Source organism: Haliotis rufescens, unplaced genomic scaffold, assembly GCF_023055435.1.
Source record: "Haliotis rufescens isolate VD_foot unplaced genomic scaffold, xgHalRufe1.0.p SCAF_6, whole genome shotgun sequence".
In the NCBI taxonomy this organism is placed as follows: domain Eukaryota; kingdom Metazoa; phylum Mollusca; class Gastropoda; order Lepetellida; family Haliotidae; genus Haliotis; species Haliotis rufescens.
Window position 1 is genome coordinate 26,261,999 of NW_025964334.1, and position 144,179 is coordinate 26,406,177.

Here is a 144,179-nt window from a genome sequence, read left to right on the forward strand (position 1 = left end):
GATTTATATGATATATGGTACATAATTATTTTCCTCTTTCATATATCCGGTAGTCTTTTGGTTAAAGCGTTCGACCCGGGTTCGATTCCCGACATGGGTACAATGTGTGAATCCGATTTCTGGTGTCCCCCGCCGTGATATTGCTGGAATATTGCTAAAAGTGGGGTAAAACCAAACCCATGTCGAGAATCGAACCCGGGTCTTCGGCGTGACGAGCGAACGCTTTAACCACTGGGCTACCCGACCGCCCTCTATTGCTTTGAGGTGAGGTGAGGTGAGGTGAGGTGAGGTGAGGTGAAATTGAATTTAACGTCGCGTTCAAACGTGCATGCACGCTCTCCGGAAAATCACTAGACCACGGAGGTCTTCTATCGTTTTGCATGAGCCAGGATTAACCAGAAAAAAACAATAAAACCCATGTTTGTTCCTTTGACAAATACTAGTAATATATAAAGAGAAATACCACAGTAAAATGGTGGAATAGAAACCGTTGGGGATAAAAAAAATGGAAACGACGCGGTGAGACTTTATACCTGAGGGGGCGGGAAATGAATGCGCCGGTGGGGGAGAAATTTATCCGGTCTATGTTCTCTACCTGCCTCCGTGGTCTAGTGGTAGAGCGTCCGCCCGGAGACCGGAAGGTCCGGGGTTCGATCCCCGACCGCGTCATACCTAAAGACGGTTAAAGATAGTACTTGTTGTTACCCTGTCTGGCGTTCGGCATTAAGGGTCTAAAACAAGGACTGGTCGGCTCGGAGTTAGTATACTTTGTCTGAGTGGGGTATTCAAGTTAAACTGCGGCATAGTATCTCAGTGAGCTAGCACTATAAATCGGCATCAGTCCGGACTAGTACAAGCAGCCACACACACACACACACACACGTACATGCACGTCTCTTTATAAGTGCAATAATCTTGGACGCGACGTTAAACCCCATTTAACCTCACCTCACCTCTCTACCGGTGGGCGAGAGTGCACTGGTATCACTTTAAACGGGGCTGTGATTATGCGGGGGCGGACAAACGCTCACTTAGTGTAACTTATGTTATTTATGGGTACAGTCATTTCCATTAGTAGGACAGACAATTGGTACGTTTTGATGGAAGAGTTAAAGGCAAGTTTGGTATATTCATTTCAGGTAGCTATAGGCCATTTTAAAAACTTTAGTTTATATTTTTTCCCCTAAAGAATTAGCTATACCACCTATATAACATAATATTTTTCGAATTCTTTGAAAATCCAAATGATCAAAATGTGGTTGCTTTGTGACCGCCGGTCGTTTTTAGTCAGAAAAATTATCACATAATTTGCACTGGTTATAAACGTCTTAGTTCCCTTTTGTCGTTTCCTCCACAGTAAGCAAACATTTGACTGAAATAGTAGGTGCTTATGACTATTGAGTGAACTGAGCCAACTGGCGTTACCACATTTCTGGAACCAAGGGTCGATTGGATTCAACCTGAGTTAACCAGGGTTAATCAAAGAGAACACAGGACATAACAGAGCCTGAAACAGAACATCCAAATGTTTTGGGTTTGTTTGTTGTTTAACGCCGCACTCAGCAATATTTCAGCTATATGACGGTGGTCTGTAAATAATCGAATCTGGACCAGGCAATGCAGTGATTGACATCATGAGCATCGATCCACGCAATTGAGATCGATGACATGCATCAACCAAGTCAGCGAGCCTGACCACCCGATCCCGTCAGTCGCCTTTTACGACAAGCATAGTCCCCTTTTACGACAAGCATGGGTTGCTGAAGACCTATTCTACCCCGGAATCTTCACGGGTCACATCCAAATGTAACCTAAGACAATATCAAATGACAGTCAAGAGGAGACACACTGTACCTTAGGAATATGTATGATAGAACAAACGAGAAGGAGTTAACAAGTGTTGTATTGCCGGATAAAGCTCCCATTGTCATAAAGTATCTTTTTCCATATAATGCATTTATAACAAAGGAGCTGAAAGTAACGTGTTGAAGGTTCATTATTGACTATAAAGTATTTATGCTAACAATCGAAATTTAAATTCTGACGCTATTCAGAATACATACATACTATCAATGCCTCGTTAAAATATTTCTATTCGTGACAGAATCAATAAAAAAAAAAATACTAGTTAGCTTTAACGATGACGTCATGTGGGGACGGCGACCGCACCCTGGGGTTCAAAGGTATGAGCAACTTAGGGCAACTGAAGCGTGATGACAGTCAGTTAACATGTGCTAACATTGGTCAAACAAAGTTAACACTGGTCATTCTTTGGTCAACGCGCGTTCGCCAAGGTCGTCCAGGTTTTTGAAATAAAACGTGAGCTCTGTTTAAAGAAGTCTTAAACAAATGGGAACGCCTCCGTGGTCTAGTGGTAGAGCATCCGCCTGGAGAGAGGAAGGTCCGGGGTTCGATCCCCGCCCGCGTCATACCAAAATACGTTAAAAGATGGTACTTGTTGTTACCCTGTCTGGCGCTCAGCATTAAGGGGCTTAAACAAGGACTGGTCGGCTCGGAGTCAGTATACTTTGTCTGAGTGGGGTATTCATGTTAAACTGCGACAAAGTATCTCAGTGAGCTAGCACTATAAATCGGCATTAGTCCGGACTAGTACAAGCAGCCACACAAACACACACACGTACATGCACGTCGCTATATAAGTGCAATAATCTTGGACGTGACGTTAAACCCCATTTCACCTCACCTTAAACAAATGGGAGGTGTGGCGGATTGATCGCGCCGTGCTTGGTGCCTGAGAGAACATTTTACAGCCGCTTGACTGAATTGTTGCAGGGACAATAATGTCGCATACTCGTAATCTTAATGTGTTTATGTTGCTCGTACTCGCGTTAGTTTGTTATTCCAGATGTATGGCGTTTGCCTGTAAATAACTCATATCAGACAATTCAGTGGTTGATATCATGAGCATCGATTTTCGCAGATGGGACCCAATGACAGGCGTCAACCAAGTCAGCGAGCCCGACCACCCGATCCCGTTAGTCGCCTGTCCGACAAGCCTGGGTTGCTGAAGACCAATGTTGACTCGGTTCCTCACGGGGAAGCTGTGTCAGCTGTAGAAGTACTAGTACTACAATATGGGTCAGGTGATTATTGTGAGTGTTGCTAATGGTCTGGACCAAGTTGTATCAAACTTTAATGCTGAATCCAAGCGTTATTAAACTTTCAGTAACTAATGTATCATTAAACCACGGAGAACTTGTGTTTAATTTGTTTGTTTGTTGTTTAACGCCACACTCAGCAATATTCCAGCTATATGACGGCGGTCTGTAAATAATCGAATCTGGACCAGACAATCCATTGATTGATCATGCGCCTCGATCCATGCATTTGGGAAACGATGACATGCATCAACAAAATCAGCGAGCCTGACCACCCGATCCCTTAGTCGCCTCTTACGACAAGCATGGGTTGTTAAAGGTCTATTCTACCCCGGATCTTCACAGGTCTACTGGTGTTTAAATGAAGCTGTGGTATCACTAGGGCGTCAGTACCTTAATGAAGATTCTTTGACGTTCTACTGAAAATAAACATTGCTGTAACTGGATGAATTCAGAAAGAACACTTTTTCAGACAGTGAACTCGGTTCCTTGAATCCATCAATGATTTGACGTATTTGATAAGGGGTCATTAGGGTTCAAGGAGCATACTTGAGGTTTATCACAATCCGGTTACTGTATCTGTGTCAGTTGTGAAGATGAAGTACAGTACGGATTGGATGGTGATTGCGACAGTTACTAGTAGTCTGGCTACTAGAACCAGTGAGTGAGTGAGTGAGTGAGTGAGTGTGTGCGTGGGTGAGTGAGTCAGTGAGTTGGTGGTTGGGTTTGGGTGTGTGATCGAGTGAGTGAGTGAATGAGTGAGTGTGTTGGTGGATAGGTGAGCGAGAGAGTAGGTGGGCGGGTGAGTGAGTGAGTGAGTGGATAGGTGAGTGAGAGTGTAGGTGGGTGGTTGAGTGAGTGGGTGGATAGGTGAGTGAGAGAGTAGGTGGGTGGGTGAGTGGATTGGAATGTGAGTGAGAGAGTAGGTGGGTGGATAGGTGAGTGAGTGAGAGAGTAGGTGGGTGAGTGAGTGAGTGGGTGGATAGGTGAGTGGATTGGAATGTGAGTGAGTGAGTGAGTGAGTGGGTGGATAGGTGAGCGAGTGAGAGAGTAGGTAGGTGGTGAGTGAGTGAGTGGATAAGTGAGCGAGAGAGAGAGAGAGTAGGTGGGTGGTGAGTGAGTGGGTGGATAGGTGAGCGAGTGAGAGAGTAGGTGGGTGGTGAGTGAGTAAGTGGGTGGATAGGTGAGCGAGAGAGAGAGAGTAGTTGGGTGGTGAGTGAGTGGGTGGATAGGTGAGCGAGTGAGAGAGTAGGTGGGTGGTGAGTGAGTGAGTGGGTGGATAGGTGAGCGAGTGAGAGAGAGTAGGTAGGTGGTGAGTGAGTGGGTGGATAGGTGAGAGAGTAGGTAGGTGGTGAGTGAGTGGGTGGATAGGTGAGCGAGAGAGAGAGAGTAGGTGGGTGGTGAGTGAGGAGTGGATAGGTGAGTGGATCGGAAGGTGAGTAAGAGAGAACTACCACAGTGAAGAACAAAGACAAGCGCTGGGTCCACAACGGGGTGTTCACAGGGACGACAACAACAGAGACACTTAAACAAGAAAACAAACTATGTTAAAGATGGAAGTAAAGTTGAATTTATTTACAACATATTTACTAAAAGCTGGGCTTTGATATTAGTCATTGTGGCCAACTCGAATCGTGATAATAAATATACTCAAGAAAATGGACCAACCAACACTCAGAAAGGTCATGTGTCAAATATTCTGTGATATAACAGCAGTAATAACTGATATATACGTCTTATGGCCTCAGATGCTACACATATATCTTCATCGGCCCGACAACACCATTTCCGTATGTCAGAGCGAGTATATAGCGAAGGAACAGATACACGAAATAAGAATGATATTAGTGAAAGTGAAGGACGTCAGACTCCTACAGGAACTTCCCAAAGCTTTGGATATTTTTTCCAACCCCCCTTTGAACTTTTCGCGTTCCTCCTGTTCTGTAGCTGATGTTGAGTTGCCGGATGAGAAGTTGCTGGATGTTGAAGGTCTCGACATGACTGTATCGTCAGCAACAGTCCCCGTCACCAATGGATACGGGACTGAAGTTGTCGTTGGTCCAGTTGTCTTGTAGGGGTTGTCTCCCCAACCTGTGTTACCTCCCTTTGCCGGTTGATTAACACTGCTGTTATCACATGCTACAAGTCAAAAACGAAAAATGGTTTTATGTCAAACTGCACCGTTTTTCACCAACAGGCAACGTCGTTATAATGAATATGTTATTCCAGTATATATTTCACAATATGGACCACAATAAGATGGTATTTATACACACACATTTGCAAGTTGAAAGGGAATGAAAACACATTTTTCTGTGCGTGCTCATTATGGTTTGTCACAATTCGTTTATAAAGTTATTCGTAGACTGGAAAGTGTACCACACAAAATGAAACAATCGGGGTATTCACCATGGCTACAATAATATATGTAAAGTGGGATGTTCAGGTGTCATACGGCTTATGACGTCATATTTATTTATGACGTCATTGTATTCCAGAGTGACGTCTCACATATGAGGAGATGTAGACAGAACAACCTGCTGAGTTACTTTGGTCCTAAGTTACCGATATCGTTTGTTTAAACAATGTTTTTTAGTTGATCAGTTATTTGTTTTCCAATAATTTATACGACCGCCTCCGTGGTCTAGTGGTGTGTGCGCATTACCCTGTCTGGCATTAGGGGCTAAAACAAGAACTCGTCGGATCGGAGTCAGTGTACTGAGCCTCAGTGGGGTATTCATGTTAAAATGCGGCATGGTATCTCACGGTTGGCTGTCACTTTAAAATCGGCATCAGTCTGGACTCTCACACACACGCACGCACGCACGCACGCACACATGCACGCACGCTCGCTCGCTCGCACGCACACACGCTCGCACGCACGCACGCTCGCTCGCACGCACGCACGCACGCACGCTCGCACGCACACACGCACGCACGCTCGCTCGCTCGCTCGCTCGTACGCACGCGCGCACGCACGCACGCACGCTCGCACGCACACACACACGCTCGCACGCACGCACGCACGCACGCACACACGTGCATACACTTCGCTATATAAGTGCACTAATCTTAGACGCGACGTTAAACCCCATTTCACCTTACCTCCAATACTTTATTGCTGCTATTACTTAGTATGCAAAGCGTGGGAAGTATAGGGTTTGAAAAAACCAAGCATCGAATTATAGAAAACAAAGTTAATCTGAAAATAACATATCTTTGTGATTGTACTCACCTGTATATACTTATGTCTTACCTGGTGATGCGGAGTTGGGGCCACATGCACTTCTGGAAGGGTCTTTCTTTCCTGGAACTAGAATAAAGAGCAAAATATGATCTCATGGGAAACACGGGCAAGTATTTCACAAGTCGTTCATCTCTCCGAACCTGCTTGTCCTTTGCTCGCGTGAAATAATGACGATACCAGGTGATCTCGAAATGTTGAGCGTATCCTGCCCCGGCACCCGTTACAAACACATGCAACGGAAAGTCAACCCCGTCTTTGACATGAGTCGACGTACATACATATGTACCTACCCCGGGGGGAATTTGGTTAGCCTAGTGATGGAAGTGTTCGCGCGGCACGGTCACGAACCTGGTCTGAACCCCTAAGTGTGTGCATTCCGTGGCAGATATCTTTCACTGGATTACTGCGAAAAGCGGCGATTAAACGCCATCGACTCCGTTAACTGTATCACTGACTCACCCGTCGCGAAACACTCTGAACGGCAGATACCTCTACAGCATCTCCCCGTGGTGAAGATGTTTCAGTCGGCGTCGACTTTTCAGGTGGGGACACAGGATTTCCCGTTCAAACATAGCCAGGGTTACAGTGTGGTTTTGATTCTGAAGTGGTGACTTCGTTATTGTCACTCTGTGCTGATATTGGTCCATATTCCCGAGGCAAGTGAGTTAACTGACTATAAATTTTAAAAGTCCAGTTTCAACCCTTGCCGAAATAGGCTGGTATTATGGAGTTACATTTTGGCTGGACTAACGAGTCTATGCATAGTCCAATCAAAATCGCGCACTGAAATCGAAATCCGGTTCTTTGAGTGTCATGCAGATTTCGGTCGACTGCAGGATTTGCAAAGCATGTGCACCGCTAACTCGTTGTTAACAGATAAATCTTTTCATGCTTTTAATCAAGGTGCTCACGTGATTTGATGCACTTCGCGATGTAAGACTCGTTTTATCACAATATAGATCTTGATTATCAATCAGATCGTCTTGACTGGGCGCCACCGTTTTGTTTGAAGCAAATGCAAGTGATACGAGAGGTTGAATCTGATTGGTCAATAGGAGAGGCATAGAAAGGACATAACTCGTAATAGCCACTGGTGGCGCTACGATCGAGCCTAGGAATTCCAGCCTAGTTCGGTAAGGGTGGAAACTGGACTTTTAAAGTCAGTTAACTCTCTTGCCTCGGGAAGATGATATTGGTCATGTATACTCCCAATATATTAACCAGCAAGACATTAAATTCGTTATCCTCTCTGATTGGGCAGGATTAAGCAGGCTACCGTCTCCCTATGCAAGAAGTCTAGTTTGTGGAGTGAAGACAGGATACTGGCCTCTCAGCACCTACGGTGTTACTGATTCTTCAAAGGACCAACCTAAGATTTAAAAATTGTTGCCTCTCTTTCAGGAACCATCGGGGAAAAATGAACCTTCAGGGACAACAAAGTAAGGACAAGACTATGCTCTATGTCATTGAAAGAAATCAAACTACACTATTTTGTCATTCTGAATCTTTATGCATAGGTCTAAATATGAAACAGATGAGGCGGTTTCATTGGCCTCTGTTATTTCTAGTTTGGTCGAGTAACTCAGCGGAAGGTGATTGTCTATTTGACAATTATTTAACAAAATAACATCGATATACCTGAAGCGTAAGTAAAATGTCTTGGGAAAATTCCCGTGTTCTGATTTTGCCAGTCCGAACATAAATCCGATTCATTTGAACAAAGAATGAGTGAGTGAGTATGGTTTTACGCCGCTTTTAGCAATATTGCAGCAATAGCACGACGGGGGACATCAGAAATGGGCTTCACACATTGTACCCATGTCGGGAATTGAACCCGGGTCTTCGGCGTGACGAGCGAACGCTTTAACCACTAGGCTACCCGACCTTCCATTTGATTAAAGCGATTAGAGATTCACGTTGGCCCCATAGAGATGCGTACGTCTTGCCTTAATGCCCTTTCCCCAAATTTGACTGACACACACACACACACACACACACACACACACACACACACACACACACACACACACACACACACACACACACACACACACACACACACACACACACACACACACACACACACACACACTAACACTAACACTAACACTAACACACACACACTAACACACACAACACACACCTCAGACCCAATTTCACCTCACCTTACCTTACACAATAACGATGGTGTGACAGGCTCACATTGACGAAAGGTTACCTGAAGGTAAATGTGAGGGTAAACATATTGTAGAAAAATCAATATACCAGCCACTCACCCACACCCACACGTTCACATTCAGACATACAATCAGAAACAAACGCACTTGTTGATATGAGTTCTTTAGTTACTTACCGGGAGGCAATGGTGTGACAGGTCGTATGGTGTTATTGCAGAAATCCTTTACACCTGAAGAAAAGAAAACACGTTTACTACTTGAAATATATGGCTGTAGTTCCGGTTGCGAAAAGATCATACTCGGAACACAAGTTGGATATGACACTCATGGAAGCAGATCCTGGCGTGACTAAGGGGAGCAACTTTATGTGCAGTCGTACATGAAGTTATGCACACATCCTGAAAAGAACAACTCATATCTTAAGATTTGTATTGAGTACACGTGAGACATTATTACCACAGAATGCTTATTCCAGGTGTTCATGCTTACTCTAGGTGTTAATCAATGCTCACTCTAGGTGTTAACCAATGCTTACTCTAGGTGTTAAACAATGCTTACTCTAGGTGTTAATCAATGCTCACTCTGGGCGTTAACCAATGCTTACTCTAGGTGTTAACCAATGCTTACTCTAGGTGTTAAACAATGCTTACTCTAGGTGTTAACCAATGCTTACTCTTGGTGCTAATCAATGCTTACTCTAGGCGTTAACCAATGCTTACTCTAGGTGTTAACCAATGCTTACTCTAGGTGTTAATCAATGCTTACTCTCGGTGTTAACCAATGCTTACTCTAGGTGTTAACCAATGCTTACTCTTGATGTAAATCAATGCTTACTCTAGGTGTTAACCAATGTTTATTCTAGGTGTTAATCAATGCTTACTCTTGGTGTTAATCAATGCTCACTCTAGGTGTAAACCCATGCTTATCCAAGGTGTTAACCAATGCTTACTCTAGGTGTTAACCAATGCTTACTCTTGGTGCTAATCAATGCTTACTCTAGGCGTTAACCAATGCTTACTCTAGGTGTTAACCAATGCTTAGTCTAGGTGTTAACCAATGCTTACTCTAGGTGTTAAACAATGCTTACTCTAGGTGTTAATCAATGCTCACTCTGGGCGTTAACCAATGCTTATTCTAGGTGTTAACCAATGCTTACTCTAGGTGTTAAACAATGCTTACTCTAGGTGTTAACCAATGCTTACTCTTGGTGCTAATCAATGCTTACTCTAGGCGTTAACCAATGCTTACTCTAGGTGTTAACCAATGCTTACTCTAGGTGTTAATCAATGCTTACTCTCGGTGTTAACCAATGCTTACTCTAGGTGTTAACCAATGCTTACTCTTGATGTAAATCAATGCTTACTCTAGGTGTTAACCAATGTTTATTCTAGGTGTTAATCAATGCTTACTCTTGGTGTTAATCAATGCTCACTCTAGGTGTAAACCCATGCTTATCCAAGGTGTTAACCAATGCTTACTCTAGGTGTTAACCAATGCTTACTCTAGGTGTTAATCAATGCTCACTCTAGGTGTTAATCAATGCTCACTCTAAGTGTTAACCAATGCTTTCTCTTGATGTTAATCAATGCTTACTCTTGATGTTAATCAATGCTTACTCTTGATGTTAATCAATGCTTACTCTAGCAGTTAACAAATGCTTACTCTAGGTGTTAATCAATGCTTACTCTTGGTGTTAACCAATGCTGACTCTAGGTGTCAAGCAATACTTACTCTTGATGTTAACCCGTGCTTACGCTAGATGTTAACCAATGCTTACTGTAGGTGTTGATCAGGTGTAATGTCGAAATTATCGATTGACCAGTACTGAATAAATATCAACTATTGAGTTTGTGGCATGACGATTCCATCAACTGCTACACTCCCATTCTACCCTTGCCGTTGCAGATGCTGCAGTTGTGTCAGTCGTGGTCGTCACTTACTAACCCACGGACTCCTTGTTCCTTCTTAATTCTACTGCATTAAAACACTGAAGTTCCATTGTCCGACTCAGTCATAGAAAAGTTTGGATCTTTACTTGAGACAGAATATTTATTTCTGTCAGTGGTTCAAAACCTAGGCGGGGCGGTGGGGTAGCCTAGTGGTTAAAGCGTTCGCTCGTCACGCTGAAGACCCGGGTTACAGTGAACGATATGTATTTCTATTCAAAAACCTGAGGACAATTCCCCAAGAATTTTCGGGAACAAATCCAAGCCCCAGGAACACAAGTGGACGCTCCTAAGTAGATACACACTACTTGATCAATGACGAATATAACTACAATATATATTCTTACCGAACACCCAGTCTGCTTGATTCTCACTGAAGGCACTCATATATTGATGCATTGCCAAGTCAGGTGCGGACAATCTCAACAGTGTTTCGTTCCTCAAATCACATCCCTCAAACAGCAAGGTATTTCCCGAATAATTTACCCGAAAGGTTCGGAAATCGCTGCATCTGTTCCCCTGTTGCATTCTTCCGTTCTTGAGGACACGTAAACCTTTGAAGGTGGATCCATATCCCGTTGCTATGGTGGTTGTTACTGAGTAGGCTGCTCTGTTGTCAATTTGAATCTCGTGTCGGCGAATTGCAAATGCCATCCGATTCATATTGTGAAATGCTAGAGACAACTTCCCACATCCTTTGACCTTGAATGTCATGGAAGGTGACATATTTATGCCGTCGGGCGAGAGCGGCAGGTAGCCAATACTTCTGGAGGTATGGACCTCTATAATTCAGAACATGTAATAGAATTAGTTGTATATAGAAATATTTCCTATGTACATATGTATAATCGTGTTCGAGAAAAGCAAGTCAGATATGTATTTCATTGAGTCGAAAACGTCCTGGTTGACAAATCTGATAAGCGATTAATGTGATATTCTGTTGTATAGAGTAAGTACGAATGAGATATATATTGTTTCGATAATTCGTAAACTCGAACTCCTTTAACTCGATACGTCGTGTACGTCGAATACGTTTTAATTAGCCTGTCAGAATCCCCAGCCTAACAATATACCCTTACATGAATGTAGACACTTCGCTTGTCTCGAAGTATGGAAAACTCGATATATCGCTTATATCGTTGTAACTTTATTAGACTGTTAATGAGGATATAAAATTATCAAAAGTCAAAATAAAAACAAAGGAATTATATGTTGTTTAGATATTTGGACACACAGGCACGCACTCACTCATTCACTCACTCACTCACCCACCCACTCACTCACTCACTCACTCACTCACTCACTCACTCACTCACTCACGCACGCACGCACACACACGCACGCGCACGCACGCACAGATATCGGCTGTGACTAAGGGGAGCAACTTTATGTGCAGTCGTACATGAAGTTATGCACACATCCTGAAAAGAACAACTCATATCTTAAGATTTGTATTGAGTACACGTGAGACATTATTACCACAGAATGCTTATTCCAGGTGTTCATGCTTACTCTAGGTGTTAATCAATGCTCACTCTAGGTGTTAACCAATGCTTACTCTAGGTGTTAAACAATGCTTACTCTAGGTGTTAATCAATGCTCACTCTGGGCGTTAACCAATGCTTACTCTAGGTGTTAACCAATGCTTACTCTAGGTGTTAAACAATGCTTACTCTAGGTGTTAACCAATGCTTACTCTTGGTGCTAATCAATGCTTACTCTAGGCGTTAACCAATGCTTACTCTAGGTGTTAACCAATGCTTACTCTAGGTGTTAATCAATGCTTACTCTCGGTGTTAACCAATGCTTACTCTAGGTGTTAACCAATGCTTACTCTTGATGTAAATCAATGCTTACTCTAGGTGTTAACCAATGTTTATTCTAGGTGTTAATCAATGCTTACTCTTGGTGTTAATCAATGCTCACTCTAGGTGTAAACCCATGCTTATCCAAGGTGTTAACCAATGCTTACTCTAGGTGTTAACCAATGCTTACTCTTGGTGCTAATCAATGCTTACTCTAGGCGTTAACCAATGCTTACTCTAGGTGTTAACCAATGCTTAGTCTAGGTGTTAACCAATGCTTACTCTAGGTGTTAAACAATGCTTACTCTAGGTGTTAATCAATGCTCACTCTGGGCGTTAACCAATGCTTATTCTAGGTGTTAACCAATGCTTACTCTAGGTGTTAAACAATGCTTACTCTAGGTGTTAACCAATGCTTACTCTTGGTGCTAATCAATGCTTACTCTAGGCGTTAACCAATGCTTACTCTAGGTGTTAACCAATGCTTACTCTAGGTGTTAATCAATGCTTACTCTCGGTGTTAACCAATGCTTACTCTAGGTGTTAACCAATGCTTACTCTTGATGTAAATCAATGCTTACTCTAGGTGTTAACCAATGTTTATTCTAGGTGTTAATCAATGCTTACTCTTGGTGTTAATCAATGCTCACTCTAGGTGTAAACCCATGCTTATCCAAGGTGTTAACCAATGCTTACTCTAGGTGTTAACCAATGCTTACTCTAGGTGTTAATCAATGCTCACTCTAGGTGTTAATCAATGCTCACTCTAAGTGTTAACCAATGCTTTCTCTTGATGTTAATCAATGCTTACTCTTGATGTTAATCAATGCTTACTCTTGATGTTAATCAATGCTTACTCTAGCAGTTAACAAATGCTTACTCTAGGTGTTAATCAATGCTTACTCTTGGTGTTAACCAATGCTGACTCTAGGTGTCAAGCAATACTTACTCTTGATGTTAACCCGTGCTTACGCTAGATGTTAACCAATGCTTACTGTAGGTGTTGATCAGGTGTAATGTCGAAATTATCGATTGACCAGTACTGAATAAATATCAACTATTGAGTTTGTGGCATGACGATTCCATCAACTGCTACACTCCCATTCTACCCTTGCCGTTGCAGATGCTGCAGTTGTGTCAGTCGTGGTCGTCACTTACTAACCCACGGACTCCTTGTTCCTTCTTAATTCTACTGCATTAAAACACTGAAGTTCCATTGTCCGACTCAGTCATAGAAAAGTTTGGATCTTTACTTGAGACAGAATATTTATTTCTGTCAGTGGTTCAAAACCTAGGCGGGGCGGTGGGGTAGCCTAGTGGTTAAAGCGTTCGCTCGTCACGCTGAAGACCCGGGTTACAGTGAACGATATGTATTTCTATTCAAAAACCTGAGGACAATTCCCCAAGAATTTTCGGGAACAAATCCAAGCCCCAGGAACACAAGTGGACGCTCCTAAGTAGATACACACTACTTGATCAATGACGAATATAACTACAATATATATTCTTACCGAACACCCAGTCTGCTTGATTCTCACTGAAGGCACTCATATATTGATGCATTGCCAAGTCAGGTGCGGACAATCTCAACAGTGTTTCGTTCCTCAAATCACATCCCTCAAACAGCAAGGTATTTCCCGAATAATTTACCCGAAAGGTTCGGAAATCGCTGCATCTGTTCCCCTGTTGCATTCTTCCGTTCTTGAGGACACGTAAACCTTTGAAGGTGGATCCATATCCCGTTGCTATGGTGGTTGTTACTGAGTAGGCTGCTCTGTTGTCAATTTGAATCTCGTGTCGGCGAATTGCAAATGCCATCCGATTCAAATTGTGAAATGCTAGAGACAACTTCCCACATCCTTTGACCTTGAATGTCATGGAAGGTGACATATTTATGCCGTCGGGCGAGAGCGGCAGGTAGCCAATACTTCTGGAGGTATGGACCTCTATAATTCAGAACATGTAATAGAATTAGTTGTATATAGAAATATTTCCTATGTACATATGTATAATCGTGTTCGAGAAAAGCAAGTCAGATATGTATTTCATTGAGTCGAAAACGTCCTGGTTGACAAATCTGATAAGCGATTAATGTGATATTCTGTTGTATAGAGTAAGTACGAATGAGATATATATTGTTTCGATAATTCGTAAACTCGAACTCCTTTAACTCGATACGTCGTGTACGTCGAATACGTTTTAATTAGCCTGTCAGAATCCCCAGCCTAACAATATACCCTTACATGAATGTAGACACTTCGCTTGTCTCGAAGTATGGAAAACTCGATATATCGCTTATATCGTTGTAACTTTATTAGACTGTTAATGAGGATATAAAATTATCAAAAGTCAAAATAAAAACAAAGGAATTATATGTTGTTTAGATATTTGGACACACAGGCACGCACTCACTCATTCACTCACTCACTCACCCACCCACTCACTCACTCACTCACTCACTCACTCACGCACGCACGCACACACACGCACGCGCACGCACGCACACACACACACACACTCACGCACGCACGCACGCACGCACACAGTGACACACACACACACACACACGCACGCACACACACACACACGCATGCACACAGTGACACACACACACATGCACACACACACACACGCACGCACACACACACACGCACGCACACAGTGACACAGACACACATGCACACACACCCACAGTGACACAGACACACACACACACACACACACGCACGCACGCGCGCACACAGTGACACAGACACATGCACACACATGCACACACGCACGCACGCACGCACACACACACACACACGCATGCACACAGTGACACACACACACATGCACACACACACACGCACGCACACACACACACACGCACGCACGCACGCACGCACACAGTGACACACACACATGCACACACACACACACGCATGCACACAGTGACACTCACACACATGCACACACACACACACACACACGCACGCACACAGTGACACAGACACACATGCACACACACCCACAGTGACACAGACACAGACACACACACACACACACACACACACACACACACACACACACACACACACACACACACACACGCACGCACGCACGCACGCACGCACGCACGCACGCACGCACGCACGCGCGCACACAGTGACACAATCACACATGCATACACAACTACCGGGTATCATAGCCATGTTTCCTTTGTTGTATTATATTAAAAAATGCCTCACCTTTTATGATGTGGTTCTTGGGCAAAGGTGGCGTGAAATGTGGGTCCTTGCAAACCTCCCCTACATTGGTACAAGTGAAACTGATATATTATGCTAGGTGACTTTAGTACGCAAATCACAATTCAACATTTGACTTTTGAAAATACTTGATTCCGACTGGTCAGTCATTATTTCTATTTTTAGAATTTTTGTAACAGTTCCATATCATCATTATTAGTATTATATTCAGTCGACGGCACTATTCATTACTGCTTCAGGTGAGGTGAGGTGAGGTGAGGTGAGGTGAGGTGAGGTGAGGTGAGGTGAAATTGGGTTTAACGTCGCGTCCAAGATTATTGCACTGATATAGCGACGTGCATGTACGTGTGTGTTTTTGTGTAGCTGCTTGTCTTGTCCGGACTGATGCCGATTTATAGTGCTAGCTCACTGAGATACTATGCCGCAGTTTAACATGAATACCCCACTCAGTCACAGTATACTGACTCCGAGCCGACCAGTCCTTTTTTAAGCCCCTTAATGCCGAGCACCAGACAGGGTAACAACAAGTACAATCTTTTAACGTCTTTTTTTTATGACGCGGTCAGGGATCGAACTCCGGACCTTCCGCTCTCCGGGCGGATGCTCTACCACAAGACCACGGAGGCGGTCATTACTGCTTCAGACAAGCAGGAACCGCTCATCTCGGTTCGATTCCCCAAATCCCCTAGAATTTAGTGTAACAGTATCTATTACTATCAGGACAACGGCAATGATAACTGATTCAGTTGTGAATTATCAACTACAGTAAACTACGTTTATAACGAACACGCGTATAACGAACTAACCGATATAACGAATTTTTTCTGTTGTATATAAGCTGTATATATGCTTATAACGAACTACGGTTATTACGAACTAACATTAGTGGTCCCTTTGAGTTCGTTATAACCGTAGTTTACTGTTTATCAAAATATGCTTACCGTATTTCCACACTGCCTTTTGTTTACTGACCACGGTGACAAACCTTATAGGATTCGCTCTCCGTTGCATCTCAGCGATAAAAAGAGTTGTGTTGCATTGCTTAAATATTTTCATCTTGTCATCTTCCCAGCAAAATTTTAGGACAGAACTTCTCTGGCACATGTCAATTTGACGTCGGGTAACATATTCCTGTTTTAGTTGATGAATGTTGTGTCCAGATTTGATTCGGATTATGTTGCTCCCCAGAGTGACCGCGAATATATTTTGGTAGACATTCACATCTACATGGGAAAACAAAACAGTCACTTCGTCACAGCTGTGGACTGACAGGGCGACCTCCTTCTCCCTTTGAACAGAAGGGAGGTTATACCTGTCCATCTGAAGTCTCTTCGTGTCGTCTGACGAGTGGGTAGTCATGGTATATGTCTTTCTCCCCTCTGACCTACCTTCAACAGGAGAAATGAAATGATCTTATGTTTGGAAGGCTTGAACAATGGGCTGATCATTTATGTTTTGTTGGGGGTCGAAGGTGGTGTAGGGTTTTGAGATTGGTACTGGGGCTGTATAATTGTTTGGTGAGCCACCCTATTGTATGTAACATTGTCTCATGCCCCCCCACCCCCCCCCCACCCCACCCCACCCCCCCACACCCCCATACACACCACTCCTCAGATACATGTAACCTTTCTCCAAGACCCCCTTCCTTATAATAAATAACCAGTCACTAAATATTTTTTTTAAATCATTTATTTAAATATAGAACTGTACAACCCCCCTCTCTTTCCCCTATTTAGTTAAGACACATGTGGCGACCTCTCTATTTTGCTCCCTATTTGTTACCCATCTTGACATCTAGTTACCCTTCGACCCATCTTCCCGAGGCAAGGGAGTTAACTGACTATAAAAGTCAAGTGGAAACTCTGGACGATGCCATTGACCCCAAAGGTACAATCTTCGTATTCTGGGGAAAACCCGTAGAAAGAATATTTTATTGGTCTCTGCTTCAGGCATGCAAAGTGTTTTCTTTGAGAGGAGCCGAACAATTTGTCATATATAAAATTTCATTACAATCAGATCTTCGTTCTCGCTACCGCTAAACAAACATCTGAGGACGTCCCTTTATTGCAGATCACGCCACAACAACCTTTCATCCGACCAATCAGAGCGTGGCTTACCAGATCGGGGATGTGACAGTCGGAATGTGTTTTCGAATCATGCAACCTCGAAATGGTTAACACGAGGTATTCCGAACGTCAGTTACGGGCTGTACGACAGATTCCGTCAAAATGATCGTCTGTCTCTCGCTTCAATCTGATTTAAACATTCCAAAAAGGAAGAGACTTGCCTTAGTCCGTGGGAAATATTGCCACACAATCTCGGCCATCTATTGGACATTCCATTAGAAACGATATTTTCAAAGCGTTGTGTGGAATCGAAGACGCGAGTTTGAAATTAAGCTCGAGAAAGCTGTTTTCTTATTGGCCAATATTAACTTTTTGTCAGTCATTTCATTGGGCGGTCAAAGTTTGCGAAATGTCGTTCTGTAACGGGTTGTCCTAAAATATTTGTTTTGTGGTAGCGAGAACTAAGGTTTGATTTTAATGAGATTGTCCAACGTATGTCCAGTGAGCAATTTTGGTTTTCCAATATTTTCTGGTACTTATTTCAATCCTAGATCACCGCGGAGTACATTCTTTAGACAGGATTGTCTGACATCCTCAACTGTCATAAAGTACACATTCCCGGACCATTCATGTTTTGAGTAAGATTGGAATGAAACGTGAGTGAGCGAATATTGTTTAACGCCGCATCAGCAATCTTGCAGCTAGTAGCGGCGATCGATTATTTGAAATAGTCTTCCGATATAATCAGTATGAGGTTAAAGAAAAGAGATGCTGAGATCGAGAGTATAACTTACAAAACGAACTTTCGGAGAGAAAGTCCCGGGTATTTAGCAGCATAGAATGGAAACGTTATGCACTGGATGCTTAAAACAACTAAAATGTCGGGCAAAAGAAAGTATAAACTCGAAAAATGGATTTGACCCCCAAATTACAAACGTTATACAAATGTTATGAGGATGTTTGTTGTTTAACGCCGCACCCAGACATATTACAGCTATATGACGGCGGTCTGTAAATAATCGAGTCTGGACACGACAATCCAGTGACTGACATCATGAGCATCGACCCACGCAATTGGGACACGATGACATGTATCAACCAAGTCAGCGAGCCTGACCACCCGATCCCGTTAGTCGCCTCTTACGACATAGTCGCCTTTCACGGCAAGAATGGGTTGCTTTATACCTATTCTAACCCGGTTCTCGACGGGCCAGCTCGTAAGTAAACTGTTACTGTCTAAATAAGGCCTCAAGATTAAATTATGAATCAATGTATTGGAAAATGTGGAGTAGTAAATGAAGGGACATGGAAAAGCACCATTAACAGGTTTTCTAGTTAACCAACAATGCATTCCATTATTACGACAAACATAGTCGCCTTTTACGGCAACGTTATTAGGATGAAAACAGTCGCCGAAACACTGTAAACTTAAGGTCAAAATCACAACTATGATACCCATGTCAAAGACATCACCATCGAATATTAATTTCTCGTTTGTTTCATTTTTAGGCACCCTCAAACGTGGGTGTATACTTTCTCTAGCCCGGCAGTTTCTATGACAACTCTAATGCTTACCGAACAGCCACACCACACAGACAGCGGCATAGAGAAGAAGAGTCATGATGACGGACGCCATCTCACAGTCGCCACCCTCATCAACATACCGGACTTTTATAACAGCGCCCTGAAGAAGTACTGCGTTCATGGCTGGCCTCATTAATACAATTTCAGCAACAGAGATTCTAATCATTGCTACAGCAAGGTAACAATGAACACATTAAAACCAAAATGTAATATACACATGCAACTGAAGCCTTGTTGCGAACATAACAATAAAACACAAGGACGTTTTCTTTAGGCACAATGATTTCAATTTTCTGTATGCCGCTGTTTATTTTATGTAAGAATTTTTATTTTATTAACAATGAATAGTATTTGTTCGAACCCTTAAAACTACAATACGAATGAGCTTTGAACGAAAATTTCTCACTTACTTCGATTTCAAATCATCGAATCTTGTGTTTTACAAGTATCTTTTTAAACATAAATTCGTCATTAAGTTAAAGCTATATCATACGCACATGGAATATATTTACATGTACTGGCATTCCTGGCACTTTCTGGCAAGTGTGATTCAATACATTCTACCATGAATTTGGAATTTACTCGATTCTGATTGGTCAATCAGAGGCTATTAAATCACAATAAACCCCCTCTGATTGAAACAGATGGTTTGACGGCCGCATCACCGCGGAAGCTAATATTCATAGAATAGTACTATTTTCAGTCATTGTCGGTAGGCATATTTAAATAACTATATCTACAATTACAGGTTACAAAATGCCCAGATGCGGTTACTACAATATTCAAAGGATGTGTGGCAATACATTTCGTGCAGAAAAAAAACGATAGAAATCAACAAAGGGAATGTATTTACGTTTTGGAGACAACAGAGAGCTTGGAATTTTGGCGCTTTTCTATACACGACTGTGACGTCATATCTTTTGCGTCACAATGAGCGATATGACGTCATAATGGTGACGTGCGATGTAGAGCGAAAGCCTTGCAAAACTTGTTTTGTTTTCTTTCGGGATGCCCACCTCATGTTAGCTTACCAAGTTGACGTGCTTATATGCTTTCAATGCCTGTCACATGTTCGAGTGAAGTATTACGGTGTAAACAAACTGCTTTAGTATATACGGCACCATATTTTGTTCGGTGATTCCGTAATTCAGATCGATAACCCACTCAAAACACTGTACTAAACCCATGCCGCTTCACTCAGTATATTTGCTAACACCAAAGAGTTCGCGTTTTATTTAGTCATGGTAGAATGGAGATAAACAATCTGTGTTTTCAATGTACAGCTAGGTTACCTGTAGATTTAACCGCGCTAAATTTAACATTTGAAACCTCACGCTGCGCGTTCGGTTCCAAATTCAATTTAGCGGGGTTAAATCTACAGGTAACCTAGCTCTACATTGAAAACACAGTATGTTTATCTCCTAATTGAAGACAACCTGGCTGGTAACTTATACCAAAGATGCTGCCAGCCTCCCATCTTCATACCTGCAACTTATTTGATATGTTGCAGTGTTAAATGTTCAACTATACTTATTATCAGTGAGTGAGTGAGTTTGGTTTAACGCCGCTTTTAACATTATTCCAGTTATATCTCGGCGGGTCAGCTTAATGTGGGAGGAAAGCCCGAAGTGATGAAGGTCTCGGACGTTTACCACTTCGGTGAAACCCACGAGCACGGGTATGGTGCTGACAAACCTAGAAACATAATCAGTCGGACCTTATGGATGAAAAATCACATTTTGACTTCTCATTAGATTTTAAAAATACAGTGTCTAAGGAAAACAGGAACACAATGCACAAGCTTCAATTCTTATTTATTACAGAAATACTTGGCATCAAACATTTGGATTATTTTTATGTAAAATCCCATTTCTAGACTTGAAAAAATAACTGTTGTAATAATTTGGATATACTGACTGATTAATCGAAAGTAGACATGTATGATAAAAAAAATTGAAATAATGCTTTTATTACATTACGAACTAACGAGAAAAATAAGATATATTTGTACATTCCGCGTAATATCTACATGGCGATTTAAAAGGAAGTAAGGTCACACGTACGTCTTTCTTTATTCGTCACCACACAATTGTATCCTAGCATCCATGAGGTCCCCTTTCTCCTGTCGGGACACATATAATGTAATTATAAATCAAAGGCAGAGGGTTCTTTAAATTTAATCACCATAGGTTAATATGGAACAACACCAGAGAATAACCATATTCGACCATCCGACGAAACTCCATAGGCCGCAAAAGGAAAAACAGCAGTGAAAATCATATGAATGGAGAACTGAAAATCAGTGATCACACCAGGTGCTCACGAAAAGGGCAAGCATGTCCTGCCCGCCACTCACACAATGGTCAACGTATTGGCAATTGAACTGAATATTTTACTTCATTAAAGCTGGAGTTTTATGGTATGTAAGAAGTAAAGCCTCATATCTCGTTAGCTTTCCTTCCAAATAATTTGGACCAATCGTAGAATGGTACATAAAGTACATATAATTTAATAGAAGCTGTCTGCAACATTTATTCGAAAGTTTCCTTGTAACGACACTTTACATTTCGCGAAGGTTTGGTCCTACGGCGTTGTGTTGTTCGTGCGTAGAAAAAAACAGGTGCATCGTCAGAAGGAAACGCACCTGGCCAAACACACTTTCCCCTCGCAATACATTGTTGGTTTGTGATACAAGGTTGCAACTTTAATCAGAATGAACACGATAGCTCTTGATTGTTTACCTGCTCTTTCTCACGGGAAACATATTTCACAAATACTGACTATGGTTTAGTGATGGCTCGACAAGGCGATGGTGGGTTTGGATGGTGATGATAGAGTAGGCGAAGGATGGTGATGGAGTGGAGGATGGATGGTGATGGTGATGTAACGGGCGTTGGGGGTCGACGGTGATGAGTGGGCGATGGATGGTGATGGAGTGGGCGGTGAACGGTGCAGGTGATGCAGTGGGTGATGGATGGTAATGGAGTAGGCGATGGATGGTGATGAGTAGGCGATGTATGTGATGGAGTGGGTGGTGGATGGTGATAAATGGGCGATGGATGGTGATAGAGTGGGCGATGGATGGTGATAGAGTGGGCGATGGATGGTGATAGAGTGGGCGATGGATGGTGATAAATTGGCGATGGATGTGAAAGAGTGGGTGATGGATGGTGATGGAGTGGGCGTTTGATGGTGATGAGTGGGTGATGAATGGTGATGAGTGGGCGATGGATGGTGATGGAGTGGGCGGTGAACGGTGATTGAGTGGGCGATGGATGGTGATGAGAGGGTGATGGATGGGGATGAGAGGGTGATGAATGGTGATGAGTGGGCGATGGATGGTGATGGAGTGGGCGGTGAACGGTGATTGAGTGGGCGATGGATGGGGATGGAGTGGGCGATGGATGGTGATGGAGTGGGCGATGGATGGTGATGAGTGGGCGATGGATTGTGAAGAGTTGGTGATGGATGGTGATGAGAGGGTGATGAGAGGGTGATGGATGGTGATGGAAAGGGCGATGGATGGTGATGGAGTGGGAGATGGATGGTGATAGAGTGGGTGATGGATGGTGATGGAGTGGGCGATGGATGGTGATGGAGTGGGCGGTGAACGGTGCAGGTGATGCAGTGGGTGATGGATGGTAATGGAGTAGGCGATGGATGGTGATGAGTAGGCGATGTATGTGATGGAGTGGGTGGTGGATGGTGATAAATGGGCGATGGATGGTGATAGAGTGGGCGATGGATGGTGATAGAGTGGGCGATGGATGGTGATAAATTGGCGATGGATGTGAAAGAGTGGGTGATGGATGGTGATGGAGTGGGCGTTTGATGGTGATGAGTGGGTGATGAATGGTGATGAGTGGGCGATGGATGGTGATGGAGTGGGCGGTGAACGGTGATTGAGTGGGCGATGGATGGTGATGAGAGGGTGATGGATGGGGATGAGAGGGTGATAAATGGTGATGAGTGGGCGATGGATGGTGATGGAGTGGGCGGTGAACGGTGATTGAGTGGGCGATGGATGGGGATGGAGTGGGCGATGGATGGTGATGGAGTGGGCGATGGATGGTGATGAGTGGGCGATGGATTGTGAAGAGTTGGTGATGGATGGTGATGAGAGGGTGATGGATGGTGATGAGAGGGTGATGGATGGTGATGGAAAGGGCGATGGATGGTGATGGAGTGGGAGATGGATGGTGATAGAGTGGGTGATGGATGGTGATGGAGTGGGTGATGGATGGTGATGGAGTGGGTGATGGCTGTGATAGAGTGGGCGATGGATGGTGATGAGTGGGCGATGGATGGTGATGAGTGGGTGATGGATGGTGATAGAGTGGGCGATGGATGGTGATGAGTGGGCGATGGATGGTGATGAGTGGGTGATGGATGGTGATAGAGTGGGCAATGGATGGTGATGAGTGGGCGATGGATGGTGAAGAGTTGGTGATGGATGGTGATGAGAGGGTGATGGATGGTGATGAGAGGGTGATGGATGGGGATGGAAAGGGCGATGGATGGCGATGGAGTGGGCGATGGATGGTGATAGAGTGGGCGATGGATGGTGATAGAGCGGGCGATGGCTGTGATGGAGTGGGTGATGGATGGTGATAGAGTGGGCGATGGATGGTGATAGAGTGGGCGATGGATGGTGATAGAGTGGGCGATGGATGGTGATAGAGTGGGCGATGGCTGTGATGGAGTGGGTGATGGATGGTGATAGAGTGAGCGATGGATGGTGATAGAGCGGGCGATGGCTGTGATGGAGTGGGTGATGGATGGTGATAGAATGGGTGATGGATGGTGATAGAGTGGGTGATGGATGGTGATAGAGTGGGTGATGGATGGTGATAGAGTGGGCGATGGCTGTGATGGAGTGGGTGATGGATGATGATAGAGCGGGCGATGGATGGTGATAGAGCGGGCGATGGCTGTGATGGAGTGGGTGATGGATGGTGATAGAGTGGGCGATGGCTGTGATGGAGTGGGTGATGGATGGTGATAGAGCGGGCGATGGATGGTGATAGAGCGGGCGATGGCTGTGATGGAGTGGGTGATGGATGGTGATAGAGTGGGTGATGGATGGTGATAGAGTGGGTGATGGATGGTGATAGAGTGGGTGATGGATGGTGATAGAGTGGGTGATGGATGGTGATAGAGTGGGTGATAGATGGTGATAGAGTGGGCGATGGATGGTGATAGAGTGAGCGATGGATGGTGATAGAGCGGGCGATGGCTGTGATGGAGTGGGTGATGGATGGTGATAGAGTGGGTGATGGATGGTGATAGAGTGGGTGATGGATGGTGATAGAGTGGGTGATAGATGGTGATAGAGTGGGCGATGGATGGTGATAGAGTGGGTGATGGATGGTGATAGAGTGGGTGATAGATGGTGATAGAGTGGGCGATGGCTGTGATGGAGTGGGTGATGGATGGTGATAGAGTGGGTGATAGATGGTGATAGAGCGGGCGATGGCTGTGATGGAGTGGGTGATGGATGGTGATAGAGTGGGTGATGGATGGTGATAGAGTGGGTGATAGATGGTGATAGAGTGGGTGATGGATGGTGATAGAGTGAGCGATGGATGGTGATAGAGTGGGTGATGGATGGTGATAGAGTGGGTGATAGATGGTGATAGAGTGGGCGATGGCTGTGATGGAGTGGGTGATGGATGATGATTGAGTGGGCGATGGCTGTGATGGAGTGGGTGATGGATGGTGATAGAGTGGGCGATGGATGGTGATAGAGTGGGTGATGGATGGTGATAGAGTGGGTGATAGATGGTGATAGAGTGGGTGATGGATGGTGATAGAGTGAGCGATGGATGGTGATAGAGTGGGTGATGGATGGTGATAGAGTGGGTGATAGATGGTGATAGAGTGGGCGATGGCTGTGATGGAGTGGGTGATGGATGATGATTGAGTGGGCGATGGCTGTGATGGAGTGGGTGATGGATGGTGATAGAGTGGGTGATAGATGGTGATAGAGTGGGCGATGGCTGTGATGGAGTGGGTGATGGATGATGATTGAGTGGGCGATGGCTGTGATGGAGTGGGTGATGGATGGTGATAGAGTGGGCGATGGATGGTGATGAGTGGGCGATGGATGGTGATGAGTGGGTGATGGATGGTGATAGAGTGGGCAATGGATGGTGATGAGTGGGCGATGGATGGTGAAGAGTTGGTGATGGATGGTGATGAGAGGGTGATGGATGGTGATGAGAGGGTGATGGATGGGGATGGAAAGGGCGATGGATGGCGATGGAGTGGGCGATGGATGGTGATAGAGTGGGCGATGGATGGTGATAGAGCGGGCGATGGCTGTGATGGAGTGGGTGATGGATGGTGATAGAGTGGGCGATGGATGGTGATAGAGTGGGCGATGGATGGTGATAGAGTGGGCGATGGATGGTGATAGAGTGGGCGATGGCTGTGATGGAGTGGGTGATGGATGGTGATAGAGTGGGTGATGGATGGTGATAGAGTGGGTGATGGATGGTGATAGAGTGGGTGATAGATGGTGATAGAGTGGGCGATGGCTGTGATGGAGTGAGCGATGGATGGTGATAGAGCGGGCGATGGCTGTGATGGAGTGGGTGATGGATGGTGATAGAGTGGGTGATGGATGGTGATAGAGTGGGTGATGGATGGTGATAGAGTGGGTGATGGATGGTGATAGAGTGGGTGATGGATGATGATTGAGTGAGCGATGGCTGTGATGGAGTGGGCGATGGATGGTGATAGAGTGGGCGATGGCTGTGATGGAGTGGGCGATGGCTGTGATGGAGTGGGTGATGGATGGTGATAGAGTGGGCGATGGCTGTGATGGAGTGGGCGATGGCTGTGATGGAGTGGGTGATGGATGGTGATAGAGTGGGCGATGGCTGTGATAGTGTGGGCGATGGCTGTGATGGAGTGGGCGATGGCTGTGATGGAGTGGGCGATGGCTGTGATAGTGTGGGCGATGGCTGTGATGGAGTGGGCGATGGCTGTGATGGAGTGGGTGATGGATGGTGATAGAGTGGGCGATGGCTGTGATGGAGTGGGCGATGGCTGTGATGGAGTGGGTGATGGATGGTGATAGAGTGGGCGATGGCTGTGATGGAGTGGGTGATGGATGGTGATAGAGTGGGCGATGGCTGTGATAGTGTGGGCGATGGCTGTGATGGAGTGGGCGATGGCTGTGATGGAGTGGGCGATGGCTGTGATAGTGTGGGCGATGGCTGTGATGGAGTGGGCGATGGCTGTGATGGAGTGGGCGATGGCTGTGATGGAGTGGGTGATGGATGGTGATAGAGTGGGCGATGGCTGTGATGGGGTGGGTGATGGATGATGATTGAGTGGGCGATGGCTGTGATGGAGTAGTGATGGATGGGCAATGGATGATGATGATGATGATGATGATGATGATGATGATGATGATGTAGAAGGCGATGGGCCCACCATTTGTTATTTTTTCTGGGGGGATCTCTTCCACCGTATGGCAAGAGTAATTCTGCTTATCCTTCACGTGAACACCTCGTGTCATTAATTTTCACCGCCATTTTGCCTTTTGAAGACCATGGAATCTGTTTTGGCCGATTATTTTCTTGCATTGACGTCCTATATTTAAGGGTCTATATTTTCTTTAATTTTTTTCGACAATACATTTTAGGACGCCAAGCATGTCCAACGAACAGACCTGGGTAATTTCTTTATGTTGATGTGGAACAAATTATTTTGTTAAGACAAAACATTAACTGGTCCGTCCCTTAAGGTGAATTGCAAGTTTAGGTGCCGAATGTTAATCCAGTGACATTGGTGGTTACCATGGAAATAGCTTCAGACTCAATTACACTTAAAACAGATTGGTATTTAAATAGATTGTTGAGCACACTGAGGCGTTGTGAGTCTCTGTGTAGAATAATGTCCTGTATTTATCCGTGGTTGTGGCCATAGGTTAGATCGTATGTTTGTTGTGTGTTTCTTTAGTGTTGCAATGATAGTAGTAGCGTGCGACTATGCTTGTCCTAAGAGGCGACTAACGGGATCGGGTGGTCAGGCTCGCCTACTTGGTTGAAGCATGTCATAGTATCCCAGTGGCGTGGATCGATGCTCACGATGTCAATCGCTGGATTGTCTGTTCCAAAGTCGATTATTCACAAACCGCCGTCATATAGGTGGAATATTGCTGAGTGCAGTAAAGGGATAAGTATTAGGCGAGTCAGCATACAGTGCCTGAGTGGGGTACCCATGTCCGACTGCGGCATGGTATCTCAGTGTGCAAGCATTATAACACATTATAACACACATACGTGCATACACGTCGCTGTAAAAGGGAAATAACCTTGAACGCGACGAGAAGGCCCATTTCACCTCACCTCATCTCTGAACGGGCTTTATGCTATTGGTGTAGTCAGTTCGAGTCCTCCATCAAAGAGACCAGTATGTTTTTTAATGTAACTTTTGCCCGATAACACACACACACACACACACACACACACACACACACACACACACACACACACACACACACACACACACACACACACACACACACACTGACGTCATACATAGGCTCCACGGTGTATTTCTACCCTCCAAACAGATTCTAGGTGTGTTTAATCATTCCTCACCTAAAACGGAGACATTACAGGATAATCATTTATTTGTATATCGATCCTGATCTATTAGTGTTTGACTGACGATTGATCCGTTATAATAACAGTACCTGAACGTAAAATGTCCTTAGGGAACAAATCTGTCCTTTTCTAATTATCTGATTATAATGATGACACTGCGTTCATAGATTCCCCCGACTACTGGTAAGGTGGCTTTATCTGTAAAACCTTTGCTTTGAATAAGGTGCAATGTCCATATGATTATTTTCCTTTCAAATGCTATATGGAGTCACGACCCTGAGAGAACAGATTGCTTACCCCTAATGGCGCTAAGTGATGCTCTCTGGGATTCACCAATAATCATGAATTCATTAATGGTGGTGAAAGGGCGGTCATGTTCTATAACTTCAATCATGATTTCCACTTTCACTGAGGATACAGAGTTATGGCACTGTCCGGTATATGGCTGCTTCTTGCGATCTCGCCAATCTGGGGTAGGTATATAGAACAATATACTCAGCGGTTATCAGAAAAAATAACATTTTCTCTATGTGGCTCTCGTTTAATGGTACAGTAAACTACGGTTATAACGATCACACTTATAACGAACTGACGGATATAACGAATTTATTTTTTGGTCCAGGCCATTGCTGTGTATATGCTTATAACGAACTACGGTTATAACGAACTAAGATTAGCAGTCCCTTTGAGTTCGTTTTAACCGTAGTTTACTGTATCTCGATTCCGAAACTAATTTCAGTCCTCTAAGAGACTTTTAGAGGTGATACACATGAGGAGGAGAATTTATGGATGTCAACTTCTTTATTATAAGGAACACAACCTCGGAGTAGATACTTACTCCTTCGTGTTTGAAGTAGAGAAGATATATATATGTACCAATAACAACAAAAGTAATAAGATAACAAAGGTGGAAACTTAACAGGAACATACATATTATATACTCCGAAACGTTGTGATCCTCAAAATATAAAAGTTGACATCCATAAATTCTCTTCCTTACTTTCAGTCCGCCTTGGTCACATTGTTGTTGCAAGACCAGTTAACAGTGCATAACAAATAGAACATTGAACCTTTTCTTGTTAAATAACATGTTTTCTCGTCTCGCGATCTCCGACCCCCTTTTAAATCTGAGCATTGTCAGGTCGTTCATTGAAACAAACATGTTCTTTGACCAGATGAGGTGAGGTGAGGTTAAATGGGGTTTAACGTCGCGTCCAAGATTATTGCACTTATATAGCGACGTGCATGCACGTGTGTGTGTGGCTGCTTGTACTAGTCCGGACTGATGCCAATTTATAGTGCTAGCACACTGAGATACCATGCCGCAGTTTAACATGAATACCCCACTCAGACACAGTATACTGACTCCGAGCCGACCAGTCCTTGTTTTAGCCCTTTAATGCCGAGCGCCAGACAGGGTTACAACAAGTACCATCTTTTAACGTCTTTTGGTATGACGCGGCCGGGCATCGAACCCCGAACCTTCCGCTCTCCGGGCGGACGCTCTACCACTAGACCACGGAGGCGGTTTTGACCAGATGAGTCAAACATGCTCTGTGTATAGGTATTAATTATTTTCCTTGTCCATCTTGACAACGAAATGGTGTCTTTGAGGGTGAATTGTGTACATACTAACGCTGAAAGTCAACTCAGATGCAGGAATTAGACGGCCTTAGGCGTGCAGGATGCTACCCAGGTACGCCCTCGCTTTCTCAGGACCCTACATGTAACAGTGCTCGTGGGTTGAACCAAAGTCGTAAACGTAGAAAATATACCTCACTTCCGGTTTTCCTCCCGCAAAAACTTGACAAGCCTAGATACAACTGAATTGCTGTTCAAAGCAGCAATAAAACCCAATTTTACTATGACCGAGTGAGTGAGTTGGGTTTAACGCGGCTTTGAAGAGTATTCCAGTTGTATCACCGCGTGTCAGCGTAATGTGAGTGGAAAGCAAAAGTGATGCATGTCTTAGACGTTTACCACTTTGGTGAAACCCACGAACATGGGTAGGGTGCTGACAAACCAAGAAACATAACCGGGATTCGAACCAACGATCATAGATGTTTGGCGTCCACATCGGTTCGTCCCCATTTTGTCAGCACCACAACCGTGCTCACTGGTGTCACCAAAGTGGTAAACGTCTGAGACCCACATCCCTTCGACAATTCCTCCCACATTAAGCTGACACGCCTTGATATAACTAAAACACTGTTCAAAGGGGCGTTAAACCCAACTCACACACACTCACTCACTCACTTATACAGTATCACTGTGGTTAAATACCGAGAGGAGGCATGCCGAGGGAAACAGTGAGGGGGATATTATGTCTCATGTAGGGCATAACTCGTTTGAGACCGCCTCCGTGGTCTAATGGTAGAGCGTCCGCCCGGAGAGCGGAAGGTTCGGGGTTCGATCCCCAGCCGCGTCATACCAAAACGTTGTTACCCTGTCTGGCGCTCGGCATTAAGGGGCTAAAACAAGGACTGGTCGGCTCGGAGTCAGTATACTGTGTCTGAGTGGGGTATTCATGTTAAACTGCGGCATGGTATCTCAGTGTGCTAATACTATAAATCGGCATCAGTCCGGACTAGTACAAGCAGTCACACACACACATACACGTGCATGCACGTCGCTATATATGTGGAATAATCTTGAACGCGACGTTAAACCCCATTTCACCTCACCTCACCTCATAACTCGTTTGAGTTCAAAGTCCATGATATGTTACAATGATAGAAGAGTTTATTAAAGTGTGAGCAAGGCTGATGATATTACTTACCGATCATGCATAGGACACAAACCACTCAATATTCGCTATGTTGCGTGTATAAAGGGCAGTGCTAAACTCTGTTACAAATTTCAAGAGGGGGTAACTCAAGTTTTATCCCAAGTAAATGCTGTGTAGTTCATTACGTTTCTTTATATTCACTACCCAGGCTGCCCGCCACCGTGGCATGTGGAGGGTCCCCACTGCTACATGTACATGACAAATCCCAGAGACTGGACCACCGCCGATGACAATTGCTTTGACGAAGGCGGACATCTTGTTTCTATTGACGACGATCAAGAGGAGAGCTACGTCACGTCATTTAGGTAACCTTTCTGTCAGCAGGATTGTTCCGTGGTGGGGCTTCGTCACGTCACTTAGGTAACCTTTCTGTCAGCAGGATAGTTCCGTGGTGGGGCTACGTAACGTCATTTAGGTAACCTTTCTGTCAGCCGGATAGTTCCGTGGTGGAGATACGTAACGTCATTTAGGTAACCTTTCTGTCAGCCGAATAGTTCCGTGGTGGGGCTTCGTCACGTCACTTAGGTAACCTTTCTGTCAGCCGGATAGTTCCGTGGTGGAACTACGTCACGTCATTTAAGTAACCTTTCTTTCAGCAGGATAGTTCCGTGGTGGGGCTACGTAACGTCATTTAGGTAACCTTTCTGTCAGCCGGATAGTTCAGTGGAAGAACTACGTCACGTCATTTAAGTAACCTTTCTTTCAGCAGGATAGTTCCGTGGTTGGGCTACGTCACGTCATTTAGGTAACCTTTCTGTCAGCCGGATAGTTCAGTGGAAGAACTACGTCACGTCATTTAAGTAACCTTTCTGTCAGCAGGATAGTTCAGTGGAAGAACTACGTCACGTCATTTAGGTAACCTATCTGTCAGCCGGATAGTTCCGTGGTGGGGCTACGTAACGTCATTTAGGTAACCTTCCTGTCAGCAGGATAGTTCTGCTGTAGGGCCACGCCACGTCATCTAGGGATCGATTCCATTCATGGGTACAATGTGTGAAGCCTATTTCTGGTGACTCCCGCCGTGATATTGCTTAAATAGTGCCGAAGGCGGCCAAAATCCTCATTCACTCACTTTGTCTTCAGTAACTGGTACATTGAGTGAGGCGCATCCTTGGTGCCTCCTTTCTTAAAATAACTGAAATGTTGCTTCAAGCTGCGTGAATCCAAAACGCGGACACTCACATAACTTCAACTGTGAGTTTCTTCAGTCATAGCTAGCATATTACACAAAGGCTATATAGACTCGTGCTACGTCGACAAAATGATGTTCTCGTCATTAAACCAAATGCTTAAAAATCAGCTCGTGAATACGACCCAAAGTGTAATTCTGTACCCAGGGACGCTCAAGGCGTCGTGGGAAACCCTGTGTGGGTGGGGCTGAAGGCAACAGCTGACGGATCGTGGATGTGGGGTGACTACACACCTCTCCTTTGGTCACGGATAGGTCTTCTTGCCACACCTCCACCAGGTAAGGGTATTGTTGAACAAGGATTGTGTTAAATTTAGGTCGAGTGAACTTCAGTAATTCAGTCTGAGGCTCCATTATTCCCCTGTGCATGCAAGAGGGCTATTTTGAAAATATTGGGGACATAATCTAATATAATACATATATATTAAGCAGTTTGTATGCTCGATGTATTAAACATAGAAAATTGTGTTGACTTATCCAGATATACGATCGTATCGTGATATGGAACTATGCTTTACGTTGTCTGAGAAGAAGATGTTTTTATTTGTCCCAAGATCATTGCCTTGCACTCAGTGGACAGGTTGGGGTGCACTCCTGGGAGCCGGTTCCGTGCGTGATGCCCCTTGACTACCTATGCGAAGTAGATATAGGTGAGATTTACCGAGCACCTTCAACTGATACAGATTGCGCACTTTGCGATTTCGCATTGATGAGATGGACACGCGTACAGGTATAAGGGTCAACTCCTCAACTTGGATGAGTGTCCGCTGAAATTGACCGCTACCAACTGGCAGAACGGCGGAGTTGTGTTATCCTTGGTGGAATAAAAACCCGTGTTGCCCATAGTAATCTGTAGTAGATAGTAATAGTAATAGAATCTGAAATCTGTCTTCTATTAAGTCAATTTTATGTTACAGTATGGTGGTTTTACTTCCTTGAGCACGTGCACGATCTGTCTTTTGATATAAAAAAAACATTACTTATTTATGGCTTAAAAGGTCTAGAGCATGAGTGTTCCTTTTAAGTACTGCAATGCGGTGTCATGCAAAAAACACATACTTTCCTTACATTGTGTGAGGGTGCGACCGGTAGCATAGGACATGCTTACCCATTTCGCGAACACCTGGTGTCATCATTGATTATCTGTGATCCATTTGTATATCTTTCACCGATATTACCCTTTTACGCCCGATGGAATCTGTTTCGTGGGATAGTCGAGACTGGTTATTTTCTGGCCTTGACGTTTTATATCTATACATATTGCTATATAATATCAAAATTTCCTTTTCACGCCGCACTCAGCAATATTCCATACATGACGGAGATTGTAAATAGTCGAGTCTGGACCAGACAATCCAGTGATTGACATCATGAGCATCGATCTACCCAACTAGAATACGATGACATGCATGAACCAAGCCTGATCACCCGATCCTATTAGTTGCCCCTTACGACAGGCATGATCGCCTCTTATGGCAAGCATGGGTTGCTGAAGACCTATTCTAACCCGGATCTTCACGTGCCTAACAATTTAGTGTAACTGTATGTACAGTAAGCAGATATGCAAATGCATTACATTATATCTGTGTTGGTTTAAATTTGGTTGCAAACCTTACCTTGGGTGGAGATGGGGTGGATGGGCAGGGTCTGTTTGCATGTAGTCGTACATCTTACAGTAATAATGGTTTTCATAATAATGTTCATCAACTTTCCCATTGTCTTGATCTGTCCTTCACAGAGGTTAATAGCGGGTGGGGCGAATGGGGTGAATGGTCGCCATGTGGCTGCCAAACACCGAGGTCTCGTGTGAGATCATGTGACAACCCCGCCCCACAGGAAAATGAAGATTACTGTTTGGGCCATGGTGAAGAGACCCAGAGCTGTAACACGTCACAGTGTAAGCCGCTAAATAAAGAAATGTCATGCACCATATACAGATCGCACTTTGCACTACGCCATCTAGATTGAAATTTTTAAAATGAGGTTTTTGCAGCTAACATACAAATTGGCAACTGTCGTCATATGTGACTCAGTAATCGGTAAAGGTACTTCCTGTCAATGCAGTCTCACATCAGGGTATTTGCTTTTCATGGGATGGATGGATGGATGGATGGATGGATAGATGGATGGATGGATGGATGGATGGATGGATGCTGCCATTATAATATAATTTTTATTAAGAAAAAAGTGCGATCCGTTATCGATCGTTGTTCAAGCGTAGCAATATAATTGAATTGATATTAATTTGTAGTTATGAGCCTTTGATAGCAAATGAACCTTGAAAATCAACTCCAATATTGCTTGAGGTCATATAAGCATAATGATGCATTGCATGTAGTGGTTGTTTTGCAGGTTTCGTAACACGCCACTGGCATAGGATGGGGAAGGACCAGAAAAACAGACTGGGACCTGTCTTAGAGGAAGTGACCTCGCCCTCCCGGATACGATGCGCGTCATCGTGCGCAGTAGTGGCTACCTGTCAGAGCTTTAGTTTTGAACAGTCCAGCCGCTCATGTGTACTGTTGAGTACATCATTGACGCCCTCTGACCTTCAAGATGGCCTTGGTTGGGAGACATGGACTAAATAAACCACATGGGAAGTCATAAAGAACGTCGTACCAACATGGACGTCTCTTGAGATAACTGCAGTTACTGATGTTGACGTTCATATAGAAATGGGCCATGTCCCAGAAGTTCGAGCCAACCCAAACCCACGATTTGTGGAAACCATTTATAAATACCTACGACTGTAAACATAACTGTTTTGTAAGATTTAAGAATGATTTAAAAAGTTCGTTGTAGTATGTTATAGCTAAAATAAAAGTATATGACTACGGATGTTGTCTTTGGAGCCCAAACAAAATACATTTTAGTCAAACATTACAAACATCACACTCAGTAATGCATACAAACATATACGTGCTTAGTGGTGTACTTTAATTCGTTATATCCTGAATAATTACACTGTGAGTGAGTGAGTGAGTGAGTGAGTGAGTGAGTGAGTGAGTGAGTACGGTTTTACGCCGCTTTTAGCAATATTCCAGCAATATCACGGCGGGGGACACCAGAAATGGGCTTCACACATAGTACCCATGTCGGGAATCGAACCCGGGTCTTCGGCGTGACGTGCGAACGCTTTAACCACTAGGCTACCCAAATTACACTGTGAAGAGGCACTGCTGCACGCTATATCAGGCAGGATGACACGCAATCAGTCAAGTATGTTTATTCGGAGATCCGACGGACCTTATCTGACCTGGAATCCGTAGCAGGTTGCAGTATTCTAACATTTACTATGTAGGATATTTGTGAGAGACTCAATCATTTTCCCGTACAGTTCTTTTTCTCTGAAAAGGGGAGCTGAACAGGACAACCATTATTTTTTGTAATTTTGTACTAACCTGTGCGAAACCTACAGAAAACAACCGTCAACCATGCTGGACACAAGGAGTATACGATAAACAATGAAACATCATGAGATATATAAACATATGCGGACATTGAACACAAAATGACAATATATGGTACATATACATTGACGTATACAAACACAAAGTGACAGTATATATAGTTATACCCGCTGATGTTTATTGAAAGTATATATGCTAAATGCATGATGGAGTATACAGAACACAACGTGACAGTATTTATTGGAGACGCACTGGTGTATATAGGACACATTGTGACTGTGTATGTGGTATACATACTGGAGGATACAGAACACAATGTGACAGTATATACGGGGCATATACACTGGAGTATACAGAACACAATGTGACTGTATATACGGGGCATATACACTGGAGTATACAGAACACAATGTGACTGTATATACGGGGCATATACACTGGAGTATACAGAACACAATGTGACAGTATATACGGGGCATATACACTGGAGTATACAGAACACAATGTGACAGTATATACGGGGCATATACACTGAAGTATACAGAACACAATGTGACTGTATTTCCATGGTATATACACTGGAGTACATAGAACACCCTGTGACAGTATATATAAATTGATAACAAATACCTTTCACTTAACATGTATATATATACACGTTAAGTTAAGTCAAAGGTATTTGTTATCATGTCAAATATATCTGAGGGGCAAGTTTGACCATATGAGAGCCTCGAAAGTAATTGCAGGGAATATGTCTAACAAACTTGATGTTAAATCAGGTAATATATATAATACCTGAAACATTTAGGGATAATGTATATTCCCTGAGTGAATCAGACATTAACTAAATTCCCTGTAACATATACACTGGGGTATACAGAACAGGGCGACACTATGCATGGGGTATATACACTGAAGTATAAAGCACACAGGGTGACAGATTATACGGAGTATATACACTGGAGTATGCACCGAGGTAGCATGCCATCATCGGCCCTGCATGCCATCATGGGCCCTGCATCGGCCCAACGTCGGCTATACCATTGGCCCACCGTCGGCATACTGCATCATGCCGATGAAGATTTGCTCATCGGATCGACATCGGCCCTACGTCGGCAAACGTCGGCAAACTTCATCGGCCCTGCATCGGCACTGCACCGGCCCAGCGTGGGCAAACATCGTCGGGCCGATGAAGTTTTGCTCATCGGATCGACATCGGCCCAACGTCGGCCCTGCATTGGCCCAGCGTCGGCAAACATCGTCGGGCCGATGAAGTTTTGCTCATCGGATCGACATCGGCTCTACGTCGGCAAACTTCATCGGCCCTGCATCGGTACTGCACCGGCCCAGCGTGGGCAAACATCGTCGGGCCGATGAAGTTTTGCTCATCGGATCGACATCGGCCCAACGTCGTAAATAGTATCTGGCCAGCCATCGGCCTAACATAGGCAATTGTTATCGACTCAGCATCGGATGGACATCGGCCCAACGTCGACAATAATTATCCGCGCAGGATTGGGTTGGCATTGGCCTGACAGTAATTACAGGTTTAGAATTGTCCAACCTCTCAAGTCCTATCACCATCCAAGCATTAGTTACAGTACTATTTTTAATGTACCTTAATACATGTGTAGTTAATACTTATAATTAAACACAAAGAGCCAAACAGAATAATAAACTTTATTATCAATTTATTATTATTTACAAGAAAACAGTGTTACTACCTGCAACAAGGCGGATGTGAAACATACATTCTCAAAACCAAGTTTAAACTTCAGTCTAAACATATACCCCTCATATTGGCCTGCACAATTTCATTTATGTGGCTTCAAATTCATTTGCGAGACAAACTCCCCCCACCCCCACCCCCACCCCCACCCCCACCCCCAACCCCATTCCATCAACTTAAAAAAAAGCATGAAGCAAAGGCCATAACTCCATCTTTTGGAGTTTATACCTTAGATAATTTATTAACTTCAGTAGTGCCCAAGAGAACCTGGCATAACCCTGTGAAAAATAAGATGTCAACACCAACTTTTGGGATTTCTTTGTTCCGTTGCAATTCAACACTTTTGTTTGCAGATTCCCTATCTGCACCTCTGTTTTTCAGTACGCGTTTTCCTTGTGACATTTCTAAGCCTTGCTCCTGGAACTCGAAGCCATTCTTTAACACGGGTCGCCATGTACTTGTCAGTGGCTTGTAAGACCCCAGCTGCAGGCTTCCTCCTCAGCTTCTGTTTACAAATGAAGAGCTTCGAGCCATAAGGGCCAATGTCATGTGGAGTCTGTTTTGAGAAAAGCGATGAAAACACATAATATTATGCATGTTAATGAATATTTTTTTACCGATAAAATCCTAGACATTAACGCATTCTGACAGCAGAGATATAAATGTTGTTATAAAAAACATTCAAAAAAGGAAATAAACTTACGTTTTTAATTTGTGTAAGGGTGGAAAGGGCCAATGTCTGTATTTTGGCCCTTTTTTACCCTCAGGCATTTGCATGGGATTTAACATGTGAGATTGATCTAAAATCTAGCAAAGTGACTCTGGTCCTTTTGGAACTTTACTTTGGCCCTTTTATAGAATTTTAAGTAGCTTTATTTCAAAATCGCATCAATGAAAACATACAATATTTTTTCGAACTCATAGATGTTATTTATGCAATACTATGCAAAAACGGCCAAAGTGCATTTTGGCCCCTTTTAGCTCTAAGCTCTTCAAATGATAGCCAAAAAATGTCATTGTGCACATTATAAGTAATTTCATGTACCCTGACAATTACAATTAATGGACTTCACAAGTATGTCAAAACAAGTTATTGATAACTTGCACAACTTGATAACACATGCACCACCTTACATATGTGTGTACATATTATTTCAAGTCTTGACACCTGTTAATAAATACAGGGTTCACTCTAGGAATTTTCTGACATGGGCCCTTCATGTGACAATTTCATATATTCCCTAGGTACACCCACACTTGCCCATACAGCACAATGTTAAAATGCCCCATTGTATTTGAAAATGTGGACCTTTTTCCAAATTTAGGAGCTAAAAGCAGAAGGCCCACCCTAGAATTATCGGAATCCCAGTAAGTAAATTGATGAGTTTATAATATGTGTAAATAAGTAAATTGAATTATGTGTATTTATATATGCAAATAACATAGCCCCTCCCAATATTGCATGGGAAAGTAGTTTCACTTTAATAGCCATAGCCATTCATTGAAATGTAGTGAGGAAATCCCCATATTGACATAATATTGAACAAATCCTGTGATGTCTGGTTACGACAAAACAGATTTCATTTATTATATGATACCATATATATGTAGATTACATCACAGTAAACCAAAAGTGCAAATATACAGTTATCATTAAAAGATCAGATACAAAGGTATGTACATATGACAAACACTTGTATGCAAAAAATAGCAGGAAAGTATTGGGGACAAGTAATTTTATGCATAATTACATTACTTGTAAACATAGGAAAAGGTACAATGATAAACTGAAATAATATATCTTTAGTTAGAATAAATCAAATTTGAAACAAGGCTCTGGATGTTTTTCTACAATGGATAATGTCCTGAAACATCTGTACTGCAGTATCTATTTTTCCTCATCAAAGTTTTACCATTAATTTGAATTTTGATTAAATAAATGGCATGTTAAATTGTCTTGTAATATATATTTAGCATCAATTACCTTTGAAATAGTACTTTTTAAAAATATTTTATTCAGTATTTCATCATAAATGTACATAAATTTTCTTAACCTGATAAGACGACCGTACTTCTTCGCCCCCCTCACACCCCCAAAATTCGCATGTAAACTATGACATTAAAAAACATCAATTGTATAGCAATTTTTCATTTCAACTGTTTTCATCGATCAGTAAGAATATTAGCTAGACCGCATGACATGCACACGCAATGCTGAAAGATTCCGAAAGTCACGTTAGGAATTTCATGTTCACTGTTTTTTGTGCTGACAGCAATCACAAAATTGACGTGTTGATTCGAGTTTGTAATTAATTTCCTAACCTAATCCATCCCCAGCGAACGATTACAGTCAAGCAGTTTACTGTCAGTGGTGTTGTGTACTGACCAGTGGAGATGCTTGACTTTTATAGTAATCGCCTCGTATATTTTGACTTTGATTCCTAATCAGTGAATTGTGCATTGTCTTCATCTAAATCTTGACCGACGATACGTCACGAGGTAATGATGCTGTATTATTACATAATAATAGCTTCTACGCCGATGCGACTGCGGCCTCTGGACAATAGAATTCACTGAGCGCGATGGGTTTGATGGATACGTCTATCTTACATCACTGTAGCCTGCTATGTAGCTGTCAGTGTTCAGTGTGACACGTGAACGTCTACAAGATATAATTGTTTGTTGATATGCTGTAGGTAATGACATCTTTATGAATATTTTAATTCCATTTATATTTAGTTAATAATTATATCAGAAAACGCATATATTTACATAACATATTGGAACAATATTGAGTGAATTTTACACTGGTATGATAGTGTCAGTGCCAATTACCAGCATTGGCCCGACAGCGGACCGCTGCAGTTTGCCGATGACGATATTGCCGGCGGTTGCCGATGCAAGGCCAACATCGGCCCGATGTAGGTGTGCTAGCTGCGCAGAACCCAATGTGATAGTAAAAAGAACACAATGTGACAGTATATTCGGGTTATACACATTGAAGTGTAAGACCAATATGGCAGTATATATAACACAATGGGACAGAATATAACATTATTTGTTTGTTAACCTTTTACGCCGAACGGAATCCGTTTCGGTGGATAGTAGAGACTGGTTATTCTCAGGTGTTGACGTTTCAAATTTGAAAACTCATGAGGTGAGTGAGCATTGGTTTACGGAATCGCCAAAGCGAATAGTTAGAAAGTTGACAAATACTCGTAGCAGCAAATATTTCGCTGATTTTTTTCTTCCAAAATTATCTTTTAAACTAAGATAAGTACAAAATATTTACATTACTGACCCACAAATTTTACATAAATCAATAATGTTCCCGCTTGTAAGATAGGAATGTACAGTGCATGTATGTTTTGGTTTGGAGTTAAGTTGCAATAACATATGTCGTTGTATAACTTAGATACACATTCATTTCCTCCAAGAAGCATCCAACACGAAATATCTTATCAGCACGAGATGACTTCCTGGGTACAAAGTATACAAAGTAAATGCTTCTAAGTACGCTAATACGATGCACAGATATCTCGCGTGAGTTGATGTGTTTGATCAGAGTATTACCCATTGCTGCGTAACATAATGCAAGGTTGCCCTACTTTGTGACCAGATATCAACGTGGCCAGCAAGATGGCCATGTTCCAGCTACAGATAAAGCTTGTAAAAGAACCATCCCCGTGACACTGTCAAATCTTAAGACTTGAGATAACTGTCATATAACATTGATAAAATGAGGGACTTGTATTGGCGGATAAGATATCGGCTCAAAGAACATCGTCCAATCAGGGACGTCGTGATGTCAACATGACTCCCTTAAAAGGGTGACGCCTGTGGTTTGGGGCATCTGCAAGGCATCTAGAACAGTAAGTACATTTAAATTACGCCTCTGTTGTATCACTAATTTCGTGAAATGTCTACATTTCTAAGTTGATGAACCTGTAACTGTATTGATACAATGAAAGGTCTTTAATCAGGACGATACCGTCTGAAATTACAATTTCATACCACGAGCAATGCAATTTGAAACTTGGTAGACATTTCTAACAGTCAAGGGGCAGTCGTCTGAAGAGCCGCGATTCGCTTAGCAGAGTCGCTTCCCTTAGAAGTGCAAGAATCCTATCCGTCCTCATTGAATTAACCAAAGGGGTAAATGTCTATGACCTACATTACAACGTATTTTCCCCAATGTCAAGCTGACAGGTAGTGATGTGACTGAAACCAAACCCGCTCGCTCCTGGCAGGAAGTGTACGGAATGTGGTGTTCCGGGTCTCATGGAGTTTCCTATGTTGTCTTAAACTTTGGACTTTTATGTTCCCAATGAATATTGCATATGTTTAGGATTCTTAAGAAAGAAAGTCCTTTCAATTATGTAAAACAAAAACAAAAACCGTTTCATGTGTAATTATGACCACAGCATGATGTCATTGGTTGGTTGGTTGGTTTGTTGTTTAACGCCGCACTCAGCAATATTCCAGCTATATGACGGCGGTCTGTAAATAATCGAGTCTGGACCAGACAATCCAGTGATTAATATCATGAGCATCGATCCAAGGCAATTGGGATTGATGACATGCTTCAACAAAGTCAGCGAGCCTGACCACCCGATCCCGTTAGTCGCCTTTTACGACAAGCAAAGTCACCTTTTACGGCAAGCATGGGTTGCTGAAGACCTATTCTACCCCGGAATCTTCACGGGTCCATGATGTCATTGAACTCAGAAAGGACGAAAAGGCTAAATCAGAACCAGGTCAAAGAAAACCCTTTCAAAAATGAAAAAGAAACCAAACACATTTGATGTGTTATTATAGCTAAAAAAAATATATCATTGAAGACCCAGGTCATATAAGTTTTTCTTCCTCTCTACGTGTAACATGTGAGTGTATTTTGTGTGTATTATTATTATTATCATCATTATTTGTACCAGGTCCCAAAACCATGATGAAAGCCGGAATAGTTATTGTTGTTATGGCAACCTGTGCGTGTGCCTTGGCACAAACCCCTCTCTCGTGTGGTGGAAGTGACTGCGCAGCCTTCGACGTTCTACAGCGGGCAGAGGTAAGATGCGTCTGTAACATTTTAACCACAAATTTGGTGTTGTGTTTTTCCTAAAACATGACTTCCTATTTCCGTATTATGACATTTTGTATTTAGAGGCACCTAATGTGCTGAGGGTTATTTTTCATCGAAAATAAGAACACGGGCCGTAAAAATCAAGTGTAAACATTTCTGTATTATAGATGATCTTACGATGATGAACAAATACTATTTTTTAGATTAAACCATTTGCTGCCACAAACATGCCATACTCCCTTTGACAAGGCACACAAAGCCATTTCATGCATGTGTTGTTGAACTTTAGGCGTACTTACCTACAGCGTTCATAATCCTGTGTGACCGCCTCCGTGGTCTAATGGTAGAGCGTCCGCCCGGAGAGCGGAAGGTCCGGGGTTCGATCCCCGACCGCGACATACCAAAAGACGTTAAAAGATGGTACTTGTTGTTACCCCTGGCGCTCGGCATTAAGGGGCTCAAACAAGGACTGGTCGGCTCGGAGTCAGTATACTGTGTCTGAGTGGGGTATTCGTGTTAAACTGCGGCATTGTGTCTCAGTGATCTAGCACTATAAATCGGCATCAGTCCGGACTAGTACAAGCAGCCACATACACACATATACACGTGCATGCACGTCGCTATTTAAGTGCCATAATCTTGGACGCGACGTTAAACCCTATTTCACCTCACCTCATAATCCTGTGTGTTTAAGGGCTACCAGCTGAGACGGTACGGACCATCCAAGTGGGTGAGTGCACGAGGAGTGGTCAGCAGAGGCAACTGGATGGCGGTCAAGAGGTCGCTGTTTCTTAAGCTCTATGACTACATCAAAGGAGCAAATAACCAAAGTAGGTGGTTAACTGATATAATATACCACTACCACTACCACTACATGTGGTATTCCTCCCGTGACGATCCTGGTTAGAAAAGGTCTTCAGCAACCCATCCTTTCCATAAGAGGCGACCATGCTTGTCGTAACAGGCGACTAACAGGATCGGGTGATCAGGCTCGCTGTCATCGTTGATGCATGTCATCGTATCCCAATTACGTAGATCGATGCTCATGATGTCAGTCACTGGATAGCCTGGTCCAGACCCGAGTATTTACAGACCGCCGTCATATAGCTGGAATATTGCTGAGTGCGGCGTTAAACAAAAAATGACCAAAACAAATAAACAAAACATAACTTAATATTAAATGACTCTCCGAGAAAGCCTTCTTTCGGACGATCACATTATGCATGTCTAATGTCTAATGTCTTTATTTTCTAATTTACTTCAAGATATCGAAATCCCCATGACTGCACCAGTCTTGACCAAGTTGGAACCAGAAACTCCTATGTCTCCACATGGGGCTCTGACTATGTTCTTCATGGTGCCATTCGCCCTGCAGGAGGATACGCCCACCCCTCTCGGCCTTGACCTCACCATCGTTAACTGGCCTGCACAAGAGGTGTACGTTAGGTGAGAGACTATTCTACATATGTCCAATCATTTTTGATTGAGCGAGGTGGGGTTACGGCCTCTTCGAACCGTAGATCAGTTATATCACAGCTGTGGGCGGAAACGTTCCAGACAGGACTGGATACCTAGATTCCTAAAGATTAAATCATATTCAATAACTATTCGGTGCTTACAATAAGGTGTTACTGAAAATACTCATTAAGTATAAGAATCGAAACGACAATGTCACTGCTGCCATTGAGATCTGTTTCCTATATGTCGGGGCACGGGTGGCCCAGTCGTCTAAGCGCCGCGATTCGCTGTGCAGAGTTGCGTCCCTTGGGCACGCCAGAAACCTATGATTGTGGGTTCGAATCCCGGTTCGCCCCGATTATGTTTCTAGGTTTGTCAGCACCATACCCGTGCTCGTGGATTTCACCGAAGTGGTAAACGTCTGAGACCTTCATCACTTCGGGCTTTCCTCCCACATTAAGCTGACACGCCGCGATATAACTGGAATACTGTTAAAAGCGGCGTTAAACCCAACTCACTCACTCACTCACTCCTATATGTGATGTATACATTCTTTGCTTCAGCTATTTCCCCGGCTTCGCTCGCAGGAAACAAGCTTTGTATCACCTGTCCCAGTTGAAACGTGCCATCGGCAACGCCACCCTCTACGACAACAGCTACTTCCTAAAGGCCGAGTTTGACCCACCCAGCAGAAGGACTGGCAGACATAATGAGGTGTGGCTGATGAAGAACTAGGCCACCCCAGCAGGCACAGCGAAACCCAGTGAGCGACTAGTAGAGAGGACTGAAAACCAGTGATGCATGTATCGCTGGTCCAGTTCATTTTTCATCAAAGAAATCTGTAATACAAGTTGAGGCGATACGATATTTTAAAAATACTCTGTTTCCCATTGTGATTTTGTGTTTTATACATATAATGAAGTTTTCAAAGAGGAAAATTTATCTGTTAACGTCATGGAAAAGAATTGTCTTGGTAAACTATGAAAGAAACGTAACTTGATATATAGGTGTTCATGCTTAGCATTTTGACATCTTTCCAAACTAATCATGCAATATGTATACAGTTAGACGTATAAAGGGTGTGATCTTACCGCCCACTGGAACAATAAGGAATACGTTTTGTATATATCGTAACTGGCAGATATTTATGTGTCATATTTGTAGGAAATGTTCATGAATAAAGATTATTCCAATGTGTTTCTCCAGTAATGTCGTTGTTACACCAGGACAGCATTCATAACTTTAGCATACTGTTTTGGTTTGACTTTGGTGCGTCAGCAACATCGAGTGTTCACTTGCCCATGATTTGATAAATGACCGCATCACCGTGAAGGAAAATATAAAAACTGACGTGATTTCAATTTAGATTTCAATTTCAATTTTACCACACAGCAGTTTAAACTTGGTTATAAGTGAGTCTAAAGCCCTGTATACAGAGCTGGCTACTGCTTTCGTCATACGTTTATAGTTTAGTGTGGTAGTTCTTACCACACAGCAGTTTAAACTTGGTTTTAAGTGAGTCTAAAGCCCTGTATACAGAGCTGGCTACTGCTTTCGTCATACGTTTATTATCTAAATATCCAGTTAACAAAACAAACCAAAGATAGTTATAACCATCAGCAATTTCTAACACTTCATTGCCACATACAAATTTCCACACTGTTCTACTTAGGGTGGTGTTCTAAAATGTACAACTTCAGAAAACCATCATCACCCTCAACACCATCAACACCATTAACACCTTCAACAGCATCAATATCATCAACACCATCAACACCATCAACACCACCAACACCTTCAACACTTAACCCATGTAAGCCCACCTGAGCCAGATGCTATTCTTCGTAAAACAGTGAAATCCAATTAGTTTGTAATAACATACATTTTCGCAAGACAAGGCACATGATGTAGGTGTGAATGATAACAGTATAAATCACTTATTCAAGGTAAATCAGATGTGTTAATTCGATTATATGCCCGTGGCCTTCCCACAGACGCCAGATGTCGTCAGAACAATGAAATCCAATTAATATGTATCCATCCATTTTCACACCTATCCGACCCTAATAAACACTTATTCAAGGTACATCAAATATGGTTATGCTATATTTCAATGTAACATCAATGGAACTGTTCTATAAAAACAAAAACACTCGTGACATTGAGAATTTAGGTACGTTCTATCAGCTGTCATAGGAGAAAACCATCACGTGTTTTATCGGCATAAAACAACTTGATATTTCCTCTTATGTCCAATAATAGCGTACATTATCAAGAGGGATCTTTTTTGTAAAATCTAATAAATGGATTAGAATTATACTATTTACAAACATGTCATTTGTCTACAGCGCTGTCGACTCGGGGGATTGAGCGGGCGCTTCATGGGCCAACTGAGGATATGGGGGTCGAGGTTGACGAACATATAGTATCTGAAATGAATTTTTTTTACCAAAAAACCGTTGTAAAACTATGGTTATAAAATATACGAGCCAAGAGACTTTCTTAATTTCCTGAAACTAGACTTACCAAATATTATAGACTTGCATGGGCTTTATTGGCTAGATTTGTTTGAGGGTCTGTATGACAGACTAGGGTCGTTGATATTTCGTGCCTATGTTTAGAGAAAGACGACAGTGATTCAAACGAGGAAGCACACGACAGATTGTAATGGGATGGTAAATCGAACACTACAACAGTCTTTACCAGCTGTTTACCCCTCAGCATCTGTCATTGCACCATCATTTATAACGTATATGACCAGACAGATTCTGAAAATTGACGTTGTCATAGCTCCAAAATGGCCTCCTTCTGATGTTTGCGGAATCGAAGGCAAGGTCGAATGAAGACATACGACTTATGACGTAATCCATTGTTGACGACATTGATCTCTGTCGTGTTCCTCGTGTGAAAAATATCTGCTTACCATGCGTTGATGATTGATGATTGAAAAGTCTGAATATGAATATAAATTTATTAAGAACATCATATGGAGTGGAGGCAAAGTGCAGAGTTGTGTCTCTTAGTCGCGCCAGGATCCTTTGATTCCTAGATTAGATCTGATTATAATCTTTAGTACAGAAGAAGAAGAAGAAGAAGAAGAAGAAAAATATTTTATTACAGTGCCCCTTGGTGTTTAAAGTACATGTATGCCATCACTGTGGCCTTGCTCACAGGCTGCACTAAAAGCTGACGCCTTACAATACGCCTTACAATACGCCGTACATGACTATAGCATGTGGTTTAGTACGAACGACTATATAATCATACGGGGTTTAAAGAAAATATCTGTGTTGCAGCTATGCCCTGTTAATCTGGTCTATCTACACCCAGGGTTCTGTCAGAAGATATCTTTAATACCCAATGATACTGTAATAGAAGCTGTATTCAACAATCCTCAAATAGAATCGTCAATGTTATTTAAAACTAATCTCTGAACAATCAAGTACCGGTTTAATGCTATCAAACGGATATTCAGGGCAACTCACAGGCAGATATTCATAATCAGTAGGTACAACAATCATATATGTAAACTGACACCCAGTAATACAACATTGAGTATTTCTCATCACCATCAGGTATTATTGATGAATCAAGTCTTTGAAAGGCATTTAAAAGTGATACACACAAGGAAGAGAATTTACGGATGTCAACTTCTTTATTATGAGGAACACAGCGTTTAAGAGTATATGCTTACTCCTTCATCAGGTGAATAAATGCCATGAGACAGAGAACATATATATGTACATGTAAGGACAACAAAAGTATAAGATTACAAAAGATGGAAACTTAACACGGGAAGCCAACATATAATTGGCGCTGATAGGTGATTAGCAATAGACAATGGAAGCCAACACTTTACAGTAATTAGCGCTGGAAGCCAGGACTAAATTATCACTGATTGGTAATTGGCAATGGCACAATGGGCAAACAGGAGGCCGGGGGGTAATTAGCACTGATATCCGGGTCTTTCATCGGACAGTTACACTCGAAAACATCGTCCCGACCGAGTATGGCGAAAACACGAAACACACCACCCCCACCAAACCAGCCAACTCGCCACCTCAAAACACCAAAAAACGCAAACTCGACACATCCACTCCACCTCCATCGCCCACACCCTCCCCGGCCGCCTTCCTCACCACCTTCGCCCTCTACTTCTTCTCAGCAGGTTCAGGCACCACACTCACACACCAACTTTCAATAGACAAAAAAGGACTCTGGTTCAAACGAGAAAAGATAAACTACAGCAACATTAAAAAAGCCAACAAAGGATATCAAATTATTTTCCCTAACCAAGAATCCTTCATGGCAGCCAATAAATTAACTCAAATATTCCACGTTACCGTAATCAAACAAAAAACAAACTGGCAGCAATACACACGAGGCGTAATTAGAGTCAATCCAAGAGAAACAACTGAAGATTTAGAACTTTACTCCCTAGAAGCAAACATAAACCAAGACCTAAACCCTCAACCTCAAATCACAAGTACCCGCAGAATCACCTCAACTAGAAATGGAAAAACGGTCCCAACCTCAATTGTTATCTTCAACTTAAAAAAGACCGCTAGATTTCCCGAAGCCCCTAAACACATATCTTTCGGAGCCCACACTAGCTTAGAAGTCAAACCCTATATAAAACAGGTCAAACAATGTTCCAACTGCCTCAAATATAATCACACAGCCTCCCAATGCACATTTCAAAAAACTAAATGTAAAAAATGCGCACAAACAGACTGCACAGGCACATGCTCACCCTGGTGCATCTACTGCAAATCCATCAAACACACCTCACTTTCAAACCAATGCCCACACAGACACACCCTCACCCAGCAGGCCAACAAACACATTAACATAGAAACGGCCAAAATCCAAACACGAAACTTTGCATCACCCGCATCAAAACCGCTTCTCCCTACACCGCACCCAAACACCATCCCTCAAACAAACACCACACCCATAACCGCAAGCTCTGTCTGGGACGACGACATAGAAACCGCACCCACCTTACACACACATGCAGCCACACAACCACTCACCAACTCTCCCATACCTCACATAGCCACAACATCAACACCCGCATGCAAAACAAACCACAAAACGACCACCACAACACGACCCTCACCCAAACACTCTACAGCCCACAAGGCAACAACATTCACCCACAAGCAAGCACAACAAAAAAACACAAACACTAAATCCACAACTACGCCCACCCCGCAAGCCCAAACACAACCCTCCACACCGCAAGCCACCCCTATGGAAACCCAAACAGCTAATTCTAACTTAACTGATGAAGAAGAGTACTCCACAACAGAAGAAACAATCAAAGCTACTCCAACTAAAACAAATGAAACTACCTTCAAAAACCTAAATAGTCTCACTTTACTCCTAGCTTACATGCATAGTCAAAACTCACCAAACGCAAGCATGAAATCCTTCCACAAAGTAGCATTCAATCTAAACTTAACCAATCTCCCCTTCTTCCTCTTTAACCTCAACCTAAAAGAACTCACCAAGTAAAATAAAAATAAAACGAAAATTACCAAACACCCGACCCCAATAATGGAAGGACTAAATATTTTTCAGTGGAACGCCCACGGACTCATCTCCCACGGCAATGAACTAAAAGCTAAATTTAAACGAGATAAAGGCCCACATATTGCTTGTATTCAGGAAACTAAATTCTCCAAAAAATCCAAATTCACACTACCGAACTATAACTCAGTTAGAACAGATAGAGCTAAACCAAAAACAGGTAGAGCCGCAGGAGGACTGATTATATACATCAGGGGAGATATAAACTACGAAGAAATAAAGATAGACACGCCAAACCTAGAAGCTAACGGCATTCAAATCACATTAAATAACAAAAAGATAAACATCATTAATATATACCACTGGGTAGAACAAAAAGTCCAACCTGAGGATCTAAATAAGCTACTCCAAATAAGCAACAAATCCACTATATTCCTAGGAGACTTTAACGCTCACCATCCTACCTGGAGCATAAATGATAAAATAGATAATCAGGGCAAACTAATATCCGAATGGATAGAAACAAACGACCTAGTACTCCTAAATAACAACCAACCAACGAGGTACGATAAGATTAACCAAAAAATGTCGGCTATCGACCTAACTATATGCACCGCAGATCTAGCCCAAAGTACTCAATGGGAAGTACACGATGTCCCACTAGGTAGTGATCACTTCCCCATAAACATAACCATAGGAAATACAAACGTACCAATACAAACAGAAAATCAAGAACCAAAATTCCGTTATAACCAAGCTAACTGGGACCAATTTCAAGTGATCTGCAATCAGGCTAATTTAAACGAATTAGAAAATAATGATCCAGAAATCTACTGTAAAAACCTAACAGATTACATAATAAAAGCAGCCAAAACCTCCATCCCTTTTAAAACAACTAAAACAGGCAAACCAACAGTACCATGGTGGAACGAGGAAATGGAACAAACTAGACGTAAACGTAAATCAGCCTTCAATAAAGCCAAACGCGACTATAAACATCTAAAAATAGCTCACGAACTAAACCACCAAGTTCAAAGTCTAGTCAAAATATCTAAAACCAGAAACTGGAAAAAAATCTGTGAAGAAATAAATAACCGTACAGACGCCAGAACGGTCTGGCGCAAAATCCACGCCATTAGAGGCTTAAAACGTCATAAAAAAACACCTAACATTAATAATTCAACAAACCCCGCTGAAAAGGCAAATAACCTCGCCAACCACTTTTCGGCCGTAAGCAGTAACAACAACTTTAGCCAAAAATTTCAAGATAAACTTAAAACAGAAAACAAATCGACCAAAGAACCAAATAATGACAACCTAGAAATAAACCACCCTTACACAACGGAGGAGTTACTCTACGTCATCGAAAACAGGAAAAGGGCACAGCCCCAGGATTGGACCTAACTTCCTACCAAATAATTAAAAAACTCCCCCCTAAACTACTCCAAGCACTACTTAAATTATACAATCTCATCTATCAAAACGGACAAGTACCTACTCCCTGGAAACAGGCCTTAGTCATACCAATCCCTAAACCTAATAAACCAGCTAATCAGGCTAACTCCTATAGACCAATTTCCTTAACTTCAAACTTATGTAAAGTAATGGAATCTATGGCTAAAAACAGACTACAACATTACCTAACTCAAAATAACATCATAAACCCAGATCAAAGTGGTTTCACTCCTGGCCGCTCAACCTTAGATAACCTCGCCCGTTTAGAGCAGGACATTAAAACAGGACAACTCAGCAAACAATATACTACAGGCATCTTCTTAGACTTCTCCAAAGCTTTCGACATGGTATGGCACGACGGGCTAATACAAAAACTACAAAAAATAGGACTCAAAGGTCAAATAATAAACTACATCCAAGACTTCATTACCGTGGGTATAGACCAAACGCTATCGGACCAATGTCCCCTAGAAAATGACACTCCCCAGGGCAGTATCCTCAGCCCCACATTCTTCAATATAATGATAAATGATCTATTCGAGGGCCTATCCCCTAAAATAAACACATCTAAATTCGCGGATGATGGAGCCCTCTGGATCCGCACAAAATGCATTAAAATGGCCCCAAACCTACTTCAAAAATCTCTAAACAAAATACAGCAATGGGCTGACAAGTGGGGCTTCTCCCTTAACTCGGAAAAAACTACAGGAATAGTATTTAAACACAAAAACATGAAACCCGCCTCCCCAAAACTCCAGCTAAACAACAAACCAATCCAATTCCTAAAACAAACCAAATTCTTAGGACTAATTTTCGATGAACATCTCTCCTGGGACGCTCACATAAATAATCTAATAACTAAATGTAGCAAAGATCTAAATATGCTAAGATGCCTCACTGGCTCAAACTGGGGGGCCTCCAAAGACACCCTCCTCTCACTCTATATATCACTAATTAGATCTAAAATAGACTACGGATGTGCCATATACGACACCCTAAACCAATCCCTAAGCAAAAAACTGGACTCAATCCAATATCAGGCTCTAAAACTAATAACACGCACTCAACATGGCACCTCCTACACTTCACCCCAGGCCTTAACAGGAGAAATGCCACTAAATCTACGTAGGGAACAATTAACCCTAAATGTCTGGGCCGCGTCTCAATCCAACCCCCTAATTCAAAGCCTAATAAACAAAAACACCCGAAAACACCCTCTACTTACTCCAATATCCCAAAGAATAACCAATTACTTAAATGAACACCAAATAAACAATCTTAAACAAAACTGTAAAAAATCAAATATCTTCACCCCAAAACTTAAAACACCCAAAATAGACATAACACTAGCTAGCACAATAAATAAACAAACCGACCCAAACATAGCCAAAACCACCACACTAGCATATACATACATGAAAATTGGCCAAATTGGTGTCACATTTACACAGACGGATCCTCAGATCCGATCTCCAAACACACAGGTTTCGGAGTCCACATCACACAACCAACTAAAGCCACACAATCCTACCGACTCCCAAACAATCAATCAATATTCACGGCCGAACTATGGCCTCAGCCCTTCATAATCAACAATCTAAAAAACAACAAAAAATCCTAATACTTACCGACTCGCTCAGTGGACTACAAGCCCTCCAAAATAAAAACACCAAAAACCGCCCTGAACTAATAAATCAGATACTAAAAAGCTCAAACGATTTAACTAAGGCAGGCAAACAAATAGTATTCATTTGGATCCCCGCCCACGTAGGAATATACGGCAATGAAAACGCTGATAAAGCAGCTAAACTATCCCTTAAAATCCCAGAAATAAGCTTAAACCTACCCATCTCCAAATCAGAAATTAAAAGTGTTAACAAACAAAAAATCACCAAAAAATGGCATAACCTATATCAAAACTCAAATAGCCAAATCAAAAAGGTTCTCAAAAAAACCCTAACCAAACCAAAAATTCTACATCCGTCCAAAAAAATCGACAGAGTAATTACTAAACTCCAAACAGGACATACCAACCTAAATAACCACCTCAAAATAATAAGAAAACACGCAACAGGAACCTGCCCACATTGCAAACAACAAGAAACCCCAGAACACGCACTCATACACTGCACCCACTACCTAACACACCGAACTACACTACAAACCAGCCCAAAATCTAAATAAGGCTCTTACTCTAGAAGCAATCCTAAACCCACAAAATAAAATAGAAAAATTCAAAGCCTTAGGCGTATACTTAATCAAAACAGGACTAATAAATCGCATTTAAAACCCCAATAAACTACCAAAACCAGACCACATAATCAAACTAACAAACTTCCATACTCAGGTCCCTTAGTTCGTCCCCCAAACCCTCTTGGCATTGTTTCAAATTTCAAAATTTCAAAAATTCTATTTAAGCAACCACTAAAACACCCCTACTGGATTGCCAAACAACTTTTTCCCCTTTTCGGAAACACATTAAATGGCTTGGCCGAGCCCGTGTGCGAAATACGCTGCAGTTGGAAAGCGCACGTAAAATCTCCAATATAAGTAAGTAAGGACAGTTACAGGCGACAGACACCGCCTTCAATGTGCCTGGTCTGCGGAGGGTGTCGGCGCGAACAATATGTAATCGAATTCGTGAGCTTGGACGTTCCGGCATGGAATCTGAGACCCTGGCGTAGAGTTTGGGTCAGTGGTGAATATCGTATTTTACTGCAACTACGAGATGGACAAACATACAAACGCAGAAACATTCGAAACCTCCGGCTCACGCAGTGGGTTCGAACTGAAAGTTTGTGGCATCGGGTACTCAGTACAAGTACATTGTGAAAAAAAAGACTCAAATAATCATAACATACCTCTTTCTATGACATGGACCTTAATGAGATGCTGATGTGTTGTAACGGGACCTGCTGGGTCATTCGCTGTTCTCGTGACATGACGCAATGTTTACTTATATTCACGGTAAAGGTATACTTACACAATGTCGCGTATTAGTCACAGTAGTATCATCCCATACAGTGACACCCTATCTCACCTTGCAGCAATTAAACAATATAACTACACGTGATCGATTATAATACGAGCAGATTGCACTTCATTTCAAAGAGTGTGTTGACACATACCAACCGATAAAAATACCGTTAATCAAACACCTATGTCCGGAATACAGCCATGCAGCTACACCGAGAAAGAAACGTGAACCTGTTCTTCATCTAACATATATATCTGTGATGTACGCTTCACTGCTGCTATTACTCTGAATTGGGATAGATCGCAGTTCAGGATATATCAACTTCGACCAGCAGTGTAATCGGACACTATTTATCAATAGCTATCTCAGGCGTGAGGACTGCAACAATGGCTTTGAAACCTTATATCAATGAGCGGAAAGTGTTGCTGGTGAGTTTATTTAACTTATCCCAATAAAAATTTTTTAATGTTTGTATAATTTTTCAAAGCAAAGGGAATTTTGTGTTTCTCGCAGGGAACACGAGGCGAGAAAGCACAGCACGAGACGAGATTGAGATAACAATAGACGAGAAAGCCATGGCATGAGACATGAAAGCGACAAAATAACCTAATTACGAAAACCGAAAATAAGACTTATTTTGACCTTAGCTATGGCACTCGATTCTGTCAAATCGTTCACTGCCGCCTCAGACTCGGTTGTAGCGACCTAAACGCCGATAAGTATTATAACAGACATTTAATTGACAGTCCGTGTTGCTTCTGTGGATATCAGAGTGAAAACGCCTTACATTATTTTTTTACTTGCTGTAACTTTACTCAGATAAGACTTAATATGCACTTTTACACTACCGGTTATAACCTGGATACTATTATGAACGGAAACAATGAACTTGCTCACTCTGAAAACCAGAAATTAGTTGAATCCGTCCACGATTTCATCATCAAAACAAAACGTTTCAGCTTCTCACAAATTAATAATTAAATAAACGACTTGTTAGACACACACAAGCTGTAACTTTCTATTTATGTTTTTGTATTTGATGTAATATGTACAGACATATTATTTAAATAATGTCTATATCGATGACCTCACATCATTCATTTCAATATGTAATATATGTTGTATGTGAGCGGTGTTAACATAAGCTGTAAAGCTTGTTCACCAATCCCAACTCATTTCAATGAATAAAAATATGTTTAAACCATTAAAGCGACAAAAAGTATAGACGTGAAACGTCAGTAATGAATTGTTAAAACCACTCCTTATTATCATTAAGGGGCGACCCATTTAAAATAATGGGCGGGAGGTCATGTTGTTTTCGTCATTGTTTAGGGTCTGGAATTATCTCACTATTCACTGACACACAGTAACTGTACAGATGTGGATGGGTTTAATACATTCCACGGATTTTTGCAGAAAACAATTTATTGTTGTATGGCCCTGATATATGTATGAGTTTTGAATAACCACCACGCCGTCAGCGCGTGTCGAATCATGACAATACTCTCTAAATACAATGTTTATCAGGTTAAAATCTAAATATATGCTACTAAAAAGAATTAAAGAACACTCAATTCTTTCATATGGCAGTGGTTGATCTGTCATGGCAAAGTGTTCTTTAACTTGTTTTGAGTAGGATGTCATGTTACACGGCAAATGCCATCAATATGTTTTTGACATTTGATTTATGTACATCTTGCGATGTGTCTCTCGTCTTATTCAAATCTACATGTATACATTAACATCGGGAAAATGGACCAAGCTTTACAATATTTTATCGCGTTACATGCCGCCTATTAAGAATTAGGCGACTAAGGGGATCGGGTGGTCAGGCTCGTTGACGCGGTTGATGCATGTCATCGTATCCCAGTTGCGTGGATTATATACACGACTATTTACAGACCGCCGTCGTGTACTTGTAGCTGGAATGTTGTTGTGTGAGGCGTTATACAACAAACGTTTCGGTATAGATCCTTATACCGTTGCCATGAGACCAGAAAGCGATAGCACGAGACGTATATACTTTATGTCGCTTTCTCGTCTCGTGCTATCGCTTTCGCGTCTCTCGTGGCCATAATTGAAGGTGTTAAAGCGATGTCTCCTCTCGGCCACCATACACCCTGGCCGTAAAAGGCGACTATGCTTGTGGTAAGAACGACTAACGGGATCGGGTGGTCAGGATCGCTGACTTGGTTGATGCATGTCATCGTATCCCAATTGCGTGGATTATTTACACGATTATTTACAGACCGTCGTCATATACTACTAGCTGGGATGTTGTTGAGCGCGGCGTTATACAACAAACATACAAACAAAACGTTACAAATGTACAGTTTTTCGTGGATTGTGCGAAGGGGAAAGTGATCAAATATATGTCTGCCTGTTGGAGGTATCTGGCGACATACTGTGATGAAGGCGTGGAGTTTGTACATGTGACAACAAACATATTTGCATGGTAACGCGTGGGAACTGACAAGACGTCGAATCTAGTACTTCTCAGTTTACAGTTAATCTCCTTGTTTTCCCTCTATATTTGACATAGCTCCTCAATTTATTTTTTCCGATTTGTTTGTTAATATTATAAAGCGTGTCTTATCAATTATGCCTGCATCTGTTATCCCTTAAAGGAGAAAGCCATGTTATTGGTCTTACGCTCCCTCGTCACGTTGTGTTGCAGTGAATAGAGAAACAGGTCAGCAGAGCGTGTGTGTACGCATTGATTTGGGCTTTATTCTTACATTCTGCTGACACCCCATGGTATAAAAAAGTAAAACACCACTAAATAAATATTTTTCTCTCTCTCTCTCTCTCTCTCTCTCCTCCTCTCTCTCCCCCCTCCCCCCCCCCCCCCCCCTCTCTCTCTGTGAAATAGGTATATCACTGAACGAGAAGCAGCATCGCTCTGCGTGCGACCACTTACTATTAATGACGACATTAAGTGTATAAACTCCATGGATATATATCAATAAAGAATATGCCTCCCTACGCCTGTTTAATCATATCGTGTGTGTGTGTGTGTGTGTGTGCGTGTGTGTGTGTGTGTGTGTGTGTGCGTACGTACATGTGCATGTGCATATTTGTACATATATATATATATATGCATACATGCATGCAATTATACATGTAGGTTTGCATGTTTATTTGTGCTTATGTATTTATGTGTATGAACAAGTATAATGTGTTCATATATATGTATCTTTATGTTCTTCTTCCAAACGTTGTGGGACTAATATATGTATATGTATATTCAATAAAACAATCAATCGTATTAAAAAAATACCATCTTTCTAACAGGTAAACACCGTAAAACTGATCTATTCACCCTGAAGATACTTTTATAGCTGATACTCTATTAATCTCAAGACGGACAGTCAATCGTATTCAAACAGTCCCCGAAGAGGGTCGTCTTTGTAATGTAAAACATGAACAGGTTTGGTGTTTTCAAACTAACATTTACTTTCACTCACGGTACAAATAGGTATACTTTGTTAGGCATATTTACACATTGTAGCGTCACCCCGCCCCTCACCCTGCAGCAGTAGAACAAACAAATTATATGTACGTAACGGCTGATGAGACGGTCATACCGATAAGACCGTTGCATTAATCCCACACCCATGTCAGAAAATGCAACTATGCAACTATGCAGCTGTAAACAAACATGAATATGTTCTACGTATATCCTCAAAATGTACAACCTTTTAAAAGATCTTTTGAAAGACATGCCTAAAATGCACAATGTACATATGAAGCACGCTTCAATGCTGCTATTATTCGTAACTGGGGCAGATAGCAGTTCAGGATATATCCACACGAAGCCTCGACTGCCAGTGTAACCCAAGGCCCACGCTGCTGCAAAGCTCTGTTTATCAATGCGATCTCGAGAGTGAGGACTGCAACTATGGATTTGAAAAATGTTATTGACGAGCAGGAAGTGTTGCTGGTGAGTTTATTTAACTTATCGCAACAACATAATAAGAACATATGACCCGTAACGATCCACCTTGTACAGTGTTAATACCAGTCAAGATAGTATCGCGCCCTGCCTCACCGTAGCCACTGTACTGTAGCGGTATTAGAAGTAGGGTACAGATTCTGTCCCCTTAATAATGGAGTGAAAAGCAAATAACATAGTGCACAACCCTGTCTTACTCATATGTAGTATTGCTATGTCATGCACACGTTATCGCCACGGTGATAGAGGTAGGGTAAACATCTGGCCCATGTCCTAATAGCTATTGAGTGAAAAGCAACTCACCCAGTAGACAACCCTGCCCCAGACATACTGTTATTGTCATGTTAGGCACATTTTATCTGCATGAGTATATACTTCATGCCGACAACGTGTGTGCAACCACGGCAATGATTAGATTTTGTAGATTAATCACCCTAAAATGCTGTTTCGTCAACTTTTCACTTTACTGCCCCCATTTTATAACTCACACCAAACAAGCGTTCTATTGTATATTTGGTGCTTCAAAAGCAACTGCATTGCCTATTCATGTCGATCCAGCGTTAAAGCTGTGCGTTTCTCTACGACCCAGCACATGTTTCCCAAATCAATACAATGACTGCTATACCGACGAGCTGACACGTTGTTCTGATATGCCCTAGTGTCATTCTATTGTAAGTTGACATGGGCGCTTCACGTGGGTTTATCTAATGCCGTAGATCAGATTCCGGGATTACTCATGACTGAGAAGTAATGGGATTTTCAAACCGCGTCTATGTTATGATATGTGTTTGCACTTCTACGCAGGTTGAGGGGGCGTGATTATGCTGCTAAAATATACAATTTTGAGAGACACATGCACAGGCAGCTACATTTGAATTGGAAAGGAGCCTCAGTTAGATGGTGAACCGGTGGAAAATCTAGACTTGCTTTTATTAGTGCTGTATCACAATAGTAAGGACTGAGCGGAAGAGAAAGTAATATGATTCAGGGACTATGAGACATACTATGGCGGGATCTACGGATTGTCAAGGGCAACAATTATGGTGTCTATCTATAATATCGAGGGGAAACCCCACAATTACGTTATACGAGATGATACTGTCATAATGCGATACCAACCTTGAGAAATCCCGGTCAGATATAAGTCACAGCAACCCATGTTTGTCCAAACAAGCGATTAAATGGATCGGGTTGTCAAGCTCGCTGATTGCGTGTCATCGTTGCTTACAATATCAATCACTGGATTGTCTGGTCCAGACTCGATTTTTTACAGACCGTCGTCATATTGATTGCAGAACGCTGGCTGCAGGTTAAAAACCCCATTAAATTGAAGATTCGTGCTAAGGGGCAGGATACGCTGGTGTTTCGCGAATACCTGGTGTCATTGCTGTTTGATGGCGATGCATTAGCAGATGATCGTGACATATTGGGAATCGTACGAAGGACTCAAGTTTTAGCATAGAATTCTTGTAAATATGGACGGGACTTTTTTTTAGCTCAGGCCATCACTATTTCTGAGATGAATTTGAAGAATGACACAGGGCGAAGACGGTTATTTCAAAACAAGTTTAGATAATTATAGTTTGTCTACTTTTACTTGTCCATCTTGAAAGTTCGATAGATAAATCTTCTTCTTGTGGGCGTAAATCCATGACAGTAGGTATTTATCGCATTACTGATTGGCATTTTGGGGATTAATTGGCATTAATGTTTATCCTATGAATGGTATCAAACCCTTGTATTACTGAAGACAAATAATCTGCCCTTTTCTTGCAGACTATTTTAGTGCATTATTTTTATTTAAATTTTAATAAATAATCGAGCACCTGCTTATGTTAAAGAAACCTAATTGAACCTAACCCAAATCAAACTCCCCTACCCCACCCCCTTCACCCCAGCTGAAAACCAAATTGTTGTCCTCTTATAATTATGTCACAAACCATTGAATGACCTACAAACATGTCAAGGAATTTCGTGCCTTAAAGATAGACACCTTGTGCTTAACATCATAAATGTGATTTTTAAACTGTATCGCCATTTCTATAATATTCTTGAAAAGTGCGATTGTAACAACCCAAACTATAATATAATTTTCATCCACAATTCAAAGATGATTGCCACCAAATTTAGGTATTACCTTTTATAGTCACTGTAGGTATTATGATTATACTTTAGACAGTTATCCTAATTCTACCTAGCCTGCGATATTCACGATTAAAGGCAACCTGGACAGTTATTAATAATATCATCAAAAGATAAACACTTCCTTGGAACAACCATTTGTAGAAGAACATATGTTGTTTTCATTAATTTCACTTATCCAACTGACACATTTGTGGAATTTAATCTGTGGAATTTAATCTGTGGAATGTCTGTGGTGGAGAATAGCATATTAGGTGATTATTTTGAGAGGGTTTTCTCGATCTGTCTTTACTTTGATTCAAGAAAATATTACTACCTGTATGCAACCTTTCCACCTTAGAACTAATTATCAAATAGAGATGCTTGGAAATGCTGCTATGATTGTGATTGTGCTATTTCCACATGGCTGACACACTTAAAGAAGGGAAGCAGGTCGACTGATTGATCCAGAGATTTCCCCGGTGGATCTTGGACAATCTCACTTCCTTATATGCAAAAGGTGTTTTAACCTCTGTGGTGGGGGTGATGACAACATATGCATGAGTGATTTGTGTCACATTTATTATTGATTTCAGTGACCCATTTATATAATGTTTATTACTATTTTGCCTTTTCTGCCCAATGGAATCTGTGCAGATAATCGAGACGGAATGTTTTCTGGCGTTGACGTTGTATATCATAAACACTTCAGAACCATATCAGCTACTGGTGCTGTTGGGACACGGGTTGCCCAATCGTCTTATTGTGATGTACCACGATGTGCTGTACAGAGTTGCTCCCCGAAGTGTGTCAGAAACCTACATTTTTGGTTCAAATTCCACATTCGTCTATACATGTTTCTAGGTTTGTCAACCAAAGTGTCAAGCGTTTGACACCTGTATCACTTTATGCTCTCCTCCCACAGCAAAATGACACACCGTGAGAAACTGGAATACCGTTCAAAGGGCGTTTTACTATTAATATGCCTTATCAAATATAATATATATATATAGTTTGTTCATTTATGGACACTTTTGAAAGAAAAGAGATAATGTCAATATCAATGTCCAATAATGTCATTTTAGAATATTATGGCATGCTTAGGGACCGACCATTTGGTATTGGGGTGGGGCTGATTTATTAAGACTGAGCCTGAATAATTAAAAACAACACCCTTGAAACAATGTCATTTGTGTGATAGACAATTGTTTTTCCAACAGTCTGAAACATAATTTTTTTTCAAGGAGTTCGGATCCCCACATGGGTGAAACAAAACACTACTTACAAGCCGTATTAATATTATCAGTAACTGGGCCAACTGCTGTGATCAAGGTCAAGGACGCCCAGTCGAAGGTTCAGTGATAACAGATACGGTTTGGACAGATAACGGACATTTATCCTGGATAAAACTCAGATGTCTCGCTTTGGATTTTAACTCCAGTAATGTAGTCCTGAAGTGGAACATTAAGCGAGGACCGTGTTGTCAAACATTCAGCTTACAAAATGCATCTGGGGCTGGTGTTGACCCTGCTCGTCTGTTGCTATGTCCAGCCAAGCAACAGTCGAAAGAATGTCCTCTTTCTTGTGTCGGATGATATGAGACCGAATATCGGAGCGTATGAGGGGAAGGAGTACCCTGCCCCAGTGTCACCCAAAATGCACACTCCTCATTTGAATGCTCTCGCCAAGAAGAGCCTGCTCTTGGAGAGAGCATATGTATCCCAGGCGTTATGTTCTCCGTCCAGGACAGCCTTACTCAGCAGCCGACGCCCAGACACAACGCACGTGTACGATCTAAAACACTACTTCAGGCTAGTAGGGGGGAATTTTACTACCCTGCCCCAGTACTTCAAACAGAACGGTTACAGGACCATGGGGATGGGAAAGATATTCCATCCTGGGATGGCAGCGTCTGGTAACGATGACCCAATATCCTGGACAGATCCGTATTTCCACGCTAAAGATACATATCGAGATGTGAAAGATATATGGTATGCTGTGCCAGAGAGCAAAGTCAAGCGCGAACCGCTGCAAGATACAATTTTGGCCAATCATGCTATTGGGGTACTCAAGGAGGTGGCGCCAAAGGCAAAGTCAGGTGAGCAGCCGTTCTTTGTAGCAGTTGGATTCCACAAGCCTCATTTACCCTGGTACTTTCCAATGCGATTTCTCGACTACTACCCCCTTTCGTCTTTGAGAGAGCCAGAGAACTATTACGTTCCTAAAGACATGCCACCTGTTGCCTGGCACAACTTCAGCAACTTCGACGCTTTTAGTGATATAAAGAAGTTTCATTTTAAAGACGTTGGCTATATCAATTTCACATTCCCTCGCGAGTTGACACTGGAACTGCGACGGGCATACTACTGCGCCCTCAGCTACACTGACTCTGAAGTCGGGAGAGTTATTGCTGAACTGGACAAACTCGGTCTAGCAAACAACACTATCATATCGTTCTGGGGAGACCATGGTTGGCAGCTAGGGGAGCATTCTGAATGGGAAAAGCATACTAACTTTGAAATGGCCACACATGCTCCGATGATGATTCATGTTCCTGGGTTAACGGACCACGGTGTCAAATCGCAGCATCTCACAGAATTTGTAGACCTGTTCCCAACTTTAGCAGAGGCTGCAGAACTACCACCAATTCAACTTTGTCCCGAAGACTCGTCAAAAGTAGATTTGTGCACGGAAGGGATGAGCATGGTGCCCCTGATGAAGAACCCTAATTATCCCAACTGGAAAACAGCTGCATTCTCGCAGTACCCTCGAGAAGTGGGACAAAATAGAGTGATGGGATACTCAATCAGGACCGACCAGTATAGATACACAGAATGGCCAGAATTCCAAGGAAGCCCTCAATATCAGCCACAGTGGAACATAGAGTTTGGTGCAGAGTTATATGATCATCACATAGATTATCAGGAGAATGTGAACAGAGCCAATGACCCTGCCTACCAAACGGTGAGAGATGAGCTGCGAGGTAAACTCATTGCTGGCTGGAGGCAAGCGTTGCCGCCTGGAAACAAGTAGTCACTGATGTTAAGATGTAAAGAAGAACGAAGATCGTGCTTTAAACAGATCCAAGAAAATCGAACCTAAACATTGCATACGCTGCATAGGCCAATTAGTAGTAAACATTTTGATATTCCCATTTTGTGTATTCTATCACTGCTGTAATAAATATGAAGAGAATCTCTTTCACAGCCTGTTCATGGTAATTCAGGGATTTGTCATTCGATTGAAGATGTTTGTCGCCGATTTCTTGGAATACTTTTACACAAACCAAAGGTTCAACCCTTATCACAATTTGATATTACAATAGAGTATGATAGATTTCGTTCAATATTGAAAACATTCAAGTTTTGTCTGTTTCAAAGTTTTCAAAATGGCAGACTTACTTAAGTAAGAATCATATACTATAATTTTACAACTGGTTTAAAATATTCTGCTGTTTTAACCGTCTGTATGGTCAGGGACATACAACATGTTTCTATTTTGAAGAGTGTTCCTCTGGGTGCATTGCTTACGGGCAGAAAGACGTAAGGAAACCAATGGCTTAAGTCTACTTTGGCGGCGTCGAACGCCGAGATTTATCATACTGAGGTGACAACGACTTTGCAGCTATATACTCTGAGAGATTGAGTGAGTGAGTGAGTCGGTTTTACTGCCGCATTTATCAATACAGTAAAGTGCGGTTATAACGAACTCAAGGGGACTACTAATTTTAGTTCGTTATAACCGTAGTTCGTTATAAGCATATATACAGCAAATAGTCGGGGCCATAAAAGTAAGTTCGTTATATCCGTTAGTTCGTTATAAGCGTGTTCGTTATAACCGTAGTTTACTGTATTTCGGTTACGTCACGGCGTGTCAGCTTATTGTGGGAGGACAACTCAAGGTACACAGGTTGTGGGGCTATATTTCGTTGTCGTCGGTACCGTATGGATACACTAAGATCGTATACGTAATCGAGGCTCGAACCTTCTGCTCCTGGTTCTTGCAGCTAAAAGATACTACTCTGCACATGGAGTTGTTCGCCAGCTTGACCACTGTGTGGCCACTTCTGTCTCATTCAGCATGTAGACGTGATGATGAATACACGCTCGGGCAGCTGGTCTGTTTTCTGACTTAAATCAACCATTTTGTCGCACCTTATCGAGATATGACATCAACGGTGAATATGTGGTATATAATTCATTCCACATTTGTTGGTATCCATAAAAAGTGCAAAGACGGTTTAGTATTTATTTCAAGTAAATATACAAATATGTATGGCCCAAATATAAGGTCCTTGGCCTCGTTGAACAAAGCGATCTTAGCGCTAAGATGATCGTAACTCCCATACTTTAACATCGGCTTACGGTAGTCGTAGCGCTAAGATCGCTTTGTGGTACGGGTCTCTAGTGTTTTATATTGTTCTTGTATACAATTTTTTTTAGTCATTTAAACAATGTTCCATTAAACACGGGAATGAAATTTTCTGTCTGAAAGCATCTTCACGAGGCAAGTGTGTCCATTAGCCTATATCATTGTTCAACGTGACTTAGATGCAGGCTAGTGGACACACGTGCCTCGGGGAGAAGGTCTGGAAGTAGACAGTGTTCTTAGTTCCACATGACACTTCGGTCAAGGTTGCTGATACGGACTGTTGACAAGCAGTGCCCCGATGGGACGGAGAAGATAGTCGTATCGGGGTATCACCCTGTACAACATGGAAAGTGTGTCAGTAGCCCACAGAACGAACGTTCGATCTACTTACAGTAACAACACCGAGCATGCACAGCAGAGAAAGGCGCATGCATGCTGGGGGCGTTTAAAGCGGTTTGGGTTGTCTCTTTGGGAGGTTCACAGAGAAACGAGATTCCGAGAATCACGAGTATGTGGCAAACCAAAAACCCTTACTGGTGTCGTCCCCACGGGTGTTCGTGGTGTCACGCCGAGAGCCTGGGCCAACCCGATGATCTCGCATGTGCCCCGGTCACTGTATATAAGATGTACCGAGATTTGAAACCAAGCAACTTTTTCTGGAAGGGATGTTCCGTTTTATTTGGCATCAAACAACAGAGGGTGTCCCAAATCTGGAGAAACTTGCTGTGGGCAAAACTAAACAAGGGGCACTTGTGACATGTCCAGTCTGCCGTTGAACACACTCCTTCCAAACGTCGCCGTATCGTAGATACTTCATTCGATTCATAATAAGTGTACACTACTGTAAACTCTGGTTCCCGAAACAGATCGTTGTCTTGGTTTTCACGCACTTGTGCGCAGTTACTGGAAGTTCGTTCCGTAAGTTGGTGCTGCAAAAGGGCGGTCGGGTAGCCTAGTGGTTAAAGCGTTCGCTCGTCACGCCGAAGACCCGGGTTCGATTCCCGACATGGGTACAATGTGTGAAGCCCATTTCTGGTGTCCCCCGCCGTGATATTGCTGGAATATTGCTAAAAGCGGCGTAAAACCGTACTCACTCACTCACTCACTCGTGCTGCAAAAACACTGTTCACTTTGAGGTCAGGGTTGCCCACCTTCCAAAGTTTATATTTGACATTGACTGTTGTATAAAAAAACCCCATTTGTTCACATAAACATGTTTGTTGAATAAACTTCACTTGTTAGAGGATCATTTTATGCAATTTGTTGGAATTAACACTGTAGAAATCGCAAGTTTTTTTACATTTCCATTCTGCAGTGATGTAAGCCTGGTCTCCGCGCAGTGACGACCGCTGAACTGGTGAATGGGTGGGGTTAACGAAAACTGCACGTGTTTGACAATTTGTTAGATATCCTGCGTTACCTTCTGTGAATTACTCAATGTTCAGAATAAATGAAAAATATGACGTAATGACGTAATATTTGGTTGAATAGTCCCAGATATAGATACGTTTCAATTGAACTAGTTTACTGTCGTGGGATCATAATGTAGTTGGGTTGTGCTTCGGTGAAATTCCAGGAATTTGAAGCCGTTTCACACGCGTATGAATATGTGAAAATGTGAGTTAGTCTCTCTTATAAGGGTGAATGTCGGTGGTTCTGGGGACACCAGAAATGGGCTTCACACATTGTACCCATGTCGGGAATCGAACCCGGGTCTTCAGCGTGACGAGCGAACGCTTTAACCACGAAGCTACCCGACCGCCCCCATAAAAAGAATGAACTACTCGTGACGAGTAATGACAGATTATCTGTACCTCGTGAATTTAATTTTGTAAGTCACTCGCAAAGGCTTGTGACTTACAAAATGAAATTCACTTGGAACAGATAATCCGTCATTCCACGTCACTCGTAAATGATTGTCTAAATACACCATATTCGAAATGCAACGGCTGCGATATCGGTGTTGAGAACTTTAAAGAGTGGACAAAACAAATGGGGCAAAAAGGTGCTCATTTAAATACTCTGACCATAAATTGCAGCGACGATTATCTTCTGAGTCGGAAAATTCTTTAACGGTTTTTGTAGAGCGGACGATATATATAATACTCAAGCAGCGAATGGGTGGAAAGAAAAGATTATATTTTACTTTCAGCCAATACATTACTTCAACACTCAAGGGCGCCCCAAATCTCCCGATCCCTACATTTGCATGGGACGTTAATATTTATTCTTTATTTATTGTTAACATGGGGCTGATAATGGACTAGTGTTAACACTTAATTCTATATAGGTTGGTTGGCTGGTTGTTTGTTTGTTGTTTAACGCCGCACTCAGCAATATTCCAGCTATATGCCGGCGGTCTGTAAATAATCGAGTCTGGACCAGACAATCCAGTGATTGATTGACATCATCAGCATCGATCCACGCAATTGGGATACGATGACAAGCATCAACCAAGTCAGCGAGCCTGACCACCCGATCCCGTTAGTCGTATCTTACGACATAGTCACCTTTTACGGCAAGAATGGGTTGTTGAATACCTATTCTACCCGGTTCTCCACGGGTCATCTCGTAAGTAAACTGTTACTGTCTAAATAAGGCCTCAAGATTAAATTATGAATTATTAACTGACTTATCCTTGATTCATAAATATAGTTTCACGTGGAGTAGACAATGAAGGGATCACAAAGCATCACTTAACATGTTTTCTAGGTAACCAACAATGCGTTCCATTATTACGACAAACATAGTCGCCTTTTACGGCAACGTTATTAGGATGAAAACAGTCGCCGAAACACTGTAAACTTAAGTTGATTGACATCATGAGCATCGATCCACGCAATTGGGATCGATGACAAGCATCAACCAAGTCAGCGAGCCATACCACCCGATCCCGTTAGTCGCCTCCTACGACAAGCATAGTCGCCTTTTACGGTAAGCATGGGTTGCTGAAGACCTTTTCTACCCCGGATCTTCACAGGAGTATTTCTATATATGGGGGTGGTGTGGTGGTGGTTAAAGTGTTCGCTCGTCATGCCGGGGTTTGATTCCCGACATGGGTAAAATAAGTATAGCCCACTTCTGAAAGTGGTGTAAAACCCTACTCTCCCACACTTACGGCGTACTGATACAATGATACACATTTTTCTGTTGTTTATCATAGTAAATCATTCATTCGAATGTGATGTTGATTTCGACGTAATTACTACTGTACACTGTAACAGGTTTAACTTCGGCAATGCAAAAGTGATGAAGTGATGAGAAATAGGGTTTAACGTCGCGTTCAAGATAATTGCACTTAGGCCAGGTTCAAAGAGATCAGACAGCGCTACGACACGAAAAGTAAAAAAGTCGGATTACTATCCTCAATGATCTGGAATGTCCTATCATTGTCTGAACGCAGTCGTGTACGTTCGTAACAGAGTCCTACGGATCGAGAAAGGTCCAGAGAGGTCGGCCAAGCAATCCCGACAGTATGGTGCGTCCCGTAACATTAGGGAAACTCAGCCGATTTTTGTCTTGTCGGATTACAATCGTGACTTTGTCGCGACAGATTCTGCTGTATCGGATCAAAATCGTAACAATGTCCTGTGTTCTCTGGGGGGTGTCCTGTGGATCTTGACACTGTCGTGATGAATGGGCATGAATTGTTTTATGCCGTTTCTTGTCGATTGAGTCTAGATTGCGTCCAGATCTTACCGAATGCGAACCGTCTTTGTCGATTCACTGTCCGGTCACTGTCTGATCACTGTCGGATCGCTTTCGGGAGAATCGGGACGCTGTCGGGGCAGATTCGGTCTTTTTTTACCATGCTGAAGAGACAAATCGGATCAGATTCGGATTGCGAACGGGAGAATCGGGACGAATTCGGCTGGAAACGGCTGAATCGCACTGCAAACACGAAAACGTCGTTTTTTTCCGTATATGGTCATTGGACGGAAAAAGGACGTTATTTGGACGCTTTCAAACCATCGTTTTTCCGTCCAAATAACGTCGTTATTTGACATCGGAATTTACTGGGAGAGAACGATATCATCAAGCTCCTCCCTTTCTTGATTGGCATTGTCAATCAAGCAACAGCGTCTACCGGTATTCCTTCTTCTCAGATTTCATTGGTCAGTTCTCGCGTGTTAGATTACAGGCCCGAGTTTGACGCTGTACTCGAAGCGCTTAGCGGAAGTACTTAAATCAATCGTTCTGCGCATGCGGATTGCTTAATGCCTTGCCCAAATTTTCCGTTCTGTGCATGCGCGATTTCGCGTATTGTTTCCACTATATGTCACCACTATTTGATAGTGATTCATAAACACAGTCTCGTGAAGAAATTCGGAATCGTACAATGTCGCTTTAATTTATGGCACGTACTTGATCGGCGCGTATTTCCCATTAACAAATACAATGATAACGGTAATAATTTTAGTCAAAATAATTAGGAAAGCGCAAGGCTCAGTATAGGAAAAGGATTTATACTTACGAAAGTTATATACTCGTCAAATACGCAAAAGAATATCAACCGGCTTTTAAAACTTATTTTTGTAGAAGGTGATCTTGGTGTTTATTGCCAGATAGTATATGCATATACATTTTCCCGATATTGCTTATTTTAATGTTTGTTAATAGTTTTAAGGTTCGTCCGCCTAATTGACGGGATTCCACTTTCTCATTTGTACATGACACTTAAACAGTGTTCTGTTACTGTAAACAGATTAGTTTCAAATTCCAAACTGGTGATATCTATTCAGACTAATGCTTAGTCTCTAAAACTGTATAGTTTTGAAAGAAACAAGTAACTCCATTTAAATTGAAGAGGAGCCCCAGTTATATGGGAGATTCCGAGATGAACCTACTCTATGGATATCTAAGCTGCCACCCAAACCGACCCAAACGGGACCCGAAAGCTTATTGTATGCTATATAGTCACATGGAAGTGCACCAGAATTATACATTGGATTCCGGACGATTGTGTTCTTTCATCTACTTTTAAATGTTGCCTATACACTAATCTGGACGTACTACTCATTGTTCTATTTATGTCATCCTATTATATATATAGTTTTTTACGATGCATCACGTCTGCACCAGCGCTTGATAACAGCCTTGTCTGTATATCAGATATACATTAACGCATGTTACCATTCTAAAGTCATACTCTCATATAACCTTATATTGTTCATAGTATCAAAGTTTATTCAACAACATCAAGAACAGCAATTTAAACTACTGAAACACCCAAACACAAGGCTGTTATCAAGCGCTGGTGCAGACGTGATGCATCGTAAAAAACTGTATCGTGATGTCTTAAGAAATACAATTTCTTGCAACATTTATACTACGAGATAGTAAGGCTAACGCTTACTCACGGTGGAACGTAGACAATATCGCTAATACAGATATCACGTATTTGAATGTTGATACTCAAGACAATACTCATTAGTTTTGCAGTGACGATATAACACTTATACACGTTTATTATTACAGTTTTGCTATTAATTTTAATAACTTTGTTTTCACATATACAAGTAGCAATACCCGACTAGCCTGTCATACATACTTATGGGGCAGTTTTCAATCTTGTACTGTGTTCCTGAGGGGAGGTTATTGGCTTGGGTGTTATACCCCGTTTTTCTGGTAATCCTATTATTACTTCATTTTTATCTAATGACACCCTGTTCTCTGGATCACGGCTCCGTGACTATCCATAACAATTAAGATGAACATTCAGATCAAGTTCATGAATGAGTTTGTTTTGACGCCACAGTCAATCAAAGACCAATGCTGTGCGGTTTGATTACACACTTCTACCAGGTCGAACATCGTGAATCTTTTTCTACCTAAAGAGAATCATAGTTCATATGCTAATCCATCTATTGCCTACGAAAACCGTCCCGCTCAAGATGACCTTACTTGTTGTTAAATCCATTCAAATGCGCTGAAATGTGCGTGTCAAGGACAGCTGATGTCCGATGCTGAAGAACCGTGTTCACAGCTGACCGACTTGGTATTTTTCTGCACTGACAGAAACTGGATGTACTGACACACAACTGTTATAGATATTTAACTAACCCCTGATCAAATAGATGCCCTTCGTTAATCTCTGTGTGGAGTACCGTATATACCTGTGATAACGATACCGGTGGCGATGCTGATGCTGCTGGTGGTGGTGATGATAATGATGGTGACGGCGATGATGATGGTGATGATGATGATGATGATGGTGATGGTGATGATATGCTGATATCCTTGCATTTTACAGTGGTGATAAATATTATCTGTGATTGCAAACTTTAACATTTGAAAAATGAAAACACATTAGGCCGCTGGCGTTGCCTAGTGGTAAAAGCGTTCGCTCCTCGTGCCGAAAGTCCAAGTTCGATTCTCTTGCTAACAAAGGTTCTGCAGATGGCACCGGAGTATGTCAAGATTCAACTCTCGGTTGGTCTTCTTCCATTATATCTCACTAGGTGGCGCTACTGGCTTCGCTAGGTCGTTCATTCATCCACAGGGCTGTCTACATGAATGGCGGCACTTTCTTAAAGCGGTTGTCAAGTAGGAGTTTATGTCATGGGAAGTTCACCTCAACCGATTCCAGCAGTCCTGCTTTTATCTGATCCATTGACCTAAGTTTGTGGCTCTGTGACAACACGTACAAAAAAAAGTCTTTGTACAGGAGATGCAATGGGCCATTCATGGCATATCACAGGCTTTTACGGATTGTGAACCGGCCTCGCGCTATCTAATCCGCTGTCCTCGCATAGATATTAACATATCTTCGAGATCTGTCTGAATGAATGGCGTGACAACATTAGTAGTTGTGTGCAGGACTTTGGTACCGCTCCTGGCTTCTGATTGGTCGAGAGGGTCACGTGACCTCACTTCCGGTTTTGGTTTGCGCAGGGCATTGTGGGTCCTGCGCGCGCATACAAGATTGCGGCACATCCGTTTCCGGTGGCGTGAGCATCCAACATGGCGTCACACCCGTTTCCGGTGGCGTGTACATCCAAGATGACGGCACATCCGTTTCCGGTGGCGTGCGCATCCAAGATGGCGGCACATCCGTTTCCGGTGGCGTGCGCACTTCCAAGAGGGCGGCACATCCGTTTCCGGGGAGGAGGGAGGGGAAAAACCCAGAGAAGCCGTCGTTAAAGGTGAACAAGAATAGAGTTTTTTGTTGTTCTTTTGTTGTTCTAAAAATAGAAAAGGCGGTGGTGGTGAAGGGAGGAGGGGGTGGGAAGGGAGGAGGGTTCTTTGTTTTGGTGGGGGTGTGGCGATGGCATGTGGAGATGATAGCTCACTGAGACGAGCTTATCATACACAGTCGACGACTCTGCCACTTTGTTGCTAGGTTGACGTCAAATCGGCGAAGGATTTTGCAACAACATGTTTGGTGTTTGACTCGTGTACACCACCATACATACCAATATATTTATTTTATTTTTATTTTGAGACCTACAATGGTGGTGTCACGCGTAGGCGTGTGCCTCCAAGAGGACGAGGGGGAGGGTGTGGGTTCTTTGTTTTGGATTGTTGTTGTTTGTGTTGGCAAAGCAAGCAGGGTGGGTGTCGATGGCGTGTGGAGATGATAGATCACTGAGACGAGTTTATCAAAGTTATCATACACAGTCGATAACCAAGCCACTTTGTTGCTAGGTTGACACCACATCGGCGAAAGATCTTGCTACAACATTCCACAAATGACGTCATCGACTATGATGATGTGATTGTAAACTTTGAAATGTAAGGTTTTGTTCCACAAGGCGGGCGTATTGTAGCACAAGGACAATCGTTCCCCGGAAACGGATGTGACGCCCTCTTGGAGGTGCGCACGCCACCGGAAACGGATATGCCGCCATCTTGGATGCGCACGCCACCGGAAACGGATGTGACGCCATCTTGGATGCGTACGCCACCGGAAACGGATGTGCCGCCATCTTGGATGCGCACGCCACCGGAAACGGATGTGACGCCATCTTGAAAGTGCCGCCATCTTGGATGCGCACGCAGGACCCACAATGCCCTGCGCAAACCGAAACTGGAAGTGACGTCATCAGAGGTCACGTGACCCTCTCGACCAATCAGAAGCCAGGCGCGGTACCAAAGTCCTGCACACAACTACTTACATTCTAGAAGTACGTTAACGGTTATGTGAAATATTAGAATGATTCCACCACAGAAGCCAAATCTTAAAGTTGTTTGATTCTTCGGTAGCATTTTCAATAAATGTTGTTCACGAAAGGTTCCTGAATACATTAATCGAGATTACGCTATCCGCATGGATGACCTATTCCTGCATAGATATATCTAGATCGGTGACGCTAAGCCGGTGACCCGTACACAGATCCGGACATACCAGTGAAACAGGCACTCACTCACTCACTCACGCACAATGTATCAATGTATCAATGTATCAATCTATCAATCAAACAATCAATCAAAATGGAAATCGAGTGACGGATGCTTGACTCATTGTTAGTCTTTGTACGCCATTGTATCGTTGCCAGTGGTACCAGTTACCGGTTTGGGCTAGACGAAGCATTGACGAAGCAAAGAGTTTAATCAGACGTCTCCTTGAGGGAGATTGGTATCACACCTGTGATCCCTGGCGATAAGAAATATGACATTGCGTACCAGGCCAGCAGTTAGACGTATCAACGTATAATCGTAAATTCTCCTCGGCGTAATATATTTCTTGCAGGTGTACGTAAACAGGATGTGTTTGGTAACTTGAGCAGGAAGCTGAAATACACGAAGGGATGGTATTTCAGATGACAAATTAAAGAAGACAGAAAGATTGTGACCCAAATTTAGTGACTGATGGCCGTGTCGCACACACGAATTTTTATTAAATGTATCCTCGAGAGTCAGTAATAAACAAGAAATAACTGCCTTTGTTCTGTAAATCTCACCTAGTTTCAGCTTTCGCCTCTTCCTTTGTGGAATGAGGTTTCACATTTGTAAAATGATTCCTGTTATCTGTCTGTACCGTCAACTTAACTGCCCTCAACCCCTTCAGTTTTCCAATCCCAAATTGCCAAGCAGGTGACCCACAAGGAGGAATACGGCCCTCCCTCAGTCCAGACTCATGAGTTATACTGTGCCTACCACAATAAGTTGTGAATACGTAGCCTTGCTGTGACCAAACATTTTGTAACAATTTGGCAAACTTTGATATGTAAACAGCACATATAATTCAGTTTTATTTCATCTTAACATATCAGTTGAATCCCACTAGATCTTTGAAGATCCGGTTAAGAATAGATTTACAGCAACCCATGCTTGCCGTTGTAGGCGACTATGCTTGTCGTAAAAGGCGACTAAAGGGATCGGGTGGTCAGGCTCGCTGACTTGGTTGATGCATGTCATCGTATCTCAATTGCGTGGATCGGTGGTCGTGATATCAATCACTGGATTGTCTGGTCCACACTCGATTATTTACAGACAACCGTCATATAACTTGAATATTGCTACGTGCGGCGTTACACAAAGAACAACAAAAACGGAAAAAACCGGGTCCCACTTATTTTGTGGATACCATAACAATAAATCAAACCAATAGATCGTTTGAGCTAGCTAAATATAAAAAAAATAGTCGATAGTCATATTTCCCTCTGTTGGTCCAACGTGAAATGTTCTTCATGAATACTGTAAATCATGAAATTAACGCAATAATAATTCAGCACATTAATGCGAGTATAGAAGAACCCTGGCCTCAAATGCGTCATGACATATATGAGACTAGCCTTGCAAAAATCACTGTAATCATAAAAACGATTTTTACATATATAGATACATACAGAGGAAATGCTTAGCATTTATCTTTTAAGGAAGAATGTGGGACTTGCTCAATACATATGTATGTACATTTGGATGAATATAGATATACCTCCTTATAGATAGTGATCGTAGATGATTGTAGAACGTGCACGAAGAAAATGGAATAATTATGTGAGTAATCGGGTAAATACCACGTTTAGCAATATTCAGCCATGTTGCGATATTGGTTTCCAACATACAAGACGGACCATGAAATTATGACTTGAATTTGGACCTGGCTTTCTGGTGTGATGTAACACCCCATAATCTAATGTAGAAAAAGAGCTAAATGCACGAATAAAGATCACGAGATGAAACTTAGGTCTACATCTGGGCATATATTTGCGTAGTATTACTACGTTAATTCATCAGTATATATGTATTTTGCGCAAAGGATATTGGAGATCGACGCTTACATGCGCATATAACCTATTCACCAGTGCTGTAATATTTAATTCATTTGTCTTTTGATACATATAGATAGGAACATGGACAGGCTGTCTGAAGAAATATAGACATGCATGGGATCTTTTGGATAGTTGTACTTCACGGTTAGACAAACGCTTAGTCTCTGAAAATATATTATTTTGGTTAAAACGAGAAACTATATTTAAATTTAAAAGGAGCCCAAGTGAGATGGAAATTTCAGCCTAAACCCGTTGAACATCTAGGCTTGATTCATTTGGGGCTATAGCATTGCAGTAAGGCCTGGGCGGAAGGGAAAATAATTTGGTTCAGGGACTGTGAGACAAGCTGCATCACGGTCTGTATCGCCGTCATGATCTTTAGAGCTACGAAATTAGAGCCATCTGAGACAGCCATTCGCCACCTGTTTGCACCCATCAGATACCAGTCACTACTGTCACTCCTCCTCTCTCCAAACGAAAACCCCCCCGAAAAATGTCGGAAGTGTATATTTTTTAGTCCTTCTAATTTACTTTTTAGATACATGATTTAAATTAAAAGTAATTATATAGATATCTATGATGGTACCGTTTTGTCGCCATTGTGTAGCTATTGTGGAGTTATTATGAATATCAAATATATGCCTTGAAATATAGACTTGTAAAAGGGTTCATCAAAGAACCATATGCAGCCATTTTATTGCGTGTATGGATATATTATCCATTCACTTATACACACTTATTATGGACATATACAGAATTTCATTGTACCTTATTATTAAAACACTACCCGTGAAGATCCGGGTTAGAATAGGCCTTCAACAACCCATGCTTGTTCGAAGGCGACTAACATGATCGGGTGGTTAGGCTCGCTGACTTGGTTGATGCATGTCATCGTATCCCAATTGCGTAGATCGGTGCTCTTGGTGATGATAACTGGATTGTCTGGTCCAGACTGGAATATTTACGAACCACCGTCATATAGCTGGTATATTGCTGAGTGCGGCGTTAAACAACAAACAAACAAAATCTATTATTAAACACCTTCCAACAATGAGAAATTAAACTTATATTTCTATATATTCAGTTATATTTATAAAATAATTTGATTCATAATTAACACGTCCCATTTTAATTCTGGAAACCCAAAAGTCCAGAAACTCTACGGTCTTATCCTAGTCTCGGTCAAAGGAATTTACGAAAATAAGCATGCTGTTTTCATGGGAACATACTAAGGAAGAAAAAATGTAAAATAAAGAAGTTCAAAAACTCAATATTTACACCATCTCGCCGATGGGCCTGCCCGCCAAACCCTTTCTCGCCCATGGGCGAACTATTTCAATATCGCTATAAAATGGTTGAATTAAGTTAAAATGAGTTAAATTTTGTGTATGATACTTGATAGAATACAAGTTAAATATTTGCGAAACAAAAACATGAGTTTTGAGTAAAGGAAAATATTCTCGCCCATGGGCGAGATGGTGTAAATATTGAGTTTTTGAACTTCTTCTTTTTTCATTTTTTCTTCCTTAGTATGTTCCCATGAAAACAGCATGCTTATTTTCGTAAATACCTTTGACCGAGACTAGGATAAGACCGTAGACTTTTGGGTTTCCAGAATTAAAATGGGACGTGTTAATTTAATTATTGCGTTGCTTTCTTCCCTGTCATTCAATGTACATGTTCAACCCCCTAAACTTTTAATATTTCATTTTTCACAAATGGCTACGTTCATGAGTTGCCTAGATCTCTCGTTACCTACTCACACGAACAGATTAAAATAAATTGTTTTACTATCATATTTCTGTTTATCTAATTCATAATACGAAATTGATAATTCATTTATCACAGTATAGATCATATTCGTTTATGTCACTATCTGATGCTAAGGTTTTATTGCAGAAATTATAATTAATTCAAAATGTAGAAAGATACACAATTTGCCATTATTTGACTTTTAAACTGTACAAAGTATAATATAATGATCAGAATGCCTGTAACGGGTAGTATTTAAGAAAGAAATATTTGTCGATAAGTCCTATTTTCAGATATGCCCTTCAGTAGTATTATTGTATATCTCCAAAGAGAGGTTTACATTGTAGTTATCATTATTTGTGGATAATTCTAAACGCAACATAGAAAATATATATGCTACCATGACGAAAGAATACAGAGTATACATAACTCGCAATTATCCAAAAGAGATTTCAAATCACAATAACATATCTGATATAAAGAGAGGTGGTAATGATTTAATCTCTACATTGTGCCCTTGTTCGTGAGCCCTTGTTCTATTCAGCAAACAGCCCCAAACCGAAACTCCACAACATATCCGATTACACTGATTCAGGCTGTCCCAGTTCCCCATGCGATACTGACGCCCGTTCGTCTCCCAGACCATAGAGAATAAATTTAAAAGGAATCCAGCTCAAGTCTAGAACGATTTGGCAAGTCTAGATTGCCTCAATTCTATCCATGAAAGTAAGCATTAATAAAAAAAATATTGTTCTTGTCTGCTTCAGATTATATTTTGTAGAGACATATTTTTAACTAGGAAAATTGTACTGACACCGGCGCTGTCCCTATTGAAGCTATTTATAAGAATTTCGAATTGTCGTCCATTGTTCGATGTTAATACATCGATGACAAGTGAGGATATCATAAAGTAATCGTTGATACCGCGCTACACTATAATAAAAATTATAATCAAGTTGACTGGTGTTTACATTACTACAGTGAACATGTACATGATCATGCCCTAATAATCAAATGCCGTAATGTCAAATACTAATATATTATTGTGTGATGAATTTAACTGGATCAGTGGTAACATGTGATATTAATATTCCATCAATTTCTCTCCTGGTTGGTCCATCCATGTCTACAAAATGAACATAATACAATTAAAATGGAGCCTAGACCAATTCTTAATTTCAGGCTAGGGCTGTGGAAATCTAGACTTTCCCAATCGTTATAGATTTGAGTTGGTCTCATTTTTTACATTATTCTCTTGGGTCAACGCCACAGCTCATACCATACACTAACAAGACCAGATTGCCCCCCGCCGGAGCTCCTGGATTTTGGTTATATCATCTAACATGGCCAACTCTGCTCTTAAGTAAACAAGAACCTAATCAGCGAGGGGTCCTTTATCATCCCTATGTGACTGCTTATAAAAATCTGATATCTCTTCCCAAAGACCTGGTTAATAATATATTTTCTCCTGATTATTCGAAACAGAGTGAGTGAGTTGGTACTACATATGTTTACGGTTCTATTTTAAATGAATGCAGCGCTCCAATATGAAAACAAATTGTTTTAACGCCGCTCTCAGCAGTATTCCAGTGATATATAACGGCGGTCTGTTGTATATGAAATAAATGCAAATTGAATCTTGAATCTTGAAAGTTGTAACATTTCCGCTAATAAGTATCACATGCAGTATACAGTATATCATCTGCAATATACTGTATACAACATGCAGTATACAGTGTGTCGCGAGCTCTGCGCTGGGCTGGAGCACACATTTCCTACCCCTCTCCCTTCGGCAAACACCTCATGAGGGTTGCAACGAGGTCACAGGTCAGGCGTGCACTCGTCAGTTGTCTAATGCGGTCAAGAGTAAGATCTTCCGGAAGACCACTGCACTAGAGGTATGTGGATTGTTGATGAGGTACTACGTGTTTGGAACTGGGAGTCGAACACTAAGCACTTTTAGAGAAGAGCTCACAATAAAACGTTATGGACTCGCGGACGGACTTGTGTTTTCATTTCAAGACTTACATGTATCAGGTTGAACTTCTACGACAGATGTAGCTTGGTTACCGCTTCCTAACTGTAGCATTAACTAAACTTTACGCCTTTTTTACACATTTGTGATGGGGCGACAATGCGACAATGAGACATATTTTGACCTTGAAAATGTCGCGTTACGGCATCGTCGCCCTTTTGTAAAATAAAGAAAAGGATTATTCAAAGAGCGACAATGCAAACACGCGACAATGCGACAAATGGCCAATTGTCGCGCTTTTGTTAATTTTGACACGTTTTACTTGTTTTTGTAAGGGCGTCAATGCGACAATGCGACAACGCGACAATGTCCCTTCCATGATCCGTGCAAATAAAACTGAGTTATGAAATAGAAGTCTGACATGCCAATTAAAAGATAAAGTGTTGCAGCTTCTGATTTCATAGATCTTCAAGAAGGATTATCAATAATGGGATGGGTGATGTGTTCAACTGCATGCCGAGTCTATACGCTGTGATTAACAATAATGCTCCGAGTCAATACATTTTGTCAAAATGTATGACATGTATTACGTGAATGAACATATTGTTTATACTCGTCCATGTTTTTGACGGACAATATAATTTACATGCTCGGTAAAAGTGAGGACGGGCATCAATGGGAGTTTCCGTGCTTTGTTCAGGTGAACAATTGACTTGTCCTTGCATGTGTTTGTGACGGGTGCCACTTGTGTGGCAGGATACGCTCACCTTTTCCCGATGGATGGCCTGAACCAATTCGGATTTTAATCCCACATCAGTCTGTACACCGTGATATAACTGAAATACTGAAATACTGTACAGTTTAAAATGGTGTTTAATGCGATTACCGTAGTGTGTTACTGCAACTGTTCAAATGTTGTGCAAGGCTGTTATGTAATATGTAAAAGAAAGCATATTCAATTATCCAATTGATTTGAATAGTGCGTCAGTGTATTTTATTAACGCCCCAAACCGTAATTTAAACACATATAATAACAGATCATATACACGCATGGTGCCTTGACTTACTGCTAACTTTAATAGGCCATCCCGGAATAAAATAGTCCCCCCCCCCCCCCCCCCCCCCCCCATGTTTTAGTATGTTTACAAGAAATATATTCCAAACAATACCCTCATTAGATGAGAATTACCTCACTAAATCAATTACAATGACAGAGCGTCGTAATACATTTACATCAAGTACAAAACGTCAAAATGGCCGACACGACACGACACGTGTCGGGAGATATTTCCGAAGTTGTTAATTAACCTGTGGCTATTTCAAGCCTTTGTCATCACTGATCAATTGGCCGATCGTTGAAAGGTGATTGTAAAGATGTGTCAAGTAGATACTAAGGTAAATTAATAGATTGCTGTAGATTGTCACTACGATAGTTTGGATGTTTTTTTCGTTGTTTTTTTCTCTGGGATGGGTTGTAGCGAGGGTATCCTTAAACGGGCATGCAACCACGCTTCTGTATGAATTCGTACCAGGGAATCCCAAGGGTTTTCCCCAGGAATGTGGAAGTAGTCAGTGTTTACGCCATTTCAAGAATACAGTCACGTGAAGAACGTCTTGTGACCGACCTCTCGTCCTAGCCGTATATCTTGTAAACTTCACATTAAGAAAATAGTTATTATTATAACCAAATGAAACACAACTCATTATTCGATAGGGGTAACTGTTCATAGCCGAGGGATATGTTACAAAAATAAACTTGGTAACATTGTTTGGTTTGACTTCTTGGCGCGTGCCTGAATGCCATTAACATGTTACATATCCTAAAACTGGCGTATCAGCAAATCTCGCTGCACTTCGCGCGACAGATACTAGAGCAAGGCATGCCAGAAATACGAAACCTAAAGCTTTCGAAAGGAAGCCTTAGGAATCACGTGCGTCGGGGGACCAGCGCCAGCTGATTGGCCATTAACAGGTGTACAAGGCGGAGCAAAAAGCATCGTTTTTCCGTCCATTTTACGCTTGAAAAACTCGACCCTTTTCTGCACACTTTCTAGACGCTCACCAATTAATCAATTTTAATGAATTTTTAGTCGTTTTTCCGTCCAATGACCATATACGGAAAAAACCCGACGTTTTCGTGTTTGCAGTGTCGGGACGCTTCCTGAACAATATCTGATTGTTTGTGAATTTCCCGCCACGAATCGCAGGATCTTGATCAGACCTTTGACAATTTTTAATCGGGAACGGTCCTATTAAGGACGGCAGTAAAAATCCTGAATGTGTGACTGAGCCCTTACTGTGCGTGTCTGCACGCGCGCGCGTGTGTGTGTGTGCGCGCGCGTGCGTGTGTGTGCGTACGTGCGTGCGCCTCTGTGTGTGTGTGGGGGGGATACCCCACTCAGACTCGAACCAACCAGTCCTTGTTCTATCCCCCCAATGCCGAGCGCCATGCTGGGAAACAACACATACGTCGTTTGATATGACGTTGCCGGGGATCGAACCACCGACCCTCCGCTCTCCGTGCAGACGCTCTATCCACTAGACCACGGACGCGGTCTAGTTTTATCACAACATTATAGAAATTTACAATGACACGTATATGTCATATCCAGTTTGTTTTATCAATATAAGGAAGTTTATTCTCGGTTCGCTTTGCGCCAAAATTTTAATTAAGTGGGGCATTTCGTAGTTATTCCGCTCATCATTAGTTCCGTGTAACTACTCTCAGATCCCATCATAGTCACATGTAACAGGAAATAACTGATTATTACTTCCTTAACGGGAGATGTGTCGGAAGTATGACAATGGATGCACTCCATCCCTCGGTCATGGGGGTCTAAAGCCCCTATCTCACATACACGATTTAAGAAATTGCGAACACGATTTAAGAAAAGTTGAAAAATCGTGTTGATTCGTGCTCGACCTTGTGGTTTATGCAAATTTCTTAATCAAACACGACCCTCATACGACCAAAAACGACCCTCATACGACCAAAACCGACCCACATACGACCTTCATACGACTGAACACGACACGCATAATCGTGTTGTATCGTATGAATATCTTATGACGGTCGTATGAGTGTCGTGTTCAGTCGTATGAAGGTCGTATGAGGGTCGTTTTTGGTCGTTTGAGGGTCTTGTTTGGTTACGAAATTTACATAAACCACAAGGCCGAGCACGAATCAACACGATGTTTCAACTTTTCTTAATGGTGTGCGCAATTTTTAAATCTTGTATGTGAGATAGGGGCTTAACACGATTTAAGCCGAGCTGTGACATCCATAAGACCGCGCGCGACCGACCACGACTTGAACACGCATTGGTGCGCGACCTTCATACGTTCTAACACGATTTAAGGTGGAGATTGCATTCGGGTTCAGATTCCTGAATGTGAGATAGGGGCTTTAATCTTCCACTTAACATAGCACTACGCATAAATATTTATTCTGACATTTCAGCACCTTTCGTCAAACAGCTGCTTCGTCCCAATATGGTAAAGTACACGTTTGTTCGCACTGCCTGTTTATGCAGTAGGCATGGCCATAGGTTGTGATTATTTCAATCTTTGAACGAAAATACTCAAAATAAGACTGATAGATTTTTGTGTATTTGTCATTTATACATTCCGATACCGTTTGAGACAGACAACAGACGAGAAAGACAAAGGTGAGTGCAATCTGGATGACGAAATGGATTCTAGTTTTAGAACCGCTTGTTGTTTAGAATAGGTAAAGCCACTGTGCGTGTTGATGAGGGACAACAGTAGCAGGCATCAGGGGGTCAAATCAATTCTTTTTTCGCTTTGACCGCCTCCGTGGTCTAGTGGTAGAGCGTCCGCCCGGAGAGCGGAAGGTCCAGGGTTCGATCCCGGGCCGCGTCATACAAAAAGACGTTAAAAGATTGTATTTGTTGTTACCCTGTCTGGCGCTCGGCATTAAGGGGCTAAAACAAGGACTGGTCGGCTCGGAGTCAGTATACTGTGTCTGAGTGGGGTATTCATGTTAAACTGCGGCATGGTATCTCAGTGAGCTAGCACTATAAATCGGCTTCAGTCCGGACTAGTACAAGCAGCCACACAAACACATACACGTGCATGCACGTCGCTATATAAGTGCAATAATCTTGGACGCGACGTTAAACCCAATTTAACCTCACCTTTTTTCGCTTTACACTTCCACAGAACTTTCATATATATCATTGACAGTATGATTTAGTAATGTCAATAATGTTCTTTATATTCATAAATGTTTTTTCCTTTAAACACAATAATCTCATACAACACATTAAACATTGGCCACACGTGAAACTAAAGTCCAAATAGGTGAAATACCGAATTGGCATATTCCATTGGTCCTTTATATTAGTAGGGAGACTATACAAAGCTATATAGAATCTCTGATATTAACCTTTTCACGTTGAAGGAGATGTTCTAATTCTCGACACAAGAGCCTTTTTGGCAGAATCTGGTTGATGGTGATTTCAGTGTAGCGTTGTTCTTTAAGGAAAGTTGATGAGTTTGAAGTGGGTTGAGGGGTGACGTACACTCTTATTTATCTTGGGGGGGGGGGGGGGGGGGGGGGGGGGCCACGGCCCAGTCGTCTAAGGCGCCGCGATTCGCTGTGCAGAGTTGCGTCCCTTGGGCACGCCAGAAACCTATGATTGTGGGTTCGAATCCCGGTTCGCCCCGATTATGTTTCTAAGTTTGTCAGCACCATACCCGTGCTCGTGGGTTTCACCGAAGTGGTAAACGTGAATATAGTTTGTACGCTTTGTATATGCAAACGCTCCATGTAAACAATCTGTATCATTCCGTGACTGCTGTATATTTGAACAAGGGAGATAGTTCTATGGATATACAACTTCTTTATTGCAATGACGTCGACGCGTCGGTGTGGCTTACTATATAAATTTGACTGCGTTCTCGAATTCGAGATACAAATACATAGCGCTATCTCGAATTAGAATTATATAGAATTATATACCATTATCTAGAAGTTAGGCATTGCCACATTAACGGCTTGGGAAGTGCACATTGGGCATTTCACATAGTTGTGAGCAATTCTCCTTCATACAGGTTATGGAATCCGGAAAGATCACTTGCAACATTGTCTGACGTAGTTTCCACTGAAGCAATGAGCATTAAGCGTAAAACTATGGAATACTGTAAGGGACATTCTCGCGATCTCGCATTCTCGCGATCTCGACCTTTGGGAACACGAGATCGCGAGAATGTCCCATACAAAACAAATATATGTACCTGACATTTTTCGTAAAAAGTATAATTCCAGTTCGTGTAAATACCAAGACTAGGTGCAACTCAGTCAGCAAAACTATGGAATACTGTAAGGGACATTCTCGCGATCTCGCATTCTCGCGATCTCGACCTTTGAAACACGAGATCGCGAGAATGTCCCATACAAAACAAATATATGTACCTGACGTTTTTCGTAAAATGTATAATTCCAGTTCGTGTAAATACCAAGACTAGGTGCAACTCAGTCAGCTGTTGTTATTCCTACACATAATACACCTGTACATTGGTCACATTCTTTATTGATAACTACATTTCAGTTAGTCATCGCATACACCTGATGTATTTGTTAGATTGGCATTCTAGAAAATGGTGAGTAAGTAAGAAAACGTACAACTTTAGGGATAACAACTTCTGGTTTATTGTATATAGCGACGTTTCGATGTAGATTATGGTATCCTAGAGTTGTACGTTTTCATACCTGTTGTATTCTTAATTTATCGTATATGAAATCGTATAACTATGGATCTATAATATTCAGTCTGTTACTTGATCTGTGTTGCTGACTGTTCATGCCTCGTTATCTCGAATGTTCGGATATCTCGAAGTTACAACACGGTTCCGCTAAGTTCGAGATACCAGGGTCCAATCTCAATAAAAAGATTAGTTCTCATAACTAAACCGCTAAACAAAGCTCAGATGACACAACTTCCGGTCACGTCAGAATGACCTTTCGCAAACTTTGACCACCCAATGAAATAACTAACAAGAAGTCGATATAAGCCAATCAAAAGCAGTTTTCTCGAGCTTTACGACAAAGTTCCAAACTGATGACGTACATTCCAGACCGCACTTTGAAAATATGTTGGCATAGTTCTCTATTCAAAATTTGAAAACTACAAAAGAACATTCTGTAATATGGAATAGATGGCTGAGAATGTAGAAATGGCAGTACTTCTCACGGGCTGGTCTGTTCAAATATTTATCCCACTGAAACGAGAGATAGACGGAAGCAGTCGTACAGTCGTAACTGTCGTTCAGAATACCTCGTGTTAACCTTTACGAGGTTGCATGATTGGAAAACACATTCTGACTCACTTTCCTGATCTGATAAGCGACGCTCATTTTGGTCGGATGAAAGGTCGTTCTGGCGTGCCTTGTAATGGGATGTCCTCCGACGTTTATTTAGTGGTAGCGAGAACTAAGATCTGATTTTAATGAGATTGACCAGGGTCCGACTGTACTACTTTTGTGTATCTTGCACATAGCTTATGTGCACGTCCCGCCAAGTTCATACTGAAACACAGAAGCATCCATTTGATCTTCGAATTAACTGTTGACACGTTGTCCAAACAGGGAGCAGAACACTTTGTTTCAGTTCAGTTTTAACATGATTATTCACAAAAAGTGACTGGGAATGGGTGCAAGTTCTCCAATTTACGGCGCCTTCTCTCACATATTTACACTATTGATAGACAATTTGTACTATACACGGACGGTACATTAGGGAAGACAAGATTAGGAACGGTAAGTGAACGGTTAGAACAATGTAGTACACATAAATCTGAATATAAATGATTTTGTATATTATGTTTTTATATTATGTGTATATCCATTTCCATGTCAAATTGAGATAGGTTGGTGTATTTTCGACTATACTGCGTATATTTCTAAGTAAAGTGTCTTTTTTAATGGAGTAATGTGGGGGGCATTCTCACGATCTCGTATTCTCGCGATCTCGACCTTTGGAAACGAGCTATATATGCCCCAAACACGAGAATGCGTGATCGCGAGATCGCCAAAATCTCGCGTTCGCGCGATCTCGACCTTTGGAAACGAGCTATATATGCCCAAAACACGAGATGTTCTGTTGTACTTCTACGCCGTGATATAATACTATTCAAACCTAAAACGCCGCACACAGCGAGCCTGTAAATAATCGAGTCTGGACCAGGCAATCCAGGCATTGTTTCAGTCTTATCCTGAAGTGTGCACACCATGCTGAATAGCTACAGGATGTTGTCATCAGTCGCTTCGCGAGCCCCCGTACAGATACAATATATTGTATTGTCACGACTAATTTTTCAATCAAACTATGACCATCAAGAAGTGAGTGAGTATGGTTTTACGCCGCTTTTAGCAATATTCCAGCAATATCACGGCGGGGGACACATCAGAAATGGACTTCACACATTGTACGCATGTCAGGATTAGAACCCGGCTCTTTGGCGTGACGAGAGAACGCTTTAACCACTAGGCTACCCGATCATCAAGGAACAAGCAAGGTGAGGGATGGGGTGCAACATCGCGTTCAAGATTAGTTCATTTATACAGTGACGTACATGCATATGTGCGTGGCTGCCTGTACTAGTCCGGACTAATTTTATAGTTCTAGCCAAGTGAGATATCATGCTGCAGTTAAACATGGATAGAGACTCAGTATACTGACCCCAAACCGACCAGTCCTGGTTTTATTCCTTAAAGCCGAGCGCCAGGCAGGGTAACAACACGTACCATCATTTAGTGTCGTTTCGTATGACGCGGCCAGGGATCGAACCACTGATCTCCGGGCAGGCGCTGTATCCACAAGACCACGGAGGCGGTCTGGTACAAGCGTACTCTGACTCAGACTCAGAGCGTATACTCAACAAACTAATAACGATGCATGAACACTCGATACAATAGTTATTAAAAATGTTAAATGGTGCCGAATTTTAGAATCGTGAAGCACATATGTTGAGGTAGTAATAAATATTCTTCTTAAAGTGTGGTACAGTTAGTTAAGTTGATACTGTATAATAGTAGAGTCAACACCGCCCCCGCCCCTCCACACCCACACTTCCCTCTACCCCCGAAAAAAGGACAAAATAAATAGAAAATGAAACCCCTCACACGTCACAGACAAATCAAACTGTCATACTTTAAATATTGTCAAAAACGATTATGTCTCTATATACACGTCTCAATCTACTTACGCGTCTCTACTTCTTAAAGTTTGGTACAGTAAATAAAGTTGAAACTGTATAATACTAGAGTAACCCCCCCCCCCCCCCCCCCCCCCCCTTAGCCACCATCACCCCACTCCACCCCCACACACTCTGCCCCTGCCCCCTGCCCTACCGTATACTGAATGGCCCGGTGGTGAGCTGACACCGATGCTACAGTTAAACATTTTAACTTTACATGAATAAATACGGTAATTAAATTGATGAGCGGTAGCCCTTGGTTCAGGTTTTATTTGCCTGGTGCCGGGAGAGCCAAATCTCGTGTTAATGAACCGTGTCTGAGCCCTTACTGGTCCCAGGAACACCAAGAGGAGTTGTCCTCCTAAATATCAAATTTGGTGCTCCCGGGCCGACGCCGATGCAACACATGTCGCTGTGTCTGGCAAGTATGCCAAACGTCAAGTTGTGTGTCAGGAGACGTACAAATAATGTTTAGGTTACGAAAACATTTACAGTGTCAGCAACACCGCTGTCAAATAGTCTGTGTCATCAGTATGTTGTAGTTGACTGGCTGTAGTATCAGTTAACATAGACTAGGGACAAAAGTAGACATGAACTGGAAAGGACAAATTAGCTGACACGATATGTGTTGACGAATACGCTCATCAGAAGGTCCATCGGAACGGAGCTCCCTCCCAGCACGTGACACCTTCGTTACCCTCTCGGTAACATCCACACTCCGGCGCAGTGATGACTCAACATAACACCACTGCCACAGGCTAATTTGCATATCACGTGACTGGGCTTTTCTCTTGTTTGTAAACAAACGCGCTTTTTCAGAAATCAGTATAGAATATATATGACAATATATACATCAAAGTGACCGTATCGCTAGCTCTCCGTTTGGCTTCGATGACAGCACGTGGAGCCGTACAACCAATGTAAACAAAGGATAACTACGCAAAAACAAGTAGATTTTCACGTATTAGGATACGTTCTTAATTAACCGTAACCATTCTTTGACATTTGTTTATGAAAATGTGTAGACTTGTCAAACATGAAACGGACGAAAAGCATATTCAATATCTTGAATGGACTGTGAAAGATGTGACCAGAGACCATATAATAGATCTATATGGTCTCTGATGTGACGAATGGTCACATGGCGCTGGTCTGTGGCAGAGGTACTATGCTGGCTTGCTTGCCGGCCGCATGGAACTCTGGGTAGGAGAGTGGGTAACATCGCTACCACCAGTGTGGGCGCGGCCATTACGAGAATCTTGAAATTTGCCCGCTAACCCAAAATGTAGCAATGTTTATAGATGTGTTTATGTCTTTGGTAATGTCATCATTGAGAATATTGAAAAGGTTTACGACTGACCATATTTTCCAGATGAATTTAACTTCTTGTTTGTTTGATCAAATTGGTTCGAGATTGCAGACGAACGGAAAATCACCGTAATCCCCCCTTACATTCTTTCTATACCAATTACATGATAGTTGGAATGAAATTGCAATTCAAATTGACAAACACAGAAAATAATTTAGGTAGCGTAAGTGTATTCGGCGTCACGGCAGTCGTCGCTTGTTTGTAAACATAACGGCCCGTCGGTTGCGAGTTCAACTACAAGCATTGATGTGGTCACCAATCACAGTGGGGAGCTTTGACTGGTGGCAGCGATAGTACAGAGAGCTCAGCGAATGGGATATCGCTGTGAGGAGCTTGTCTGAACGCGTGAATACCTCACAACGTCGTCTTTTGACGTCATACAGGAAAATCTATTTCCTTCATTTATGGCAAGTTAGTTTTCGAATCGAATGTATAACGTTCTACATAAGCATAAAATCCATTTGATATATATTTATGTTGTTTAGATATTAGGCCGTATTTTGTTCGCTCAATTTCCGTAAAGCTGTTAAATATAATAACGTCGCACAAATTTGGCGAAACTTGATGTGTTTTTTGACATTAAACAAAATCTCGGACAGCACTTAGCAGTGTATGTTTTTCAAACCAGTTTAATATTTTACACCCTCAGATGGAAAATCTCATATTCTACATCTCTGGGTAGTTTATAGTCACAGGTAGACTCAGTGCCGCGCGACCGCAATTCTCGCACAGCGTTATATTTTCAACACTTATAAATATGTACATCAGAGAAATAAGCTATTTTCATCCAGGCATCGTGTGTTGTGTTTCCGCTGATGGTTAGGTCACGAATATAATACAATCTCCGCGGCATTTAAAAACAACAACATAAGTTCTAGTAAATACAGCTATTGATTTCAACCACCAATTTTTTGTCCCAATATATCCACAAAAAAAGCAATACAAGAAATATATAATTGTATCCGGATAGAAAAAATAATTATGTCTCGAACAAGAACAAAAATACCCCTCCCCGAAAATAGCAAATTGCCGGCCACTTTTACCGAGACCGCAGATTGGGTCATAGCGACCCGGGCCGCACTCTCCTTCCCAGGTTCTGCCGCAGGCCAGCGCCATGTGACGATTCGTCACATCTTACAAAGTCCATTCACGATATTGCATGTATATATATATATATATAAACTGGTCCCACTGTTGGTACGCGACGCTTAGTGCCATTGGTTTAGGTAGACAGAAACCCAGTCCACATTCCAAGGTTGCCCGAGGCGGTACCGTAATAAGCTTGGCCCCGTCTCTAATATCACAATATAGCTTGGCGCAAGTTGACGACGCGCATAGGGAGCCGGGAACCAGCTTAGTACCGTAAATGAACAATTGGAATTTGCTAAGCGACGTTGTGACGTCATGTTCTTCACAATAATGACGTCATTCCATGTTAAAATGGTGGAAATCGTGGTATTGGATGTTTTACGCCCGAGAAACATGACCCGAACAAGGTGACATCTTTAATGTAAGTAATTGGTATGGACTCCGAACACATTTGACTTATTATTTGCCGTCTAAGGCGCCGCGATTCGCTGTGCAGAGTTGCGTCCCTTGGGCATGCCAGAAACCTATGATTGTGGGTTCGAATCCCGGTTCGCCCCGATAATGTTTCTAGGTTCTGCAGGGGCCTTTCCCCCTAATTTAACCCTCTGGATGCCACAGGGACGTCGACATATATGTCCCTCCTCTACAACCCTCCCTTTGAAGTCGAAAAAAATTCAAAATACATCATGCACGCTAATACACTTTACAGTTTTGAATAAGGTGGGAGATTCCCTGTTCTGTGATATCATCCACTGGCAGTTTAGGCCAAGAAAAGGTACTAAAAATGACCTCTGAAAATTAGGTACTTCGTAAATGTGGCCATTTTTTACACATTACTAAATCACCGCTCATCGCGTTATTTACAGCATGTTTTGAAATCTAATTTTCGGATATTTACTCCGAGAAATGAATTTCAAAAATAGCATATTAGTGATCACGGGTATCTGTCCTTAATGAAATCACCAAGGGTCATCCCCAAACGTCTCCGATAACCCTAGAATCGTTTGGAATGTTTTGGAAAATACGCAAACACGAACGCCGAAGTGAACTTTCCGCCATATTGGATGGTGTTTACAAAATCACGTTTCAGGTACACCGGTTATGAGGCGGCTGTAACATAACGTATATTTCAAACTTAGCTGCGATACACACATCCTTGAATTCCTCATACATTTTAGAATCAAATGACCAGTGGTCTTTATCACCAATACGAAGTGGCTGGATGAAATCAAGCAAAATAAGTTAGGTGTGAAAACGAACGCTGTGCTCGAAAAACTGCACTTGTTTGAAATGTAAACAAAGCAAAATACAGATTTTACACAGTGTAGCATTTTCTCCTATTTTGAGCTATCCATTCGTCTATTCGTTCAATATATTGGCTTAACATTTTCAGAATATGCATGGGAAGAGAATCTTAGGAAGAATTAGGGAATTTGAAATAGATACATTGCAATGATTTGATATTTTCAACAGAAATTGTCAAAATTACCGCCCTGTGTGACGCCATGACTGACGCAAAATCACGCACAACGACAACGGTATTTATCGGAATTTCTGACTATTTCGGTTTGTTTCAATGAAAATTATAACAACAAATAACAGTACATAGATTGTCAGAATGTTTCTGATTACTTATATGTCACATTTATGTATATACGATCCCTGAATCAACGAATGTCCCCTCGTAAAATCCCGCGTACTGTTGACAGTGAACACGCCATTTGGTAAAAGTCGGTCATAAGTAGTGATGTCATACGTCAACATTGTTGTACATATTTGGTAATTTCTTTGAGGTGAAGGTCAAGGAATGAGAGTGCACACGATCATTGTACCATGCTGTTTACAGTTTCAGTTATGCTGTAGATTTTTCATATCTTTTATACATTTTTTCACACAATTATTTTCCCTTTGGACATTTGTCAATTTTCAAAATGATATCATACGTAAATATGTATGAACGAACCTTTGATAATCTCCTGTTTGTTTGAACATTGTTTACATAACAATTGATAGGTTTTTAGTGTCGAATACGATATTTCTTTCCTTTGGACAAGTGTTACAAGATGAAGTGTAAATGTAACTGCAGCATGTACGTATTTCTTGGGATGTGCAATAGTCAATATTATAAGTTCATATTAGCAAGATGTCCATGAATAGCCGTTTCATTTTATTTTATAACTAAGACTGAATGTATTACTTTCCCACAATGGATAATATTTTTATCTGAAAGAATTGTCTTGGTCTTGGAATTGTTTTTTATGTCGTTTGAACAGTGATATCTAACGATTCGCCAGGTGCGCGTTAGTCACAAACAATTTACGAATTATTCCTCTCGTTTTGCATTATATAATCAATGGGTTCATTCTTCTTTTTCAATAATGTGATCACAGGATATTAAACTGTTTACTTTATTTCTCCAGGTTGGTTCAACCTTATACAATTATCCTGATAATTCTATACCAATGGAGCTTTCTTCGCATCTTTTATTGAGTAATTCTGAGACGATATTAAGAGAAATTATAACATAATAATAAACAAATAATTGTCCAATATTGAATATAATTTTGGTTGTTTTGAAATATTCTTTTGGGTATTTTATTACGTACATTGATGCTAAACAGATGCGTGTCTTGTCCAATAAAGTTACACGATAAACTATCCAATTGTTTACATATTCAAGACATTATTTACTTGGTGAAAGCAGTAATTTTATGTGTGTCGAAAAAGCGTCAAATTCCGTTTTACACAGCGAGATTTTCCATACCATGAACCAAAATTATGGGAGATACATATTAATCAAAATACCATTGTCATCTTTCTCCGACGTTATCGAACACATACAATCAGCCATGACGTCAAAAGGAATGGTGTTATTTTGGGGGTATTTCATTACATTTCATGATAAGGCTAGTGCTCCATTAATAATGGTGCAACATTAGTCAAATTACACTTACACATTGAGGAGAATGTTGGAATCTAAGGACTAAGTTATAGGTTAGATAGAGCCATCCATTTCTCCATTACCTATTTTATATGAAGTACGATTTCATCATTTCTAATGGGTTTTTTAAATAACTAAACGAATACAGTTTCAATATGGCTATTTGTGTTGGAATAGTTTGGTTCCTCGTGAACGAAACACCGCGAAAATATATTGTCCTTACCCACAGTTAATTCTCACGAATTGACCCGAGTTACAATAAACTAGTGCTATGCATAGCGGAGTTATGCCCCCTTTTCTTTGTACGCGTGTAACCTCTCTGTCGCCTTTTGACGTCATGGAGAAAAATCAGTTTTCGTCATTTACGGCATGCTATTTTTGGCATTGAATGTATGTCGTTATATATACGCATATAACTCCATTTGATATATAGTTATGTCGTTCAGATATTAGGCAGTACTTTTATCGGTGTACGATAAAAAGCGGAGAAATTTACTGTTTTTCAACGCAGAATAAATTCTCGGACAACACTTAGAAGTGTATTTTATTTAAACCGGTTTAATATTTGCAGTTAACATTACACCATCAAATAGGAAATTTAATATTCTCCACCTCTGCGTAATTTTATAGCCAGAGGTATATCCAATGCCGCATGAGTGCAATTCTCGCACAACCTTCACTTTTCCGATCTTAGGAAAATGTGCGTCAGAAAAAAAACTCGGCATCCAGAGGGTTAAAGCAGTTGCATTTCGCCGAAATATGTCCGAATTGTTACCTTGTTTCATTTGTGTAATGGGATGTCCTTAGATCTTGGTTTGGCGGTAGCACTAACACCTGATTTGATTAAGATTATACTGACTCATATATGTACAAAGTTATGTTAAGAAATATTGAACGGTCTTTGCGTTATGCTTTAGATACAAACCCCATTCTCATTTGAACCTAAGCCCAATGTGTTCTCTTGGAAAACGGAAATAATTCACTAGTTCATGGTGAGACGGATATCTGGTCAAAGTTTGTTCAAGAATTAGTGAACGGTCTTTGAGTTATGATCCGGGAGGCAAACTTGACGGTAGGACAGCACTCGTTCCTTTATATATGTAATAAATCATGTCAAGGTTATTAAATAACCATATAAAATATACCATGTACAGAATACTTTCAAGACAAGTTTGCACATGACTCAATCGTCGCTGTAAAGGCAGTGTAGAGTTATTCTCATATTATAATACTAACGCTTCTTTCAATATCCTCACGCGGCATCATGCATGCGAGTTTTATATAATCAATTTAAATTTAAAAATCAATTCTGGTCGCCAAACAATACGAAGTAGACAAAATAAAAATGATAGCAACAATTTGTACCAAAATCAAGGTTGTTAAAAAACGGTTAAATTCGCGTGTTGGTCTTTATAATTACCTCCATCTAATATAAAGAATAAAGAGAGAAATAAGAGGCACACATTTAATTCAAAGGAATGTATGCGAGTAAGTGAGACAATATTAAATGCAATGTTTCGATGTTAGCCATTAGTCCGAAGCCCGAGTCTAGTACAACATCCCGTTAGCCATTAGTGCGAAGCCGGAGTCTAGTACAACATCCCGTTAGCTATTTGTCCGAAGCCCGAGTCTAGTACAACATCCCGTTAGCTATTTGTCCGAAGCCCGAGTATAATACAACATCCCGTTAGCTATTTGTCCGAAGCCCGAGTCTAGTACAACATCCCGTTAGCTATTTGTCCGAAGCCCGAGTCTAGTACAACATCCCGTTAGCCATTAGTGCGAAGCCGGAGTCTAGTACAACATCCCGTTAGCTATTTGTCCGAAGCCCGAGTCTAGTACAACATCCCGTTAGCTATTTGTCCGAAGCCCGAGTCTAGTACAACATCCCGTTAGCTATTTGTCCGAAGCCCGAGTCTAATACAACATCCCGTTAGCTATTTGTCCGAAGCCCGAGTCTACTACAACATCCCGTTAGCTATCAGTCCGAAGCCCGAGTCTAGACTAATAGCCTGTTAGCTCCAAGACGGAAGCACGAGTCTTGTACAACCGCTTGTTAGCCCGAGTCTACTAGGACAGCCTGTAAGTTACCAGGCCAAACATCGAGTCTAGTACAACAACCTGTTAGCCACTAGAGTCCGAGTCTAGTACCACAGCTTGTTAGCTACCAGTCCAAAACTCGTGTTTAGTACAACATCCTGTTAGCCATTAGTCCGAAGCCCGAGTCTAGGACAACAGCCTTTTCACCCGTGAAGATCCTGGTTAAAATAGGTCTTCAGCAACCCATGCATGCCATAAAAGGCGACGATGCTCGCCCTAAGAAGCGAATAGTGAGTGAGTGAGTATGGTTTTACGCCGCTTTTAGCAATATTCCAGCAATATCACGGCGGGGGACACCAGAAATGGGCTTCACACATTGTATCCATGGCGGGAATCGAACCCGGGTCTTCGGTGTGACGAGCGAACGCTTTAACCACTAGGCTACCCGACCGCCCTAAGAAGCGAATAACGGGGTCGGGTGGTCAGGCTCGCTGACTTGGTTGATGCATGTCATCGTATCCCAATAACGTGGATAGATGCTCATGATGTCAATCACTGGATGTATGGTCCAGACTCGATTATTTACAGACCGCCGTCATTTAGCTGGAATATTGCTGAGTGCGGCGTTAAACAACTAATAACAAACAAACAATTAATTTAATAAATATTTTCTTTCTTTTCGTCCAGTCCGACGACAGCCTGTCTCCGCCGACGTCCTACATGGCTGCCACACCCGCTCCTCACCCTCGCCAGGACGACGTCGTCACCACCCTCGCCCTCAAGCGCCGTGTTTACACAAGGCTGGAGATTGATGAAGCCTACAAAGACGAGACTCCTCCCTGGAGCCTTAGTGGCTACTTCAAGTCGGCGTGCAGATGCTCCAGAGAAACAGTCATCGCCGGCCTCCTCAGCATCTTCCCCATCCTCAACGTCGTCAGGAGTTATCAACTACGTCAGTACATCCTCGGCGACTTCTTGTCAGGTCTATCCGCTGCCTTCCTACATCTACCACAAGGCCTGGGGTTCGGACTACTTGCCTCCTTGGCCCCCGTCAACGGCCTTTATGCTACCTTCTTCCCAATCGTCCTATATACGCTGTTCGGAACTTCTCAGCATGTGAGCATGGGAACAAATGCAGTAATTGCTCTCATGACGGCTAATATCGTTGAACGGGAAGGGGGCCTGTTTACGGCATCGTTTAGTAATGTGACCATTACTGATGAAGAGGTTCTGAACCATAAAGTGGGCGTGGCAATGGCGGTGGCCTTCTTCAGCGGACTGGTACTGTTACTGATGGGAGCTTTGCGGCTTGGCTTTCTTACCATGTATCTATCTGTGTCGTTTGTTGGTGGATTCACCACTGCATCCGCGGTTCACATCGCCACAAGTCAAATCAGCAAGATGCTCAATATCAAGGTAAAGGCGTACTCTGGAGCAGGAAAGATCATCCTTACGTATGTTGGCATCTTCACCAACATCGCAGACACCAACGTAGCTGACATCGTCATAGCCCTCATCTGTGTTGCAATTCTTCTGGCAGTCAAAATAGGCATCAATGAACGATTCGCGAGTAGAATGAAGATTCCCATTCCAATCGATCTAATTGTGGTTGTCCTGGGGACATTTATATCCCATTTCGCAGAACTGAAGCGACACTTCAACATAGCGATTGTGGGTGACGTACCTAATGGGCTACCTGTGCCCTCGCTGCCGCATTTCGAAAGCATTCCAAGGATAGCAACTGAGGGGTTCGTCATTGCAATCATAATATTTGCCATGACGATATCAATGGCAAAGCTGATGGCACGACAGCATGACTACGAGCTTGACTACAACCAAGAACTGATCGCCTACGGCATGAGTAACTTCATCTCCTCTTTCTTCCACTGTTTCCCCTCCTGCACTGCCCCTCCCAGAACAATGATCCTCAGCTCCTTAGGATCCAGGACAACCCTAAACGGAATCCCGTCAGCAATCTTCATCCTCATCGTCATACTGGCTGCTGGTCAGTTGTTTGTCTCCCTACCTATCGCTGTCTTAGCTGCTATGATTGTCGTTGCAATGAAGAATCTCCTGCTACAGATACGGCAGCTTCCAGGATTGTGGCGGGCAAGCAAGGCCGACTTCACCATCTGGATCTTTACCTTCCTAGTCGGGGTGCTAGTAGATTTGGACTTCGCAATCATCGTCGGCGTAGGTATATCCATCTTCACCGTTATCGTTCACACGCAGCTCACCACGGGGTCTATCACGGGGGTCTCAACAAAAGAGGACGTGATGCTGACAGAAGGAACCCGGGACGGAACAAGAACGATTCCTGGCATCTCCGTGTTCTTCTTTAATTCCATTTTGTATTTCGCCAACGCGGAGAAATTCAAGAAAGAGATATTCCTGAAGGTGTTCAACCCTGCTACACGGGAAAACATCAAGAGAGACATCATTGCAAAAGAAGCTGGGGAAGGCGTAACAAGTAATGGCAATAATGGCAAAGAGGTCGACCATGACGATGTCGTGGCTGTCATGTCGGATGACTCCCTCGTCCACAGCATCATCATTGACTGCTCCGCCATGTCCTTCATTGACATCGGTGGGGTCAATGTCCTCAAGGTAGTGGTGTCCAAGTACGGAAAGGTAGATACCAAGGTGTACCTAGCCTGTGTAGGGAAGTATATGTGGAAAACTCTCCACAGAGCTGGCTTCTTTGACACCTTCCCAACGGAACATGTCTTCTTTGACGTATGGGATGCTGTGACCGCTCTTCAAAAGAAAGGAATGGAACGACCCACATCTGAACTCTTGACGTGTGTGGATCCTTCGTCGAGACCTTTCTTGGATTGTAGATTTTGAGATGTTACGTACGCTTTTCACTGACACAGTTCCATGCGATATAGTGCTTTGATTAGTAGAGCCGTAAACGAGGTTTTCTAAGAAGAGGTGCTGTCTCGATCCGATGGAGAAATTCCGTCGATTAGTGCAGAAAGATGCTCAACCATGCTTTTCTGGTAATTTAAATCTAGGAGTGTGGTCAAAGGCATTTATTAGTTCCCTGAGGAATATAGACCTCTCGGACACATACGAAATTGTGTACGGCAAGCTCGCATATTCAGGATGAACTTTCTTGTGTATGATTCTGTGCATTTATGAGCGTGTGTTTGTTGTGACGTTGATGACAACAGTCAACATTAACGACTTTTCAAGGGCCGGTTCCAGGAAACGGTCTTAGCGATTGGTATTAAGTATTGGTGTTGAAGTTATGACAGTGGTAGAGCAAAAATCATTTTGTGGAACTGGTGTCAGTTCGTAACTCATACCTTAACGTAAGTCGCTTTGTGGAATGGGGCCCTGGTCCCAGTACTGTTATTAATCAAAGATGACCCGTTAAAGATGCCTGGTTAACAGAAAGTATTACATTTCATATTATATTATTATATATTTCAATGGAAAATTTGAATTAAATTTAAATTGCATATGAAAAATCTAAACAATATCTAATTCAGTTAGTACACTGAAATTAACGAAAACCGAGGGATTTTTTTATTCATATGGTATATAGTTTATACTTATAATTTTTATAAGGAAGAATACAAGAAATAAAAACATTAAAAAAGAATATATTTGTGTGGGTGTTTAACCAGTATGTCAACTTGGTTAACCTTGACCTCGTTCATCGGGACACCTTTAAGACTAGAAAATAGAAACCTGCAGTAATTCAACATAAGGTACACTCTCATTAAATCATTAAAGGGCGCTTGGGTTCAACATGTCAGCTCTCAAAACAATTCGGCTTCATTTCTTTGCCACCTCGATTCGGAAATGTTCATTTTAACACAGGAAAACCACAAAATTATAAATAATCTTTCGAACTCCAGTTTAGTTGTAGATGAATGGCGCTCAGAAACGACAGGGTTTATAAAGATCGATATCCACAACGATAAATTGGCGCAGCCTAAACTATTTACCTTCGGAACTGGCCAGTCAGTTCGTTTTCGAGATAGAGCAATCAAATATGCAGGTCGGAATGCTTCGACCACTCGTACAGAGAAATAAGAAGCCTCGAAGAAAATTGACCAGACGCGACCTCCAATGGAGATTCCGAAACAGAGAGGTATCGTATCGGAGTAAAAGGTCCGACACTTTTAAAATGATTGTTCCATCGTCGGGTGTTAGCGACACAAAAAAGAAAAAAGTGATCACTGCATACAGAACAGAACAGTCTGCCCATTCTCTTTCTAAAACGTTCATCGACCGTCTGAATTCATGTAGCCTCTCGAACAGGTCTTTAGCAAACCACGCTTGCCATACGAGGCGACTAACTTGATCGGGTGGTCAGACTCGCTTACTTAGCTGATGCGTACCATCGCATCCCAATTGCGTAGATCGGTGCTCACGATGTCAATCACTGGATTGTCTGGTCCACATTCTATTATCTACAGACCGCCGCCATAAAGCTGGAATATTGCTGAATCACGCGAGCACATTGATTAAAAACATGTAAAGGTTCGGAAAATATCTGTTGACAACGAGTTGGCGGTGCACATGCTTTGCAAATCCTGCAATCGACCGAAATCTGCACGACAGTTTACGAACCGGATTTCAATTTCGTTGCACGCTTTTGATTGGACAATGCATAGACTCGTTAGTCCAGCCATAATATCACCCTAGTTCGGCAAGGGTGGAAACTGAACTTTTATAGTCAGTTAACTCTCTTGCCTCGGGAAGATGCCCCGACCCCACCCCAAAAGCTTTCAAAATTAACTGAAACGGACATAAAATATTCACAAAATTATTTTCTTAAATCACAGAATGTTACTTAATTATTAATTGTTTTGATTGTTTAACGTCGCTTTAAGCAAAGTATCAGCTATATGATGGTGGCCTGTAATTAATCAACGTTACGACCATACAATCCAGTGACTCATATGATGATCAACGATTCCCACCGTTGGAGCACGTCCACATGTTATGAACCAAGTCATCGAGCCAAAGTGCCCAAGGGACGCAACTCTGCATAGCGAATTGCGGCGCCAAAATACGACTGGGCCACCAGTGCAATATAAAGATACACAAAGGATGAAGTTAATGGCAAACCTCTGGCTTGTGCAAATGATAATGCCATGAACCTCCGCTGAAGGATATTTTTACAAGCACTACAATAATCTAAACATAAAGATGGTCTTTTCAAACCTCCTATGACGCCACTCATAACGCCACACTCAGCAATATTCCAGCTATATGACGGTGGTCTGTACATAATCGAGTCTGGACCAGACAATCCAGTGATTGGCATCATGAGCATCTATCCATGCAACTGGGATACGATGACATGCATCACCAAAGTCAGCGAGCCTGGCCACCCTATCATAGTCGCCTCTTACGACAATCATAGTCGCCTTTTACGTCAAGAATGGGTAGACCTATTCTACCCCGGATCTTCACGGGTATATTCATCTTTGCATAACTGCTTATTGGTTTGTTTTTACTTTCTTTGACAGCTATCATTTCAATTTTCAATGTGTTCTTGAATCATAACTTTTAAATTTAATTTAATTTATATTGTGTTTCTGTTGTTCCATCATTCCATTTGTAATTATTTTCCGTTAAACTTTGGATATTCATTCTTGGTATGAGTTTTTTTTCTTTTTTCCTTTTCAAGCGCAGGGTTTAAATTTGGATCAATGTAACTCATTTACAAAAGGAAAAAAATCCGTAATTCAGCTCGTCTGAAGTTAACAGACGTACTGATACTATTGGGGCGGTCGGGTAGCCTAGTGGTTAAAGCGTTCGCTTCCCGGGTTCGATTCCCGAAATGGGTACAATGTGTGAAGCCCATTACTGGTGTCCTCCGTCGTGATATTGCTGGAATATTGCTAAAAGCGACGTAACACCATACTCACTCACTCACTCACTCACTGATACTATGATGCGCACGTAAAATGGCCTGTACCGCGTGTCCTTCTCGATCTCGTCAGCAGTCTTCATAAAATGACTATACGGACGATCAAATTATCATTATCTTTTGTTTTGTACAAAAATGAAAGATAATTATATTATCTCTTGGCAGATGTCTTCCTCGGGGCTAATCTGACGGGGAGACGCTTGCGGTACTGAGGCCCAATTCTGAGGACAGACACTTTGTCTCGAACTAACCTCTGACATTAAAGCATACGGCACTGGGGACCTTCCCTGTCCCACACTAACCTCTAGGGTATAGCTTAGCGAACTGGGGACCTACCATGCCCCACACTAACCTCTGGGGTATAGCTTAGCGAACTCTGGACCTATCCTGCCCCACACTAACCTCTGGGGTATAGCTTAGCGAACTGGGGACCTATCCTCTTCCCGCTCTAACCTCTGGGGTATAGCTTAGCGAACTGGGGACCTATCCTGCCCCACACTAACCTCTAGGATATAGCTTAGGGAACAGGGGACCAACCCTGCCCAACACTAACCTCTGGGGTATAGCTTAGCGAACTGGGGACCTACCCTGCCCCACACTAACCTCTGGGGTATAGCTTAGCGAACTGGGGACCTATCCTGCCCCACACTAACCTCCGGGATATAGCTTAGCGAACTGGGGACCTACCCTGCCCCACACTAACCTCTTGGGTATAGCTTAGCAAACTGGGGACCTACCCTGCCCCACAATAACTTCTGGGGTATAGCTTAGCGAACTGGGGACCTACCCTGCCCCACACTAACCTCTGGGGTATAGCTTAGCGAACTAGGGACCTATCCTGCCCCACACTAACCTCCGGGATATAGCTTAGCGAACTGGGGACCTACCCTGCCCCACACTTACCTCCGGGATATAGCTTAGCGAACTGGGGACCTATCCTGCCCCACACTAACCTCCGGGATATAGCTTAGCGAACTGGGGACCTACCCTGCCCCACACTAACCTCCGGGATATAGCTTAGCGAACTGGGGACCTACCCTGCCCCACACTAACCTCTGGGGTATAGCTTAGCGAACTGGGGACCTACCCTGCCCCACAATAACTTCTGGGGTATAGCTTAGTGAACTTGGGACCTACCCTGCTCCGCTCTAACCTCTAGGATATAGCTTAGCGAGCTGGGGACCTACCCTGCCCGCTCTAACCTCTCGGGTATAGCTTACCGAACTGGGGACCTACCCTGCCCCACACTAACCTCTGGGATATAGCTTAGTGAACTGGGGACCTTTCCTGCCCCACACTTGGCACAACCTTGGCGTAGTGGGGACTGGTCGGCTCGAAGTCCGTATATGTCTCAGAGTGGGGTATCCATGTTTAACTGTGGCATGTTATCTCAGTGGCCTAGCACTATAAAGCCGGCATTCGTCCAGACTGGTAAAATCAGCCAAACATACGCACGCTAGCACGCGTGCACTTCGAAATACATATGCCCCCAAATGTTCTCCTGATATTGAGAAGTTCAACACTACAATCTTTTTTGGGGTTGGAACCTCTGAAACTTATCTAAACAGATATATGAAACAACAGGAGTAGCACCACATTTCAAGTTGACACGAAGGACATTTCATAGAAAGTAATCGCTTACCCTGAGAAACTTGAAGACGATCGGTAGAACAACTTAGAAAATAAGATAGAAATGAAATCTTGATCAAGGATCTCGAATGTATTCTGGACAGATAAGAGTCCTATACAAGGAAACACAATAAATTATTTCTTTTATCCTAGGTGACGGTAAAGAAACCCTTCACCGTGAACACACTTTACATATTCACAACTCAGGATATTCAGCGTGACACGATACAAATGAAATAACTCTCAGATGCAGAGTGAGTGAGTGAACTTGCTTCGAACAGTATTTCAGTCATATCACAGTTAAATCCCGAAGTGATACAGTGACGTTATCTCTTTTGTGAAACGCGCGAGCACGGGTATGGTACCGACAAACCGAAAACAAAACCAGTGCAAACCAGGAGTCGAACCCACGATCATTGGTTTCAGGCACGTCTAAATTTTGAATACTTTTGCACATCGAATTGCGGCGCCTTGAATTCACAATAAGATTCGAATGACGCGACAGATGACGTTCGTATGATGAAAACAAGATTGTGGTGCGAGTGAAGTGATATTGTAACATAAAAGTAGGTATGTTCCCTGATTTGATTGGTTAAAAAGTGTTGTCGAATGAGCATAACATCGCTGAATTTTTGGGGTCTCATCACCGTGTATGTATACATTAATTAATGGAACTATTTTTGAAATCATCAACATGGAGGAACAGATGGAAATTTACCCTGACTTCCACATCGGAGATTTCGATGAAATATTGAGTGAATGGGGCGACGTGACATTTTCTGAGATGATTCAAGAATTTGAAGGTAAATGAAATTTACCTTTTTCCATTAATTACAAAATCATAATCATAATTAATGTAATTTTCTTGGGCTTGGCCAAAGGAAAAAACAAAACAAAATCAATTTTTAACAGAGTAAAAAACATTTATTGCAACTCTATAATAGTTATGACTTTCATACACCCACCTAATTTTGTTCTTATTATAACCCACAACAGCTGTTGAAGCTCGAAACCGTTCTGAGATGGCCCCTGAACTAGGAAATACAGCCAGCGTTTCCGTAGAGCCCAAAGTTCAAGCGTCCAGTCACCGCTTCGCCTCCCTTGATGAAAAAGCAGTACAGGACATCGTGGATGGGAACCTCTCCAAATCTACTGGGAGTTAAAATATTTCGACGTAAGCCATTGAAACATAAAAGAATACATAAACACATACCAAAATTTCCTACGCAGATTCGATCAACATCAGCGAGAGTTACCTCCCTTACACCATTGCCATAATAGCAATGTAAAGCGTGACCAATGTGTCATCGCAAAAATTGGCAATAATATAACGAGATTGACCAAAATCTTAACATAAATTAAATATTTCGTTTTGTAAGATTTGAGATATGTTATACTAAATGGATATACGGAAATTTCATTTAAACACGACACCGTAATAATAACGAATTACTCCCACTTACCGTCACATTTGTACCCTGAACAAGGCAATCTTTTGCCATACACAGGCACATCAGGGGACCGCCATTTGAGCGCAGCATAAACATTATCCAAGACCGGGAATTTCACACTGCAAACTGCCGTCACTTTGCTGTCAAACGCAGGTATTGAAAATCGCGAGATTTGCAGAATTACCGGCCACAAAACCGATGAATCGTTGAAGTCGTATTCCATTGACTCGAGCTCGTCTCAAAAACGACATTATTCGAACATTTTTCAGGGACAGCAGCAGCTCGCTAACGAACGTAATTTGGTACCTGTCAAAGATACCAATATCCTGCCACTGTCCACTGCTCCCGTGAATAATTTCCAGGTTAATTCTTCTGCTAATTTCCACGGTCTCTCTCACATATGTTATTCCACTGTAACAGTAAACAACTTTTTCAATCCCAGCTAAGCTACATGTCTGAAATTTCGCACATGTTTGACGTCTCTTGTCACCACCTCAGTTTCAGGCGAGTTGACACTATCATGTACAGGGGCCAAACAGTATGTACATCTTTTCTAATTTTGATTATTTGTATTTCATAGATACGCATAACTACAAATTACAAGTAAGATGGGGAACTGTGATAAAGAATTGAATTTGTGATATTTCCTGTTGTTTGTTTATTTTCTGAGAAATGGGCTTGAACATGTGACCACCCCTTTCGTAAAATGGATCCTCATTATTGGAGTACCTCGAAACCATTGATCGGTTTCGCGGCACCCCATATCATGCATCTTTTCGAAGGTGAGCACGAGGAGACGTATTACTAACGACAGTCTTGTTGTGTCATGCGCTCAGTAAATTAGTTCCTCCAAAATATCGATTTAAATTAACGTTCATGTTACAATGTCGATAAGTATTTCGTTTTGTAATTTTTTCATTTGAACACTCCGCCTTACGGCGTCGTGTTCAAATGAAATTTCCGTACATCCATTCAGCATAACATCACGCAAATCTTACAAAACGAAATATTTATCTCCTAATTAGCACTAGTGCACGTAGGATTTTTATGATCACGGTTATTTCTAATCCTATGTGTGATAAATCAGCTATGACGTCGTTTCTGGTGTGACGTCATTCCGACCTCACGTCACAATAAGATTCGAATGACGTCAACAATGCCGCCCGGATGACGGAAACAATACACTGTTGTCTCGTGACGTGATATGACCACATATGATTTTATGAACCCCGATATGTTTGCCCTCGAAGGTAATACAAAATATCATAAGGGTAACGCTATTTTTCAGGCCATTATCATTTACAGATGCCCGAGGTCTTCCATTAACTGCCCGACAAAGGAGGGCGGTTGAAAAGATCGAGATTTAATGGCCTGAAAATAGCGTTACCGTTATTATAGCTAAAATGGGTGGAATTTGCTATAAGATAAAAAGAAATAGATGTGATGACGCGAGTGTGTTTGGGGATGGTAGATATCCTGCCTTAGGAATAAACATTGTATTTAGCGAGCCTTGGCGAGCTAAATACATAGAGTTTATTCCTAATACAGGCAATCCATCAAAGGGAAGCTACTCTAACCCTTGTCTATGAGACGTCACGGCCACGGTCGGACGTTGTTGACAGTCGGTCTGTTCTGTCATAACGTTAAGAAGTGTAGTCAGATGTACACACAGCGACAAAACGTAACAAGGTAACAATTCAAACATATTTCGGCCAAATCCAACTATTTTAATTTGTGGAGACGGTTTCAAGCCGCAGAGGTCTACAAGCACGGATATGGATGGCTACTGATCCCGCTTGGCTAGGCCTCGTGCCCTCGCAAAATTGTTTCGAAATTTATATTGCCAAAACTTATGAAATGCCTTAGCTACGTCACAGTTAGACACTGTGATTTTCAGTATATTAGACTGTTCTTTTGATAATGATAGCAATTATCCCTGTAGTTTATCCAGATTCCCGATGGTTAATTCTGACTCGATCGCCGAATGACAAGGGCGACGCCATGTTTGTTTATAAACAGTGAAAGTAGTCCTACTTGACCTTTGATATTTTCATCTCTATCCGCATATGACCCCAACGGATATCGTTTTTATCCGTTGGCTTTATCCTGCCGAGAAACCAACCCATTATATGATAAATAGAGATTACTACACGAGTGTCTGTCAGACAGCACTGATCACGAGTGCAGTAATCTGTTTCTTACACACCTAAAAATCGCAACTTTTTAACATCGAACCGATGAATTTTGTCTATTCTCATGATTGCAGTAGCGCATTAATACATAACACCACTGTCATAAGTGACGTCATCTTATGTACGGCTTACTACTCAAAAATAATGTGACCCTACACAAAAAGGTTTATGTCATATCTGTGGATTATCAAGGCGATGATGAAAATGCAAACTAGACAAAAACAAAGAACACGCTGGGTGCTAAGTTGAAAGTTTACACCTCAAAGAAATTACCAAATATGTACAACAATGTTTACTTCCGTATGACATCACTACCGGTGACCGACTTTTACAAAATGGCGTGTTCGCTGACAACAGAACGCGGGATTTCCAGTGGAGGATTTACGTTGATTGAGGGATCGTATACACATAAATGTGTCACGTGAGTAATCAGAAACATTCTGACAATGTGCCTACTCTTATTTGTTTACCATGTTTTCCAATGTAACAAAGAGAATTAGTCAGAAATGTAGATAACTACCGTCATCGTTATGCGTGATTTAGCGTCAGTCATGGCGTCACACAGGACGGACACTTTTACGGTTTCTGTTGAATTTACCACATCATTGTAATGTATATATGTGTAATTCCATAATTAGTGCAACGATACTCTTCCCATGAATATTCTCAAAAGCGTGATCGAGCGTATGTATGCAACAATTAGACGAAAGTACCTAAAAATGCTTCAAAGTGTAAAACCTGAATTTTGCTTTGTGTACATTTCAGCAAGTACAGTTTTCCGAGCACAGTTTTCGTTTCCATACCCAATTTATTTCGCATGATTTCCTCTAGATAATTTGCATTGGTGACAAAGACCATTTATCCATTGTTTCGAAAATATATGAGGACTTCAGGGATGCATGTATAGCGGCTGAGTTTGAAATATACCTGATCGAATAGGCGTCTCATAACCGGCATTTTGTAAACACAATCCAATATGGCGGACCGTACATTTCGGCGTTCGTGTATGCGTATTTTCCAAAACATTCTAAACGATTCTAGGCTTATCAGCGACGTTTCAGAATTATCAGTAGTGATTTGATACCTGTGATCGCTAATCTGCTATTTTTCTACTTGAAATATTCGAGAAAATATCCACTATTTAGATTTCTAAACACACAGTAAATATTTATATAACGCCGTGAATATTGTGATTTGGCGAGATTTATAATGGACCTAATTTTCAGAAGTCACTTTCAGTAATTGCCTGAATTGCCTAAAAACACAGTAAATGATGAACAGAATTCAAAACTGTGAAGTGTATTAGTCTGCGTGATGTAGATCTATTTCGAATTTGATTCGATTTCGAAGTGAGGTTTGAAGAGGAGGGACATATGTGTCGCTGTGGCATCAAGAGGGTGCATTGCACTCTGAAAAAACGATAATGTTGCCATAACAACAGATAATGTAACTGATAATAATAACAAACAAACTCGCAGACGAGGACGAGTTTGTTTATTTTTATTATTAATTACACGGTCCTGTAGTTCAATACAGACGTAGGTGAACATTCGACTGAAGCACGAGCAACTTATGAATGACTTTCACTCCCCTACCCAGAGTTCCATGAGTCACCACTGCGACGGAGTGTGAATGACTTACACTCATGAAAGTAGTCCGTCATCATCTGACCCCATAACATGCGGGCGGTTTAATGATAATTCCATCCATTTTAGCTATAATATTATATATGCTTCAGCATCGAAGTCTGAGGAAGTTGGGAAAAGTGATATTTACATTGCAGTGAACATAACACTTGATATTACATGATAGTGTAATGTGGGTGGCGAATATCTGCTGTTGTTGTTCTGTGATTATTTGGAAACATGCTTGAGTGGTGTTGTGATTGTCAGTGTGTGTTTGACGTGTATATTATATTTTATGCTCGTTTCATGCAGGTATAAGGTACACCGGTGGCTTTGTAATTAAGACTTGTGGGGTGAAATGGGGTTAACGTCACGTTCAGTATCAGTATAGCGACGAGCATGCATGCGTGTGTGAGTGTGCGAGGACTGCTTGTTCAATTCCGCACTAATATCGTTTTTTTTAGTGCTAACCCAGATACCATACCGCAGATTAGCATGGAGTGACTGCCCGAGTATGGTTTTACGTCGCTTTTAGCAATATTCCAGCAGGGCGGGACACCAGAAATGGGCTTCACACATTGTACCAATGTGGGGAATCGAACCCGGGTCTTCGGCGTGACGCTTTAACACTTTTGCTATCCCACCGCCCCAGTCTAACATTGATACCCACTCAGACACATCATACGGACTCCGAGCCAACCAGTCCTTGTGTAATCCCCTTAAACCGAACGCCTTAACTCCTGAAGATCCGGGGTATAATAGTTCTTCAGCAACCCATGCTCGGTGACTTGGTTGATGCATGTCGTTGTTTCCAATTGCGTGGATCGATGCTCTTGATGTCAATCACTGGATTGTCTGGTCTAGACTCGATTATGTACATACCGCCGTCATATAGCTGGAATATGTCTGAGTGCGGCATTAAACAACAAACAAAGAAAACAAAGAAAACAAACAAAACCGAAGTCTGGCAGGGTAAAAGCATTTATCTTTTAACAACTTTTGATATGACGCCACAGGGGATCAAACCACCGACCTTCTGTTTCCCAGGCCATATTATAGTTCATGGCCCAGTGGCTGTGTAATACAGACGCACGAGATAGAAGTGAGTGAGTGAGTGAGTATGGTTTTACGCCGCTTTTAGCAATATTCCATCCAAATCACGGCGGGGGGACACCAGAAATGGGCTTCACACACTGTACCCATGTCGGGAATCGAACCCGGGTCTTCGGCGTGACGAGCGAACGCTTTAACCACTAGGCTACCCGACCGCCCCCGAGATAGAAGTGACGTAATACTGACAGTGTGTACTAGAATACCCCAGGCTTACACTTATGTCGTGTATTGATCACAACCTGTGCCATGGTGACACACCGGCAAACAACAGTCGGAAACAGATGCGCAGCGCATGACAAACTGCCCGGGCGGGAACCACGTGACGTGTCTTCCCCTGACCTACATCCCCATCTATATAGGTCGCGCGTGCATTTCCTTATACACATCATGATTCATTAATATTTAATCTGAACAGTTCTGCACAGTTTTGATTGTGGGGCTTCCTCGCTGGTCGGCTTCCCTGTCCCGATATCTATATGTGTTAGTTATATGTAAATACCCGTACGTACATGCGTGTATAAGCTTACACAACAGCTGTATTCCCCATTAGTCATACGGCCCACTTGTCATGCGGCCAATAAAACATAGGGCGACGGCGTGGTTGATTGTCCCAACATATCACTACCTTATTCCTTCTGTGCAAAGTGGAATGATCCACTATGATGATCACTATGAACAAACGCAATGTAGGATAAGGATATATTTAAGTCAAGGTCAGTCCGCTCACACTCAAACATATCACATTACCGCTGTTCATGTTGCCACAACGTAGTCGTTGAATATCTTGCTTTGTGGGCAGAGTCACTCGTGCGTGACGTCCAAACAACAAAGCAAGGACAACGTGTTATGATAAAGAACTTTTTAAATTACGTTTTAAAGTGACGAATTGTGGCGCCTTGAATAAACAAGAACAACAATGACGCCCTTCTCGGTAGGTGGGAAATTATATAATACAGTCTATCCTGGTTATCTCAAACACCGTTATCTCGGATGTACCAATATCTCGAACCTATTCTCCGGTCCCAACCGCCTCACCATATAAATACATAAATTGTGCCCGCTTATCTCGAATTCGAGATAAAACAACCAAATAGTGATTGCTGCTATGCCTAATGAGGCACATGTACACTGTACATAATTTGTCACAACCGTAAATTAATAAATCACTGCCGCCGAAATACATTTCAATTTGTCATCTCATACAATTGTTGAGATCTTAATTTCTTGTATATGCAATCGTGTTGCTATGCATATGTACAATTCTGTTACTAGATTTGTCTCGATGTACATGCATCGTTAACTCGAAGTTACAACACCGTCTCGCTAGTTGCGAGATAACGGGGTTCGGGTGTAAAAATAAAACAAGTAGGACCTCTCGTCTGTTCTTCAAAGGGGTCTTGCGACTCTGCCATGCCTGCATTATTTATGGCGCCGGTCTCGTCGTTGTTACCGGTTAATATGTTTCGTATGAACAACTTTTCTGCTAATAAACTGCTGAACAAAAGAATGTATAGTGGCTGATGGTGGCCAATGATGCAACAAACAAGAAATGTTTTTTTGATACGGGTATCATAGTTTTGGTTTGAACCTTAAAGTTTGTCATGTTTCCGCGACTGTTTTCAGCCTAGAAACGTTGTGGTAACGTTTGTAATTTTTTTAAATCCAAATTCCAAGGTTATACTTTTCTTTGCCCTGCAGTTTATGTATGTTTACAGTCAGCATGTAAAACATAGTGTTTTTTAGATTTGTTTTCCGCTCTTCAATTGTTGAGTTGGCGGACCCGTAAACCAATTTGAAAAAAAAGTATCGCCTTATCGGGATGAGTGAGTGAGTTTGGTTTAACGCCGCTTTTAACAGTATTCCAGTTATATCACGGCGTGTCAGCTTAATGTGGGAGGAAAGTCCGAAGTGATGCAGGTCTCAGACGTTTACCACTTCGGTGAAACCCACGAGCACGGGTATGGTGCTGACAAACCTAGAACCATAATCGGGGTGAACTGGGATTCGAACCCACAATCATAGGTTTCTGGCGTGTCCAGGGGACGCAACTCTGCACAGCGAATCGCGGCGCCTTAGACGACTGGGCCACCCGTGCCCCCCTTATCGGGATGAATGGCTGCACACAGAGTAACGCGGCAATGAATATCTTCCCTATACATCTTCTTTTAATAACTCCACGCAACGATAGTCACAAGTTACGTCCTTTTCCCCAGCTCTAATTGTAAGGGAGTGCAACATATGAAATAGTCAGTCAGAATTATATAGCCTCAATTTTTAACGCTTGAGTGGTGATATTTCACAGGAATGCTAACAGTCCCCGCTATACGGCGCTCGCGATATGACCGTTGAACACCTGTGTCACAACACTGCCTGTTTTAAACACTGCACTCACAACAGTGGGATGGCTACATGTACAACAACATTGTTAGCAAGCCATTTCACCCGACATGTCGTAAACAAGCTGGCTTTTGGTGTGTGTCGGTCCCAAACCAGCAAACAGTAACGTCCAGGTATGTCGGTGGGGTACTTGGGCGTGGTGTGATCCTACAGGTGATTGTCTCAAGCCTTTGGATATTAACGTGGAAACTCAACAAAAACGTGTATACTATAGTATAAACAACTTGTCTTGGCCCAGTAGGGGTGAGAACACTGACGGAATATATCACCTGCCTCTTGGCATATCTAACGATTAAACATTATATTCTCAGCTCAAAGGTGAGGTGAGGTGAAATGGTGTTTAACGTCGCGTCGAAGATTATTGCACTTATATAGCGACGTGCATGCGCGTGTGTGTATGTGGCTGCTTGTGCTAGTCCGGACTGATGCCGATTGATAGTGCTTAGCCCACTGAGATACCTTGCCGCAGTTTCACATGAATACCCCACTCAGACACAGTTTACTGACTCCGAGCCGACCAGTCCTTGTTTTAGCCCCTTAATACCGAGCGCCAGGCAGGGTAACAAGTACCATCTTTTAACGTCTTTTGGTATGACGCTCAGCTCAAAGAATTGTCAGGGAAGAATTGAGAAATGTCTTTATTGCAAAATCGTGAGAATGATAAGTTGTCTTTACGTCTGTTATTGTGTCAAACATTGACAGATCCCCAAATTGATGAAATAATGGTATTTTTATTCACATGCAGTTATCATAAGATTTGAAAAGCTTTACTGACAGTCATAGCTAATGAAGACCTTTGGGACTGAACTGTATTCACAGTTTACGTTGCTTGTTCACAAGGACCACTGATATTAAAGGCCTCAATGTTATACTGTGAGCCTGATTTTACTGAGGAAATCGAAAATAAGCGAAAACATTGGTCAGCATGCATAGTCAACATATTCTCTGTCTTCATCCGAGCATCTCGTGGGGGGAACGTTGTCCGTCATCAGACCATGCAATGTCAACTATTAGCAGTGTTGAGGCTGACCATCTAAAGTCTACTAATGTCATTCCACTTACTTAAAACCGAGGAACGCATAGGAGAATTAAGCATGTTCGGTCACAGTTGCCTTATTTTGATGCTTTTTGCTCTTGCTCTTTTAATAGTTCGTCCGGAAATCGGAATTCATCCTCAACCAACAGTTTCTGTTTTATACCTAATTTCTCCCTTATGACGGCCTCTGATGATGCGTATATCATCTTCATTTTCACTGGTGAATCAGTTCCCAACCTGTAAAACAAAATATGACACAAATAGTGTTTCGAATAATGTTCATGACAATCCTAGTGCATTTACTCTGTGCTTTTGAAATTGCTTGCGAGGGGTGGGTGGTGTGTGTGTGTATTTTTTTCAAATGATAAAATATTAAATTCGCACATTGAATAGGGACTGGCCGTTTATTATTGGAAGGGGGTTGTCATGATGATATGTTTAATTTAACTCGAGGGTGCCATAACAAAAGGCGACTAAGGGGATCGGGTGATCCAATTGCGTGGATCGATATTGATCACTGGATTGTCTGGTCTAGACTCGATTATTTACAGACCGCTGTCATATAGCTGGAATATTGCTGAGGGCGGCGTAATACAACCAACCAACCAACCAACCAACCATAAGAAAATGATACACAGACTGGGTAGGTGGGTGTTTGCAGACTGTGACACCCCCCCCCCCCCCCCCCCCGATCTATATATAACTATCATATATGCCAATTCCCTTATTGATAAAAAACATGTATGATGTCATGTAACACATATCCATGTTGGGGTTACAGTATTAATTAATGATAGGTCTGATTAACATATTCATGATCAAAAGTGAGATTATGAAGAATGAATGAGTGAGTAGGGTCTTGTGTCCACCAAAACTTGGCTCCACGGTAATCGACCCCGGGTCTTCGGCGTGACGAGCCAACTCTTTACCCACTTGGCTAACCACAACCCCAAAGAAGTAGTAAAACTATTAGTACTTACCATTTAATGAAGCACCTCTGGTAGTTAAGCTGACAATCAACGTAAGTGTACATGATGTATCGCATGTTGTCCTGTGGCATGATCTCGCCCAGTTTCCTAAACTCTTCATGGTCTCTCGCTATGGTTCTGCTGCCGTCCGGCAAGTCAGACATCAGCTTCATCTCATCTATGCAGATTTTTGTTTTTTCATCATTAATTCTGAAAGTAACATATTTGTAAACATGTCCCTTGACATCGTTTTTGATTAGTTCCTGAGTTTCGTCGTCCAGTCTGATACCAGACATTATTGTTCCGGCCTATGATCCACGCGGCGAAGAGATCTGTGTCCACCTCAGTCGTCCCACTCCTTGATGGCTACCGCTCCCAACCTCAATACTGCTAGCTGTTGCACACGGAACAGTCTCATTTAGTTATGAATAATACAACGATTGGTCTTCCTTATAAGGCCTTAGATACAGCTGGCTATATTTAGCTGCAACTGTAAAACTTGTTTCTCTCTTCGCTTACGCTGAATGAAAGCGACTGTACCACACTTCCCTAATGCAAAACGTTTTGCTGTCGAGCAGCGCTTTAACCTTTATATACATGTACATATATGTACATGCACGGACTGTATAGATTTGTGTGCATGTGTGTGCAATGAAGTGCATAGCTGTTATCTAGTGGGCGTGGCGTGGCATGACGTAGTGTTGTGTTCCAGCTTGTGGGCGTGGTAGCTGCTTGGGATCTTCACGCATCACGACATTGTACTCTGTGATTATCGTTTCTGTATATGACAGTGCGCTGTAGAGCTTGAACACCGCCTGATAAAATGCTTGCAATGGATAATGGTTGAAAGGTGTAAATTGAGACAGTGTGTATATGTATGAGTTATAATATACAGGCCCATGGGAAGACCCGTGTTGTTGAGTTGGGACATAGCGCCTGGGAAAAGCTGACATAGTTAGAAAGAGAGAATATGCCGATTACTATTAAGATAGAGGAGGAGTGCTTTCAAGCCCATGCTTCTCAGGCTGCTGGAAACGCACAATGGACCGTGTACAGGATCACGAACGATAACAGAATTGTAATGGAGTCTCAAAAAGCAAGATGTTTTTCTGTGGAGGATACGATTGGCATGGCTGGGGACAGTATCAACGCTAAAGTGAAGTCACTGTGGCACCAGCTGGTTCATAGCTTACCAGACGAGGATGGACGCTACGTTATGTTCGACTATGTCAAACTTCAGAAGGATGCCACGTGGTCCAGAGCATGCTCCTTCGTATTTTGGTAAGTTGGTTCCCTTGTTGCCGGGTGTCTCGTGTCACATTTTTCGGGTCTTTCGTGCGATATGTCGTCACCATCCGTTTGACCCTTTCACTCTGAAATTTACGTGGGGCACGGGTGGCCCGGGTGACCCAGTCGTCTAAGGCGCCGCGATTCGCTGTGCAGAGTTGCGTCCCCTGGGCACGCCAGAAACCTATGATTGTGGGTTCGAATCCCGGTTCGAATCCCGATTATGTTTCCAGGTTTGTCAGCACCATACCCGTGCTCTTGGGTTTCACCGAAGTGGTAAACGTCTGAGACCTGCATCACTGCGGGCTTTCCTCCAACATTAATCTGACACGCCGCGATATTACTGGAATACTGTTAAAAGCGGCTTTAACATCACTCACTCACTCACTAAATGAAACATACACACATTCTATTTGAAAAGGTCATACCAAACAGTTGGTTTAGTTTTGTTTACAGCATGTCCAGCAAACAATAAATTTAGGGTTTGGGGTAAAAAAAATTAAAATTAATACATCCAATTCCTATTGACACTGAGTTTCTGATTCGTAGTCTGTGATTTACCTGTTGCATTACGTAATTTTACATTCATTGTAGAAAGCAGGGTTCGTGAGTAAATAAACACGCAACGCGTGTGGTCATTATTATCATGATCTTGTTAATGATAAATACGATGGCGTCAACTATCCCAAACATCCACTTTTGCTCACAGCCTTGTTCACACTTTGTCATGCGACAGTCATCTCAGTTGTTTGTCAGTATAGCAGTCACCCCCTGAAAATGTGATTGACTGTTCCTCTTTGTTGAAGTTTGCCTACAAACTCTGCATGATTTGTTTATACATAAACAAAACATCTGTTTACTCTTTTATTCTCAGGTGAAAGAACCACATCATATGAATATGCAGTCCAAATTTATATGTCCATACATCATATAATAATAATAATAATAATAATAATACATTAATAATAATAATAATAATAATAATAATAATAATAACAATAATAATAATAATCTGTTTTATTATTATTTAGTTCAGAAAATTAACGATTTACAATGTGAAATTTAAAAATTCACTTCAGTGAATGTTGAATTATGTTTCTCATTGTTGGAGAAAGTAGCAACTACAGATAAAGAGCTTCATCTACTGTATAGTTTAATATGTTTTACTTTACTCAAAACCTTTACAAAAACGCAAAGGTACACAATGTATGTACAATTATCGTGACCCATCAAAGAACTGCTTTGTAAAATAATTTTTAGCGTTATTAAAACATTTGGCCTGACATTAAGGTCTAGTTAAATAAGTGTGTTGCATAAGTATCTAAATTGGACATGCATACTAACACCTTGACATCTGGCTTCATAAACATTTGCATTGAACATTTACTGCTGAACAGTGACTAGATCTGCAGGAAGGGCCCTTGCAGGTGGTGTTTACATAGCAAATATTAAACAGTCGGTGCAGTGGTATGAAACTGGTTTGTACTGGAAATATGAACATTATAATGGTTTTTATTATTTCAGGTTGCCGAAGGAAGCCAATCCAGAATCAAAAAGTATATATACTGCCGGCAAGGACACCTTTAAAGCAGCCCTGAATACATCTTGACATTGTGCAAGCCTGGGACATCAGTTAAATAGGATCACCAATTCTTTTTAAAAGGATGATGTTTCTTCATCAGTATTGTGGCGTTACATCGCCCGGGTGATCTCGTGCGAATGGTATTTGTAATAAATCACCTGTTCCCGAAAATGCTGGAAAAAAGTGTTGTCGTCAAGTTTTGCAAAACAACTAAAATCGTCCACTGGACATGCTCGATGTTCTGCAATATAACATGTTTTGGTCAAACAAATATTATTGTTGTTATATTTTACATTTTATATATTTATATTTGTGTAAGAAGCGGGACGAATCGGTTCCACAACCATTTGCCAATGACCTATATTTCAATCGACCACTAAAATGAAAAGAACACATCCTATGTTAATTCTGCAAACCTTTTTGTCCAGAAACTCTCCGCGCTGTGGCTGGTCTCGCTCGGTAAAAGACAATTACAAACATTCCACATGCTGTTTTCATGGGAACATACGAAGGAAGGAAAAATGTTTTTCGAAAACTCAAATCATTAACCATGTGGCCCATCGGCCAGCATATTTTACTTTACTCAAAGCCTTAACAAAAACACAAAGGTATACAATGTATATGCAATTATCATGATACATAAAACAACTACTTTGTAACATAAATTTTGGCCCAAGAGAAAAGTTGTTTGGACCAATGTCATGGGCCAGCAAAGATTACTTGGCTCAAAACTCATTTTTTAGTATGATTATGAAAAATTAAGGCCGGACCCATTTCTTTCACATAAACCCAATCCAAAACATCCGACGGAATAGGTACCCACAGTTTCTCGTAGACAACCAGACAGTATCAATATATAGCACGTTTCATAATAACAGATTCCAGAACACGATGAATTAGATAATCTAAAAATATCTAATTTCGATACAAAATCCCAGCCCCACCTCTACTTATAACCACCCCCCCCCCCCCCCCCCCCCATCCCCCCCAAAAAATCCCCTTCTCTCCCCCCTCTCCCCACACCCACCCACCCCCACCCCCACCCCCAAACCAAACCACTCCCCTTTACTTGGCCCAATACACTCATTCCAGGCTCGGGTCACTCCCCTTTACTTGGGCCAAGACATTTACTGAAGGCTCAGGTCACTCCCCTGTACTAGGTCCAAAACACTCACTCCAGCCTCGGGTCACTCCCCTCCAAAAGCCCCAAACAGGGGAGTGACATGAGCCTTGAGTGAATGTTTTGGGCCTAGTACAGGGGAGTGACCTGGGCCTTGTGTAAATGCTTTGGGCCTTATACAGGGGAGTGATCTGAGCCTTGTGTGTCTGTTTTAGACCTACTAGAGGGGAGTGACCTGAGCATTGAGTGAGTGTTTTGGGCGCCTTGAACTGGGGAGTGATCTGAGCCTTCAGTGAAAGTTTTGGGCGCCTTGTACTGGGGAGTGATCTGAGCCTTCAGTGAATGTTTTGGGACTACTAGAGGGGAGTGAGCATTGTGTGAGTGTTTTGGGCCTCATACAGGGAGTGTTCTGAGCCTTGAGTGAATGTTTTGGGCCTTGTAGTGAGGAGTGACATGGGCCTTTAGTGAATGTTTATGGCCTTGTACCGGGGAGTGATGTGAGCCTTTAGTGAATGTTTTGGGCCTTGTAGTGGGGAGTGACCTGAGCCTTGAGTAAATGTTTTTGGATCTTGTAGAAGTGTGATCTGAGCTTTGAGTGAGTGTTTTGGGGCCTTATACAGGGGAGTGTTCTGAGCCTTGAGTGAATGCTTTGGGTCTACTAGAGGGGAGTGACATGAGTCTTGGGTGAGTGTTTGGGGCCTTATACAGGGAGTGTTCTGAGCCTTGAGTGAGTGTTTTGGGCCTTGCATTGGGGAGTGACCTGAGCCTTAAGTGAATGTTTTGGGCCTTATACAGGGGAGTCATATGAGCCTTGAGTGAATGTTTTGGGCCTTGTAGTGGGGAGTGACCTGAGCCTTGTCTGACTGTTTTTGGGCCTTGTTGATGAAAGTGGTCTGAGCCTTGAAAAGGTGTTTAGGGCCTGGTACTTGGGAGTGACCTGAGCCTTGAGTGAATGTTTTGGGCCTTATACAGGGGAGTGGTCTGAACCTTGAGTGAATGTTTTGGGCCTTATACAGGGGAGTGACCTGAGCCTTGACTGACTGTTTTGGCCCTAGTTGAGGAGAGTGGTCTGAGCCTTGGGCGAGTGTTTTGGGCCTTGTACTGGGGAGTGATGTGAGCCTTGAGTGAATGTTTTGGGCCAAGTAGAGGGGATTGACATGAACCTTGAGCGAATGTTGTGGCCCAAGTGCAGGGGAATGATCTGAGCCTTGAGTGAATGTTTTGTGCCTAGTAGAGGGGAGTGGTCTGAGCCTTAAGTGAATGTTTTGTGCCTAGGAGAGGGGAGTCACATGAGCCTTGAGCGAGTGTTTTGGGCCTTGTACTGGGGAATGATCTGAGCCTTGAATGAATGTTTTGTGTCTAGTAGAGGGGAGTGGTCTGAGCCTTGAGTGAATATTTTGTGCCTAGTAGAGGGGGGTGATCTGAGCCTTGAGTGAATGTTTTGTGCCTAGGAGAGGGGAGTCACATGAGCCTTGAGTGAATGTTTTTGGCCTTGTACTGGGGAGTGACCTGAGCCTGGTCTGACTGTTTTTAGCCTAGTTGAGGGGAGTGGTCTGAGCCTTGAGGGAGTGTTTTAGGCCTTGTACTGGGGAATGGTGTGAGCTTTTAGTTTATGTTTTGGGCCAAGTAGAGGGGGTAGACCTGGGCCTTGAGCGAATGTTTTGGCCCTAGTGCAGGGGAGTGATCTGAGCCTTTGGTGAATGTTATGTGCCTGGTAGAGGGAAGTGACATGAGCCTTGAGTGAATGTTTTGTGCCTAGGAGAGGGGGGTGATCTGAGCCTTGAGTGAATGTTTTGTGCCTAGGAGAGGGGAGTCACATGAGCCTTGAGTGAATGTTTTGGGCCTTGTATGGGGAGTGACCTGAGCCTTGTCTAACTGTTTTTGGGCCTAGTTAAGGAGAGTGGTCTGAGCCTTGAGCGAGTGTTTCGGGCCTTGTACTGGGGAGTGTTCTGAGTCTTGAGTGAATGTTTTGGGCCAAGTAGAGGGGATTGACGTGAACCTTGAGCAAATGTTGTGGCCCTAGTGCAAGGGAGTGATCTGAGCCTTGAGTGAATGTTTTGTGCCTAGTAGAGGGGAGTGGCCTGAGCCTTAAGTGAATGTTTTGGGCCTAGTAGAGGGAAGTTATCTGAGCCTTGAGGGAGTGTTTTGGGCCTTGTACTGAGTTGTGACCGGAGCCTTGAGTCAATGTTTTGGGCCTTATACAGGGGATTGGTCTGAGCCTTGAGTCAATGTTTTGGGCCTTGTAGTGGAGAGTGGCCTGAGCCTTGACTGACTGTTTTGGGCCTAGTTGAGGAGAGTGGTCTGAGCCTTGAGCGAGTGTTTTGGGCCTTGTACTGGGGAGTGATGTGAGCCTTTAGTAAATGTTTTGTGCCTAGTAGAGGGGAGTGGTCTGAGCCTTGAGTGAATGTTTTGTGCCTAGTAGAGGGGAGTCACATGAGCCTTTGTTGATTGTTTTGGGTCTTGTAGTGGGGACTGACCTGAGCCTTGAGCGAGTGTTTATGGCCTCATACAGGGGAGTGACCAGAGCCTTGAGTGAGTGTTTTGGGCCTAGTACAGGGGAATGATCTGATCCATGAGGGACTCCCCTCTACAAGGCCCAAGAACTCACTCAAGGCTCGGGTCACTTCCTGTTTTGTTATAGCTTCTGTTCACTTTTGGCATATAGTTCTGAAGCTTTCACATGTCCAACTTTCACGCATGAAAAGAAAACACTATACGTCTAGACAATGGTGTATAACCATTCAAAATAAACATATATAATATTTCTCATTTAACTTCTATTCGGGGAAATATTATTTGATTTGGATTTCATAAGGCTAGAAATCAGAGGATACTATAACTGAACGCTTTATGTTCCGTACATAGCATAATACATGTAACATCACACACTTTTCCTGGTACCGTCTGTAGTTTCGATCTTCTGCTGTTTCCCGTTTCACTTTGTTTTCAAAACAGTCTTGCAGTTACATATGAATGCAAATAAAATACAGTAAACTACGGTTATAACGAACACGCTTATAACGAACTAACGGATATAACAAACTAACTTTTTAGTCCCGACTATATGCTATAGTTATGCTTATAACGAATTACGGTTATAACGAACTAAAATTAGTAGTCCCTTTGAGTTCGTTATAACCGTAGTTTACTGTAGTTCCTTATGAAGTGATTTGTGTGCCTTGTAATGCAAATATAACAAAATACAGATATATAAATACAACATTTGCAGAGCTGAAGGTACAGGCACGTACAAAGCTATCGTTGTGGTCAACTTAAGTAGATCTTTAACACTTTTTATTGCATATTTGATTTGAAAAAGTCCCAAATGTTACAAAAGAAATCTTGATGTCTGGTTGTGCAACATTGCAATTCTGTCCGATCATCTTATGTGATAGGCTATTGACATGACTTAGATGTTGTAATCCAACACAAAATATCACTTGCTCTTCAGATACAAGTGAAGCAGAATTAAGCTTTAGAAACGTGCTCAATATTAAGGTGAGGTGAGTGGGGTAAACTGGGGTTTAACGTCGTGTCCAAGGTTATTACATTTATATAGTGACGTGCATAAGTACATGTATTAGTAAACGGTTGCCTTTCTTCATTGAAATACACATCAGCCTGGGTACCCCAGTGTTCTGTACCGAGTCCTTTCAATGTCCTTGTATTATACATAAATGATTTAGCTGATAATCTTAACAAATCAACTCGGGTTTTTTGGTTGATGACACATCTATTGGTGAATCGTCTGTTAGAATCATATTGCCGATGCAAGCCGACCACGGAGGCGGTCTAGTGAAAAGAAGATATAGTGTTGATACACAAGTTACACATTCCGAGCACGGTTCGTTTAAGTCAAAATCTATTTACTTTAGATTATTGCTATGATATTAGTGTCTCAGTCAAAGGGCACACCTGTGAAGCCTTGCTCTGATAAGCACGTACAGGGAAAATCAATAAGTACATGTTCTAGTAGAGATAAATGCCTACATTCATAAGAGATGAGAAATACTTTCAGGCATCAGCTTTAGGATGTAGACCGTGGCGGTTGTCAAGACAACAATGAGAGTTGGTTTGGTGCATTATCGTTACTGTGCAATATAAGAACTTGAATTAATGCTCTTGTCTACTTTTCAGGGCTTGCGTTTAAATTGAAACCTCTGGACGACTCAAGTTAGACTTAGTTGACCAATGTTAGCTCATGTTAACTGGTTTACATCATACGGCTGACATATTTTGCCCACACCTACTTAACCCTTGGGGTGCGATACTCTGGTTAGCAGCCTCCGGCTGACGTCATCGTTAAAAACAAGTTATTTGTTGATTCAATCATGAATAAAAGCATTTTAATGAACATAAATAAAGTAGGTATTGATATACGTGTGTGTATTCTGATATGCGTCAGGGAAATAAATACTTTAGAATAAATAATGCAACTTTGAAGATGATTTCGCATGTCATTTCATATCATAAGCGTTTTTTTAACTGTCTTGTCTAATTATATGCATTAAATAGAAAAGGTACAGCTTTGTCAACAACGAAACACTTTAAATCAATATAAAGCAATATTTATATACGGGTCACGACTATTGGAAACTTGCGTTGTGTAATTAGATTGTCACCTGAACTAATGAAACTAGTCAATCAGGTTCCACTATGGGTTACTCCAAATGAGGAGAGGTGGGGTGAGGTGAGGTGGAATGGGGTTTAACGTCGCGTTCAAGATTATTGCAGTTAAATAGCGACGTGCATATGTGTGTTTATTATGCCTCAACGTGAGATTGACCAATCAGAGAGCAGATCTACTGACCCCACATACCGTCAGTAAAAATCCAAGATTTTTTTGCTAACCTAATATGACACCGTATGCGGCAACTAAAGACACCATAACTGGAGGGGGTGAGTGGGTATGGTTTTATTCCAGCAATATTCCAGCAATATCAAGGCGGAAAATTGGCTTCACACATTGTACCCAGACACCATAACTAATATTATTATGCCTCAAAGTGAGATTGACCAATCAGAGAGCAGAACTACTAACCCCACATGAGCCGTACACCGTCAGTAACAGCCATCTTGGATTTTCCAACACCCACTTCACATATTTCACAAGAGCATTCTGGTACAGAAATTCGTTATTCGACACTGTTTTGTTTAAAAAAAATAAAATGTAAAGTGCAAAGACATTAATTTTTAAAGAAACTACGTTTGTGACTTTATTACTAAACCTATAGAGAAAAATGGCTCACAACGGAGGTAACTGATTTACAAATGGCAACGTTATAGAACGTAATAAGGATGACGTCACAAACAAGAAACTTGACGCCAATAGATAGCAGTCTGTCGTTAGCGATAACGGACTGCTATCTAGTTACAGTTGACCGCAGATTCCTGTTAACATGCGGGCATTTGTGTTATAATTCTATTCATTTTAGCCTCTATACTTGTTTTAACGTTCACATTTAGTGCATTATTTATTTCATTGTTAACGTTTGTGTTTACATTATTGCGTTGTATCGGAAACATATGGACTGGTCCTGTCATTTATGTCAATTGTAAGTGTCAAGTTTTCACTTTGACATGACATCTGCGACGAAGATACCAAATAGTGTAAACTTTTCGGCATAATAAATTCGTTATGGTGTCTTTAGTGGCCGTATACGGTGTCATATTAGGCTCAAGCCTCGCCCAATATTTTTTTCTGTTAACCTAATATAACACGTATAAGGTATGACTGGTGCGTCAAATTTGGAAATGTCCCCCAGATGTCTACCATAAAACCTTTTGGAAGCTTTTGGAAGCTTTACTGAGGCATTGAATGTTGTAACCTTGATCGAACACCTTCTGAGCAAGAGTCGTATGACCCTCTTTGAGGTGAGGTGAAATGGGGTTTAAAGTCGCGTCCAAGATTATTGCACTTATATAGCGACGTGCATGTACGTGTGTGTGTTTGTGTGGCTGCTTGTACTAGTTCGGACTGATGCCGATTTATAGTGCTAGCTCACTGAGATACCATGCCGCAGTTTAACACGAATACCCCACTCAGACACAGTATACTGACTCCGAGCCGACCAGTCCTTGTTTTAGCCCCTTAATGCCGAGCGCCAGACAGGGTAACAACAAGTACCATCTTTTAACGTCTATTGGTCTGACGCGGCCGGGGATCGAACCCCGGACCTTCCTCTCTCCGGGCGGACGCTCTAGCACTAGACCACGGAGGCGGTCGACCCTCTTTGAAATAATGGTAGAAAGAGCATGCTCGATTGTACCTCAGTTGTGAAATGTAGACACCAAGGGCTAGAGCTTCAGAAATATTGCTCGACATAAAGGGAAAGTTGACTATTGGAAAGTTGAAGTCATTCCTCATGTAATACAGTCTTGTGGCGAGTGTTTTGTCACTCTAAATCTAAATATGAAACAGACGATGCGGTCTCACTGGTCTCCTTTATTTCTAGTTCAGGTGGGTAAATCAGTGGAAGGGATGTCTATTTGATGGTTATTGAATGATGTCAGATCATTAAGATAACTGAAGTTAAACTTCTTGGCCAAGGTACCTCGCTTTGACTGTGCCAATCCGCGCAGAAATTCCGATTCCCAAACGAGTAAGTCCATTTTCCAAAGGCCACATGTTTGTTATACTGACTGGTCAAAGCGAAGCAATTTGCTCAATTGACTGAAGTTTTTGTGGATATACTTCCATCATGTAGGGCGGTTGGGTAGCCTAGGGGTTAAAGCGTTCGCTCGTCACGCCGAAGACCCGGGTTCGATTCCCGACATGGGTACAATGTGTAAAGTCCATTTCTGGTGTCCCCCGCCGTGATATTGCTGGAATATTGCTAAAAGCGGCGTAAAACCATACTCATTCACTCACTCCATCATGTAATGTCCACAAAGAAATGTGAGGCGTAGAACCTGTCAATCAACCCCCGTAGAAGGAGGCCACTGTCTACAGGTAGATGTGATAGAACCACACTGGAATTTTGGCTCGGGACAATGGAACCTAGTTTGTTTGCTGCAGCTGGCTGCTAAACGCCGCACTCAGCAACAATCAATCGATAGAAGGGCTGTCAAATCAGGACCAGACAATCCAGTGATTGACATCGTGTACATAGATATACGCAATTAGGAAACGATGACATGCATCAAGCAAGATGAGCCTAACCACCCGATCCCGTTAGTCACCTCTTAATGCCAGATACCATTTCTAACCCGTATCGAGATCTTCACGGGGTTATGGAAATTATGTCATCGCTTTTATATAATTGCAAATTTCGGAAAACATAAAGATGAATTATGAAAAGATAATTTATCTTGAGATAATATTTTTCTCAAAGTGGCACGTCGGGGTTCGTAGACACACTATGTGAAGGACACCGTGCCTGACCATGCCTGACCATGCCTGATCCTCGTATGACACAACGGTTGCTGTTAGGGCAATGCTAACCCTGAATACTCTGGGTGGCATCTAGTTTCTCTGTAAGGGTACGTGGCAGCAAGTTCAACTGATATATAGTGGCAGGTGCAGCCTATTATGCAAGTGAGCGCGAGCTATTGAGCTAAAATTGATTGGTTGTTTGTTTGTTGTTTAACGCCGCACTCGGCAATATTCCAACTATATGACGGCGGTCTTTAAATAATCTAGTCAGATAATCCAGCGATTGACGTCAGATGCATAGATCCACGCAATTTGGATACGGTGGCATGCATCAAAGCGAGCCTGATCAACCGATCCCGTTAGTCGCATCTTACGGCAATCACAGTCGCCTTTGACGACAAGCATGGGTTGCTGAAGACCTGTTCTACCCGGTTCTTCACGGGCAGAGTTAAGTTGTTGAAGGTATCCAGTGTCGCGTGTGTAAAAGATACTATGTTCGGAGCGATAACTTTGAGAACGCCTCTGTTGAAATGCCTACGCCATAGTTTAGGTATTGGTTCGGATGTAAGCCTGGATTAATAACCATGCACACTTGCGATTTTGTTAATAAGTAAGAGATGGATATGATCAATTCGTCCATGTTGAGGTTTTCGGCATACATATATAGGTCACGTGCTACTGCCGTGAAGTATTCATGTCCCTGATTGTTCAGCCGTTCAGGTGACCTAGTGTTTTATCTGCGTCACATCTCCTGTCAATGCGGTATGTGATACAATTGTATCTCACTTTATAAACCTCCAGTGACGTCATTCTTTTTGTTTGAATGGAGCCTCCATTTTGTTGATAAACCAAGAAGGTAGCCAAGTTTCTTGCAATCCCGGGCATTCGGTTTGAAAAGCCTGGGCACTCTGTGGGAATACCTGGATTTCCCGGATTTTTCCGAAGTCTCTCGGATCCACTCGGCTATATTCCGCAACCTACACAATATTCGTTTTGAACATATATATATTTATGTAAGACAGCTTCCTCGGCAGAGCGTGTGTCCGGAGATCGGAAGATCGGTGGTCATATCAAAAGACGTAACAGGGTGGTACTTTTTGTTACCCTGCCTTGCAGTCGACATTATGGGGCTAAAACAAGGACTGGTTGGGTTGGAGTCAGTATGCTGTGTCTGAGTGGGATATCCATGTTAAAGTGTGGCATTGTATCTCAGTGGGCTAGCACTATAAAACCTGCACTAATCCGGACTTGTACCAGTAGACGCACACGCGCGCGCACAAGCCCGTACATCGCTATATAAGTGCAATAATCTTGAACGCACCCCCTCGATAAATGACAAAACAGATTGCTGTGCCATCATTGACCCGCACTGGCAGCAGCCATTGTTCGCGCTTTACCCTGAAGACCCGGGCGGAATCCTTACCTCACCTAGTTTCGTGACGTTTATTATGGAACGTAAGTAACATTCAGGGTAGGCCGCACTGACTTGTCCTCACAACGTACAATTTCTATCAACAAAAGGGTCATTCATCCACACTGAGGTCATCAGGTATAAAATATTTCCTCCGCCATAGAAAAACAGTCAAGCGTTACTACAGACAACAGCTGTGTGTCTCGCTCTATACAATTGTCTATACAATTGCTGACATCGAGCAAAAATAAGTTCAACAAACTGCTTCAGGTATTGAAATACATTTAAAAAGCCCTTAGTGTTTATTTCATATCTTTATAACATTAATATTGTTTGGGGAAACAGAGAATCACGGCGGTGTTTGAATTGAAAAGATATGCGGATTCGGGGTTCAAACATTTAACCCATACTTCCCGTAAGAGGCGAATATGCTTGTCGTAAGAGGCAACAAACGGGATCGGGTGATCAGGCTCGCTGACTTGGTTGATGCATGTCACCGTATCCCAATTGCGTAGATCGATGCTCATGATGTAAAGTGCAATTCTCATCTAAAGTAAAGTGCAAATAAGGTTTATTTGCACTTTAGTCCCGATTATCAATTTCAAAAGCTTAATCGAAAATACAGCGGAGGCAGAACGTTCATATATAGTGGCTCCATATATGGTCACTGGTCGCACAACAAGCCACATTCGTCACCACTTGCCTCTTTCGGTAACCTGCATTCGGTTTGTCCCGGAATAACACGAGTTGGTCACGAATGAACAAGCCAGCCCCTCCGTTCGCACCCGAGCAAGCAAGTTCACGGTCACAGTCGGATGCACAGGTCCTCGGCAAAGCATACATACTCTTCACCCTTTTTAACCCATAGGTGAGGTGAAATTGGGTTTAACGTCGCGTCCAAGTTTATTGCACTTATATAGCGACGTGCATGCACGTGTATGTGTGTGTGTGGCTGCTTGTACTAGTCCGGACTGATGTCGATTTATAGTGCTAGCTCACTGAGATACCATGCCGCAGTTTAACATGAATACCCCACTCAGACACAGTATACTGACTCCGAGCCGACCAGTCCTTGTTTTAGCCCCTTAATGCCGAGCGCCAGACAGGGTAACAACAAGTACAATCTTTTAACGTCTTTTTGTATGACGCGGCCCGGGATCGAACCCTGGACCTTCCGCTCTCCGGGCGGACGCTCTACCACAAGACCACGGAGGCGGAATTTTTAACCCATAAAAATTCTTCTATCCACAATTAAACAATGGTCGTTTTTTCACTGTACTTTCCTTCATACGAGTGGAATTAAAGGATTTAAATATACAGAGGACATTTGTATCGTAAAATTGAGTTCACTATTTGGTGAGAAAACAATGTGTGAAACCTCTTCTTTCTTCAATTGCGTTTATTAATCGCGTTTCGGTACTTTCATATATTTTGTTGTGAGACTTATCTTTGTTTAAAATGTTCTCTGATCTGAATTACGAAGCATCGATCGTAACAGAGACCATATAATAGATTCTCTGGTCGTACTAGGGGACACGAGTGGCCCAGTCGTCTAAGGCGCCGCGATTCACTGTGCAGAGTTGCGTCCCTTGGGCACGCCAGAAACCTATGATTGTGGGTTCGAATCCCCGTTCGCGCCGATTATGTTTCTAGGTTTGTCAGCACCATACCCGTGCTCGTGGGTTTCACCGAAGTGGCAAACGTCTGAGACCTGCATCACTTCGGGCTTTCCTACCACATTAAGCTGAAACGCCGTGATATAACTGGAATACTGTTAAAAGCGGCGTTAAATCCAACTCATACACTCACACTCACTCTGGTCGTACTACTTACTTCGTTCCTTTTTGCTGTATCGTGAGCTCAGAAGTCGAGAAGTACAAAAGAACCCCTACATGTGTTTAACCTGTGGCCGACAATAGTGATGAAGATAACCATGATGATCCCGATCTAAGATGCATCATCACAAGTGATTGCAAAACACAGATTTGTTAGTTCGTTTAGTATATCTTATCCAAATAACGATATCCCGTTGCAGTCTTGAAATAGCAATACAAGGACGAGTCAACATGTCATAGACTCTGTTAATCGATGTCACTGCTAACGTATTACATTACATTATACACATGGCTTGGTGATTTATGATACCTGTGCTGCTTTAGGCAATAGTCTACTGCAGGTGCATGTAGTTGTTGTGAGATGAGGGTGACTGTAATTGAGACATATACTGTTCTGATTAATCTATGCTAGTTGGCTACAAACATCAATCGATGTTTATCTTCATATGGTATGGCTTATGGTGGGGACTCGCCCCATTGAAAAAGAAAATATTTTAAGTTAAAATTATATAACTGATGTAAATCAAGTTTACTTACACCCCTGAAACTTTGTGCCTTTTCTATTGAGGAGTTTTTTTACGTTTCTTTGGCAGCATGCCCGACACATTAGGAAATGACGGTTTGAGTTATGTCCGGGGATTAACTCAAAAGTCGTTTAAACTTTATTGTGAAACTTTGATATACATCTGTATTCGTTAGGCAAGTGGTAAACCTGTGTCTCCAGTTATAGTTTTGTTTTATTTGTTGTGTATTTCGTTTCCAAGGCAACATGTCAGACATGTGTAGAGTTCATTTCCGGAGCTCAGTTAATATGCTTTTCAATACTCTGGGGAATCTTTGAATGGAATTTTATGAGTTTTGCTATTCCCCGGGAGACATTACAACTGAGGGTAGTGATTGTGTCTAACTTTCTATATTTCTCTAAGAAAATTAAGATAGTTTAGTTTATAACTTCACATTGTGAGAACTGGACATGCGTTTAAACATAGCCTTTTATTTCTCTAGTTAGGCTATCAAAACTTGCTGTATTGTCTTATAAGGACTTGCTCAAATATCAAATTTCTGTGCCTTTTGCGTTTACTCCAATCTAGAAAAGTTCCCTTGTACTGTTTGGGTAATTTTAACCAGCTGGTTATTTCACCTTCATATTCCACCGGTTATTTAGATGGTCTGTTATATGAAGGTGGAAAAATGTTCGGCCTCCTAATCTACATGTATTTCTGAGTGGTGAAAAAGATGGGACTCTTTCGATATTTTTGTTCTCTTCCAAGCATTATTATATTGATGCCCATTAAGAGATAGATCATGGTGCCCTGCATCACGATGTACTTGTTTGAACTTGGAAGACATCGACATTTACCACTGAACGAGGCGGCAAGGATCAGAAGCTCTTTACATACCTTTGCAAATGTATCGCTGTAAGGAGCCAGCAAGACACCGGATGTTGTAGAAGTTACTTCCCTTTGACACGAGAACGTGTTGAGAAACCTTTTTGAAAGAAAGGCAGTTGTCAAAGGTTTGTGTCATTGATATGTTTCCATTTACCACATTTATATGTTCTACTGATAAGGTCAGTGATGGCTTTTGTCTGGTGAGGAACTGGATACACATCGAAAGCTGTTTCAAACGATCATTTGGATATCTGAGAGAGGCTCGGTTTCTGCGCGTGTTTCTCATGCTTGGCCTATCCCTGACGAAAACTGGAGGAAATCATTACAATCTGACTCTATATATCTATATGTGAAATGGGATTCGGTGACTTCGTAGACACAATTTTCTGTGAACTCGTAGGCAAACAGGGAGCGAATTAGTTGACACATTTTTTTCGGCTATTGTAATTGAGTGATAATGATACATTTCAGCAGTATTATCATGATTATTAATACTTATGCGGAGTTTTGGCGACAGTGTTTTGTACAAGAAGGCAAATGATACCTTGGGTCACTTTCTGAATGAAACACACTCTTTCATTGGTTGCAAACTTCGTTTATGTTTTGGAGTGGTTTTCTTTGAGAGGGCAACATGCACCTTTATGTGACAGTCTTGATATTTTCCTAATTTGATTTGTTTTCTCTTCAAGTTCACCGTGAATTTGGTCAATGAATTTGGAGTGTCTATGAATTAGTTTGGTTACAAATTCACCTACAGCCATCAGAGCTCCTGATAACTTTTTGAGCAATTGAGTTTTGCTTGAAGGTTTTTATTTTAATTGGGTTATTACATTTTTTGTTGGGTAACCAATATTTTTTCACTCATCTATTCATCACTCTATTGGCTTTTTTGCAAAATTAGTAAGCATTTTGAGATTTAAAAGAAATAATGAAATAATGTTTTAGATGAATATAATGGTTCTAACTAAAGGCTTGACTCGGAAAGTAAATTAGCTCATAATTGTGTTTCGGAAATTAGCTCCATTGTACACATGCTGAAAAAGCTTCATTGGGTATATATGCTTGCTGTTTTCAAACAATTTAGTTTTTCATTTAATGTATACGTTTCTGTAGGCAAGTTAATTGAAAGTAAATGGGATTTGAATAGTCTGGGGTATTTTACGCAAATACTCGGCTTATCAGTAGAGGACGTAACGTGTACGCGAGATGGCTCTCCCGTCTCGCGTACAAGTGACCCCCTGAGAGGGGTCACTCGTATGCGTGACGGTCTGTCAGTGGACCATGGATTTCTGCATGTTGCACAAAAATATCTCTACAAGCGTTATTTGTGAAAATAATAAAACAAAATTAAGTACAGTTATTGATTATCCTACTAGTTATCGAATGACATGAAAAAAATGTCATAAGAAAAATAATAAACGGTCAAATTGGGAGAAAAATGTGTAAAAATCGAGCAAAATGTTCTGTTTTTGACAGCGATTTTCTCCTATGTACACATTTTTCAGAAACTAACACGTAGTATTTTCTAAAAGCTTATTCATCGTAGAGTTACAAAATATATAAATTGTTTCACGCACACCAACGCACACCCATTTTCCATCGCGTTGAAACATGTTTACTTTCTTCGAAACTGCGCGAACCGTCTCGCGTACAAGTGACTGGTCGACAAGCCGATAAAGGGAGGTAACCGATGCCTGACTAAAATGTTCAATCGGAACATCCGTCTTGTTACACTAAATGTGTCTGAATCAGAATGATGCGTGTAATATGCACGATATTTATTTAGCGCGTAGTTTCGTGGTTAGAACAAGGAGGAAATGTATTTTGATCACGTATTAGAAAAACAATTTTGCAGTGGGTAATATATTTTTAGGTGGAAGTAAAATTGTTGGAAAACAAAGTATTTCTGTGAAAAATTGAGTAATGCACATAACATATTGAAATTAAAAGAGTCAAATTTGCCGATTTTGGACAGCGATTTTCATCTATGTGCATATTTTTCAGAAACATAATTTCAGTATTTTCTTAAAGCTTATTCGTCGTAGTGTAACAACATATATACATTATTTCACGCACACCAACGCACACCTATGTACCAGCGCGTAGAAACATATCTACTTTCCTCAAACTGCTCGCAGTTGCTAAACAAGTCGTCCCACAGCCCCGTTACGCGTACGAGAGACGGCCCTCCGAACAAGCAGTGAAACACGGCCTGAGAGAGAGTCACTTGTAGGCGTGACTGCCTGTCGAAGGATTACAGATGTCTGCATGTGACACACCAAAAAACGTCTCTAAACGCTTCCTATGTGATTATATAAACAAATATACGTAGCTGACTGTTAGATGCTTGTTATCGAACGATATACAACGTAGAAAAATAAATTAAAGGAGTCAAATTTGGAGAGAAATGTACGAAATTGGAGCCAAATTTGCCGATTTTGGACAGCGATTTTCTCCTATGTGCATATTTTTCAGATACATAATTTCAGTATTTTCTTAAAGCTTATTCGTCGTAGTATAACAACATATATAAAATTATTTCACGCACACCAACGCACACCTATGTGCCAGCGCGTTGAAACATATCTACTTTCCTCAAACTGCTCGCAGTTGCTAAACAAGTCGCCCCACAGCCCCGTTACGCGTACGAGAGACGGCCCTCCGATCAAGCAGTGAAACACGGCCTGAGAGAGAGTCACTTGTAGGCGTGACTGCCTGTCGAAGGATTACAGATGTCTGCATGTGACACACCAAAAAACGTCTCTAAACGCTTCCTATGTGATTATATAAACAAATATACGTAGCTGACTGTTAGATGCTTGTTATCGAACGATATACAAAGTAGAAAAATAAATTAAAGGAGTCAAATTTGCTTATCTGTAGCTCTGAACCAGTACACATATAAATCAAATTTCCATGCATGATCTGTATCTGTAAATACCACAAAGGTGCTCTTGTGAGACTGGTATATTGCAAAATATCACACATCAAATGCATAATGTCCATATCTCTTCATAAAATTCACACTCTGAAGTGTTCATCTTTCACGTACCTGGCCTGAGTGAATGTTGATTAATATGTTCTCTGTTAAAATCACATGTTTAATGCCATTTATGCTATGTGTGTTGCTTCGTGCCCCCGAACATGATTCAATCACTCAGTAGATGTATTGATGTGTATGATGTCTGTCAAATTATGATTCTAATGATATGGAAATACACTTATCAAAGGAATTATTTTACGACAAGTGCAAATGTATGAACTGTAATGTGATTTCAGTAGTGTTGTGCAGAGCTGTGAAAATACACTCTCACTTAAAATTCATAAAAATATGAAATAAACATATTTCAACATGTTCAAAGTCCGATTCGAACATGCACATGATGACCTCACTGGGGTCATGCAAATCTTGTTAAATAAAGCCAGAAGTATGTGCATCAAAAACACCAGAATGGGGAGTTTACCTTACATTGGCAAAACATTGGTTAGTTTGTTGTTTTAGCGTCACACTCAGCAGTATTCCAGCTATTTGACAGTGCCTGTAAACATGGTTAAAGTCTGGACCAGACAATCCAGTGATTGATATTGTGAACAATGATCCATCAGGGTACGATGACACGCCATCAACCAAGTCACCGAGTCTTGACCACCCAATCTATTTAGTCGGCTACTAAGATCAGCATAGGTTGTTGGGGACCAATTCTTACCTGAAATCCCCACAGAACCATTGAGATAACAAGATTCTGCAACAAAAACACTGGGCACTCAGTAGATTAAATTTGACTGTTGGGTAAAATAAACAGTGGACCGGGCATGTACCCTAACTGCCATGTCTGGACTGGAGACCCATCACAAGCTGGGAGAATGTATTCCAAGCAGGAAATAATGATGTCGACTTCTTGTTAGTCAGTTCAGTGGTGGGTCAAAGTTCGCAAAAGGTCGTTCTGACGTGACCCGTAATGGGATGTCCTCGGATCTTTGTTTAGCGGCAGCGAGAACTTAGATCTGATTTTAATGAGATTGAAGCTGGGAGAATGTATTCCAAGCAGGAAATAAACCTGCATGAAAACAGGAAATAATTTGTCGATGTTATTGAGGATATTTCCTGTGTTGAGTGAAATATCATGTTTCTCTCATTCTGTGAGAAAGGAAAGGAAATATTTCGTAGCCACGAGTGAAAATATCTCCCCATTCTGTCACGAGATGAGAGACATGATATTTTGTCAGACACATGGAATATATTATTTATTATATACATTTTGTGCAGCTTACCATGGCTTACTACAGGAAATGTAGATCTTATCATTACAAATGTAAAACCTTGAAACAAATTCTCCTCACCTCACACACAGGGATGTTTCACCACCCCTTGTAATTGCTACTTATAAAGTTGTTCCGAGTTTGCAGAATCTTAACAAATTTGAACAAAAGTAATAAAAAGTATTTGAGGTCAGTAAAATTCTTTATCATACATTTGGATATGATTATGTACCCAATCAACATTAAAAAATATATTCTTGAAAGCTACGAGACAGTTAGAAGCGAAGGAATACATGCTATTCAAGTAACAAATATGGTGTTTTGCGAAACGACCAATCTCGATTGACGAGTTAAATGAGAAATTTACAGTTTTATAACGAAACATTTTCAAGACTATAACAAACGGCAAGAAGCGACATTAGCTTCATTAATGACCATCTGTCATTATTTTGACTTATCACTGTGGAACTAATGTAAGAAGGAAGTCATCAGTTGGTGTACAGGCCAGGCAATTTGTGGGGAGTGAGTTCTTGTATGGCAATAATTCCGTCAACGTGTTATGTTCCATGCTGTGAATTACCAAGTGTTAGGTTCACTGCAATGAAAGTATCACATTTCTCAACTTCAGAAAACTCAGTCTTTCATACTGAAGTATAAAATATAGTGAACATCTACTCACTGATTTAGGTGAAAAATGTGAATATCAATAATGTGGAATATCAATAATGTGAATATCAATAGTGTGAATTTCTGTTTAGAGTTGTCTACTTTTATGCAGTATAAGACATTTGTTTTAAGTTTACTAGACTGCTAAAATGATCTCCCACAGAGTTGCCATTTTCCTAACCATAACACAGTGTTAGTCCACAAGGAAATGTCACTGGTTCTTCCTGAATTTGACGTCTAGGACTATCAGATTTATTAAATTCGAAGCATGTTATGTCTATATCATGAACTACTCAAACTTTTTGAAGATATGACATAAATCTTAGTAAGCTACCATACACTAATGGTTAAAAAAAATAAAAGATTGGTTCTCAGGCAATGATTTGTGCAAATATAGTATGGGCGGGCAGTTTTTTTTTTGGGGGGGGTGCTTAAACAAGTATGTGACCAAATAAATGGTTGTGTACCATCAACCTGGGAAAGGGTGTTCCTCCATAAACTAGCATACAAATGCACGCGATGCACAGTAAAGCAGTACGCATGTAAAGGGAAGTAACTGTGTGCTATATTTGATTGTATTTTTTAAAAATAAATATAGTAGTAGGATTTTTTTGATTTGTTTGAACATAAATAGAAAAGAAACATGAGGCAGACTTTATGATGGTGTGGGCGGTGCCTGAGAACCAAGACTATTATTTTTTTTAGCCTAACTATTTTCATTGGTAAGAATAATATTCTGAATCCCCATGACTGGAAAGATGTTATGTAAACTGCTTTTTTATATCAATGTTATGGAGATATGGAAATTTAGTTTTGACTTTGTTTTTTAATTGCAGATCACGATGATTATTCCTATCCGATGTTTCACATGCGGGAAGGTGATCGGCAACAAGTGGGAGGCCTATATTGGCTTGTTGCAGGTGGAGTACACTGAAGGGTAGGTTCTGTGTCTTCAGACCCAAAACAAAAACCTTGTATTCCAGGTTACCCGACCGATCCCTAGTTTTCTTGTGATCAAAATGTGTTTTTTTCTCACAACAGAAAACTGCCGTCAAGAAACCCAAGGGTTACATATGAAACTGAGTTTGAATATTTCAATTTTTTAAAATATCAATACTAACATGCCTACATTGGAGCAACCTGCAGCCTTGGATGTCTGCATGGTCATAAGGACAGCTCCCTCCTGTCGATCTTCCTGGCTGTCCCCAATTGTCAGTTGTAACCCGCTTATCGGCTCCTGCTTCTCCATGTGACGTTCAATTGTCGTTGACCTGACCACTTCATCTCAGGACACAGTCGCTCCCAAGTTGACGCTGACGGTTTCGACTTCTCAATCGTACCAGTTTGTCCTCTACTTCTACAAGAGAACGACAGAGCCGAGATCATTCTCACGCCTCAGAACCTCCTGCTTCAACGAGATGGGCTCCACCAAATCAATGTCCCTCCTGTCACTGATGCTCGAATTCTTCTGGTTGATTGATTCCCTGAATGTACAGGTCCGAACAAGGCACATTCCCAGGATACACAATGCCATAACTGACTCTCGACCAGACCAACCGTCACTGACAAAATGGCTTCTCTTCGCTACCAGGTTCAACACTTGGCTACCAAGGTTCATCTTTCCCGTCCCAGATCCTCAGGCATGTAACCAACTGCTTTTGGACGCTGCCTACTGGCCAACTCGAAGCTGATTCCCAAAATGCTGGTAAAGATTGCAGAAACGAAGTTCCACCATCTTCCAGAGTCTCCTTTGGCTTAGCTCTACTATCCTTCAGACTTTGCCTTCCCTGGATTTCCTCCTCCTGTGACTTCCAATCCACTTGACACTAGAGTCATCACTTCTACCAAGGCCTTGCACAGCAATTGCACCCTGTCTGCCATCAAGGAGGGTTGTTTTGGGGTTGTCTGATACTGCCTTCGCTTCCCACTATCTCCGTGACATCTCAGTCACCAACGTTAAGGACCTCCACCAGTTTGGTCCCTTGCTCCTAGCGCAACAATTGAAGGCTGCACACCAGTGCTGATAGCATATGCTTGTACCTCTCCTGCACCCCAGTGGTCTGTATCCTGTATATACAGAATAAATGTTATAGTCACTCCTGTGTTTATTATTGTCATTATTATTCCAAGACCGAGTACCCAGTGGAGGGTGAGCTACCTCGTCTGTAGTGACTCTGGTCTTCAAGTCGCTGCAAGGTGTGGCCATTTCGGCGGTGTCCCTAGCTCTTACCTGCTCACCTCAGCTTTAGGCATGTGATGTCTCAGTATTGGATTGATTATCCTCTTGTGGGTGTTGTCCATGGTTCCTCTTCCCGTCTTTTTACCCACTCACAAGTTTTTGTCTTTTCAAAACTAGGCAGTGTTATATCTTCTTTGTTTGTATCACTTTTTATCTCCAGCTTCCTTGTGTATGTTTTACGGTTGTAGTCTCTACAGTGGGGTAAATACATAGTGTGAGGTGGGATAATGTTAAAAATTTGTAAATTTTACATTAAATTGTACATTTATATACTTATGCTCACATGCTATATGCCTTCCTGCCCACATCTAGCCTGTCAGTGCTAAGAAAGAGTGATGTGGCAGGGGTAGTCAGGTGATCAGGTTGTGTACTGTCACAAAGCAAGGGATTTTAGTGGTTGACCCATTTGTTGGGGTGGTGACCATGGTGATGTTGGGATGTGTTTGGGCGAAATGTTTTTGGAAGTTTGAAACTTTGTTAAAGCACTTCACATAAGGATCGAAAGAAGAAGGAAGAAATGCATAGTGTAAGATAGGATGAGTATATATATAATATATACTGAACTGCAAAAGAAACGTCACCATGGATAGATATATGAGAAACCTTATTTGTCCAAACACTGTAAACATACTTTGAGACAATAAAAAGATGAAACTTGGCAAAACTGATCATTCAGGGTGAAATTAAAGTGTCAAATGTTCTTAAAGTGAAACACAACATTTGTCTCTGAGAAAGTGGCATCACAAGTCCATATCCTGTGTGTCCACCATGTTCATTGATTACTGCCGTGCAACATCGATATTTTGAATGGATGAGGCGGTTGATGAAGGCCTTAGGCCTTGAGCCTGCACTCTGAGGAACGCCTGACGCAGTTCAGCTGCAGTTGTCGGCCTTTGTCGGACGTGATTCAGCCGTCTTTGAATCTTGTCCCACGGGTGCTCAATGGGATTTAAATCGGGACTGAGGGCAGGCCACTGATGCTATTCTGCTGGAGGAAGTCTCTTGTTCCCCTAGCAGTGTGGGCACGGGCGTTATCATGCTGAAACTCGTGGTTGCGGCGACGTGCCAAATGAGGAGTGGCGTGTGGTCTCAAGACTTGATCAATGTACCGAGCTGCTGTGACACCATTGCCTCTCCCTGGACCGATGTTCTGAAAGACCACAGGGCCGACCCTCTGTCCAATTCCAATTGCAAGACCAATTCCACCCCACACCATGATGCTTGGACCACCCCACAAGTCTCTCTTGACAACACAAGCACCCGAATAACGTTCCCCATGGCGTCGCCAGACTCTCTCTCTGCCATCTGCTGTTGAGATACAGTAACGGCTCTCGTCTGAGAAGAGTACTCTTCTCCACTGCTGGTGGCCCAATGCTGTTGTTGTGTTGACCACTGAAGACGGTCCCGGCGATGACGTGGTGTCAGAATGGGTCCTCAGTGTGGCCTGTGACAGTGGAGGTGTCTGCTCGTCAATCGTCTATGCACTGTGTCCGTACTAATGTGTCACTGGTGTGTTCCCATGGTCTGTCGAACAGTTTCCGCTGCTGTGACAAAGCGATCTTGAAGATGCTGTAGCACAGTCTGACGATCCTGACATCGGGTGGTGGCCCTTGTTCTGCCACTATGTGGTTGGTCATCTGTAGTGATGGTGGTCTGGTACTGTTGCTGGAGCCTGTTTATGGTCCTTACGTGGACTTGAAATGCATTGGCTACTTGCCGGGTGGTTTGTCCAGCTTGCAATCGTCCAAGGGCTTGGTGTTGCTGATTTCTTGTCAATCTTGGTATGTGGTAGCAATTCAATAACGAATGAATATTATCCGATCTGGGTGGATTTTTATAGGGCAAGAAATGGGGGAACGCATGTGCATTTCAATTAGCACGGAACTCATGTGCATTAGGTTACAATGGTTGTTGGCAGGGTGCGTTTGGGCGATCGGTTTTATAGTCATCTGCTTTGTATTTTTTATCATCAAATTTCATTTTTCTGGACAAAGTAATGTAATATTTTAGAAACTTTGACAAAAATTACCCAGATATTTCAATGACAACTTTTCATGCAATGTTACTTAGGGTGATGTTTCTTTTACAGTTCAGTATATATAGAATTTAATGTAAAATTTACAATTTGAGCCATCGAGTCACAGCGCTATCAGTGGTCATGTCTGAACTTGGGTCAAATGTAAGATGAACGTTGAGGGGTCCTTCAGATGACCTTTATATCAAATAATTAACAATTTGAGTGTTCCTAGATTAAAATGCCATAATCAATAGCCATAAACTTAATGTACTGCAGGATCTCCCATTTGAACGGAGGTGATACAATAAACGTTGTGTTGTAATGTTTCAGTGATGCCCTGGACGCCCTGGGGTTGAAGCGCTACTGCTGTCGCAGAATGCTCCTGGCTCATGTCGACCTGATTGAGAAGTTGTTGAACTATGCTCCTCTGGAGAAATGAGGTGGTGGAAGATTCATGTCTGACTGTCAGTCCACTTCATCCCTGGACAGACTTAGTTGAAAACATCAAACTGTCTGCAGCCATTGAATACAGAATGTTTAACAAGAAAAGCTCCAAACCAATAATAAGTTGAAGTCAAGATTTCCTCAAAATTTTCAGATTTTGTAAAACTGTGTCCTGAAGCTGTCAGTGATAATAAGTAGTTCCCATTCATAAACTAATATCAAATTATTTATTTTTCATTTCTAACCAGTGATCCAAGTACAACTCCTAGGGACCTACTTTCACCACAAACATGTTAATTTTCAAGTCATGTTTCTGAATTCATAGTTGTAAAATATTTTCATGAATTCAACATTGCTGTTATACTGATGACAGAAAACATTTTACATACGCCTCATCTGTATATTACCATAACAACCATGTAAATAAAGCCTTAAGTCAGAGATTGTCTTGTCCAGATTATTTACAGACCACTTTCCTATAGCTGGAATAATGGTGATCATGACATCATGTTTTCCCTGCTTGTAGTCAGCATGCATGCATTGAGTACAGGGATATTTTTAAATATTGTTATGTTTTTGTTCAACACCCATTGGTGATTTTGAAATTCTGTATAAAACAAATACCTAGGTGGATATAATCAATTTGATCGTCACAACCTACTGCTTGTCAAGACTGCTATCTTACAAGGATTGGGAGGTTACAAAGAGTGTGTCGTGGTTGAGTCGGGGCATTGCTCATGTCATGCTGTAAACCAGTGGTTTGACCGATTTTGTCTAGCTGAACTATCGGTATACACAGTGATACAAACAATACTCATACATTCTCCACAGAGTGAGTGAGTGGGCGAGTATGTTTTTTTCGTCGCTTTTAGCAATATTCCAGCAATATTACGGTGGAGGACACCAGAAATGGGCTTCACACATTGTACCAATGTTGGGAATTGAACCTGTGTCTACAGCGTGATGAGCGAACGCTTTAACCACTAGGCTTCCCGACCGCCCCCATTCTCAACAGACCATTTTAGGATTCCTGGTTAGAACTGTAAAAGGCAGCTTGATTGGTTGGGCATTATATTGTACCCTGACGACATTGATCTTTACTGATTTTATCAATAACTAGTTCATCTAGGTCAGATTTGATTATGTACAGGAATCATATAGCTGGTTGCTTAGTGCTGCTTTAAACTACAAACAAAGCATTCAACATAGTATGGGTCGATGGGGTAGCCTAGTGGTTAAAGCGTTCGCTTGTCACGCCAGAGGCTGCACGCACGCACACACATACACACACACACACACAAACATACACACACATACATAATTTTGATACATAATTTATATTTAAGATATACATAAATTATTATATAAATAGCTGATTCAACATATGTTATAGATAATCATAGTAATGCTATTCATATTGAGGGGGCACGGGTGGCCCAGTCTAAGGCGCCGCGATTTTCGCTGTGCAGAGTTGCGTCCCTTGGGCACGTCAGAAACCTATGATTGTGGGTTCGAATCCCGGTTCGCCCCAATTATGTTTCTAGGTTTGTCAGCAACATACCCGTGTTCGTGGGTTTCACTGAAGTGGTAAACGTCTGAGACCTGCATCACTTCGGGCTTTCCTCCCACACTAAGCTGACACGCCGTGATATAACTGCAATACTGTTAAAAGCGGCGTTAAACCCAACTCACTCACTCACTATTCATATTGTTACGAACGTTAATTCTGTGGCCACACTAATTAGGATGTCTCTAGTTATGTGTAGTTTACATACGTACACATTTCAACTGTGGTAACGCCACAGCGACGGGGGCAGTGGGGTAGCCTACTGGTTAAAGCGTTCCCTCGTCAAGCCGAAGACCCAGTTCGATTCCCCACATAGGTACAATGTGTGAAGCCCATTTCTGGTGTTCCCCGCCGTGATATTACAGGATTATTGTTAAAAGCGACGTGAAACCATTCTCACTCACGCACAGCGGTGTTTATCAAATTACTATATGCAGGTACATTTACTTGTAGATTTGCACAAGACAAGAGACACAATTCAAGTTGAACATACATCAAATGTCATAAAGAATATTTACGGACAACGTTATGACACACTGTAACATCATATACTACCGAAAACAAGTTATAGAACACCCACAATTATAAGATTGTATTTTTGCAAAACAATCAGCCATGACTAATTAACCATAGTCTTCTTAAGTTCTTTTGAAAAGTATATATTTAGATTTTAACTTGATTTCTTTAGAGCGTATTGCCATGATCTGCCACACGCTTTCGGTGTGATGGTCACACAACTGAATAGGGCCGTAAATCAATCAGTTCCCCCCAAATGCAGCAGATATCACATGCGGCCCCTACCTATAGTGGTCAAGAGGGGATATTGCTTAACCGCGAGAAAGCGATGTCCCCTCTCGGCCACCATACATATCTCAGCTGTGATCTTGAGACTGGTTCCACAAAGGCGACATGGTAAACCAAACGGCGGCGATGTAACAGGTAAACCCGCGCGGTCGTATTGACACAGGTTAAAGCTCAAACGATCGTTTTGGAATATGAAAGGCTGCACAGGTAAAGTTCAAATGATCGTTCTGGCACAGGTAAAGCTCAAACGGTCGTTCTGGCATGGAAAGGACAGTACAGGTAAAGTTCAAATGATCGTTCTGGCACAGGTAAAGCTCAAACGATCGTTCTGGCATGGAAAGGCCTCACAGGTAAAGTTCAAATGATCGTTCTGGCACAGGTACAGCTCAAACGATCGTTCTGGCATGTAAAGGACAGCACAGGTAAAGTTCAAATTATCGTTCTGGCATAGGTAAAGCTCAAACGATCGTTATAGCACAGGTAAACACACGAGATCGTTATAGCACCGGTAAAGAAATGAAACTGCAATAAAACAGGTAAACCAAGTTTGCTTTATGATTGGCGTAAGTTAATGTCATGGTAATTTATGTTACTTAGCATCGGGGAGTATCCCTCTACAGAACAGGGTCCTAATCGGCAGAGAATGATGAAACGCGCTAACGCATAGTTTGTTTCTTGTTTAACGACACTCAGCAATATTCTAACAACATGACGGCGGCCTGTACGTAATCGAGTCTAGACCAGACAACCCAGTGACTGATATAGTGAAGACGCCGATCCACGCCGTCAGGGTACGATGACCCGCAATCAACCTAATCACCGAACCTGAAAATCCGATCCAGAAGGGGAAATAATATGGTATAAGGGACTGAGAGACAAACTACAAGTAATAAAGGTGACGTGAGGTGAAATGGGGTTTAACGTTTATATTGCACTTATATAGCGACGTGCATGTACGTGTATGTGTGTGTGGCTGTTTGAACTAGTCCGGACTGATGCCCATTTATAGTGCTACCCCACTGAGATACCATGTCGCAGTTTAACATGGATACCCCACTCAGACACAGTATACTGACTCCGAGCCGACCAGTCCTTGTTTTAGCCCCTTAATGCCGAGCGCCAAACAGGGTAACAACAAATATCATCTTTTAACGTCTTTTGGTATGACGCGGCCTAGGATCAAACCCCGGACCTTCCGCTCTCCGGGCGGAGGCTCTACCACTAGACCACGGAGGCGGTACAAGTAATGAAACATGTACGGCCCCGCAGATAATATAGTATAATGAACTGAGAGACAGACAAGTATATAAACACGTATGACCCCGCAGATAATATGGTATACGGAACTGAGAGACACACAAGTATATAAACATGTATGATCCCGCAGATAATATGGTATACGGAACTGAGAGACAGACAAGTATATAAACATGTATGACTCCGCAGATAATATGGTATACGGAACTGAGAGACAGATAAGTATATAAACATGTATGACCCCGCAGATAATATGGTATATGGAACTGAGAGACAGACAAGTATATAAACACGTATGACCCCTCAGATAATATGGTATACGGAACTGAGAGACAGACAAGTATATAAACACGTATGACCCCGCAGATAATATGGTATACGGAACTGAGAGACAGATAAGTATATAAACATGTATGACCCCGCAGATATAATGGTATACGGAACTGAGAGACAGACAAGTATATAAACATTTATGACCCCGCAGATATAATGGTATACGGAACTGAGAGACAGACAAGTATATAAACATGTATGACCCCGCAGATAATATGGTATACGGAACTGAGAGACAGACAAGTATATAAACATGTATGACCCCGCAGATAATATGGTATACGGAACTGAGAGACAGACAAGTATATAAACATGTATGACCCCGCAGATAATATGGTATACGGAACTGAGAGACAGACGACAAGTAATAAAACATGTATGACCCCGCAGATAATATGGTATACGGAACTGAGAGACAGACAAGTATATAAACATGTATGACCCCGCAGATAATATGGTATACGGAACTGAGAGACAGACGACAAGAAATAAAACATGTATGACCCCGCAGATAATATGGTATACGGAACTGAGAGACAGACGACAAGTAATAAAACATGTATGACTCCCAAGATAATATGGTATACGGAACTGAGAGACAGACGACAAGTAATAAAACATGTATGACCCCGCAGATAATATGGTATACGGAACTGAGAGACAGACGACAAGTAATAAAACATGTATGACTCCCAAGATAATATGGTATACGGAACTGAGAGATAGACGACAAGTAATAAAACATGTATGACCCCGCAGATAATATGGTATACGGAACTGAGAGACAGACGACAAGTAATAAAACATGTATGACTCCCAAGATAATATGGTATACGGAACTGAGAGACAGACGACAAGTAATAAAACATGTATGACTCCCAAGATAATATGGTATACGGAACTGAGAGACAGACGACAAGTAATAAAACATGTATGACTCCCAAGATAATATGATATACGGAACTGAGAGACAGACGACAAGTAATAAAACATGTATGACTCCGCAGATAATATGGTATACGGAACTGAGAGACAGACGACAAGTAATAAAACATGTATGACTCCGCAGATAATATGATATACGGAACTGAGAGACAGACGACAAGTAATAAAACATGTATGACTCCGCTGATAATATGGTATACGGAACTGAGAGACAGACGACAAGTAATAAAACATGTATGACCCCGCAGAGGGTGGAGAAGAACGACGCTGTAACGTTGATTCCTTTGTCTGATGCCTTCGTCTCACGCAGATTCAAACAATTTGTCTCGGTCTTTGAACAAGTAATTCATTTTCCCAATCATCTGCTCAACGTGCAGCCAGACTTAGGCTAGGGGCAGATCAACTATAGTCATATGAAACCTCGGGTATTCTTTAACTTATTTTAAGTAGTATATACATAACGTACCTCATAAGAACGTATACACTTGAAAAATTGATTTGACCTAAAGAGTACAACTGTTATGCAAACGTTACTAGGCTGAAGTCTAAACACTGAAAACCTAAGGTCCAAAACACAACCATGACACCCGTATCAAGTACATCACCATCGAATGACAATTTCTTGCTGTTTCATTTTCAGCCAACATCAAACATGGGTGTATACTCTCTTTTGCCCGACAGTATATAGCCCACGTTATGAGGAAGACAGATACAAAATACACAAAATACACGCGATATAAGTGAACATTATACAATCACTGTTCATGTGTGTACCCTCAGGGGAACAGCTGATAAACCAATTACTCACAACCTGTTGTTGAATGCGGATCAATGTCATTGACTGTATCTTTTATATAGGGGAATTGCTTCTAATCTGTGTCATTACAGCAACAGACTGCATTCAACTTGACTACATGATATAATTAATGTGCATGAATATCAACTAGACCTTATGCTACATGGCATTAATGTACGTGTTCTACTAAACAGAGGTAGGTTCAAGGTATTAGTCACAGGTTCTACGATCTGTCGGAAACATACAATCACAAAACGAATAATTCAAATCAATATTAATTGAATAAGAAAACATACACCTTTATGGAAAACAGCTCCTGGTTCATTGCATATATTATCGTTTCGACGTAGATTCTTACACGGAGTGACAACAACCAAGTGATGAGAGGTATATATGGCGCGGAAAACTACGTAAAATCTTAAATACCCGGAAGGTTCCGGGTATGACCTTGCTAGATTTAGGTGCGGTGTTGCTCCTATTCAAATTGAAACCGGGCGATAAGAGAACCTTCCTGTCGATCAACGTACATGCCCCTTATCTAATAACAGTGTGGCAGAAGACTATGTCAAAGTTTCATTGAATTATCCTGTTTTTGATGACTTGCGTTTTCATCTTTTGCAAAATGACTGTTATTTTAATAGTTCATTTAAAATATTTCAAAGTTAAAGCAGCTATGCTTTTTAATTCCAGTGAAATCTACAAAAAACAACAAGCCAAAACCGCTTTTATATTTTACAACGAAGGAGAAACATGTTTTATCACTGATGTTATTATATTACTTGTATATAGGTTGTATATTATCTTTTACTACAGTCTCTCATAATTCCATAAGGAATGGCCTATGTATTTTAATCCAAAGGTGTGATTTTAATGTAATAATGGTGTACAGCAGGATGGGACTAAAATAAAAGACCTGTCTGCCTGTCTATGCATGATATGTTGTGATCAGAAGCAGATTAACATTAACAACAGAAGTAGCACACAGACAATTGGATGCAGCCAGAAGCACAGTTAGAAGTGCAGGGCGAGTGAATACTGAACACTGATAGCGAATACGTGC

General features: G+C 41.9%; 8 protein-coding genes across 10 annotated transcripts; 4 read left to right on the forward strand and 4 right to left on the reverse strand.

The window, feature by feature from the left end:
• Positions 1-4,721: 4,721 nt before the first annotated feature.
• LOC124126097 lies at positions 4,722-11,267 on the reverse strand. The gene is made up of 4 exons (XM_048386307.1): positions 10,837-11,267; positions 8,720-8,773; positions 6,376-6,432; positions 4,722-5,258 (listed from the first exon to the last, which is right to left on the reverse strand). The coding sequence occupies exons 1-4, from the start codon at positions 11,213-11,215 to the stop codon at positions 4,915-4,917; spliced, it is 834 nt and encodes a 277-aa protein (XP_048242264.1). The 5' UTR covers positions 11,216-11,267; the 3' UTR covers positions 4,722-4,914.
• Positions 11,268-11,875: 608 nt separating this feature from the next.
• On the reverse strand, positions 11,876-19,325 carry LOC124147496. The gene is made up of 5 exons (XM_048386483.1): positions 19,184-19,325; positions 16,484-16,930; positions 15,525-15,584; positions 13,806-14,240; positions 11,876-11,910 (listed from the first exon to the last, which is right to left on the reverse strand). The coding sequence occupies exons 1-5, from the start codon at positions 19,323-19,325 to the stop codon at positions 11,876-11,878; spliced, it is 1,119 nt and encodes a 372-aa protein (XP_048242440.1).
• A 2,654-nt stretch (positions 19,326-21,979) lies between these two features.
• On the reverse strand, positions 21,980-27,557 carry LOC125374821 (mucin-3A-like). Its single transcript, XM_048386484.1, has 2 exons — positions 27,553-27,557; positions 21,980-26,543 (listed from the first exon to the last, which is right to left on the reverse strand). Exons 1-2 carry the CDS (start codon positions 27,555-27,557, stop codon positions 21,980-21,982), a joined length of 4,569 nt encoding a protein of 1,522 aa, XP_048242441.1.
• A 617-nt stretch (positions 27,558-28,174) lies between these two features.
• LOC124126098 (regenerating islet-derived protein 4-like) lies at positions 28,175-34,616 on the forward strand. Of its 2 annotated transcripts, XM_046489525.2 has the most exons (6): positions 28,175-28,286; positions 30,750-30,906; positions 31,939-32,069; positions 32,345-32,440; positions 33,529-33,687; positions 34,143-34,616. In XM_046489525.2, the coding sequence occupies exons 1-6, from the start codon at positions 28,238-28,240 to the stop codon at positions 34,376-34,378; spliced, it is 828 nt and encodes a 275-aa protein (XP_046345481.2). In that variant the 5' UTR covers positions 28,175-28,237; the 3' UTR covers positions 34,379-34,616. The 2 variants fall into 2 exon arrangements, with proteins under 2 accessions (XP_046345481.2, XP_046345482.2); XM_046489526.2 differs by lacking the exon at positions 33,529-33,687.
• Positions 34,617-40,778: 6,162 nt separating this feature from the next.
• Positions 40,779-44,664, forward strand: LOC124126096 (heme-binding protein 2-like). The gene is made up of 5 exons (XM_046489522.2): positions 40,779-40,801; positions 41,864-41,994; positions 42,704-42,839; positions 43,275-43,455; positions 44,031-44,664. The coding sequence occupies exons 2-5, from the start codon at positions 41,875-41,877 to the stop codon at positions 44,200-44,202; spliced, it is 609 nt and encodes a 202-aa protein (XP_046345478.2). The 5' UTR covers positions 40,779-40,801; positions 41,864-41,874; the 3' UTR covers positions 44,203-44,664.
• A 12,568-nt stretch (positions 44,665-57,232) lies between these two features.
• On the forward strand, positions 57,233-96,945 carry LOC124126093 (pendrin-like). 2 transcript variants are annotated; one of them, XM_046489516.2, is made up of 2 exons: positions 57,233-57,377; positions 94,171-96,945. In XM_046489516.2, exons 1-2 carry the CDS (start codon positions 57,336-57,338, stop codon positions 96,328-96,330), a joined length of 2,202 nt encoding a protein of 733 aa, XP_046345472.2. In that variant the 5' UTR covers positions 57,233-57,335; the 3' UTR covers positions 96,331-96,945. The 2 variants fall into 2 exon arrangements, with proteins under 2 accessions (XP_046345472.2, XP_046345473.2); XM_046489517.2 differs by lacking the exon at positions 57,233-57,377 and adding an exon at positions 88,775-88,923.
• Positions 96,946-110,408: 13,463 nt separating this feature from the next.
• Positions 110,409-112,280, reverse strand: LOC124126094 (actophorin-like). Its single transcript, XM_046489520.2, has 2 exons — positions 111,803-112,280; positions 110,409-111,059 (listed from the first exon to the last, which is right to left on the reverse strand). Exons 1-2 carry the CDS (start codon positions 112,084-112,086, stop codon positions 110,900-110,902), a joined length of 444 nt encoding a protein of 147 aa, XP_046345476.1. The 5' UTR covers positions 112,087-112,280; the 3' UTR covers positions 110,409-110,899.
• A 173-nt stretch (positions 112,281-112,453) lies between these two features.
• On the forward strand, positions 112,454-114,930 carry LOC124126095 (actin-depolymerizing factor 5-like). Its single transcript, XM_046489521.2, has 2 exons — positions 112,454-113,071; positions 114,602-114,930. The coding sequence occupies exons 1-2, from the start codon at positions 112,761-112,763 to the stop codon at positions 114,684-114,686; spliced, it is 396 nt and encodes a 131-aa protein (XP_046345477.1). The 5' UTR covers positions 112,454-112,760; the 3' UTR covers positions 114,687-114,930.
• The last annotated feature ends 29,249 nt before the right edge of the window (positions 114,931-144,179 follow it).

Excerpts from the sequence above, each read along its gene's own strand:
- LOC124126096 (XM_046489522.2), top strand. The coding sequence starts at position 41,875 with ATGATGAAAGCCGGAATAGTTATTGTTGTTATGGCAACCTGTGCGTGT. Across the intron at positions 41,995-42,703 it reads ACGTTCTACAGCGGGCAGAG|GGCTACCAGCTGAGACGGTA; the intron begins GTAAGATGCGTC and ends TGTGTGTTTAAG. Across the intron at positions 42,840-43,274 it reads CAAAGGAGCAAATAACCAAA|ATATCGAAATCCCCATGACT; the intron begins GTAGGTGGTTAA and ends ATTTACTTCAAG.
- LOC124126094 (XM_046489520.2), bottom strand. The coding sequence starts at position 112,086 with ATGTCTGGTATCAGACTGGACGACGAAACTCAGGAACTAATCAAAAAC. Across the intron at positions 111,060-111,802 it reads CAGAGGTGCTTCATTAAATG|GTTGGGAACTGATTCACCAG; the intron begins GTAAGTACTAAT and ends TTTGTTTTACAG.
- LOC124126095 (XM_046489521.2), top strand. The coding sequence starts at position 112,761 with ATGCCGATTACTATTAAGATAGAGGAGGAGTGCTTTCAAGCCCATGCT. Across the intron at positions 113,072-114,601 it reads GCATGCTCCTTCGTATTTTG|GTTGCCGAAGGAAGCCAATC; the intron begins GTAAGTTGGTTC and ends TTATTATTTCAG.
- LOC124126098 (XM_046489525.2), top strand. The coding sequence starts at position 28,238 with ATGGCACTGTCCGGTATATGGCTGCTTCTTGCGATCTCGCCAATCTGG. Across the intron at positions 32,441-33,528 it reads CCTATGCGAAGTAGATATAG|AGGTTAATAGCGGGTGGGGC; the intron begins GTGAGATTTACC and ends TGTCCTTCACAG. Across the intron at positions 33,688-34,142 it reads GAGCTGTAACACGTCACAGT|GTTTCGTAACACGCCACTGG; the intron begins GTAAGCCGCTAA and ends GTTGTTTTGCAG.
- LOC124126093 (XM_046489516.2), top strand. The coding sequence starts at position 57,336 with ATGGATTTGAAAAATGTTATTGACGAGCAGGAAGTGTTGCTG. Across the intron at positions 57,378-94,170 it reads ACGAGCAGGAAGTGTTGCTG|TCCGACGACAGCCTGTCTCC; the intron begins GTGAGTTTATTT and ends CTTTTCGTCCAG.
- LOC124147496 (XM_048386483.1), bottom strand. The coding sequence starts at position 19,325 with ATGAGGCCAGCCATGAACGCAGTACTTCTTCAGGGCGCTGTTATAAAA. Across the intron at positions 14,241-15,524 it reads CAAGAACCACATCATAAAAG|AGGTCCATACCTCCAGAAGT; the intron begins GTGAGGCATTTT and ends TCTGAATTATAG. Across the intron at positions 11,911-13,805 it reads TCAAGCAGACTGGGTGTTCG|GATGTGTGCATAACTTCATG; the intron begins GTAAGAATATAT and ends TGTTCTTTTCAG.
- LOC124126097 (XM_048386307.1), bottom strand. The coding sequence starts at position 11,215 with ATGTCACCTTCCATGACATTCAAGGTCAAAGGATGTGGGAAGTTGTCT. Across the intron at positions 8,774-10,836 it reads TCAAGCAGACTGGGTGTTCG|GTGTAAAGGATTTCTGCAAT; the intron begins GTAAGAATATAT and ends TCTTTTCTTCAG. Across the intron at positions 6,433-8,719 it reads TGTCACACCATTGCCTCCCG|TTCCAGGAAAGAAAGACCCT; the intron begins GTAAGTAACTAA and ends TCTTTATTCTAG.